The 144,179-nt window shown below is 37.3% G+C and overlaps 9 protein-coding genes across 19 annotated transcripts in view; 3 read left to right on the top strand and 6 right to left on the bottom strand.

Moving 5' to 3' along the window:
• The window catches only part of slc31a1 (solute carrier family 31 member 1), a 16,761-nt gene extending 2,485 nt beyond the window's left edge, over positions 1-14,276 (top strand). The window contains exons 1-6 of one of the 3 annotated variants that reach the window (XM_039661867.2): positions 6,643-6,814; positions 7,639-7,674; positions 8,383-8,519; positions 8,749-8,821; positions 11,204-11,372; positions 14,073-14,276. In XM_039661867.2, the coding sequence (XP_039517801.1) occupies positions 8,406-8,519; positions 8,749-8,821; positions 11,204-11,372; positions 14,073-14,274 (558 nt within the window). In that variant the 5' untranslated portion in view covers positions 6,643-6,814; positions 7,639-7,674; positions 8,383-8,405 and the 3' untranslated portion in view covers positions 14,275-14,276. Of the gene's footprint in view, positions 1-6,633; positions 6,815-7,638; positions 7,675-8,382; positions 8,520-8,748; positions 8,822-11,203; positions 11,373-14,072 lie in introns of those variants that run through there. The other 2 variants (XM_039661869.2, XM_039661868.2) reach the window with 2 other exon arrangements.
• A 2,559-nt stretch (positions 14,277-16,835) lies between these two features.
• On the bottom strand, positions 16,836-19,602 carry cdc26 (cell division cycle 26 homolog). Its single transcript, XM_039662308.2, has 3 exons — positions 19,463-19,602; positions 18,949-19,074; positions 16,836-17,214 (listed from the first exon to the last, which is right to left on the bottom strand). Exons 2-3 carry the CDS (start codon positions 19,027-19,029, stop codon positions 17,029-17,031), a joined length of 267 nt encoding a protein of 88 aa, XP_039518242.1. The 5' UTR covers positions 19,030-19,074; positions 19,463-19,602; the 3' UTR covers positions 16,836-17,028.
• Positions 19,603-19,746: 144 nt separating this feature from the next.
• On the top strand, positions 19,747-26,761 carry prpf4 (pre-mRNA splicing tri-snRNP complex factor PRPF4). 2 transcript variants are annotated; one of them, XM_039662305.2, is made up of 14 exons: positions 19,747-19,997; positions 20,444-20,648; positions 21,546-21,732; positions 23,243-23,330; positions 23,418-23,497; positions 23,606-23,699; positions 23,792-23,886; positions 24,656-24,714; positions 24,830-24,953; positions 25,039-25,128; positions 25,267-25,389; positions 25,717-25,824; positions 25,923-26,041; positions 26,223-26,761. In XM_039662305.2, exons 2-14 carry the CDS (start codon positions 20,483-20,485, stop codon positions 26,414-26,416), a joined length of 1,527 nt encoding a protein of 508 aa, XP_039518239.2. In that variant the 5' UTR covers positions 19,747-19,997; positions 20,444-20,482; the 3' UTR covers positions 26,417-26,761. The 2 variants fall into 2 exon arrangements, with proteins under 2 accessions (XP_039518239.2, XP_039518240.2); XM_039662306.2 differs by having other exon boundaries at positions 19,872-20,010.
• A 65-nt stretch (positions 26,762-26,826) lies between these two features.
• Positions 26,827-30,997, bottom strand: rnf224 (ring finger protein 224). The gene is made up of 3 exons (XM_039662307.2): positions 30,818-30,997; positions 29,724-29,934; positions 26,827-27,221 (listed from the first exon to the last, which is right to left on the bottom strand). The coding sequence occupies exons 1-3, from the start codon at positions 30,895-30,897 to the stop codon at positions 26,940-26,942; spliced, it is 573 nt and encodes a 190-aa protein (XP_039518241.2). The 5' UTR covers positions 30,898-30,997; the 3' UTR covers positions 26,827-26,939.
• An 18,864-nt stretch (positions 30,998-49,861) lies between these two features.
• Positions 49,862-51,984, top strand: LOC120471910 (uncharacterized). The gene is made up of 2 exons (XM_039661847.2): positions 49,862-50,001; positions 51,287-51,984. Exon 2 carries the CDS (start codon positions 51,296-51,298, stop codon positions 51,620-51,622), a length of 327 nt encoding a protein of 108 aa, XP_039517781.1. The 5' UTR covers positions 49,862-50,001; positions 51,287-51,295; the 3' UTR covers positions 51,623-51,984.
• A 3,799-nt stretch (positions 51,985-55,783) lies between these two features.
• On the bottom strand, positions 55,784-104,406 carry pisd (phosphatidylserine decarboxylase). 6 transcript variants are annotated; one of them, XM_039661844.2, is made up of 8 exons: positions 103,990-104,406; positions 103,426-103,484; positions 91,736-91,890; positions 69,485-69,721; positions 68,864-69,002; positions 64,797-64,946; positions 64,420-64,580; positions 55,784-57,128 (listed from the first exon to the last, which is right to left on the bottom strand). In XM_039661844.2, exons 1-8 carry the CDS (start codon positions 104,097-104,099, stop codon positions 56,904-56,906), a joined length of 1,236 nt encoding a protein of 411 aa, XP_039517778.1. In that variant the 5' UTR covers positions 104,100-104,406; the 3' UTR covers positions 55,784-56,903. The 6 variants fall into 6 exon arrangements, with proteins under 6 accessions (XP_039517778.1, XP_088986041.1, XP_039517777.1 ...); XM_089129915.1 differs by lacking the exons at positions 103,426-103,484; positions 103,990-104,406 and adding exons at positions 75,299-75,464; positions 81,821-82,272 and having other exon boundaries at positions 91,736-91,874; XM_039661843.2 differs by lacking the exons at positions 91,736-91,890; positions 103,426-103,484; positions 103,990-104,406 and adding exons at positions 75,299-75,464; positions 81,821-82,275; positions 83,263-83,403.
• Positions 104,407-104,853: 447 nt separating this feature from the next.
• Positions 104,854-122,727, bottom strand: LOC120472187 (uncharacterized). Of its 2 annotated transcripts, XM_039662258.2 has the most exons (9): positions 122,402-122,726; positions 120,278-120,583; positions 119,107-119,391; positions 115,800-117,573; positions 115,592-115,648; positions 113,180-113,396; positions 112,142-112,281; positions 107,132-107,203; positions 104,854-107,046 (listed from the first exon to the last, which is right to left on the bottom strand). In XM_039662258.2, exons 2-9 carry the CDS (start codon positions 120,570-120,572, stop codon positions 106,776-106,778), a joined length of 3,111 nt encoding a protein of 1,036 aa, XP_039518192.2. In that variant the 5' UTR covers positions 120,573-120,583; positions 122,402-122,726; the 3' UTR covers positions 104,854-106,775. The 2 variants fall into 2 exon arrangements, with proteins under 2 accessions (XP_039518192.2, XP_088986040.1); XM_089129914.1 differs by lacking the exon at positions 115,592-115,648 and having other exon boundaries at positions 122,402-122,727.
• Positions 122,728-124,072: 1,345 nt separating this feature from the next.
• On the bottom strand, positions 124,073-132,386 carry LOC120472394 (uncharacterized). 2 transcript variants are annotated; one of them, XM_039662550.2, is made up of 4 exons: positions 132,277-132,386; positions 130,880-130,929; positions 128,177-128,202; positions 124,073-128,089 (listed from the first exon to the last, which is right to left on the bottom strand). In XM_039662550.2, exons 1-4 carry the CDS (start codon positions 132,306-132,308, stop codon positions 127,751-127,753), a joined length of 447 nt encoding a protein of 148 aa, XP_039518484.2. In that variant the 5' UTR covers positions 132,309-132,386; the 3' UTR covers positions 124,073-127,750. The 2 variants fall into 2 exon arrangements, with proteins under 2 accessions (XP_039518484.2, XP_039518485.2); XM_039662551.2 differs by having other exon boundaries at positions 124,073-128,086.
• Positions 132,387-134,480: 2,094 nt separating this feature from the next.
• hspb2 (heat shock protein family B (small) member 2) lies at positions 134,481-138,342 on the bottom strand. Its single transcript, XM_039662393.2, has 2 exons — positions 138,165-138,342; positions 134,481-134,978 (listed from the first exon to the last, which is right to left on the bottom strand). Exons 1-2 carry the CDS (start codon positions 138,256-138,258, stop codon positions 134,581-134,583), a joined length of 492 nt encoding a protein of 163 aa, XP_039518327.2. The 5' UTR covers positions 138,259-138,342; the 3' UTR covers positions 134,481-134,580.
• Between the last annotated feature and the right edge of the window lie 5,837 nt (positions 138,343-144,179).

Raw genomic sequence — 144,179 nt, 5'->3', positions numbered from 1 at the left:
TCGTGTGTGTGTGTGTGTGTGTGTGTGTGTGTGTTAGCAGCTGCGATTTCCTCACGCAGACACACTAAAATGACAGAAACTGTTCTCCCTGTTAAAATGGAGTCAGTCAAAGATGGAGAGACTCAAGAAGTGACAACATGTAGAATACAACAGGATGTCTCTGAATGGTTAGTTGATTAAATGTAATCTATAAATCGCTCATAGTCATATAGACGAATCCGGCGAAACTAGCGGAAGTAAGCTGGGTAGCGTTGCGCCATTGCATCCTATTGTTTTAGTTGCAACTTGCGTCCACTGGAATAAACAGCCCGCGATTTACGACTGTCACTAACGTTACAACGTTAGCCCTTGTATAATGTCGAGTGGGTAAACAGTTTCCGGTATAAATTGCTTCAATGGTGGCAGTAAAATTTCAATTTTGAAGAGAAAACATTGTGAATACCCCGGGTCGACTGCCCCTGTCTGGTGCCGTACGGTTTACAAAGATTTCCTGGGCGAGTACAAGACGCGGACATTCGCGTATAATCTCTTGCTATTTTTTCTATTCAATTAACATGCTATGGTCATTAAATGGCTTTCCTGAGCTAAATATAACGTTATGTGACATAATTGTTCTCCCGCTGTTATATTGACCTCTTTCCATGGTTTAAAAACACTAATTGGTCGATATTATGTATACTTTCTAGCTGTAACGTTACCTTACCCTTGCCTGTTGCAATGTGAAAATGAGATAAATAATGGACACAAATGAAAAACATGAATTTGTTTATTTGATTTCATTTATTTATTTATTGTTGCCAAATGGACAGATCTTTTTATAGTTTCCTCGTTAGCAAACGTTAGCCTAGCTAGCTTGCCAAGCTATTTTCATAAATAATCTGTAAGATCGTTTGTACCTTCACCTGTGACTGGAGGCCAAGGTCTAACATCATCAACCCAACAAGTCATTCTGCCTGTCTGTAGCTGTCATCGAGGGTGTGTTCGCGTTATCACCGAGGTTTGTTTACATAACGGTGCATATGTCTATGCCGGTGTAACAGCTCAGTAATGGCGTCGCCACAAGATGGCAGCCTTCACAGAATGCTCGTCGGATTCGTCTATAGGAACTGTTGTGAGATACACACAAAGTGACTTTCTATTGCGTGTGAAAAGATGGATGCTGAAGTTTAAACTGACTCACAAATGCACTCTTATACAACCACTCTTCCTCTTCTCAACATGGGCTGAGTGTTCCCGGGGGCGGGGTTTATGTAAATTTTAGGGTTGGTGATGTCCCTAGCCTTGGAGGAATGTCATGTAGTCCCGGCTACCAGCCGTTTGTTGTAGTCCTTTTCTTTAAAAGCAAATATCTCCCTTTGTTTTGAACTTTGAGCGTTGTAACTTTGATTGTTTATGCTCAAACAGCAACATTACACACTAACTAAAGTTAGAAAAGTGAAATCATACTTTACCACCCCTTTAATGTACATTACCTTTTCAGGTCTAGAAATATATCTCATATATCGGGTTTTTAAGACTGTGGGAACCCCCTGAATCTTCAGAATAAAAACAGTTGTTGAAGGGTGAATTAAAATAATAATTATTTTAAGCTTATTCTCATGCTTGACTTGATTCAAATGATTTGAAGTCATCTCTTGCTGAGTTGAGAACCACTGATGTAAATGCAATGAAAGTGAATGGGGACTGAAGCTGTGAATTTCCAAAATGTATAAAAGTAGCAATAAGCACCGTAAAAGTAGTTCATATGTCGAGTATTCAGTATTGTTGCTTTTTGATAGCTTTGCCTTTTTACAGAGCAAAATTTAATCTTAACATCCAAATAGCAGCTTATCGCTGAAAGGGAAAAATGTCCTCTGACATTAATGTTAGATAATCAAAGTGTCCTTTTAGACAGAATGGCTCGAGTAATGATTAAAAAGTAACAAGAGAGCTGCACAACACTGTAAAAAAATATTGTTGGTTTAACTTAAAAAAGTAAGTAACCTGGTTGACTTAAATTTTTTAAGTTGATTGAACTGGGAAAAGTGAAAAGGAGATTAATTTAATCATCAGAAACTCAAAATAATAAGTTATCTCAACTATTTAAGTTGATTTGACGAAAGAAAATATGTTGCGATAACAAATCTTAAAAAAATATTTTTTTACTGTGTATTTTAGACTACAATGGGGGAAAAAATCAACTTGCTTTCACATGACTTGCTTTTGTTCCTGGAAACAATTTTTTTTTTAATGAGGAAGTTAGTATCAAACGTATGGGAAGGAAGGCCACTGGATTCAAAATGTGTGTTTATTTGTAGGTTGATTGTTTTGCTGAACTAGAAAACCAGGTTTTTTTTTTTTTTTTACCCAGCACCCTGTTGGATGAGGTCCTATGCCATATTTCTTCTTGTAGGATAAGTAGTCTTAATAAGCTATCAATTGGGCGATTATTATTATTATTGTTTTTTTTTTATCTTGTTCATTTAATATAAGAGTTCCATTGTGCCATTTGAAATTTTCTTCTAAAATGATCATTTTTATCAAGCTTGTATATTTAAGTTCAGTAATTTTACTTAAATGGCAATGAAGATTACCTATTAATTGTCATTTAAGTGAAATTACTGAACTTAAATATACAAGCTTGATAAAAATGGTCATTTTAGAAGAAAATTTCAAATGGCATTTAGAGGCTTTTGCATCTGATCAAATTTTTTGCCATGAAAATTGCTTCAGATGCTGACGTGGCATTAAATAAAACGATCTTTCTATCATTGATTGGCCAACATATATCTTTACCTCTCTTATGAATTACTCTTGTGTAAACGGGTGTAAAGTACTTTGATTTGGATCTGTGTATAGTGCAATAGCAGGTCAGGGTAACATAACACTATACCTCGCTGTCTGTGTGACTGTGACTACAATGTCTCTCTTTAGACTGTCTGTCTTTAGGCTGACTCCCCCAGTGTGAAGTGACTTATTTCACTTATAAAGATAGACCTATTGTGCGACTTTAAAATTTGCTAAAGTTGGTAGTAATTTTGGAAAGAGTATAAGCTACCGGGCTGTAAAACAAATGATTCAGCTCTTGTGTGATTATGATGGTAATCACACAAAATGATGGTTTGGTTTATAAATGAACTATATTGCAATATGGTTTGAGTATTTCGTCATACTGGTGTCCATGTTGGTTTCTTAAATCGGCCTTTACACAACTGAAATGTGTTAGTTTCACTCTGTTGGTTGGTTATTCTCAAATGAATGTGTGTCATCAAAGTTTTGTTTCATTTTGATTTTAATCTCTGGCATTAAAGCTCAAACCAGTTTTTACTCTGATGCATTTTGTTAGTATTTAGTCTGGTCTGAAAACCTCTTATGGTAAATTTTTTTTTTTTTGCATTTAAATTATATTTCATCACTTTAATATGAAAAATATGAGAGACAACATTATTGATATCTTGATGCATTTTAAAATTAAAATCATAAATCAAATTCACCAAACAATTCGCTAAAATGAAATACCGTAATATGATTTTTTAAACATTATGGTAAGTTTAGCTATTACAGTAGTTGTAATGAAAATGTCACAATGCAAAAAAAATCATAATGGTCCTAAAATTACGCTCTATTTTCTCAGTATGAAGTTGGGATGAAATGTACGGAGCCCCTTAAGGGACATGGTGGTGAAAATAGTGAAACAGAGCAAAAGTAGACAGTTGAGAGGGTATTCATTCAAAACTGAGTTTCAAAACGTCCTGCAACATGACTGAGTTTAATAGTGGAAACTGTGAAGACTAGAGGAAAGTAAACGATTATCTTCTTAAATTAAAGCCAGTTGGACTCGACATATCCTTAGAACATACTAAAGAACCAGGGAGACTTTAATATATTTTGTAGAAACTTAGTTTATCTTTATCTAAGTTATCTGGATAACTGTTTGCTGTAGTCAGGCAACTTTGTAAGGAAAACGGTGTAGTAAAAAGATTACAGAAAAAAAAAGAAAGCTCAGATTGCTTGTTGAATCTATTTGAACATAGTCATTCGTGAAGCTCTTTCCCATTCTAGATGTGTTTTGATATTGCTAATTGTGTAATTTGTAATATTAAAATTTAAACAGGGGATTTTTTTGCCCCCATACCTCAAATATTTGGGGCATTTTTATGCCCCAAGCAAGCCCCCCATTTATTTGTGACCCTGCCTATGATAATACACATTAAATACAAAAAGAAGTACCCTGCCTAAATCCAAACAAAAACAGGGTTTTCTATTTTTTTGCAGTTGATGTGATTTGTTCGATCAAATTCACAACTTCTGGTAAACCAAACAAAACCAACATTCAACATTAGACCTGTTTGCTGTTGTGAAATTTTGAAATGCACTATGTGAGCCAACTGTTGTTGAGTTGCTCTTTGTACCTCATCTTTACCTCTGCACTGAAGCTGGTATATTACTAATGCTGTTGAACATGTTGTCCCCTTCACATTCATTTGTGTAGTTTCCTGTTTTATGACCTGATGAGAAGTAAACGGGGTCTAAAACATCATGACGATCAGTAATGATTGACCAAATCCAAGTCCTCATGCACTCAGCGTTGAAAAGGTCATTGATATAATCACTTTGTACATAATGATTAATGCTTAAACAAGATAGTATAATTACCATTGAAATGAAAATCCCCCCCCCCCCCCATAATTTGTCTGCTATTTATATTTATGGCAGCAAGCACATAGCTCTCAATTGAGGTTCTTACAGTTCAACATTGTAAAAAGCTGTTCTTTGAACATCAATAAAGTTAAATCACTCACGTACTTTACATAACTCAAGCAGAGGTTTGCATTGAGTTCTCATTGTGACTGTTGAGGACTTATCCTGGCCATATTTTGCGTATAGGTCCATTAACATTTTTTGCAATGTGACTTTAGACAAATTTTCTAAAAAAAATTCGCACTGTTATGTTATAAAGAGAAAATGTGCACAAGAAAATGCTTTCTTTGCCTGTTTGCATTCATTTGGCGTTTTACAATTCAAATTATGTCATTACGTCATCCTAAAAAAAAAAAAAAACGTTGAACTGGTGTATCTCAACCCTCGCACAAAAAAGTTGATGCATTGAAAAATCTTTGATTTCGTTAGAAAGTTTTGTTGTGTATGATGCCTATATTAACACAAGTGTGAACGATACCAATAATACTGATAGCAGTAACATGCATGTGGACACGTCATGTGACACCATTTATTTGTTTAAGCACTTTTTCTTGACAATTGTTTTTGCCAAACTAGTTTGTACTAATTTAAAGTATTGACATTAGAATTTATGTTCAACATAAAAAGATCTAGGCTATGTGTCCATACTTGCAAAACTGTATCAGCAGCATTTCCATCAGCTAAATCAGTAACATTTTTGTTCCGTTTAACCAATATATTAAATAAAATATAGTATTGATTAGACATTTTTGGTCACATAATTATACATAATTCCCATGCTTCATTCTTAAAAGTAATTTAGGGGTCCTGATACCACAACTTAAATAAATGCATTGTTGCAAGTTAAAAACTAATTTATTTGAGTTCTATTGACCTAGTAGTATTGATCGTTACATTAACTTAATATTGTGTGTAATTTCCACTTAAATTTATTTCTTTCTTTTTAAGTTGTCGTAACTTAATTAAATGTTCTTTAACTTTGGAAATTTGTCGGTGGATTCTAGTTCCCAGCATGCGTTGCATATGACTGGATAAGGAAAATAAATATTAAAGTTAAGTGTAATTTTATTGGTATTTTAGTAAAGGGAAGGTCCTGTTAGTGTTTATTGTTATATTTGATGTTTAAAAGTGTTTATTTTATTTTTAAGTTAATTAAGCTGAAAATGTAGGTACATGAAGTTAAACACTATATTGACTCTACATATTTACTTGCAAACAAGTTGCATTTATGTAACATATAAGTTACATACTAAATATGTAACATGTGCTACAGTGTAAAAAATATTGTTGGTTTAACTTAAAAAATTAAGTAACCATGGACAAATTTAGTTAATACAATGAATGAGATTGATTTAATCATCAGAAACTCAAAATATTATGTTATCTGAACTGTATAAATTATTTAAGTTGATTTGACAAAAGAAAAAATGTTGCGATTACAAATCATGAAAATATTTTTTTTACAATGTATGCTATCTTTGGCATTTAATAGGTTGTGATAAGATGAATTGGCTCCAGGGCTGGAATTCATGTAGTTAACTTTTTTTGATTAATCAAATTTTACAAATTATTAAGTTCCTCTAACTCAATGTAGTTTGTTGGTCGAATGTAATTTTAGTCAAAGTTCTTATATCTCAAAAAGACTGATGCACAGCACAGTGTTGCATTTTTTGAGTCAACATATTTCAGTCTTCTATTTGTATTGTTAAAATAGTTTTTAATGATTGTTGTTAAAAATGTGGAAAAATAGTCATAATACACATTGTAGGTTTTGCAAACTTTTAACTGGCACTATATATAGTCAGCAATAGTGGATGAAGACAAAGGTTTTACCAGGCTTTGTGGGTGTGGATAAAACCTTGTGATTGGATTAATGGTAGAGGAGGGAAATGAAAGGCAGATGAGAGGTCACATGACAAGTGTGACCATGCACACACTATACTGCTGTTCCTGAACACTATCAATATCGGGATGCACTTTATACGCTCACTGCACCTGTATGTCAGAGGATAGTAAGAAGGAAGGACTGACTGGAATTACTTGTACATTTTTTGTGGTTCCCAGCCCACACAAAAAGATACATTCATAAGGAAACAAAGGAAGCCAACTGAGAGAGTTGACAGATTTTGCTTGGGTGAGTTGTTTCTTTGAAAATTCACCATTGGACATCATTTAAAAATATATATATATATTTTGTATTTGACAGTCATATTATTTGTACCAAAAAAAATGTAATGGCAGAAACAAATGAATGCAAAATTTAGTTAATATTTTGTCATGTTTACAAGTATCTCAAACAGTAATACCATGGTACTAAATAATATTTTATATTATATATCATGCTATTTATTCACATAGTGATTTAAAGAATATAAAAAATAGCACTACCAAGATACATTACTAAAAAAAACTATGGTTGTAGTAGTAATGTGTACTGCCAAAAAATCTGAATACCATCTGTAAAAGCCGTTATTGTACTAAGTTCAGTCACATGATGTGTTTTACTTCTTGACAACAGTGCACATTGTCAGGCCTCTCAGCTCTGTGATTATGAAGAAAGGATTCAAGCAGACATTTATTTTGTACTTTGTGACTTTGTGTACTTTGTTTTTTTTTTTTTACAAAATAGCATTCCAGGCTTGTAGAAGACTAGCCAAGTGTCTGTTAATGGCAAACAAGAACATGCTGACTAATCGTTAGTTTAGATAATAATCTTCATTAGTCTGATCTGTGTCTTGTACAGCCGTCTCTGATGTGTGTTTTATGCCTGAGGCTGTCCCAAACCTTTAGGAAAGCATGTTTGCTGCTCAAATGGGAAAAATAATTGTTTTATAGAGACGTGTATTAGATTATCTGGACGACGTTTTCTAAGTGAACAGCCTGGGGTTGTTGGGACATTCGATTAGTGAAGGTCTTTTGTATCTGTTGTTCCTTTCTCAGCATTTGATCTCTTTTCAGGAATCGAAAATAATCAGGGGCTTCGCTTAATACACAGTAAGTGACCCTGAAAAGTATATTGGTGTTTATATATATATATATATATATATATATATATATATATATGTTTTAGTGGAAAGGACTTTCAGTGGAGGGACCAAAATCTCTCAGGTTTCAGTAAAAAAATCTTCATTTGTGTTTCAAAGATGAATAAAAGTCTTACAGGTTTGAACGACACAGTAAATGGTGACATAATTTCCATTTTTGGGTGAACTATCCCTTTAATATATCCACTAAATTTCACTGATGCTAATGCTAAGTTAATTAAAAGTCTAGTCAGGTTAGTTCTGAGAAAATCAGCTTTTTTATTCTTTTTTTTCCAGATTCAGTTTGGTTTGATATTTTGTATGTAATGCAGTGACATTATATACATGATCAAGTGTCTAAATACGTTTTACTACCTCTGTTACTGTTGGCTATTTTTGGCTGCTTATTTGAACCTGTTGATCCTATAGATTATCCTTATGACTGATTTCATAGTGTCAAGCTTTCATATATCCCTGAACGTAGTAGCTGGACATTCATGATCCAAGAACACTTGAAATGTTTGTTTAATTCGGCTATGTTCTGCTCCTTGCTTTTTCATTGAGCAGAATAGTCATTTCATATTCTGAAAACTGTTTTATTTGATTTGATTATAGTTGAGAGCTGTCAGACACATAACTTGAATCTGTAAGGATGGTTTGTACTCTGATCTCTCCCTAGGACCTCTGTGCTGTAAGAGAAGTATGTCACATTCACACGCTGATCATGCTGACCATAGCATGGCACCTGATACCACACACTCTCATGGGGACCATACGACGCCCGACGCAGGTCATGGGCAACACATGATGATGATGGTGAGAAAACCTGCAATTCATTAAGCATGAGTGTCACTATATCAGTTCACTTGATAGAAATCTTGATGTGAAAATCTTTTTCATCATTTGAAGCTGTTGTTCAATGGAAGTAAGACTGCTTCTGCATGTTATTATAGAATTAAATATATTATATTATATTATAGAATTGCTTTATTCATTATGTGCAAAGGTAGGTTGACATAAATTCTTTGATTCATTATACTTTTAGCAAATGACCTTCTACTTTGGCTACAAAAATGTGGAGCTGCTATTCGCTGGGCTGGTCATCAACACCCCAGCAGGTAAGATGCTCTTTTCTTTTTCTTTTTTCTTTTTTTTTTAAAGAGGTGGGCATAGATTCGGTTGATAAGACCCTTATTCATCGTCTGGAATCGTTTAAAGCCCTTTGAACAGTTTGCAGTTTGCACTGAAACTGTCTTTTGGACCTTTAACCATTTGGTTACCAGTAATGTCCATTAAATGGAGAAAAATCCTGGAATGTTTTCTTCAAAAATCTTAATTTCTTTTCGACTGAAAAAAAAAAAAGAGACATGGACATCTTGGATGACATGGGGGTGAGTAAATTATTAGCAAATTTTTTTTTTAAATGAACTACTCCTTTAAATCATATTTGAAAACGTGTAGTAGACAAATCTGCACACAAAGTGGCAGAACAGGTAGACTTCATATTTAAATAGCAGTTTTTCTGTGCATTAATATTCACCGACACAATCAAAGACGGTCTCTTAGATTGGATTCTTTGATTCCGTCCATGTTTTCCACATGACAGAAATCATAGGGCCCTACTAACAGGAACAGCTTTTTAAGGAATAGTTCACGAAAAAAAGTCATAATTTACTCGCCCTCATGTTGTTACAAACAATGACTTGCGTTCTTCTGTGGAACATAAAGGAAATTTCATTCACTGCAAGTCAGTGGGCTCTAATGTTGTTTAGTTCATAATGTTCTTCAATATATCTATTTTTGTAATTGTAAATTATAACAGATGTTTATTTTTGTGTGGACTTTTCCTTTTCCCGGGCTCTTCACACTAGCAGCAATTTGATGTTTTCCAGTTTAATTCGCATTTTCGTGGCAACATTTTATACAAATTAGCATTGATTTGATGTGTCAATTGAAACTTTAAATCAACAGTTCAGTGACTTTCTGACCTCCAATGAACCACTTTCATTTTAGAGGTGACCTGAAACTAGATGTTGAAATATAAACAAAACGTGTTACTGGTTGTTCTTTCAATGTCATAAGATACCCTCTTTGTGTTGAGGCCAAGTGTACTGGTTGTACTGGTTTTACTAGATTGTACTAGTTTTATGAAGCTGATTCATCTTAATTATGAGAATAAAACAGAATATTTTGTAACCAGGAAGTCTAGATAACACTGGGATTGTAAAATTAAGTAACAAACAATGTACAATAAGGTTTCTTATGTGTTCAGGGGGTCATGAACTTAAATTTATTTTATTTCCGCTTATAATGTGATCAATAATTTTACACCAAAAAATCCTAAATTAGAAGTAATTAGCTATCTTGTATTGAACCCTCTCTTTTGAACTCTCCGTTTTGATGGGCATTTTGTGTTCAAGGCTTGGAAGTAAATGCCCACTTATATGATTTGGTAACAGTTTTGAATATTAAAATCATTTTCAACGCCCCATTACACGTGTGCAATTGTTTAAAAAAAATTACGATGTTGAAAAATATCATCTTAAATATTTGCCAACAATGTGAAACGTCAATGCGTATTACATTTATGCTTAAGTCTTGGTTGTGGCAAATATTGTTGAAGTACTTGGAGTTTCCACACTGTAAAAAAAAATATTGTTGGTTTAACTTAAAAAAAAAAAGTAACCTGGTTGCCTTAAAATTTTAAGCTCATTGAAATGGAAAAATTGAGTTAATGCAATGGAGATTAATTTAATCACCAGAAACTCAAAATATTAAGTTATCTGAACTACATAAATTATCTAAGTTGATTTGACAAAAAAAAAATATGTTGTGATTACAAATCATGAAAATATTTTTTACAGTGCAGTTATCTGATAATCCAGCGCATTAACCCTATAAATGCCGAAGCAAATGAAAGAACAGCAAATCACAACTATTCAGTTTGACTGTGACGCTACAGTATAAAAGACTGCAAGCATATCAAACCCTGTATCAAATAAAGCAATAGTGACACATGGTAAAAAAAAAAAAACACTGTTAGTCAGACTTGTGTGTTGCGCCATTATCGGATCCAATAACGCATACTTGTCACAGTAGGATCACAAGGAAGGCAATGCAATGATTTTTTCACAACTTGGTCTTGTAATCTAAGACATCTCTATCATTTTGTTACTTGATCTGTTTGTTTGGTGTTTGTTTCTCATATTTTCTGTGACATGGGCCATGGCATGTGCGAATTGGTGGGCGGGGCTAAAGCGGCAATGATGTAGAAATGGGTGTTGATCATCTTCTGTAGAGGCGTTTTTTCCATCACACTTTGACGCAATAATGTGATGTGATATTCGATATTCAATATTAAAATCTGTTTGTGAACGAACGAAGAACTTTGGAGTTCGGAGACATACAAGAGTTTTTATAGTACAATGACCTCTTAAATGTCAAGATCAAGGAAAAATTGATTTCTGACCCCTTTGACCTTTCTTCATCCTCATCTTTAGAGATGGTTGGTGCTTGCATTGGTGTTCTCTTGCTGGCTGTGCTCTACGAGGGCCTGAAGATCGGCCGTGAGGTCCTGTTGAGAAGGAATCAGGTGAACGTGCGCTACAACTCCATGCCTGTCCCAGGAGCCGATGGCACCGTTCTCATGGAGACACATAAAACAGTCGGGTCAGTGAAATGAGTACTCATGTTTTCAGGAGGTCTGCGCAGCTGTCAAAGTCAATGAGTCAAAGTCATCAGTGCTCAATTCCGACTTATTGCTCAGATCCGATTTTTTTATTTTGTATAACTGTTCTCATTGTTGTTTTAAATGTGGCCAATATCAGATTCTAGTGCGAAAAGATCATGGTCTGACCTGCATGTGTAAAAGAACTATGAAAAGAAAACGCATACAGTAAACACTGAAGACATTAAAGCTATTGCACGTCTATTTAAAGTGGGATCTGCCACCGAATCCAGCGAATTTATGCGCAATGCAAGCAATATAAAAAACAAAGATGAGAATACAAATAATAGAGAGCAGTGTTGTTGAACATTTATGATACGAGCCCTCATGTTTTGCTTGTATAGAGGGTTTTCACGACGTGTCATCAATCCGGAAGTCGGACATTTTGGAGGCACTTAACATAAACAATGCCACTGAACTGAACGGACTCGCAAATTTGGCTGATTATTTCTGCTGAAAAATGGTCGACTTTTGGTCTGTACTAATCGGTCGCATTGGGATAAAATATTTTGAGTTCTATAGACTGCCAAAAGTTAAAGAGAAGAGTGCAAAAAAACTGATGAAAGAAAGTGTTTGACTGGCTAAAATGTTGACATAGTAAAAGGGATACTCCACTTTTTTTGGAAATAGGCTAATTTTACAACTCCCCCAGAGTTAAACAGTTGAGTTTTAACATTTTCAAATGCAAAGTTTCAGCTGATTTTCTGATATTAAGAAGAATATCAGTAACCAGACAGTTTCTGGTCTCATTGACTTCCATAGTAGGAAAAAATATATACTATGGAAGTCAATGAGACCAGAAACTGTCTGGTTACTGTTATTCTTCTAAATATCAGAAAATCGATTCGAAAACTGTAAAACTCAACTGTTTAACTCTGGAGGAGTTATAAAATTAGCCTATTTCCAAAAAAAAGTGGAGTATCCCTTTAAGTATGGCTACATTCACACTGTCAGTCCAAATCCGATTATCTTTGTATCTGATTGAAATCTGATCTAAAATGATGACCACACTGTGTATCGCAACTGTTCAGATTTGATTTGTGAGTCCATGCAGCTCTTGGGCAATACGGCACTAACATTGACATTGATGGAGGAGTTTGCATTTGCAATAGAGATGTCTTATTTCAATTTTACAGCATGGAAATGTGTATCCGCCGCGCTGGACTATACTGCGTATTGAGATGCAGAACTGTAGGAGGCTGTTATGTACAGCCTTTTTACGCGCTGGTTTCAAAATATGTTTCAGAAATAATAGTTTTCTGCCCATCACTTTGCAACAACAACACAGCATTGTTTCGGCAGCGACTTGCAGCATGTTTCCTTCTCTAACAACCACTGGCGCTTACATTTTATGAGGCGTGAGAGTCGCATACCACCCAAAATCCGATCGTTCAGACTGAAGCTGGTGTCCTGATGTGTGAATAGGATTTCAAACCACATGGAATGGATGCATGTGCTTTTTTGGACTGACAATCTGAACGTAGCCTATGTCGGGATATGAAATAGAAAGAATAATTGCAGTAGGGGTTAGAGAAGCTAGCTCGTTCAAACCTTTACCTCATATTAACTTTAGTTTGCCAAAATTTTGCATTCTCTCCTGCTTACTAAGTCCTTCTCTTATATGATTTCGCACCTGCCACGGGTTTTTTTAGTGTAACAATTTGTTCAGTAGTACATAAACAGTGCAGTCAATGCTGTTGTTTACATCTGAGTAAATGGCCCAGAACGTGACGTCAGTGAAAACCCTTTAGAGTGCTATCTCTGTAATACTTTTGAGCTCTGACATCACTGTCCTTCCACTGACTACCTTTCGCAACTGGCTTGATAACTTTGGGTATGTACAATCTTTGAGAGACTCCCATGAGCGTATGAATCAGGACGAATGTTGATCAAGAGGGACGTATAAGTCGCATGAATTCCGATATGACTTCTCAGGCCAAGTTTGCATTGCAAAACATATGAACTGTATCAGATTTAGTACCACATCAGCACAAATCGGAATTGAAAAGATCAAATACCATGTGGTTTGTGCTGATCACGCTGTCATGAGAAAAACAGACACGTGAGCGGATTTAGGCCACATTTACCTGCAGTCTGAACATAGCCTGAATCTTATTCTGAATGATTCATCAGTGCACAATATTGTTTGTCTTCATAATCTTTTGTAAAATTTCAGCAGTTATTAGATGTGCCCTTTTCAAGTCTCCATTATGATATGAAACGGCCCCATTCTAAACGATCCTGATTCAACACCCTACGTGTTTCACTTGAATTACATACGCCATAATTAATTTTAAATGGGTTGCAAATGCAGTTTCATGTTTTTTAGCCAGTGCTATTGAGTTTTCTGAGGACAGGCTAGCACCTCCTTGCGCCACTGTTTGAAAACCCCTGGTTTGCAGACCTCTATCTCTGTAAAAACACAGTTTTTACAAGTATTTCATTGTTGTTTGTATGACAGGGTCAGTAATAATCAGCCTTTAGCCTGTTTACACTGATTTAATCATCCCTTGTATGTATTCATTACCACACGAGTGACCTCTTAGAGGTAAACATGCATTTTCTTTGGTTTCTTCACACTGATGACCTGACTTTTGTAATCCCATAATAAGGTCAACACCCGGTTCTGTTCTCTTCTCCAGCCAGAAAATGATGAGCGTCCCACACTTCATCCAGACGCTTCTTCACATCATCCAAGTGGTGGTCAGTTACTTCCTCATGCTGGTGTTCATGACGTACAACGGTTACCTGTGCATAGCAGTGGCGTTGGGCGCCGGCCTCGGCTACTTCCTGTTCAGCTGGAAGAAGGCAGTAGTGGTGGATATTACAGAACACTGTCATTAACCTCTCTTGGATAAAAACACCCACTGTACAATCCCAGTGTTTAGAGAACTGTATGATTTCATAGTTCTTGGTCAATATTGGCCAAGTAGCTCTTGTTCAATTTAAAGCTCTATTTTGATTTGATTTTGAGCCCCATATTTCATATCCCAAAAGCTCATCGCCACCAATCCCGGTCATTTTCTCTGTAATGTTGAGATATGTGTGCACAGCCTAAAGGTCGCAGTCACGTTCATAAAGATAAAGAGCAAAAAGGTCAATTGTCAATAGTGTAGCCATGTATGAAGCTCAGCTCGCACAGAAGTCACTTCTCATTGAAATGGATTGATTTCGAATGCAAAAATTCCCTGAACAACGGTAACGGAGGGGTAAAATTGACCGTTGCTCAGTGAATTTTTGCATTCGTTTGAATAGGAATCCATTTGATCTGGAATTTTGCAATGGATTCCAATTTTTCACAATGGATTCCAAGATTTTCTCCACATTGGCCAACTGAAAGCCAATTGGTTTGATGCGAGTGGTTCTTCATGCATCACTATTCTTTTGACAGTGAAATTTTACTAATGTGACTGTGCCTTAAATGTGACCAGACCTGTTAACAGTCTACCTCCACATATACTGAGATTCACGAGTTACCTTGTTCATTACACTGTTATCCAAATCTCTTGATGCGATAGAGCCTTATTAAACCCTTTGCCTTAAACGAGGGAACACACACACACCCCCAAGAGGGTGACCGTAGACTCTAAAATCCAAACTGGATTTGGACCCAATATACAAACTCTAGTGGTTGGAAGGGTGTTTTTTTCTTTTCTTTTCTTTTTTGGAGGTTGTTATGGCCAAGTGTTTCACATCAATGAAACTACAGTTTATAATCAGTGACCATTGTTTAGACATAAACACTGGACTGAGTGATGTTTGCACAAGAAAGAGAGGTGAGTTTGAAGTCGAACTTTGCACCCTTTGGAGTGCTTTTAAGCAAATATATGGAGGAGATTGGTGAAAAATAAATTATATCTAATGCCAGTGTCACCGATTTCATTTTGTAACACTCAACTATGACTGTGTACTTGATATCAATGTTTTCTAGCCATCTTTATGTAGAATCTTTTAAGTTGACATCTTTTAAATAAAAAAAAATGTGGCACGTGAGCTGTTAAACATATTAAGGTCATCGCTCTGACAGTTCCCAGAATGTGATTGTCAAAATTGATGAGTTATGCTCCTTCATTTGAAAGGGGTGTGCCTTTACATGTGGGACCCAATGTCAAGTGCCCAGACATTAAAGTGTATGAATTGCTTGTGAAAACAAAAGGCTGAAACCGAAGGCTTTTTTTACTGACAAAATCACATTTTAAACCAGTAAGCATGTCAGTTTTTTTCTGTATTTGTTTGTTTTTTTAGTTAAAAGTAGAATATTCACATCATATTTTTTGCAGCAGGTGCCACTCTATCTGATTGACTATCAGTCCTATTGCAATTTTATTTTAATAACATAATAAGTTTGCATTGTCTTAGATGGGAAAAACTGCAAGCTTGAGGGTAGGAGTATTAAACTTTCTTTCCAGTACTGTGGCAGTGTTACCATTTCTTAGGCTGTTTACAGTTCAGACACGTCTGTAGAGTTTGAAATATACACAGTGCTGTAATCATGAAGTAAATGATGAATAAATATTATATGATTTCAAAGATAATTGTTGTGACCAGTTCATTTATAAACCAACCTGTTTTTAAAGGAGTAGTTCACTTTAAAAACTTTTGCTGATAATTTACTCACCCCCATGTTATCCAAGATGTGCATGTCATTCTCTCTTCAGTCGAAAAGAAATTACGTTTTTGATGAATTCATTCCAGGTTTTTTCTCCATATAATGCACTTTACTGGGAACCAAACGGTTCAAGGTCCAAAAGACAAGTTTCAGTGCAAACTGTTCAAAGGGCTTTAAATGATTCCAGACGATGAATAAGGGCCTTATCAAGTGAAACGTTCGCTCATTTAAAGTTTAAGTTTTATAAGCTCAAATGCCTGCCTTGCTGTTCTCTGATGCGCATTCATGACTCTCCTGTTCGAACTCGTTCATCAAAATGAACAAATCTTTTTTTGAGTAATTTGGTTCATTCAACGAACGAAATGAACGAATTGACTCATTTTTGTTCATTTTAATGAACGAGTTCGAACAGGAGAGTCACGAACGCGCATCACAGAACAGAGCAAGGCGACCATTTGAGCTTATAAACTTAAACTTTGTTATTTTTTTATTAAACGAGCGATCGTTTCGCTTGATAAGACCCTTATTCATTGTCTGGAATCGTTTAAAGCCCTTTAAACAGTTTGCACTGAAACTGTCTTTTGGACCTTGAACTGTTTGGTTACCAAACCTGAATCCTGGAATGTTTTCATCAAAAACCTTAATTTATTTTCAACCGAAGAAAGAAAGACATGGACATCTTGGATGACGTGTGGGTGAGTAATTTATCAGGAAAAGTTTTTTTTAAAAAGTGAACTACTCGGCTCACTTGTGAAATGTTTGTCCTTGTCAAATAAAAGACGTGAAAAGATGCAGATTTCTCCATTCAACTAGCGGACTTTATTTACTCAGAAAAATAGTCCCTTAAAATCAGTTGTCACAAACGCAGTTAACCAAACACAAAATGCATGTGCTTTCAGTCTATTTCAGGTCAGTCAAGATCAAAACAATGTGTGCGAGTGTTGTAAGTTCTCAAGACCTTATAGTCCATTCTTCAGGTTTGCAAATTGTCAAAACTGAAGGTTTCCAAAAAGTGATGGTAATGTGTTTGGCTTTGGGTGGGGTTTGTATCCGATTCGCTCGTGGATCATCTGCTCCCTGGTTTTCCCGTCCGTGCCGCCACCTGATGCGCCGCTCATCTCACTGGATGTGGCTACACCAACTACATCCACCTCATCCCTCTGTTTCTTCCGGCTCTGGACAGACATGGAAAAGTAATGTGGAGATTATAACAGCAAAATTAATTCTTACTTAAACTTGGCCATGCTGGTATAACCAGTTTGTTCCAGCAAGGATGGTTTGGATCATACGATTAAAGGGATAGTTCACTTTGAAATACATTTTTGGTATGTTTTAGCTTACTTGGTGTCTTTGTTTCCGCAGTTTTTTCAATTTTGATATTTTTAGGTCAAACCGTTCTTGTCTGTCAGTCATAAAATGCAGGTATATGGTCACCACCTCAAAGAGCATGCACAGAGAAGTCCAAATTAAACATGATTTAATGACTCATGAATGTTAGTACACATTGATGGCCTAAGACACGAAACGAGCAGTTTGTTTGAGAAAACAAACAGTATTTATAAAGTTTTTACCTCTTGTAACCACAGCCACGTCCAAGTGATCTGAGGGCGCGGGCGCTTCGGTCTGCTCATGCGCCGGAAGTGATCATGTATTTCACTCATTGCTCATTTACACCGATTTCGTAAGTGTTACCTTTCAATGTGAAAATCTAAACATATTTAGATATACAGGTAATCGCAATGGAAGACGATTTCTATATATGACAGACAACGTTGATTTTTTTTTTCCCGCAACCGCGAAACACAAACCGCACGTTTCGTGTCTAAAGCCATCAATGTGTACTTACATTTACGAGTCATTAAATCAAGTTTAATTAGGACTTCTCTGTGCATGCTCTTTGAGGGGCTGACCATAGACTGCATTAGGCCAGATGGGAACTGGCTCCCTTACTGAGCCTGGTTTCTCCTAATGTTTTTTTTTTTTTTTTCACCACTGTCACCTTTGGCTTGGTCAGTTAAGGATTAAAAGACAATCCCTCAATTTTACAGACAAGCTTAAGTCTAGTCCCAGACTAAAATGCATGTTTTGAGTTGTTTTAAATGAAAGAAACTTGCACTGTTTTGTCTCAAAATAAACACCAGTAACGTTTTTTTTCTAAGACACATTTAGCTGTCTAAGACGCAGCTGCACTACTTCCTGAACTTAAGCCAGCTCCTTGTTTCCTGTCTGCCATTATTGGTCAAATTGATTGATTCAGGTGTGCCTGACCTCAGTAGTCATGGCAACAATAATCAGACAGACCTGAATTAATCAAGTTTGGCCAATAATAGCAGACAGGAAACAAGGAGCTGGCATAAGTTCAGGAAGTAGTGCAGCTGTGCATAAAGTCAACTGAAGCCTAGGCCTTAATCTTAGCCCTGTTTGTGAAACCAGGCCAATATTTAGCAATACCTCTGATTTAACTACTGTCATTGGATGAGAAGAAAATTTCTACTGAATTGAGAGATAATGATGTTAACTTTGTAACATCTATACCATTTTTGAACTGAATTGAATCAATAGCGAACTGAATAATAACACTATTGTCTTCTGTAGAGCTTTACAGCTCAAACTGATTAACTTTGAAAGACACTGAACACTATTGTGTTCTGTGGAGCTGAAATCGGTATTTGTTTCAATTCATGAAATACAAAAATACTATTTTCCTGTTTATTAATGTGATGCTGCTCTGAAACAATGGGTGTTGTACAAAGGGCTAGGCTATATAAATAATTATTGCTTGGCTGTTGATGTTAAACGAATCATCTCTTGGTTGTTTTAATGTACAGTACAGTAATTTGTATAGAAAGCATACGGATACAGACAAGTCCTAATTTAAGATACTGATGAACTGATTAAGAAGATTTTACCTCCAGCTCTTTCTTCACACTTTCAAACTCCTCGGTGTCATCCAACTTGAGCTCGAGGCGCGTGGGTTTCCTACGCAGCATTTTCACATCACCGGTTTGAGTTATTGTGGATCAATTTTGTGAGTCCTAAAAACAAAAACATACACACAGTTTAGCTATGCTCAACTCTTGTTGACATGTTTTGAGGAAATTACTTTCACTGAGACAATGTGTGCAACATTTCCATTTGAATAATACATACTTGAATAAACATAATTATTTTATGTTTAACATAGTTAAAAATCGCACATAATGTCAATTCAGTGAATCGACTTCTGCAGCAGACACATAACCATCTTGTTTAGCAGCTACATGCTAATTAGACCATTAGCTTTAAACTCGGTGTCTTATACAGCCACAAAAAAACAGGATAATGAACCATGAAGTCTGCTGTTAACTTTAGTGGACATGACAGATCAACGACAAACAATTCAAACTGAAAGATTGGACTTGTTGTTCACATCACAACACTTACCGCAATCTCACTCGCTTGATTTCAAAGAACGCTCAGAAGGGGATCATGGGAAATGTAGTTAAAGCGCATATGAGGGGGAAAAAAGGATAAAACTCCGTGGAACGATGGTGTGTGGGTGGGATGGGGTGTTGATCCATTACTGTTTTATTTATTACGTTTTACATTTATTTGAAAAGCCCATAATAAGGAATCTGATGGCGGGTTATGTGACAACTTACACCACCACGTTTATGTACGCTCATTTAATCTTCAGTTCATGTGTTTCACTATAAAAGCATGAAAACTAACCAACGTAATAAACTTGTAAAGACTATAAAACCAGATAAAACTTTCTCTACTCGTGCGGACTGACATATATTAGCCGCTAGATGTCGTGGTAAACGTAGAGGTGAGAAAAACAGGCGGAAATGACGGATATACTGTGCGCCGGATAGCCCGCGTTGTGTGGTCGTGTTTGAAGACAGTACACATTAGATTTCATAAAAACAAACAGTTTTTAAAGGACAATATTTGTGCGTTTGTGAAAGCATAAAGGGTGAGTGAAGAGGGTGAGTGGTTTTTTTTTAGATAAAATGTGTTTAGTTCTATGAACATCCTGCAAAAAGTTCTGTGAGAACGTTGTTACAGACTACAGTGATGTATCATAGGTTCATGTTACTTAATGATTGCTGTATTCAGACACTATGGTGTTTACTTGGTTTTTCAAAGTAATTCAAAGAATATCACGGTAATACCACACTACGTCTTGCTAGTTTAGAAGTATAAGTTATTCAGCCTTTACATAATACCTTAAGTTTAATATGTCTCATCTTTCGTTGACTGTGTGTATCACCCATTTAACTATAATATTTTGATGATATTGAATTTTTCAGCAGCCAAAGTAAAGGTTAGGTTGGTTTGTATGCCGTAGGATTGTCCATGTTATTTGTAATGCATGATATGGTGTCTCAATAATTATTTATGCCTTTGTTTCACTTTCAGATCAGATATTCTGTGATTTCTAGACAAATATTTGAAACAATGTCGGATGAAGACGAAGTTCCACAGGTGAAAAGGGCCAGAATCTTCTATGGAAGCCTTGAAGAAAAGGAGAAGGAGCGCCTTAGTCGTCTTAGCCGTGATGGACCATCTACCAAAGATGCTGTTAAAGCTGGCATTGATTCTGGACATATTAATATCTCCAGTGGTAAGATTGATATTTCAAAGCAGCTCTGTTCTGTGTTTGGACAGTCAAACTCAACCCTCAAACCACTAAAATCTTGAAATATAATTTTTTCCAAGTGTTTTAACCCTGTAAAACCGACTGTATCATATTTAATGCATACATTTCCAAGGCCTCTAATTAATCAATATGGTCAAAACAGTCATACCCTCTACATGCCTTTCCCTGTGATTGATAGTTTATACTTTTTTTAGCATGGAAAAGGCCTTTTAGTGTAATTCTAAAATGTCCACTTTCAAATCTTGGTAGTACATGTCTCTATATTATACTAACATAAATGTTGTGATTATTATGTAATTATTATTCATACATCATGGTTTAGAAAAATCATGTTTAAATGTGACGAGTGTCTAATCTGATACATCAGGCTTTTGAGGCATATTTATTTGTTCATCTCTCTATCAACATGGTATTGGGTTGCATTATATGTTTTGAACCTCACAAAATAACACTTGAATTTCATCTTCTTAAGACATATTATTGGGAGATATAGTGTCAGGACTGATATTTAAATGCAGTTAATGTAAGTAGTCTTCTGTACTTTTATAAAGTCAAAAGTCAAATATCAACGTCTGCACCAAATTGCATATTTTTTTCCTCAGTTTGAGCTTAAAAATGCTTGTTTTTAGTTTTAAGTGTGAGCTCTTTGTTTTCATTATGTCATAAGATATGTATCTATCAGGCATAATACAGAAGATAAATCACATATGCAAAACATTTTTTGGTTCTCTTTTATGTTTAGTCTGAAAGTTCCATTAAACAAGCTTTATTTTATGTCAAGCTTTACAGGGTTGTTATGTGACTGTTTGTGAGACGAAGTGAACTTTAGTAATAGATTTATTTCTTTTTTTCTCTCGTCAGGTGAGTCCATGGAGATGGAGGAGCGCGTGAGTGAGCGTCAAGCTGAAGTGCTGGCAGAGTTTGAGCGCAGAAAAAGAGCCAGACAAATCACAGTCTCCACTGATGATGTGGAGGTCAAGGCCTGCCTCCGAGCTCTTGGCGAGCCGATCACGCTGTTCGGGGAGGGGCCCGCGGACAGACGAGAGAGGTTTGTGACTTTTTTTCTATAAAGCTCTGCTGCTTATTCTTGCTAAGAACTTCCTTCTTAGACAGGAAGACCAGACATTAGATCATCTGACATACAATCAAAAAAATGGTGATTAGCCATTTTGCACTTCGTTTGCATAATACGACACAATACAAGGTGGTCAGTCACACTACACTTTTCGTTCCATTGACTTCCATTCATACGTATGCGAATGTGTCAGACTGCAAACACAAGCTCATGTGAAAAGCTATGCTTTTTGCTGCTCTTCAAAGTTACAGTTTGGTGAACTCTGACCTGTGGGTTCGCTTCACTTGAAGATGTGACTGACCAGTAGAAAATCAGTATGTCACGGCGTGATCTCTTGGCTGAATTAAAAATAAAAAGAATTTTTTTGCATTAAAGTCGAGTATATTGTATATTTTGAATGTATTACTACTTGTTAAATGTTCAATTCATGTTTATAATAAATACACGCGTCAGCATGACGTCGTATCACTTCGTAGAAATGAATTATGTCATTAATATCACTTATGTTTAATTTTCTCAAAATAAAATAAAACATTAATATTGTGAAATATAATTACAATTGAATATAAATTATATTTTAAGATACCATTTATTTCTGTGATGAATTTTCAGCAACATTACTCCAGTCTTCAGCGTCACATGAACATGATTTTTTTTTTTTTAATCATCACACTTTTTTTTCACACAGTTGTGCTACTTAATATTTTTGTGGAAACCATGATAATTTCTTTTGTAACATTATAAATGTCTTTACTGTAGGGCTGTCAAACGATTAATCACGATCAATCGCATCCAAAATAAAAGTTTGTGTTTACATAATATATGTGTGTGTAGTGTGTTTAATTAATTTGTATATATAAATACCCACGCATGCATGTATATATTTAAGAAAAATGTGTTATTAATATATCAAATATTTATATATAATATTAATTATGTATAAATATTGATAAAGTATATACATGCAAATATTTCTTAAATATATATATTCATGTGTGTGTATTTATATATACAAATTAATTATACACACTACACACACATATATTATGTAAACACAAACTTTTATTTTGGATGCGATTAATCGTTGCCCATCCCTACTGTGTATAATTATTTTGTATATATATATATAAATACACGCATGCATGTATATTTAAGTAAAAATATTATTATATTTAAATTTATATAAAATATATATATATATATTATAAAATAAATTATATATAAATCTATATACAGTATATACATGAAAATCACAGTGCACCACCCACATATATTATGTAAACACAAACTTTTTTTTTTTTTTGAAAATCATACTGACCTCAAACATTTGGACTTAAGTGCGCTACTACTGCGTGATGTTTTTAACTATACATATACCATGTCCAAAATGACTTTTAACATCCTTACTGACAGGCTTGTCTGAAAATCCAGTTTTATTTGAAGTTTGGGGTTTTTATGTGTTTCCACTGTTTATTTTCCTCAGATTGAGGAACGTTCTTTCAGTAGTTGGTCCTGATGCCTTGAAGAAATCAAAGAAAGAGGATGACAAATCGAAACGCTCTCAAGATGAGGTAGGAACATTCCAGTTTCAAAACGTTATCATAGACTGAATGTCAAATGGAAGGTGATTATTATATCTATACATGTGTTTTGCGCAGTATCAGCAGACATGGTACCATGAAGGATCTGCATCTCTGAAGGAGGCACGTCTTTGGTTAGCCAAGTATTCACTGCCCAGGTAAACACGGGATGGATGATATTTTACGGTAACATCTAACAATAGAAATAAAATGCAACCAAATGTCATTATTTGTGTATTTTAAATTGATTCTGTTTGGTTCTCCAGAGCAGTGCAAAGGTTAGATGCTGCAAGGGCCCAAAAAGAGATTCCAGAGTCTACAAGAACAGTTAAACAACAAGAGCTTCACAAGAACCTCCGGGTACGACCGCATACCAAGTGGAAAAAGACACAGGCTTTTATGATGTGTTGTAGTTTTCTGTAGAATTATTAAACTTGTTTTGTTTTATTCAGAATGTGAATAACTTCTGCAGTCAAATTGGAGATGACCGTCCAATATCTCACTGCCAGTTTAGCCCCAACTCTAAGCTGCTTGTGACTGCATCATGGTATGTGTTCATTTTCTTTATTAACTTTTATATATATATTTTTTTTTTAAATAAAAGCATTAAAAATAGAAGCATTCTTCACACACAAAAATATATATATATATATATATATATTTTTTTATATATATAATATATATATTTTTAAAAAATAGAAGCATTCTTCACACACAAAATATATATATATAGCTATATATTATATATATATATATATATATATATTTTTTTTTTTAGGGTTATTTAGATGTTTTATATAAAATGTATTTGAACAGTTTTTAGGAAGCATCAATTTATACTTCTAGACGCAAATATTATATAATCCAATTAATCATAGAGTCAGTCTTAAATTACATGAAGAGACTGAGAAATCCATAGAAGAACTGTGGAAACTTCTCCAAGATGCTTAGAATAACCTACCTTTGCCGCACTTAATCTAAGTTTAGGCACTTCCTACAAAATAAACGAGTTTTTGCTTATCAGCTAACTTCTATTTACTAAATCAAATAAATATTTGATGTAATGACCCCCCTTTTAAAACGGAAACAATTCTCTTTGGCACACTTGCACAGTTTTTAATTTTATTATGCAGGCAGGTTGTGGGCCATACCATCTTTTGTAGGATTAGTTCTAGAAAAAATTGGTCAATTGATCAATTATTTACAAAAGGAATATTTTGAAATGTAAAATTATTGTTTTTTTAGAGTGTGTAATGTTTCAAAGATTTTAAAAGATGCATTTTTTTGTACTGAGTTTGTCTTTTTTTTTTTGGTAGGAGTGGCTTGTGTAAATTGTGGAAAGTTCCAGATTGTACGCTAATTCGCACGTTAAGAGGTAAATGTTACAAATATGCTCTATAGTGTTTATTCTTGAAATCTGTCTTTTTTTTTATTGCCCTCTTATAATGCATTTTTATTGGATTAATTGATGGTGAACTCTTCTTTCTCAGGTCACAGTAGCAACGTGGGAGCGATTAGCTTTCACCCTCAAGCCACACTCACACTTGAGGAGTCGGATGTCAATATGGCCTCCTGTGCTGTTGATGGATCTGTTAAGCTGTGGAGTTTAGACAGGTGTGTATTGTTAGTATTACTTGCATTTTCTTTCTCAGTTTCTGGAGTAAATCTTTGTAACATTCACCTGTACATACATCTGTAGTGATGAGCCAATAGCAGACATTGAGGGGCACTCTAAGAGGGTGGCTCAGGTGGCCTGGCATCCCTCTGGACGATTTTTGGGCACAACTTGGTATGATTTTTCTTATTTCTTTCTGTTTTAATATAGTTTTTTATTAGGTAAAAGCAAACTAGAGTTGTCAATATTGCTGTTAGGCTACATATTTTGTTATATATTTAACAGAATAAGCTTTTTTTTTTCTTCTTAAAGCTATGATAACTCATGGAGACTTTGGGATCTAGAGGTCCAAGAAGAAATTCTGCATCAGGAGGGTCACAGTAAAGGTGTCCATGACCTGCACTTCCACCCAGACGGTTCTCTGGCAGGAACTGGGTAAGGGCCTCGCACTGAACCCTGAGTCACTCCACTGTTTTTGTATAGGAATTGGTGCAACCCTCTTTACAACTACTTTGATGCTCATGATTAATTTATGAGACCAAGCATATATGGTTTAAGGCCAGATTAAAAAAACAACAACAACAACATTTTAATCCACTGTGCATGGTTCCTCACACTTGCAATATTTGTTTTACTAGAGCCCAGACCAATTAGGCGTCCACTTTTGTGATGATTAAACTTGCGTTTGATTGATTTAATAGGATGTGTTACATTTGGCTTTTGAGCTCATTGTTGTATTCATTTCATTTGTCAATGCTACAGTGGTTTGGATTCATTTGCTCGTGTCTGGGACCTTCGGACTGGTCGCTGCATCATGTTCCTGGAGGGCCACCTCAAAGAGATCTACAGCCTCAATTTCTCACCAAATGGGTGAGAAAAAGAAAAGACATATTTGGAAGATTTACTAAAGCCGTTTACTGTTATTGGATCTTAATTTGATAATTAACCTGAAAATCTTCCTTGTGTAGCTTTCATGTGGCAACAGGAAGTGGCGATAACACCTGTAAAGTGTGGGACCTTCGTCATAGAAGGTGTATGTACACAATCCCTGCCCATCAGAACCTCTTGTCCTCAGTCAAGTTCCAACGTAAGTATCAATCAAAAGGAGATTTTCAGTCATTTAGGGATGATTCAGTCACAAATAAAAATTGTCTTTATTTACTCACCCCTCTTGTCGGCAACCTCAGTCCCCAAAATGAAAAAAAAATAATAATAATTTTTTTCCCATTTTTGGAGTGTCAATATTAACAGGGTCTCTTTCTTTTTAGCTAACGATGGCCATTATTTGCTGACTGGTGCATATGACAACACAGCAAAAGTGTGGACCCATCCTGGCTGGTCACCTCTGAAGACTCTGGCGGGGCATGAGGGGAAGGTCATGGGACTGGACCTTTCACCTGACGGACAGCTCATTGCAACCTGCTCTTATGACCGAACCTTCAAACTCTGGATGGCAGAATGAGATTCTCTTGCTCTTGATATATTTTCATTTTACATTTTAGTTAAACTGTCTTTTAATTTTTTAAGTTTATTTTTGAAAGAGCTAGGAAACAACACAGGACATATTTAAACTGGAAGCTGATTGACAGTTTGGTTCAATCAAATCATGAATACAAACAAATGTTTCCCATAGTTTGAGTTGTGTTGTAACAATCATCTGTTATTCTATTGGATTGTCTAAGATCTGAAATCCAGTCTGTCCATTCTTCCATCTTTATCATATTAAAAGTATGTCCAACATCCTGTTCCATTTTGAACACATGTCCAAGCTGAGTTTTGGTGCCCAAATAAATTGCATTTTATTTTCCATGGCAATCTTGTAAAATAATCTTTAAGTTCTGCTCCATTTGGATATCCATTGTATATTTAAAAAAAAACCATCATAATAATTCTGCTCAAGACATTCTGTAATCTCACAGTCATGGAGTTCAGTCTATGCACCATCCATTAAGCAGAAAGAGATGGATATGAGCGTGAAGATGAATCTAGCACCACCAGCAGCAGAGCAGGCAGTGCCTACAGCAAGGGCCTCTGCGGAAACCATGGTCCGTCAGGGCGATGTTGGCCCAGGCTGAAGGGGGTTGATCTGTGATTGGCTGCTTTACAAAGGAGGTTTTGGTCTCCAGCGGAGCTTTCTGGCTGTACGTTCGCTGGTTTTCCACTTCTGCTTTAACACCCAGAAACGCTGCCAGGTCTAGGTCTAATCCAGTAGCGCCCCCACGAGGTACAGGAGTGTTCTGTCTGCACTGTGGACAGGGGATCCACATCTACGAGGAAGAGACACAAAAACACACGGGTGAGGTGTAAATCAGTACGTCGACACATTGGGAAACGTTAAAATTACTTTGTCAATGTGTGAGCTTTATTCACGCAACATGACATCATGACTTTTGCGTAAACATACACGCCACTTTAGAGTCAAGTGGCGTGCTACTTATCTCTACGCATTTGTTATCCGCGTTTCCGCATGTCTGTACACGCCGTCAAATGTCCGCGCGAAACGAAGCAAATGGGGAGCGATCTTTTTTTTCCTAGGATGGTAAGGGAACAGTCATAAATGCCATTAACCCCAGTGACGGTTAGGTTTCCCAGACAGCAAACTGACATTGAATCAACGTGGAAACGACGTCTCTCATGACATTGAAACAACGTTGATTTGCTCATTGAATTAACGTTGAACCAACGTCAGGCGCGGCATTCTTCGAAGCTAAATGAAATCGAAAATTGGTTTGCTTACATAACGTTGAAACAACGCGTTGATTTCAAGTTGATTTTCCGTTAGTTTTGAAAGAATGACGCATCTGACGTTGGTTCAACGTTAATTCGATGAGCAAAACAATGTCAGATCAACGTTGTTTCGATGTCATATTTCCACGTTGATTCAATGTCAGTTTGCTATCTGGGTTAGGAACGGGGTTGATAAGTCATATCTTTTTTTTTTTTTTCCTAGGATGGTAAGGGAACAGTCATAAATGCCATTAACCCCAGTGACGGTTAGCTTAGGGACGGGGTTGAGGTAACTCATTTATTTATATATACAGTACGTTAAGTCAACGGCGTTCATAAACACGCTGAAAAGCGATTATGCGTCTTGATAGCACGCCAAAAATGGAAATACGAATTGGCGTGTCATATACACGCTACTTCATGAGATCAGATTCACAAGTAGTTTGTTACAAGTGTCAATATTAAAATTGTTCACGCTAGTTAAATTTGCTGCTTACAAATAATGTAGCATGTCAATGCAATATTAATAAACACCTATGTAAAAACATTTCAGAATATAGAAACTGTGTGATGTATTTGCGACTGAAGTGGAGATTTTTGCGCATGAGGGAAAAACTCATTTTTGAGAGAATAGCCTGAAAAGATATATATTGTTATTGATTCTATAGAGTCAAATAGATAGTCTAATAAACACTTAAATGTATTAAAATAGACCCCCTTCCTGAAAAGAAATAGTGGGTTTTGCATCTATTGTCTCGCCTAATAGAGTAAAAGATGTTTCACCTCAAGTTATTTTATTTTTTTGGAGGGCACAAGCTCAAGTGGAATTTCTGGATGTAATATGCATAATGGGTGGAGCTAGAAGGTCCAACCACACCCTATCCATAACCATATTCCTCCACCCATTAGATTCACAGAGAATTTGGACTAGTTCAAGCTCCACCCATGACGTCAAGAGAAGAACTTAATGTCATTTGGTTTTGCTGTGAGCACCATGTGGCAGCACATAAAGCTTCCAAATGGTGTGTTTGACTTGAGTGGCACTGCAAAAACCGATCAGTGTGTGATCCATTCGAAAGAAAGCATATGGAGCTGTCTGCTCTCAAATCGCTCTAGCGGTACTTTGATGTCACAAACTGATCAGTTCGCACAGCGCCACTTCAAGTCGACCACACCCAAAGTCTGTGAAGCGCAAACCCAGATTGCATTGGTCGTGTCAGTCACAGTGCTGATTGTCTACACAACGTTGAAACAAGAGGTGCCATGTTGTAATTACCATAATGACAAGATTTCAATTTATAAAAAGCACACATGTCCTGGTAGAGCTCATAATATAAGAATTTTCTGAGAGCAACTTTTACCATGTGACCGCTGTACCACCTGACTGCTACAGATTTATTTAAGTTTTGATAGTATTGCCACAAAAACGCAGAATTCCCAGTCTGAACATAAAAGGTCACATGTTGCCATCTCATGACTACGGTAATGACAAGCAAAGACATTTAGTTAATAAAGTGAGATTAAATACATAAAGTAGATTTGTGCTATTAAGTTTCCATAATATTCTGTATCCATATATTTTGAGGAATACTTAATCTATTTTTGTGGTATGAGTAAATGCATTCTTTAAAACTACAATAACCACCACGTCGACACAGACATCGCACACAACGCGTTTGCACATTTACTCCCAACATAAATGGGAAAATAAAGTAACTCGCCTTACTTGTTTGAAAAAGTAACTAAAAAGTAATGTGTAACTAGTTACTTGAAAAAAGTATTCTGATTACATAACTCATGTGTTAAGTGTTTTTTTAAGTGTCCATTAAGTGTTCCCCCAACACTGTTTATAGGTGTCTGCACAATACATTCATTTGTGATAGGAAAAAGTATTTTAATATTGCATTTAGCCTTTACCTTTAAGCTGAAAATGTGTGAAAGAAAAAAAAAAAACATTGACATTTTACCCAGATAATCACTTCTGTTATGAATGTTATCTGGCAACTAGAATCAAATCGCAATGAAGCATATTCAAGTCCTACCTGCTCATTGAGGAGGGTGGGCAGCCGCTTCAGACAGGCCTGGCAGAACGTGTGACCGCAGTAGAGTTTCCGAGGGAGTCTCTCTCCCAGGTTATACGCACTGTAGCAAATGATGCAGTCCAGTTTACGGCTGTCTCTGGAGTTCTGTGCCACAGTCTCCACATCACCCTCGACAGGAGCCTCGGACACAGGCCCATCCTTATCCGAGATCCTACAGAATGAGCTCAATATGAAACAAACATCTCTGTGTTTGCCTCAGATATTTAGTGCTGACTTTGTAATGGTTGTACTTGTATTTAATTTAACTCAACTTAAATAATGTTCCCCAAAATATGAAAGAAACATATATTTATATATATATAGGCTACTAAATTGACACTAGATGATTCAAAATAATTGCAAAAATGCCACATAAATTTCCTCCCCACAATATTTAACTCTTTCCGATACACAATGTCAGCAGGTAAGGAGTGTGTAAGCTGAGCTGCATGTATCTGTTTACTATTAATGGCTGGCAGCAATGAAATTTGTATACACATTAGGTTATGGTAAAATAACTGTATATTGTATGCTTTTATCCTCTTACAAATGATCCTTTATTCCCGACCATCTGTCCCAACAAATACAAAACATAACCATGATCATACAACACGCTCATTACCTTATGAGAAATATTTAATGAAAAAAAAGCTTTTTTTGCATGACTTGTCAAAATGATTCTATTGTTTAGATTCAGAGCATGAACCTTTTGTTTATCGGAAATCCTAATTTCATGTATTATATATATATATATATATATATATATATATATATATATATATATATATATATATATATATATTATATATATATTGTATTAACTTAATACAATTTAATTATATATATATAATTAATATATATATTAATTATAATTATATATATATATAATTAAATTGTATTAAGTTAATTTTAAGTTTAATTAAAGAAACATGCATACTTTGAAAAAGAAATGACATTTTTGTGAAGACATTTTTTTATTTTATTTTAAGCATAAATTCAAATATATTTTAACTCAAAAGCAATTTCCGTTGAAAATTTCCATGTGGAAGTTCTACCTGTCCTCTTCTTTCTCTGGTCTATTCTGTACGTCGTTGGTCTCCTGAGGTTCTTCTGTACCGTTCGCAGTTCCATCCATGTTTATTGTACGAAAAGTCCAACTTCTGTTAACATTTTACAGTCGACTCTGTCTTGGTTTCTTCATGCTTCACATCCTTTGTCAGGTAGTTTAACACTTGAGTGCACCTTCTCTTGCTTTCCCTGAAGTTCCCAGCAGCACTGGCACTGTCTTTGTTGTCGTTGCTCTCTCTCTCTCTCTCTCTCTCTCTCAACCAACCAACAACAACTGCCTCTCTGAAATGGAGGGCAAACAATGGAGTGCTTCCCTAGAGCCTTTAATATTTAAGTACCGCCTGACGCTGTGAACCTATGCCTTCACACACACACACAGTTGCACGTTCACCCTTCTGAAAAAAGAAAAACCACCGGTGATTGTGGGAGGGGAGTGGTATGTTGTTGAGCAGGTATTTTATTAATTATCCCAGAGCTGCACTTCTATGTTTCTTATCTTCTTCTTTGTATTATATTGTTATTTTCTCTTACTAATTTACCTAATAGGCACTTAATGTTTCACATTATGTCTTGAATATGCTAATGAACAAGTTAATCAATTATCAAAAGAGCAAAGGACTATTCCGTAGATACAGTAGCCTATGAAAAGATTTGGGTTTAGTTTTATGGAAAAACATGAAATTAAATACATCAGACACGTTTAGGGTGCAAGAAAGTAGAATGGGAGGAGGGAGTATTGCTTTACAGTCACAAAACAGGCCTGAAATTCAAGCCTAGTCACACACAGACAGTCTGTCATCAATGTGTGCCTGCCAAATTAGTTCTAAGACCGTCATCGCCCCCACACCTCAGTAACGGTATTTTCCTATTGGCATATATCTGTTATTATTGACCAGGAGAAAGTGAAGTAGAAGGGGGTGCAGCTGAAATAGAGTCACAAACGATTTAATGAGAGTAATGGCGAGTTCAGACTGCACGATTTTGGCTTGCCGACAGGTTTTGAGAAATCGCCGACAAATGCCTGAAATTACAGGCAAATCTGTGACAATCGTGCAATGTGAATGCGCAAAGACGCGATCTGCTCTGTGAAAAGTGTTCTGACTGAAAACTACATCGACGCTTACCAACAGCCAATGAGAGAGCAAGATACAGAGAGTTGAGATGTGTGTGGTGTCCATCAATGTGAGTTCCCATGCAGCCTGTCTGACGTCTGATTGCCCTCATTTTGCCATCAGAAGAACATTGTGAACTAGAATTACATGTGAAATCACAGATATACAAATATGCTTCAGCAAACAGAGAGTTCAGGGAGGAGATACAGATCACATGTCAACAAGCATGACATTGTTTCAGAAAAAAACTTCTTCTCAGTCTATTTGGACCCAAGAAATGGAAGAAAAATTCGTAGAAATTTGGCAGGAGCAACCGTGCCTGTTTGACGTTTCATCTAAGCTGTACCACAATCGGGTCGAAAAAGAAAAAGTCTCACGAGAGAACACCGGTCTTGCACGTGTGATGTCGCGTCGTTTCCTTGTCACATCTCGCGTGTGCTTGTTGTGAAACGTACATAGTTTGGGCGAAGCGCGCTAGACAGAGTTGTCTGCGATTCTTCCAATTGTAATGTCATGCAGTGTGAAATCTTCCGTCGCCGATCCATTGTGCAGTGTGAACACAGCAGCGACTGAATGCTGGCCAAGATGTGCAGTGTGAAAAGAACAGCGACACGTATACTATGAAAATCGTGCTTTCCGAGCTCGGCATAACTGAGGTTCCCTTAGATGTTGTGGGTCTTAGATGAATCAATCTGGAGCCTCAGACAGGAAAAGAATAAAATAACAGCAGCGGGGCAGGGCAGAGAGCTGTGGGAACGGAACGAGCCGGTGGTGCGAGGGTTAATGAGTGCCAGCTGTGCGCCACACTAGTCTCGAGTCCCACAGAGGAGCTTCGGAAGGATAAAAGGAGTGATGACTTGGGATGCACCAGGGCGGCCTATTTCCTCTTTCGGACAAAAACCAAAAATGCCATTTTCAGCCGATAACTTTTAGTGGCCGAAATTTCGGTGCATCCCTAGTGATAACAGAGGAGGACCAGGCCTGAGACATTTATGTTTCTAATATTTTCATATGTTTATATGGGGTGGCTATCTGTGAGGGGCTACCACTTTCGTTTTGATCTTTGTTTATTTTTGCAATTAAAATTAAGTTTAACGTTTGCCGGTTGCCACCTCTTTAGCCGCGTTTCCACCGCAGTTAACAGGAACTATTTGTCCCAGGAACTTTTTTCATAGTAACTTTTTTTCCCAGACTGCGTTTTACACTGTGGACTAACCTTTCCCAGTCTGTGCGTTTGTTTTGAGTTTTGTATGGAGGAGATTCAAGCTGTGCTGCTTTTGTGTACGATTGGTTTACTAATGAGGTAATTAACAAAACGGCAGAAAAGAGACGAGCACCCAATAATAATAATAATAATAATAATAATAACTTTAATTTATATAGCGCCTTTCAAAGTACCCAAGGACGCTTAACAAAGGACATGAAATGGGAGGGGGGAGTTAAGGAGGAGGCACGGGGCCGAGGCAGCTAGAGCCCAAAGGCCTCAGTGAAGAGGTGTGTTTTGAGTTGATTTTTGAATGTTGAGAGTGATGAGGCAGAGCGGATCTCGTGGGGAAGTTTGTTCCAGAGTGACGGAGCACCAACGCAGAAAGCTCTATCACCAAATGTCTTAAGCCTGGACTTAGGGACAGCAAGCAGGTTCTTGTCAGAAGAACGCAGGGACCGTGATGGAGTGTAGGAATGGAGAAGATCAATAATGTACTGGGGTGCAAGTCCATGTAGGGACTTGTATGTCAGGAGGAGGATTTTATATTTGATGCGGTACTTTACTGGCAGCCAATGTAGCTTCGTAAGGATAGGAGTAATGTGAAGACCAAGTTTTGTGCGTGTGAGCATCCTAGCCGCAGAATTCTGCACATACTGAAGTCTATCAGTGGCTTTGCTGGGTAGACCGAGCAGGATACCATTACAGTAGTCAAGTCTAGAGGTGATGAATGAGTGGATGAGGGCCTCAGCTACAGAATTGGTGAGGCACTGTCGGAGTCTGGAGATGTTCTTGAGATGGTAGAAAGCAATTTTAGTGACGTTTTTGATGTGTTGTTGGAAGGAGAGAGTGGAGTCCATGATGACGCCCAGGTTGCGTACTTGAGGAGATGCAGAGATTGAACAGCCATCCACATCCAATGTGAAGTCATCAACTTTTTTAAGAAGTGACAGCGGGGCGAACACCATGAGTTCTGTTTTGTCTTTGTTCAGTTTGAGGAGGTTATTGTCCAGCCAGTGCTTTATGTCCTTCAGGCAGTTAGTAAGTGGCACTGGTGGAAGCGAAGTAGAAGGCTTAGTGCTGATGTAGAGCTGAGTGTCGTCAGCATAGCAGTGGAAGTGTAATCCATGCTTTCGGACGATCATCCCAAGTGGCAGCATGTAAATATTAAATAGCAGTGGGCCTAGGACCGATCCCTGTGGCACGCCATGCAGGACCGGCGCCAGATTAGAGCAGATCCCCTTGAGGGCGACGTATTGTTGCCTGTCAGTGAGATACGATTTAAACCAGGAATACACTGTACCAGTAAGGCCAATGAGTTCAGAGAGACGTGTAAGAAGAATGGGGTGGGAGACTGTATCGAAGGCTGCAGAGAGGTCAAGGAGTATCAGGATGCTGACATGGCCAGAGTCAGCTGCCATGTGAAGGTCATTTGTGATTTTGATGAGGGCAGTTTCTGTGCTGTGATGTGTCCTGAAACCAGATTGAAAAGGCTCGTAGAGATTGTGCTGTAGCATGTGATGGTTAAGTTGGGAAGCCACAGCCCTTTCCAATAACTTAGATATGAAAGGTAGGTTTGAGATAGGACGGTAATGGTTTAAATCGTCTTGGTTCAGGCCCGGTTTTTTAAGTTTAGGGATCACCACAGCAGTTTTGAGGCTGGTGGGGACCATCCCAGATGACAGCGAGGTGTTAATGATGTTGACCAGTGTTGGACCCAAAGTTGGAAGACATGCCTTGACCAAGGCTGTCGGCATAGGATCATGTTTGCAGGTTGTGGCCTTTGCTTTTGATACTAGCTCAAAAACTTGAGCTGTATTGAGCGGGGAGAAAGAGGAGAGGCAGTCCTGAGGCGCGAGAGCTGTTGAAAAATTTGTGTCAGACAATGGCAGTGTGGTTGACTGCGATAAGCTGGACAGCTGCAGTTGTTGGTGGATGGTTTCAACCTTTTCCTGGAAATGAACCAGGAATCTAGAGCATAGCCCAGCAGCATCAGAGGGTTGAGGAGGGTCAGGTGGACAGAGTAGGCGGTTGATGGTGGAGAAAAGCTGTTTAGGATGACACCCAAGGCGTATTCAGAAAGGTTGTAATGCTAGATATAAAAGTAGACGTTTGTTATCAGCGGACATTGACCGGGACGAATGCGCGCCATTGGAAAAAAACAGAAAAAACAAGTGATAAGAACCAATCAGCATGTTCAGTCCCATAACCGAAAGTTCCCAAACTCTGGAAAAGTACTACCTCGCCAGAAGGGACATTCTGGAAATTTAGACCCTGGTTCCTGCGGTGTAAACACACAGAGTACCACCCCAAAGTTCCTAGTTCCTGGGGAAAGTTCCTGTGGTGGAAACACGGCTTTTGTTACAAGGGTTTTGTTTTGTTTTGTTGTTTTGTTGAAAGGGTGGGATCTAGTGCTTAGTCTTTTCAGAAATCCCCCGCTCTTACACTTCCTCCTACAATGATGTAAAATGACGATTTTTGCGTCATTGTAGGAGGAAGTGGAAAAAAGTAAATAGCCGATTTCTCTCCTCTCAGGGGAAAATGAGAGAGTGTTGCACGACCATTCAATTGTATGACTGGGTTTCTAACAATGGAAAGCTTAATGCAAATGGGTGGAGTGTCCCTTTAAAATAAACCTGTTTACGTTCATAGATTTTTACATACGTAGCACAGTGGTCTTGTGTGAGACATCAAATTTCATTTCTTGTGTCTTCACATATAGCGGAGTGACAATAAAGTTTAACAGTGGAATGCCTGGTGAAAAATTACATTACCCATGATGCAGTAAAGAAAATGTCACCAGTCCGAGAGCCACAGTGAACAAACCACGCCAAAAGAGCTGCCCAGAGAACACCCTCTCCTATGAAGAAGCGTGAATGACGTAGAGTTGGACACACTACACAATATTTGGACACAAGTATTAGGACACCTGACAGTACACCAACAGGGACAGTGATGTCATCAGACATTGACGGCGGATGAGAAGGCCTGTCTCACAATCTCCATTCCAGTTCATCCCAAAGGTGTTTAATGTGGTTCTCCCGCACCAAACTCATTCAACCATGGGTATTTTTCTTTTGACCTTGCTGCAACAGAAAAGGGCCTTCCTCTTTCCCCCAAAGTTGGAACCACTGTCCAAAATGACTAGGTAACCTTGCATCATACAATTTGCACCAACAGATGGCAGACCAGAGCAAACCTTCTTGCAGTTTAGTTAAACTAGCACAAAATATTAAGAAAAATTTCCTTTTGCTTTGCCATCTCTGAATATTGAAGCTCTGTTGTTCTGCAATGATAGGTTTTGACAGACCTAGGTGGGGTAGAATATTTTCCTCAGAATAACACTTTTGTTTGCTGAAGCATATTTGTATATCTGTGATTTCACATGTAATTCTAGTTCACAATGTTCTTCTGATGGCAAAATGAGGGCAATCAGACGTCAGACAGGCTGCATGGGAACTCACATTGATGGACACCACACACATCTCAACTTTCCCATGTGCTCCTGATTGTTATCTCAAGTGCAGGGTTGTGCTGCCATAGGAAATGATGACATGTGAAAATCCCAAATGTAAACACAGAAAAGGCGAGAACCTGCTTTTTAAATGAGATCTCTTCATTTTGACATGTAGGGTCCTACTGTTTTAAACTCTTCCTGAATTATCAACCCTGAATAAGACAAGGCAAAGGAAATTGAAAGTAATCAGAAGCACTCTGAAACCGAACCCAGTATGCTGACGTCGCCTGTAGCGACTCATAATGTAATAATATAATGTAATAAATATTACATTATTATTGTAATACAATTTTTATAATGTAATTTAAAATAAAAAAACAATTAAATTCTGAACTTATAATATTATGAGAAATTTAACTCACCAAAAATATGTATATATTTGCATATACATATATATATGCATATATATTTCCATAATTGTAATAGCTTTTAAAACAAAACATATTAGTATTCCCTTACAGTACATTGAAAAAATCTAAATTCTAATTTCAATATACTGTTCCCAAGCTCTGGGGTCCACAACCCTTTCAATGACATCACAATTTCCCATCCGTTTGAGCTCATCCATTACTAGGGCCACCGAAACTCGTCTAGGTGAATGTATGGCAGGCTGAGCATCTGGTTTGAGTTTGTTGTGTTGCTCCCCTTCAATACGGCCTAGTCCTGTGAAAACATCTGTATATCGGACTATAATATCATTATGTTGTGATGAACACATTTAATGAGTCCCATCTACATGTTTTTAGTCTCAATAGGGGCTACGTATATCATCCTCCAAAATCTGGCATTCAATGTCATAGTATTTGCCTTTGTATTCACCCAACAGCAAACAATTTGCCCAACAACAACTTCAGCATGTGTCAATACATCCATCTGCTTTTCTAGGGTACCCTGATAATTAGGTCATTGGAACCAATAGTTTGAAAGACCATTTTGTAGCTTTACTTTAAAGTGTCTTCTCCCTGAGAGAAAGAACGCATTATCGTTTTGAGAGGACTCTCCTGTTTATAGTTAGAGCCTGGCCAAATCCAACCTTGGAAAAGCTGTGTGTGTGTCTTGTTAGTCTTTTTGGTTGCAGTTTAAGAAACCACTGACATTATGGGGTCTATGCACGGCGGTATTTCCGGTGAAGGTGTAAGGATGCTCGATAACTTCCGCCGATCGTAGAGTCCAATGCAATACCGAGAATTTATATTGAATTTTATACTCCATGGTTATACTAAAGAAACGTTAGTCACAAAAACAGACAAAACAGACACCCATCGTTGTGTTTATGCTTCTTTTTAAAATTATATTAAATAAACATAACTATATATAAAATTACATCTAAACGTTTCATTTCAAAGATGGGAGGACAGTAAATTTTGAAGATTCTGCCATAATCCCGTTTTCCTCGCTTTTCCTCCGCTTCAATCTCCCCAAACGGAAACTGACGAGCATCCTTGCGTCAAATGCGGAACTTATGGGTGCATATAGCCTATTGGAGATTGACAGAGTTGTTGTTCTGGACATGCTGGCACCAGAAACCCAAATCCGCGACCTGGAAGGTCACACGACGTGCCTAACTTCAGGGTCTGAGTGTTAGCTGCATAATCGATCGAGATATGCTTCAGTCTATCTGTATATGTGTGGAAAATGAATGTTTAGCTAATTTCTTAGCCAATGAGAAAAATCATTCAACCTGAAGCAAGGACGTAGCTTAGACCTTGGTGATGGATATAACTTCTGTGTTTTTTGTAAACAGGTCTTGAAGCTGACTTCTGTTGATGAAACTGCAAACTATCTTCAGGAAAAAAACATTTTAGGTTATTATAATTTTGACTCCATATTCATTCATCATATCTGTAAATCCCAATACACTATATAGCAACTGTTATGTAGTCAGCCAGATCCAGGCCGAAACCAGACCAGATGGAGGACCTGAGCCTAGACACGAGTCACAACGCATCCTTGAAGTGTCAGCAGAGATTGTGTCAACTAGAAACTCCCCTGTAAAGGCCTCATCGACACGACAGCCATCGGCACTGATCCTCACCAAACCCGTCTCCATACCAACATGAATCCGATCTTCAACCAGATGGAACTGGATAATATTCTGATTGTTCCAATCCAATCTCACTTCTGGCCTATAATGCTGCCTGACTCATAATCATGCACTGTTCGTTCATTGGCCAGAGGAGAACTGGCCCTGAACTAAATTAATAATTATAAAATTAAAATTAAAAATAAAATTATTTTTTTTTTAAAAAAACAAAAAATGAAACATCACTGAACTTACTGAAGCTGAACATATTTTCTTCTGGGAACAAACTTTTTTGCATTATTTTCCTGTTATCTCTGCTGTAAAAGCGCTCTATAAATAAATGTGACTTGACTTGAGTAAAAATACTCACAATTTATACCAATAATATTTTTTAGAGCTTGGCATAATTTAAATAATATAAATGTATATTCATTTAAAAAAAGTATATATTTTTAAGAGTGCTCAGCAGTCGCAAAGGGGTACTTGTGAGTTTCTGAATCATACAATGGTGGAATGGTAGGGACTTCACGGTCACAAACAAGCACAAGTGAAGACCACAAGTCCGCAAGTCCACAACAAGCGTGGCATTTGGGAAAATTAGGTTGAGCAGAGTTACAAATGAGAAGCAATGCAATGACTAGTATCAATGGGAGAGAAGACAATGGAGCTCATGTGATCTCCTGATGCAGTTGGATACTACAGTGACTCAGTGACCCCCAGCGATGCTAAATTGTAGTGCTGGGAGTAATATTTGATTCTCTCAGGAGAGTATCTACCAGTTGGGTGTGTCATTTGATTAAAATAGATCATATTTAATAACTACAGGCTTAAAATATTCTAAGAACTGCATTTAGGCTAATTCCAGGAGCAAGTCACAACATCTTCATATCCTGGGAAACAATAAAAATTACGCAAGATAGCGTGTGTTGAGGAACTTGTTTTTACATCTGTGAGAAAAGATTTGACTCAGTTTCGGTAACAGTTTCCTTGTTGATTTGTTTAATTGTTTGTTTCATGAATTGCATGTTGTTCTTTGCTGATGGTACTATAAGAATGTGACAATACAATATAAAAATATTACACCTACAGTAAGTGACTGAAACCCACTGAATAAGAGAGAAAGAGAATGACATAGAGGAAGCCCGACAATGAATGTGGAATGTGATTCATCCACTTGCATGTTTGGCTATAGGTAGAAGTCTCTGAGAAAGTTCCTGTCGGCCTTTTTAGGTCACCGCCACAGGATTTGAATCTATTGCTAATACTACGACAGCTTCCACACTGGCTCACACGAATAAATGACCCACCTGAGAATGTGTTAGAAATTAGAAGCCATTTAGAGCATATAACTTTGAGAGGAGTCATTTTACTGCGGGTATTTGGAAAATGAAAATCTAAGCAATTCTTGCTGCTCATCATTCTCGAGTATCAAATACAGTATTTTTGGATCATGAAAATATTGAATTTTACACAGATGCCTGTGAGGTTTAAACTATGTAAAGGTCACATGTAATTGTAACTTTCACAACTGTTTTATGGGGTTTTTTTTTTTGAAAGATGCGTCATTGGTTAAAAAAACGTAATGAGAGACCGCACCAATCCTCTGGATATATAAGGTGACAAAGAACTTATTAAAATATTTCAGCAGGGCGGAACTGTAAGAATTAACTGATGAATAATCACTGCAACATGTAATGATAGGAACAGGTCACTGTGTGGTTGTTTCACAATCTGTGTAATTTCATTTTCATTTTTTGTTTCAGTAGTCATTTTTAATATACTTGATTGGAGCCAGAACATTTAATGTTGTAACTATTGTAATGTGAATGGCGTTTAAACTATCGCTGAGGTGAAATGTGCCATGCAGTGTCATAGGTTAGATGGTGGACTGCAATTGACACCAACCTCTAGAGTTGTCTCTCAAATTTCTGTTTTCAAAACAAAAAAAACTGCAATGTTATTACATTTTTTCAAAGGCTTTAAACCATAAAATACAAAATAGCTTCTATGGAAGCTTATGTGTAGCATTATTCAATTTGAAATGTAATATGCAAAATGACAATGCAATATGTAAAATATGTAAAATTACCATGCTAGCAACATTTGTTGCAAAATGAAAATGAAATGACAATTTACATTTGCCATTTCATACACTAGTTTTAATATGCATATTGAAAAGCTTTATAAGTGGCAAAATTAAAATGAAAATGCATTACAGAAATGATTAGATATGTGTAACATGTTCAAGCAAAAACTGTGGCAAAATGCTATTCAAATGCTATTTTTATTAATTGCATTTACACTCACAGTCAAGACACATTTTCATGAAATGCCCCGCAATGGATGTAGCAAAATTCATGTGCACATTGAAAATGCATTCCGAGCCGATCACGCCCCCTCCTGGCCTGTCAATCACTGCATCAAGGCGGGGCTCGGCAACAACAGGTAAACATAGCATATGGCTATGTTACGTGTTTTGAGCTGTTGAAAAAATTGCTGCGGTAGAGCTAATATTAGTGTTAAATCATCTTCGGAAATACTACCTTTTCTCTGTTCACGCTCCACTTTATCTGCTAAATGATTTAAAAGGGGGGTTTACTGCTTTTTTTCATTGCATGATTCTGTTTATGGGGTGCAATATAACATGTATTTGTGTTTTTTCTATTTTAAAAAGTTCATAAACTTCACATTTATTGCAAGCCGCGCTCTCTACTGTGTCCTCGAAAGACTGGTTGACTTCCTGAGTCTATGAAACCACTCCCTCAGAAACAGGCAGTGGGCTCAGATTGGTTAGTTTGGGCTGGTGTGTGGTGATTGGCTAAACTGTCGCTCACGTTGTCTGGAAAGTTAACGCCCATTACCTTTACAGGCGAAACATGCCTGCGCTCCGGTCCAGATGTAAATAATGGTGTGGAACTGCAGTATCAGTTTGAACAGTATGAGCAGAAAAGACAGAGGAAGCAGTGATGAAGAGAGGCAAGCAGAACCTCACCACACACGGCTCTTACTAAACGTTTCTGAATGATAATTTGCTAAATTTTTTTAACTTTATACACGTTTGTTTAACACAATAGCATCTGACTGGCAACAATAGCAACTGACTGGCTGCTAATGTTATACTCAAACAGCGTTGGCAAGTTTACGTTCTTGATCAAATCGAAAATAACGTCATAAAACATATATACATGAAAAATATGTTTAAAACATTGGTACTTATACAAAATTCAGGTCCATAATGTTTGTACGCGTTTTTCGTAGACACAAACTATCATAACTAGTAGCCTAGTGGCTATAAAGCCAGCGCTGGCATTTGAAAAAAATAAAACACAAGGCTACGTCTGGAATTATACATGCAAATACATTTAAAATGATTAAGTCTTAGCCTACTTACAGGTTGTGGCCCAACAACGGCTGCCTCTAGTTTTAAAGTTGGAACTGCTTCATGTTTTAGTAACAGTTTCTTGTTGAATCCGGTGTTGAACTCGTGGAGATTCTGGAAGCTTTCTTCCGTAAAAATGCGCAGCACAGAGAGCTAAATTACGATCGTCATTTTCAGGAACATAATCAAACATAAATGTATCCATTGTTGACGAAGTACAGCATCCATGGAAAGCCCGAACACAGAAGACCTGACAGCTACGTGAACATAACACACTCAACGAGCCACAGAAATATGCGCATGCCCTTTTTTTTCATTTTCCGGAAGGAGGGGTTGATGCAAATGCGTGGGTTAGTGACGTACCATAACCCAGCTGTAGTCCCAATCGAGTCGTTTTTGTAGGCATTATACTTCCTGATTTTTAAAAGACGATATCTCTGCTTACACTGAACTTTCAACGCTGCAACTTTGCAGATACTGTTCATGCACCAACAGCAACATTACACACTATTTAAAATCAAAAAAGTGAAATCGCAATCAACCCCCCCCCCCCCCCCCTTAACGCTCGTATTAGCTCTGTCGCAGCAATTTTTTCAACAGCTCAAAACACGTAACATAGCCATTTGCTATGTTTGTTGTTGCCGAGCCCCGCCTTGATGCAGTGATTGACAGGCCAGGAGGGGGCGTGATCGGCTCAGAATGCATTTTCAAAGTGCACATGAATTTTGCTACATCCATTGCGGGGCATTTCAAGAAAAATCGCGAGTGTCTTGACTGTGAGTGTTAATGCAATTAATAAAAATAGCATTTGAATGATAATTTTGCCACAGTTTTTGCTTGAACATGTTACACATATCTAATCATTTCTATAATGCATTTTCATTTTAATTTTGCCACTTATAAAGCGTTTCAATATGCATATTAAAACTAATGTATGAAATGGCAAATGTAAACTATCAAATTTCATTTTCATTTTGCATCAAACGTTGCTACAATGGTAATGTAAAATGTAAATTTAAATACAAAATGCAATGCCATTTTACATATTGCATTGTCATTTTGCATATTACATTTCAAATTGAATAATGCTACACATAAGCTTCCATACGATTCTGGATAAATTGTTAAATTGTATTTTTTTTTTCATACAGAGATCATGATTCTCCCATGATTTCAACAGACAACTGAACATGTGATTTACTAGGGGTTCTGACAAAATGTTAATTGCTACAGTCTATTTAAAATGTTTATTTCAAGTGGTTAACCAAATTCAACTGAAAATGCAACTTTTAATGACTTCTGCAGTCTCAAAATTATTCAACTCATTCATGGCAAGCATTTTTAGTACTTAGTAGAACACCCTTTTGCTATTATGAACTGCCGTAAACAAGATGTAAATAACCCAACACCAGCTTCTGGCAGGTATCTTTATCCTGTTCCTCTTGAGCAATGGCCTCCTGTTCAATAATATTCTTGGGTTTGTGTGATGAAACCGCTGCCTTTAAAGGACAACGTTCGTGGTTCGACTGGTCGAGACTGTTTTCCAAGATGGCTCCTGCCTGTATGCGAAGTGGACTGTCTTTAGAAAGTATAGTCTTATTAAACGGTCTATACACTTACAAAGTTCTCAATGCTTCGTTCTGCATGTAGGGACCCTCATTATGTTACTGTGTTAGTGTGGGGCTATTTTGAGCCATGTTAGTGGTATAAACTAGCGATTTCTTTTTACTTGTTCTATGCCCTATATACTAGCATAATAAGCTAAAAAGATTTTAGAGATTAAACTCTTTACATTCGATTATCATGAAAACAAATCTCAGAGAACGGTTGACTAGGTACCAATGTGTTATTAGACCAAAGGTTCATTTTGCACCGGAGATCTCCTTTAAATCCCGTCAGAGATTTTCTATGGGGTTTAAGTCAGCTGACTGTGATGGCCACTGTATCTTTCAAGACTTCTTTTGTAACCAAGCCTTGGTGGAATTTGAGGTATGCTTTGTCCTGCTGGAAGGTCGAATGGCGCCCAAGCTTCAGATTCCTCACTGACAGCATGACGTTTTAGGATTTCCTGTTACTTCAATGAATCCATATAGCCTTTCACACGCTGCAGATTTCCATTGCCAGAGGATACAAAGCAGCCCCAGAGCATCTCCGAACACCACCATGCTGAACTGTAGACCGTGTTCTTTTCAGCGTAAGCTTCATTCTTCTTCCTCTGGACATACCGCTGATCCATAGGGCTGAAAAGTTCCAGTTCTGTTTAATCGCTCCACAGAACAGAATCCCCAAACCTCTTTGGTTTATTATTTGAGCACATTTCTTGTGCTTTTGGGTCAGTAGTGGTGTATGTCTTGGAGTTCTGGCATGGAAACCGCATGCGTTTAGTATGTGCCTTACTGTGAAAGCTGAAACCTCAGCGCATGTTGCCACCAAGTCTTGCTGCAGGTCTTTTGTCACTCAAGGGTTTTTCTGAACCTGACTTCTCAGAAATCTGGTTGCAGCGGTTGATGACTTCCTTTTTCTGCCCCTTCCTGGTAGTGTAACCACTTTTCCTTTAACTTTGAACTTGCCAACTATGCTTTCAATGGTGTCTCTAAGAACATTTAGTGCCATTTTATCCCAGTACTTCTGTGATAATATGAATATTTGTAACACAGAAATAACAAAACATTGTGATTGAAAAGCCTGTTTGTGGAAGCTGTTTCATACCGATTTATGACTCTCTCTGGATCAGCAGCAGAGCCAAAGCAAATTTTAAAGTTCTGGTATGATTTTGTCAAATGTTTAATAGACACAGGCGCATCACGTTAATCAGGGCCTGACCGAGCACCAATGGTGTGAGGACCTTCTTGGAATGGCTCTGTTTATTTAGGAATGAGATTGCGGGTGTTTGAATTGCGATCGCGATCTTTTAACGATTAACCGTGCAGCTCTATTTCAGTTCCGTCTCTACCCATAACTACATAGAAACCACACACCGATGTATTAAAAACAACTCAGAACATCTTAGCAACTGCAAAGCAATGACCAAGAACCCCCTAGCAACCAAATAGCAACACTCAATGCTCTACATAGCACAACATTCACATCACAGCAAAAAGTAAAAACAATCGCTGCATAGCAACCCACAACATTCAAGCAAAAACACAGCTATGTGTTAGAAACAATTCAGAACACCTTAGCAACTGCATAGCAACCAGCCAGAACCCCTTTGCAACACACTAAAAAAACACTCAGAAAAACTTAAAGGGATACTCCACTTTTTTTGGAAATAGGCTCATTTTACCACTCCCTCAGAGTTAAATTGTTGGGTTTTACCGTTTTTGAATCCAGACAGTTTCTGGTCTCATTGACTTCCATAGTAGGAAAAAATATACCATGGAAGTCAATGAGACCAGAAACTGTCTGGTTACTGATATTCTTCTAAATATCCGAAAATCGGCTGAATGGATTCAAAAACGGTAAAACCCAACTGTTTAACTCTGGGAGAGTGGTAAAATGAGCCTATTTCCAAAAAAAAAAAAGGTGGAGAATCCCTTTAACAACTGTATAACAACTTCCTGTCAACACCTTAGCAGTTTTTGTTCTTCAGAAATGCAACTATTTATTTTGTAATTGTTTTCAGGCCATGTTGTTAGCTGCACTAGGTGGCTTAAATACACGCACAAACACAGTCATCAAGGATGCTTTTGATCATTTCGGCATAACCACTCTAGTCCTTTTGTTGCTGATGTTTGCGTGTGCTGTTACTAGGTCTACCCTTGATTCAAGTAGTCTGAAGTGCCTTTTGAGCTCTTTTTCAAGGCCCTTTAAAACTCTGAAACAGAGAGCATGGTCACGCAGAGGCTTGTTTATTATTCTTTTAAGGTCAATCCTCACATTAGATAAAAATGTGGGTGAGGTGGATTTTATGTAACATTGAGCTGGTTCAGTCCAGTTGGCCCTGTCATCCCCTCAAAAACACATTTCAGATGAACCTTAAATCATCCAGCTGTGAAATTTTTAGCTCACTAGTCAACAACGTCCACATTCTCGGGCCTGAAAAAATGCGTTGGAACCAGTATGTGTGCATTGATATTGTGCTCTGTCATTGAACGCCCTATGACGACATTACATCAGGACAATCTAAGGTTGCAAAGCACAACCTGGTCAAAGAATAACTAAAAGCATTTGCATTGCGATCAAACAGGAAATCATGGCTTAAGAGAAACTACAGATAAAATTAATTCATTGAAGCTATAAGAGAGTATGTAGTTTCACTTAGCATTAAGATTTCAGATTAAAATTAAAACATATAGTAGGTCCGTAAAAATTTCGGACACTTCAGAGAGACTCAGAGAGAAATATCTCACAGTCACAGCCATTGCATTAGATATCACATCAAACCAAGCACCATTTGCAACCAAACCACATTGGACCTACTCACAGAACTAACGTCAGAGTCATTTTTCACAATGTTTTTTTTTTTTTTCAACGGCTGTGTCAGTGATTTCATACAGGTGTCCTAGCAGAGTAACCACAGGTGTAGTTTATCTCATTAACTATGAACATGATCCACTGATTTTTGACATACACAGGGTAACTTACATTGATTTTGTCTTCGTTTTGAACAGTATGTCTATTTTTAAACCTAACAAATTTATTTTTGTGAACAAAGCTTCATAAAATAAATACCATTTGATTTGACATTTTGTTATCTAATGCAATGACACCAAGATATTTTATACATGACTATGACATACATATATTTATATAGCCTACAGTAGAGTAGGTACCAAATCAGTACTAAAATTTAAAAAATGTGACGCTTTGAGCGATGTTGATCAGAATCGTTCTTTTACGATTACGGAATACTCAACAGCGTTCAAAGCATCATTATTTTTAAATCTCAGTACCAACTTGGCATTAGTACTTTTGACAACACTAATATACAGTATATGGGCAATGGTGTATGGAGCGAATTATGTGCCAAAACTTCACACACACTCAAAGCATGTTTTACTCACACCCAATGATTCACAAACAAACTCAGTGTGGTTTGTAAATACAAAACATCACTCGCAAACTAATGCATATTGTTCTGCAAATAAAAAACGTACCTATGAAACAAATACAGTATGTTTTACATATACATGGAAATGTATTTCTTCAATGACAAAAATATCCTCCAAGTACAAACTAAAATATTTCAAGTACAAAAAAAATTACTTCAAGTAAAACAAAAACCTTCAAGTGCAAAACAAAATTCTACAAGAACAAAACAAAATTCTACAAGTACAAAACAAAAACCTTCAAGTACAAAGCAAAATTCTACAAGTACAAAACAAAAACCTTCAAGTACAAAGCAAAATTCTACAAGTACAAAACAAAAACCTTCAAGTACAAAGCAAAATTCTACAAGTACAAAACAAAATTCTACAAGTACGAAAAACTGTCACGTGACTTTTGGCACTATTTTTCCATGTCCAGGCAGATTTTCTCATAAATGCAGTTGAGCAACTTCCTCTTCTAGAACAGTAGATGGAGCTACGATAGGGGATCAATTTTGCGCTAGTCTCTCGGGAGCAACAATGATGTGAAACGCGCGCGTGCAAAGAGGTTTTGGTAAATGTTTATTATATAGACAGAAATCCACATTTTGAGTGTGTGTGTGTGAGGTTTTGGCACATAATTCGCTCCATACCGAACGAGCTAGCTAAAATTAATTTCTAAAGGTAAAAATATGTCTATACAAAACAAATATTTCTCATAAAACAAAAGTAAAAAATAATTTAAAAAAGCACAACAGCCTGCACAATTCACCAAAAGCCAATGACCTTCAAAGTAAATATCTTCAAAAATATTTATCCAGAGGTCATTAGGTCAGTGCCAAAATTCCAATATCACACCATCATCAGTGTCTTTGCACACCTTATCTTATTATAAATTAGTTTATACGACCATAATTTGTCGTATTTACATATAAAACATTTACCATAGCAAATACATTTATGTTGAAATCTATCAAACAATTAGCTACATACTGTATACCTCATCTAATAACATACAATCCTGGGCAAAAAAAGAAAGAAAGAAGGGCCAAGCCAAAAATGGCAAAATATTCCGTGGTCTTAATTATTTTGATCACAGATCAGGAAATTTAATAGCAAGAATTTCAAAACTGTAGATAAAGTAACAGCACAGAATAGCCCTAACTTGAAGACAGCTTTATACAGGAAGAAAAGTCAGTGTTGTTCTTCAATGTTAATGGCTTCAAATAGTTCATGAGTAGGGTTGGGTATCGAGAATCGAGTATCGATTGGAATCGGGACTAACTTTTAGTTTTTCCCGGAATCGTTCAAAAGTTAAAATTTCGATTCCTAGTTTCGATATTCACAGTCCGCCGACCGGAAGAAGAAACCGCTGAACAACATCAACGAAGAAGCGTCTACCGGAAGTGTTGGCATGACCGCACGAGTCGAACATGAGTAGCTTTGTCGGCGGTCCAAAGTGTGTCTTCACTTTTCTAAAAATAACGAAATCTCGGCAAAATGCAAAATTTGTGACAAAAGGAGTATTTGTGACAGAAGGAGTATTTCCTTCAGAAAGACCATTGGTTAGCTAAACTTTTTTGACCCTGCCTCTTAAAAGAATCGGAATCGAGAATCTTTAGGAACCAGAATTGAAACAAGGAATCGGAATCGGAATCAGAATCGTTCAAATTCAAACGATACCCAACCCTATTCATGAGTAGTTGAAATATGTCTCCCGGTTCGTTTAAGTTTAATGTGAGACCAAATATTCACTATAGGGTTGAAATCATGAGCCTAGTGGACTTGTTCTCAAGCCACTTCTTGGTTGTCTTTGCAGTTTTATATATTGAGCAGCATACGCAGTTACCTGAAAGTGCTTTCCTAAAATTGTTAGTTCACCCAAATATTCTATCATCAATATTGTTTCAAACCCATAAGAGTTTTGTTTATCTTTAAACCCCCAAAATATCTGTCCCTCCATAGAAAGTCTGTGCAACCATAAATTTGATGCTTCAACAAGTTCATTAACACATTACAAACAAAATTAATTTGAACTGACTGGTTTAATCCAAGTCTTCTGCAGAGGCAGTCACTTTATATAATGAACAGATTTAGTTTAGACTTTAATTTACATATAAATACTGATCAACGCACACACATTGAGACAAACAACTTGTGTGGCATTACAAAGAGCTAAAAAATCTGGATGACGTAAAGCTAACATTTTTAGTAACATCTTTAAACAACAACCAAACCCAAACCCAAAACAGACTTGTCATTCTCTCTCAATTGAGCTACATTATTCCACGAAGCACCCTTTATAAATCCAGTTTTGCATGTTTTAAAATATCAGTACTTAAAATGTCAATTCTTTTAATATTTAACAGAGTTAAAACAAGGCTGTGGACAAGAGGTGTATACTCCCAGCAATGTCATGTTTGCAGAAAGGATAACCAAAACCAACCATCTTACACAACAGCACATAGACTTATTAGAATATTCGCTTCAGGACAATACTCATCCTACATGAAAGGCTATTTCATTTAATAGTTTCTTAAAACATATTATCTAACTATAAGAGAGAACATATTAACATTCCTGAACTGACTTTCAATAGCCTTCTGCCCCATCAAACACACACACACACACACACACACACACACACACACACACACACACACACACACCTGCTGGTGGTTTCAGCTGAGCTTTAATACCCACGGGTGGGGTTACATACACACTGCCGTGTTTAAACAAGACTCACGGTCAGCTGAATAGCCTCCTCCTCCTTTTTCTTTCCAACCTGGTGGCACAGGTTTGTCTCACCTTATTTCGGAAGCACGGAAGATCAGAAGTCAGCAGGAACAGCGTGCAGCTGTGAAAACTGATTCCCAGCAAACAAATCCCCCCTCAGGCCTCTGTCGGTAAGTTTATCCGTATTTCTGTATCAGTGGTCACGAACACAGGGAAAAGTTCATGGTGATTTGTTTGTAAGACAGAGTTGTTTTTATTTAGGAATGATTTGGTGAAAAATGAAAAGCTAGAGTCTTTTGGATGTCTTAACCAAACATAGAGCTTATAATATAATTTTAAAACTAAGCAATACAAAGTTACAATAACAACTGAGCTTATAATGTTACAATACTTTTTTGACAAACATATCACGGTCACAACCGTGTTGTTTTCCGAGTATCAGCACGGTACGTTAGTTTTAAACCAACAACGTGATTGCAAATGTGATTTTTATATAAAATAAATGATAATTTTAAGTCAATAACTTACATTTTAGGAACAATTTTGCCAGTATCTTAACTTTTTCCCAAATCCAAACCAAGAAACCAAGACGACCGCAAAAGTCTAAAGTCAGACCAAAAACAAAACACAGAGCGTTAACGTTCGTGAGGTAACCGATTCGTTTTAATGAATCGGTTGAGTGAATGATTCAATGTCTGATTCTGAAAGGCTGAATTCAGAATAACATATTACTAGGTAGACCAACAGTCCTGTTTTCCCAGTTGTCTTCACGTCCTGTTCTGGCTGTTTTTATAAAGTGATGAAAATGCCCTGGTTTTCACAAAACTGCTGGGAAAGATCAGCTCTACAGTAAAATATGGGCAAACAAGGAGCATGAGGAAGAAAAACAGGAGAGGAATAAAACAGGATATAAATATTTTGTTAGTTCGTTTTTGTAACCTCCGAGAAGCCTATCTGAATTTGTGTCTTGTAATATAATTTTCTATCCATACACGGAGGCATAGCCTACTTTAAATGTATTGAAATTAATAAGGCATCTTTGAGTAAACTTCGAGTATAATTTGAGGAACTGTTGTTTCACCATAATAAAAGCATAATACTAACCCTCTTTTCTTTCATGTTTGGAACACATACGAAGATGTTTTTAATAAAATCAGAGCAGTTTCTGTCCCTCCATTGACTGCTACGCAAGTTTGACTCTTCAAAAAGTGAACAAAGAGATTGTAAAACTTAATACGAATTGATCAGTTTACTCCAAATTTTCCGAAGAGACTTGTTCGCTTTATGACGAACGGTTTGAATTTAAGCTTTTATTTACATAGTTCATTCATTCAAGTTGTGTAATATAGTTAGTGGTAATAGGTCTTGTTGTATAATGTTTAAAATGTCTTGTCAGGCAGTCTCCTATTTGGAATGCAAAAGCCTTGATTATTAATTTCTGCCCTTCTTCTCCAGCCTGACACCATGAATATCTCACTTGAGAACCCCTACGGAGATGTCGCCATCCCTCGTGCCAAGTTGCGGGATGAGGGTGACTCCAGCACCATCATCATGAACCCAATGGCGTTAGAGAGCGCCTATAACAACCGTAATTCCGCCTCAAACCCCTACAGCAGCTTCAAAACTCCAGGGGAGATCAACACCTCGGGCGTTCCGGTTTACGGAGAGGCCAGGAACGGCAGCCAGAACCCCCCTCCTTACAACAACCAGCCAGGATACACGGTGAAGGAAAGCGACGAGCAGGTGGGACGCTGCTACGCCTGTTGCTGCCCGTGCCGGAGGAGGAAGTAAGACCAGATGATGTTAGGAACCATTATTCAGCCTCCCAAATTTTGAAAGCCATATAGTTCTAAAATGACTGGATTATATGGAACCTTAGCCCTGGACACCATACTGTGGTTTGGACAAAACAAGAGCTGACCTTCTGTGCCTGCACCGAAACTTGTTATATTAAATATTTACTTTTGGATTACTATGTCAAACAGTGCTTTGTTCAATTGGCACAGTTAAGTTTGACTGGATTACTCTTTGTGGACCACTTTGAAGTAGCCTTACCTATGTGTGCCTCATACAATGGCATGCTGAGATACTCCCCTTCATTCTAGCATTACCCATTTGTTCACTCACTCACTTAAACTAAGTTTTTTGAATAATGTTGTTGTTAATGGAGTGCTTCTTTAAATTATAATGACACTGAACTGGTGTACACAGAGGTGAGGCTCTCTTCACAATACGTCCTGGTGGGCTTCATTTGGTTTTTGAGCCACACCCTGACGTGCCGTCAGACACAGGTCAGTGAAACTTGAGGAAGAACTCTCATTCTTTTTCTAAAGAATATACAAAAGGACACTATCATCTCTTCCTGCACAAGGAGTGTTGTGGCATCCGAGTTTCTACTGAACAAGCTTTTCTGGTTGCTGTAGACACACTTCTGACGCATTGTGTCTATTGGTTAAGCTGCCAAAGAGACAGTTCAGTGTAAGATAAAACAGTTCTAGTACTGATATTATTTTATCATAAGTAATATTATAGTTAAATTTAATAAAATGGGGCATGACTGTTTTTTTGTCCATAAGACTGAGCCTGACTACTAAAATATGCCAACCAAAAATGTTTTAGATGTCTGTATTATATGTTAGGCACGTTGATCAATATATTTTTTGATACATAAAATCACTTTTGTCTCCATAAACGGTTGTCTTTTTACTTAATAACTTACTCGCTGCTTCTGACGAGGTCTTTGTGACGTCAAATTCTTTGTAGCTGAGTAAAGGCATATACGCGGATGAACCGGTTTGGGATGCAGTGGCCTTAGAGCAAGTTCCTGGAACAACAGATAGTCACATGGAGTGTAGAACAGCCTGTTAATAGGTGTAATTTAAAGATGCTTTGTGGAATTTGTGCTCAGGGTTATATACTGTCCACTATTGATATACAGCACTGTTCAATTAGATTTCTTTAGATTTATTGTCAGCAGCATAGTGCCAGAGTCAACAGGAAATTATGAATTCAGAGGGAATCACTCACTATTTAAAAGTTAAAAACTTTATCCAGTTTTTATGTTATTTTTTTTAAAGATATTTGCTCAATTTCTTTTTGTGTAAGACTAAGAAATGTTATGTTTGCTATCAAACTGTCCCCCTGTGTGTTCCCATACACACAGTGTTGGGTGCAATTAATTACTCTTAATTTTTATGTAATTGCATTAAAGTTGGTTCATAAGTTCACCCAAAAAAAATTCTCAAAAATTTACCTCAAGTTGTTTGATTCGTCCGCGTATAAAGGCATATACGCGGATGAACCGGAGAAGATATTTTACAAAAGAAGATATTTTTAAGAATGTTGGATCCCAGACAGTTGATGGCACCCATTGACCAGTAGGAAAAAAATACTATGGAAGTCAATGGCTACCTGGTATCCAACATTCTTTAAAATATCTTCTTTTGTGTTCATCAAACTCGTACAAATTTGGAACAGCTTGATGGGAAGTAAATTATGACAATTTTCATTTTTGGGTGAACTATACCTTTAAATACTGCATTGACTGTACAATTCTATATAAAACAATAGTGGATTGAACATCAAAATTGAATGTCTACATTAGAGTCTACATTAGATACACTAGAACATCAAAATTGAATGTCTACAAAATCTGTTTTAATGCAACCTTCTCACTTTAAATACTTTGGTCATATTGCAAATAATTTATGCAATTTTATATTATTTATATGAAAGAATTCATGTTGCCGTTTCATGCCTTTGCTTGTATCTGGTTGATATTGATATGGGATTTAGAAAGCAATTAATAATAAGTCATGCAATACTTTTTAGAGAGAGTAATTATAACAGTAATCATATTAAACTGTTGAAGATGTGATTAGTAGCTAGTCATTAATTATATTTTTAGAGTAGCCTAGCTTAACCAACACTGTACACGCATGATTAATCCCCTTGTAAAACCCATGGTAATACTTCAAAAACTGCAATTTCATAAATTAATGTCGGGATCTCATTCAAACAGCTTTGAGAAGCTTTGATGAACTTTTGTCTTTTTTTTTTTTTTTTGACAGTGGTGGTTACTATCAAGTTTACACACTTTTATTGAAAGAGCAGTTGGTTAACTGTTAGTAGGCTACTAAATATGGTATTTTGGCTGAAATTATGGTTATGATGATTTTTTGTAAGGCTAGTTTACACTGTCACTTGTTAATAGTGACCGGTTAAAATTATATGGTTAATTTAATTTAAGTTATGATGGGTATAATATGTAGTCTATCTATATCATTAATATACATACATGTATATATTTCATAAAGAAAAAAAAATAATATATATATATATATATATATTTACACACGATTAAGGGGGAAATACCTAACAAGGACAAACGTGCTTAGTTCTTAAGAGATGAATGAAAATAAATATTTATTTGGTTCTCAAGTAAATAAACTTTAGTTGCAGACTTCATTTAGCGCCAGTAGGGGGAGTGCGCTTATTTAAAATACACCCCTCAGGAACCCATACCTGACGATGTTTTCTCTGCCTTGTTATAATGGGTTCGGATGGAAATACCATGGTAGCGATGAATTGCCATATTTAAGCATATGTGATACTGAAGTTGCTTAAATACCCGTCTAAATCATTCTTAACAAGCCACACGTGAAAATGCGTACAGAAAAACGCATGGAAGCAAGTCATGCCGCCAATGCGGCATAATGTTGTTCTCATTAAAAAACATAAACCTATTTTTATTTGTTACAACTATACCCGGTCTCCCCTACTCATTTTGATGTTGGGAAGAAATGAAAAAATAATGTCAACAACTGTATTTACTTAGCTAATGATGCAAGTTTTTCACAGCAGTGGAATGGGCTGGTAGCCTACAAATGATAACTACATGTTCGCTGAAGGTCATTGTAAAGTTCAAGGCTTATTAAAAGAGGCGTGTCTTCGTCCGCGTGAGTGTGTTGCTCTGACTGTGATTGGAGGATGGAAAAGAAACGAGAAGCTTCTGAAAGTGAACAGGCGGGCGCGCCGGGAGGGGTCGCGAGGGCCGTCCTCGTCCTGCTGCACTCACTCGATTCCGGGTCCTGACTGTCTATGGTCCTGACTCCCACCCTTAGTTGGAGTCGATAGAATCAATTCCCAGAATCAACAAGGGTCAGTAATACCTTTATTAAAACAATTTAGAAATAACATTACCTTGAAATGACGTCACCATAGTTTCCAAGTGGTTTCCAGTAATGCCCAATTTTAAAGAGGCAAAACTGAAAAAATCACGAGGAAAAGCAAAACTCTTTTTGAAGTCACTACCGGTCACTACTGCACTGGGGCGCTTTGTGTGCTTGTAGGTTGTAAGATGTCCTAATTAGGTAGCTGACAAGTAACGTTAACCACAAGCAGAAAATATTAGATTAAAATCTGCATAAATCGAGCAATTAATCACATTAGTCATGTGGGTATAACATCTTAATATTCTATGCAGTCTTTAAATTGATAATCAGTCTTTTTAATGAACAATTAAAAAAAGGCCCTTTAAATAATTTAAACTAAAATAAACGTTACACTGCTTGATAGTGCTCCTGTACATCTCTTAATCCATATTCCACTGAGACCTTCATTATTAATCAGCATTACATAATGATGAATGACTTTCCTCAAATACCATGGTCCGATTACTCCTTTTTACATTCCCCATGTATAAATATACAACTTTCCTGAGAAGCTTATTGTACTAATCCACCAGAAACTGTGGATATTAACATTGCACTTCTTGTTTTGCCTTTAACGGTTATAAAAAAAACTGCCAAATACTTCACAAATTATTGAAGGGGTAAGCCAGCACTCACGAGTACCTGATCAAGCAGCAGCAACCCTTAAGGAAAAGCATTTTGGTCGAAATGTTACCCAATGATGGAATCAAATGATTACTCCAATATCACAACAACAAACTTTTTATATAATCTTCAAAATTTATTATTGACATGTTTCTTGCACTTGGATCTAGTTTGTAATTAATGTCTATGTTACATAAATTGTATTAATAAGACTTTTCTTTTAAAGAATTTCCACAACAAGCTGTGCTTGGTGCACAGAAAAGCCCAGTGTTTGGTTTTCAAAACATTCAAAGCAAAATTTCCAGAGTCCTCTCCCTAATCTTCATACAGGCGTGGTCTAGAAGATTAAGGGAGTCTGGAGGGTCTTTATCCTTCGTTTGGGGTGTAGAGTCTGTTGCACTTGCTAGGTGCTGGTTAATCAAACAAAGAAAAGTCCAAGAACACAAGCCATAAGATCACAAGAACTCGGATTCATATCAAAAGGGCAAAAAAACGTGTGTTAGTAAAAAATATATCTTGCGTTTTGGCACTAATCAAGTTGAGACAGCAAAATACTTTACATTAATCTCCCAACTAATCGCTAGACCAACAAGCAAAGGCATAATTCAACGCCAGAGAACAACGGCAGTGATTATTGGTCACATGTCTTTCCAAAACTCTTTCATAGCGAGTAAATGTGGCCACGATTTTACTGTCAAAATGGCTTGCACCTTGGTGAAGAGCAAACGTTGGACGGTTTTAAAGATGAGTGTCTGATAAAAATGAAGGAACCAAATAACGATGGTCTCTCCTACATTCCCAAGGCTTGCAAAGTTAGCTGTGGAAATCTTCAAACCCTTCACACAGGTCGACTCCAGCCGAAGGCAATATGGGCGAACACAGAAAAAAACAAAACAACCGTTTTACTAAAAACAAAATAGAAAAATAATTTAGAGCCCAAAAAAACTGGATGGCATTTCATGGTAAACAAATATTTTACAACATGATGGTCTAAGCATTGCCTTAAAAGTATTTTACAACAACAACAAACAAAAAAATCTAACAAAATGACTGGGAGAACCCAATGGCAATAATGCAACAGTGGTGGTTGTGTGAGTACATATGAACACACATGTATCTCAGTTTAAACAGAGTACATCTCTGCATATGTGAGTGTATTAGTTTTTGAGACCCTGAATGCATCTACACACAGATTAGCGTGTCCATCAGTAGATTCTGAACCCCTCTCGTCTGCGTTACATCGTCCCGAGAGGTTCTCCAAAACGGATCTTCTGGCCTGCTTGCAAATTAAAGGTAAAATCCCGTGGAGCTTCGAATAACAGTACAATAGTGGAGCCCAAGTTGAACTCGCCCAGGTGCTCTCCTTTTCTCATGCTCACGCCTTCCTGGTTGTTGTTTGTTACGTAACTGAAATCGTTGTAAGTTCCTTTGTTGTACCGAGGGTTGTTGGTACGGAGCTCCTAAAGAGAAAAAGCAGCTTGTTAATGTCGATCCACTAAAACAGAATTGGCACAAGCCTTTTAAAAATCCAACTTACAACAGATGGGAAACCTCCCTTTCATTTTAATATGGATAAAATCCAAATCCATTAGAATTAGCAAAAACAATTTTTTAATTTAAGAAATGCACCAGGGTTACAGCTCAATCCTGCTAGTGAAATACCACTTATCAAGTCAGGATACAACAAACAGGTGCTACTGCCATCTACTCATCTCACCCATTAACCCACATTTTTACCCGCTACCGTCTAGTGGTCTGAATTCGGCCCATTACGAATGAGGCCAAATCCACTCAAAGCAGTGCAGCTCAATATTCTGTTAATGTTGAAAAACCACAAGTACATCATACGCCAACAAGAGTGATTCTGTGGCTATACAGCCATTAAACAATATAGGCCCCGAAATAATGAACAACAAGCTGGTGACAATTTCAAACAATATCATCTCAAACGTTCGAAGCTGCTTTGTACTCGTTTAAACTTGTTGCTGGTGTCTCTTAACCCACTAACCCATGCACTTGTCAACACAGGTATTGTTTTTTTTGTTTTTTTAATTATTATTATATTTTCAATTTAGCTTTAAAGGGGTGGTTCGGAATTTTGGACATCGGGCCTCATTTCCAAGTGAGCCTTAGTGTTACTTATCAGTGGAGAGGAGACAGTTTAAAAAAAAAAATTCATCCAGTCATCCCAGTTGCATAGTTCACCTGTGCTAGGCTAGCGCGAGTCAACGGTAACTTTTAGCATGCCATTAAAAACAGTTAACCACTCCACAGTGCACCAAAAGCAAATCAATTATAACGCCAGACTATCGAAGTAAGTGTCTGTAGAGAGAATAATGTTAGAAATCAAATATCATTTTCTTTTTTCAGCAGCGGCGGAATTATACTTCACTCCGGTTGGTAGTAACGTTACTGCGTCAAAAAGTAAATGCAGAACAGAATCGCATGACACCGTGTCCTAACTACACGCGACGCGATAAAATTCCAGCGACAGCAAGTGTGTCTGTCCACACTAGACGCGACGCGACTGTGAGACGCCACACGTCAATAAAAAAAATAAAAAAATAAAAAAAATAAAAAAATCACAGCCATTCAGAACAGTGTGAAAGCGGACTGCTGGCCCGAACTCGCATTGGAAATGGGTAAGGACATAATCAAATCAAGACATAACATTATTAAAAATCAAAACGTTAACAAAATATACTCATTGACTAATTTTGTTATGAAGAACAGTTGTATGTTCGCATAGAATTGATTTTGAACGCTACATTATATGCTTTCAAAATCTGAGCTTGCTCGCTTGTGGCACAGTGACCTATTTTTAGCTAAAATAAATAATGTGTATGTAGCCGCGACATCGCAGAAATAGGAACCATTTCTAAATTAGAAATCGCGTGTCGCGTCTGGTTAGGACAAAAACTCTGATTAACATGGAAAAGATCCTTTTTATCGCGTGTCGCAGCACCGCGTCGGGTGTAGTTAGGACACGGTGTGACAGTCGGGACGTCGTTGTTGAGGTAAACTAAGGCAACATGGTGATTCGGTGTGCATTTCGCAATTGCAAGAACAAACCTAATAAAATGTTCATCGTGAAGTTCTCACAAATTTCCTTTTGAAGATCCAGAGAGGATTCAACTTTGGATTATTTCTGGGTGTTATCGCCAGTGTTGGGAGTAACGCATTACAAAAGTAATACATTACAGTAACATATTACTTTTTGCTGTAACGCAGTAGTGCAAGGCATTACTAATCAATTTTCAGTAATATTTTACTCGTTACATGTTCAGTGAGGCTTGTATTACAGTTGTATTACAGTGTATTGTCTGCTTTTACTTCTTAAAGGCAACAGACTATGTGAAAGTTTTAAAGCAGTCTTTTAGTGCCAGTTCAGAGCGGTCGCGTCTGTAACATTGTTTTTTCCTCATAAATGCGAACACGAAAACTAAAATAAAATGAATATTTTAAGTTCTATGGAGACTGCAGAGCCAACCCTTCCTCATCCGATTTGCGCAATGTAATTAACAGAATTACAAAAATATATATTTTGCCTCCTATTTTTTTGTCACACATGAATGTGTGTCTTTTCCCTAATATTAAAAATAAAAAATAGACTGATATTTGTCTAATGTCTGGAGTCCTTTAAGGAAGTAGCCTATATACGTTTCAATACATGTATTTTCTGAGAATTTTTATTTCAAGTTTTGACTGCAAATGTCATGTCCATAATGCTGGACTTCCCCAATTTTAAATAATTTATCCTCATTTAGTTTTGTGGTGTAGGTCTACGTATTTTATAATGTTAACTTCAAATAATACTAATAGACTAATTTAAAGATAATGCAGCATTGGATCTGGACGGTAAGGAGAACAACGCTGGGAGTTGGAAGAGGTGTGTTGCGATTCTGTAGGTTCGTGGATCTGAGTCGTGTGGCGAATCGCGATTTCGGTTTCATATTGCATATCGTTACAGCCCCAAAGTTAAGTTCTACTTAGTTATTTTGGTGAAAGTAACTCAAAAGTAATACATGAGTAATGTAACGCATTACAATTCTGAGACAGTAATATTGTAAGGTAATGAATTACTTTTAAATAATAGTAACAAGTAATACCTAATGTATTACAGTTTGGAAGTAACTTGCACAACACTGGTTATCGCGTGCAAATCGCGGGGGATCAGCGGACAATGAATGCTCGTCTTATCGCATGATTTTTCGTGACAAAACGCGGTTCGTAGACAAGATAGAATCGTTGGGTGACAGAGTTGTTGTCAGCTCGTGTAATGCGTTACCTCCTCTTACGGATCAATCATGTTGTGTCGTGTGGTGTGAACAGCTCAACAACTTCAACACTCCTGATTTCACAGAGAACAAGTCATGTAGTGTGAACCACACAGTTCAGCCCGACGTTTTAAAAATCATGTAGTGTGAACAAGGCATTATTTGCCAAAGCAACATTTCTCATTTTCATTTAAGTTTTTCCATCTAATATTTAGGCTATATTTTATTTTAGCTTTATAACAAAACAAAAAAAACTCTTGTTAATTGAAATAGTGAACAATAACACTGCTATGGTAGGCATCGTAAAAGCCCATCCAAGAAGTTTCATTTAAAGCGTCGCTGCTACAGCTTTCAAAGCAGCAAATATTTTGTGAACATCTCAGCGCTGCTGGACTAATCGCCTGCTGTGAGCAATGTTCCTGAATTTATGCAAGATCTACAGGTTCATCTGTAAGGGGTTGTGGAGAGGACTGAAGAACCATCTTTTGGTATTTTTTATGGTGTGCTACTTACTCCTGGGAGCCCGCCAGACCCGACAGATGACTGCTTTAAAAATAGTTTCAGTACAAAAATGGCTCAACAAGCAGCTAGAGCAATGAACTAGATGTTGCACAACACAATATTTCTAATCTAACAGCTATGATTGAGTGCATGGGCTTTTTGGTTCATACAATCCATATTGGTGTCTTTCTTATTAGGACTTAACACCTTTTATTATAGGAAACTATTTGTTAAATAGCACCAGTAGTCTAGGTGTTAAATTTTAGTATCAGTTTCACCAGTCCACCATGATACACTTGACCAGTCAAATACCTTCTTGCTTCAGTATGAAATGCTTCCTAGCAAACCTTTACATATACCGTAAAACTTAAAGGGTTAGTTCACCAAAAAATGAAAATTAAGTCATTAATTACTCACCCCCATGCTGTACCAGCCCCGTAAGACCTTCGTTCATCTTCGGAACACAAATAAAGATATTTTTGATTAAATCTGAGAGCTGGATCACTCTTCCCTAGACTGCCTAAGGGACTGGCTCTTGACGGTCCATAAAGTCATTAAAGAAAATGTTTAAATATTCCATGTGTCTACAGCGGCTCAATTATAAGTTTATCAAGCGACGAGACTACTTTTTGTGCGAAAAAAAAACATAAATAACGGCTTTATTCGACTATTCCATTACTTCCTTATGGGCGCATGCGCGAGAACTGAGACGAGGACGTTCTCCTTCGACTTGTTACCGGCTGCTCACCGCTTAGGAGTATTACCGCAATTTATAAAACAATTTATAAAACAATTTTAAAAAACAATTTATGTTTTTTTTCGCACAAAAAGTATTCTCGTCGCTTGATAAACTTTATTATAGTTGAGCCGCTGTAGGCACATGGAATATTTAAACCTTTTCTTTAATGACTTTATGGGCCGTCAAGAGCCAGTCCCTTAGGCATTCTATGTAGGACTGATCCAGCTCTCAGATTCAATCAAAAATATCTTCATTTGTGTTCTGAAGATGAACGAAGGTCTTACGGGGTTGGAACAGCATGGGGGTGAGTAAATAATGACTTTATCTTCATTTTTGGGTGAACTAACCCTTTAAAATAATAGTCGAGTCCCAAATAGACGCCTGTCTCTTTTACACGCCTGGTGTGACTGCAGGTTGGTAAATAAAAGCCGGGTCTGTGTTTTAGTTTCAGTTTGTATTTAATCTTCTAAAACCAGCCAGATCGTCTGCTTTTTGGCGGTCGCCAAAAAAAAATTGTCGTCCCGCCAAAGCCTTTTTGATCAGTGAGTGATGTAGAATAGAAACTGCGGAAGCGCTCGCACACTCTCACGTCTTCAAACAACACGAGCGCTGTCTTGCTTTCTCTCCCTCGCGCATATTAAAGAGGCTACATGCGTTTTCCTGAAATTTGACACCTGTGGCCAAAAAACCAGAACTGCTCTTCCTTTCTGCTCGCTCTCGCTCGTATGTGCACACTTCACAAGTCATCTGCTGCAAGGAGGTCAACATTATGTTTACAGAGGTAAGAACAGTCAAATACATATATTGTTTGAGATAAGTGTTCTGTTTGCGCCTCGAGTGTAGGCTACATGCTGACTAGCGGTGGTGGCAGAACGATCTGAAACGTTTAACATGAACGCGCTTGACGTCACATCCGCAGACAGCGTGGGAAAAGTCCGACCCGACAGAAAATAGGAAAAATAGGATACAGGCTTATAGGTGCACCCACTGTGAGCGGACAAGCTGTCAGTATGCTCATTAGGAGATGTTTGAGTCCTAAATGGTAAAATAAAAAGGGTATTGTTACGTTTATTTTGGGGGGAAAAGCTGCATATAGCCTCTTTAATCAAAATCAACTGACACAGTCAAAGGTCAGAAGACCGCAGTTTCATGTGGAGCATTTATGGCGCTTTTCCACTGCATAGTACGGTACGGTTCGGCTCAGTACGCTTCGACTCGGCGCGGAACAGTTCGGATCGCTTTTCGTTTCCACTGCAGTAGTAACCCTTCAAAGTGTGTGGGACTGATCGTTATTTGCGCGCGCCTCTACTGCCATGACATCATCTTAAAAGCGCCACATTTTCAAACCCACAACACAGGAACAATGGAGACTCTCGAGGGGATGGTGTTCCTGATTCTCGGTATGTGGTTGTTTTTAACTGCTAGACGGAAAAATGTGTTTAAAATGAGGCTGATGGCAGCAAAACAAAAATACTGCTAAAAAAGTGTCTCGTGTCTCAAATCCAATGACGCTAGTAGTGACGCAGGGAATGACGATTCTGTCTGACCAATCAGTGATCTGCAGTGTTTCACGTCACATTTTAGTACCGGTACGGTACGCTTGGAACCTCAACAGACCAGGTACCATTTAAAGCGACCTGAAGCGAACCGTACTGTACCGTACCATGCAGTGGAAAAGCACCACAAGTGAGCCGTACCGAACCGAACCGTACCGTACTATGCAGTGGAAAAGTGCCTTTAGACATTTTTAGAGATTAGAGACTAGCTTACACTCAATGAACAACATCTCAACACTAAATTATAAAGGCTGGTCTCATAGACGGCGGTCTCAAAAACAAGCCGGTGCAGTTCGACGATTTGGGAAAATAAAAGCCCGGGCTATAATTTGAAGTTTTACTGTAATAATGTCGACTGCTAAGATAAGTTAACATTGAGGTTTGCCCGTCACAGCGTTCTCTCCATGTTTGTAGTCAACATTTCAAACTGGATGACTATGATAACTATATTGTTTATTTACTAGGTGTGTAGCAGAACATGTATACATCCCGAACCATGCGGTACAGACGACGCAGTTCGGTGCATGCAGTAACAAGGCAAATACAGCCAGTCACAGGCCATCCACACCAAAAGGGGGCACGTGCGGTTATACAACGCTGTTTGCTACTAGTAAAAAGCGCAGAAGAGATGGTCGATCGATATGTTTACATCTTTACAAATGCGGAAAGATATCAAAATCAAACAGCCTGAGAAAAATATTTAATGTAGCATTACATTTACCTCAGGCATTTAGTGTCGACAGCAGGTTAGTTCAGGCTAGAGAAATGGACTTTAGAGAGAAGCATTTTGTATGCACTATTCATATTTACGTAACCTGTTGATTGTTTAATGTACCGGTATGTTTAAATAAATTTGTCATGAAAACAAGTTATGACAGCCCTTTGTGTAAATGATTATATTTCAAAAATTAATTCGAGTAGAACATTCAGCTTATAATTAGATTTTTTTAGTGTTTATATTATTATTATTATATCTAAAAATAAATTGCAAATTATTTTTTTCCTTTAGAAAATAATACTTTTTTTAAAAAAGAGACAAATTTGTAAAAAGATCCCACAGTTTAAATATAAAAAAAAAACTATTTTATCTTTAGTTTTCTGCCCACAGCTACACCGAACCAGAGTTACGTGTAACCATACAAAGCAAGTTGAAAATTGCCGGTTACACTTAAACATTGACTAGACGTTCAGATCACCCATGCCTAGTTATTAATGATATGTCATTTTGCACATCCTGTCATAGCACTCAAATCTTATTTTCAATGGTGCATATTTCAACTTAGACTTCAGTCAAAATATCAAATTTTATTTTCTATAAAAACTGTCATACATGTTATGTGAAACAACAAAAGGTAAGTAAATAAAGATTTTTTACTTTATATAGCCTACTGAATCATACTTTATATTTATATCTTTATATGATCAAAACTTTGCTGAAAAACACCTTTTAATCTACATGTTTTTCTCTATGCCACACAATATATGATTTTTATTAATTTCTTTTATTATTATTTCCAACGCCAGGCTTTTTAGGGTTCATTTTGAGATGGCACTATTGCTTTAAACTCTCATTCTTCTACAGGAGCTACATAAGAGCAATATGGGCATTTTAATCTGAGCTATGAAGTTTTGTTTAAAAACAAAACAAAAAAAATCTGCAGAGCAAAACTGTTCTAACCTTGTCAAAATAGATGCGTATAGATCCCACATTTGTCGCTCCTACAGCTGTGAGAGAAAAGAAGCCATGCGTCCACTCCCCACTCAAGACCACCCGCTCATTATGGCAGAAAAGTTCCTTGATCCATCGTGCAACTCCAGGGTTCACCGACATCAGAGAACCTGATACAAACACACTTATCAGACCACAAGCCATGCTTCAGTTATATAACCAGGCACTGATGGTTCCCCACGGCTCAGTCGCCATCAGATTAGAAAAGACGCTTATAATTTAAGCAGTTAAGACCTAAAGTCTATGTTGATTAATCTTTTTAACAACAAATCATATTTTCAGAAAGCAAAGCAAAATAACAGAGATAGAGAGATAAAGCCGCTGACCTGGAAAGTGCCGTCTGTGTGCCACCCTCCAGTCTGTAGGCGAGTGGAAGCAATGGTAGTCACCTGGAGCCAGATAAACTACACAGTGAAACAACTCATTCCCCTCCGTAGTGACCAGGGCATCCTGGAATGTGCCAGGGTCATCCTCATCTGAACAGAACAAGGAAAATAAAACGGAGATGATTAAATTGTTCAGTAGTTGTCAGGAAATAAAATATTAAATATATTAAGAGAGTTTAGGTCACATGGTCTATACGCTTAGCATGATGTTCTTTGTAGGTTGGATTTTAGGCTTAGTGCTTTCAATATTCATATCAATCTATAATTTTCCTCCGATTTTAGAGATGCACTAGAGAACAAAAGGTCAGTTGTGTGTTTGTGAGATAATCTATCTATATATATATATATGAAGAGTTCAGATGCAAAAGCCTCTAAATGCCATTTGAAATTTTCTTCTAAAATGACCATTTTTATCAAGCTTGTATTTTTAAGTTCAGTAATTTCACTTAAATGACAATTAATAGGTAATCTTCATTGCCATTTAAGTGAAATTACTGAACTTAAATATACAAGCTTGATAAAAATGATCATTTTAGAAGAAAATTTCAAATGGCACTTAGAGGCTTTTGCATCTGAACTCTTCATATATATATATATATATATATATATATATATATATATATATAATTATTTTTTTAAACAAATTTATACTTTTATTTTGCACATTAAATTGATCAAAGGTAACAGTAAATACATTTATAATGTTACGAAAGGTTTCCATTTCAAATAAATGCTGTTTTTTTTTTAGAAATTTCTATTCATCCTGAAAAAACATATTAGAATGATTTCTGAAGGACATGCGACACTGAAGAAATAATTCAGCGTTGCCATTTTGAAAAAAAAATTACATTTCAAAATATATAAAAATAGAAAACCGGTTAAATTGTAATGTTTCACAAGATTACCGTTTTACTGTCTTTTTGATTAAATAAATGTACCCTTGGAGAGCAGGATATATATATATATATTATTTTTTTTACCAACCCTACACTTTTGAACCATAGTGTGGATTATGGCTAGCTAAATGGCTTAACAAGCTTTTTTAAAAAAGGTTTTGATATTTTATAAAATTACTAGCAAAACTTGAGGCATCAGATGACCATCCAGTGATCCAGAAATTCACAATACGGACTGTGGAGCAAAATATCTAAAAAATGTCTACCAAATTTTAATAAAAAGAAAGAAAAGAAAAACACTATCCATTCAAACTGCTGTTGTCTTGCGGTACAATAATGTACAATTCAGCCCTCACTTATGGTTCCTTTCACATGTCAACACATGGCAAGTCTATCTTCAATGCCATGTCTGTTATATGAACTTTCACTAATAAGGGAACTAAACAGGATCACGGACTGAAAGCGGATAGGATCAGAGCTGCTTTGCCACTGTTGCAGCAATCAGTACACGTCTTATTTTCTGCTGAACGTGCATGTAAATTGATTTTGAGTGAGTGACACCCTTCTTCCTGCAATTGTGATTGTTTCCTTATGCCGGCTAAAGACTGCAGAATTTAGGCAATCCTATAAGCTCCAACAAATGACACTGTCCAACATGGATCTAATAAACTTGGGTACGACATGTACGTAGACTGTACAATGATGACACTTATTGAATCATAGGCTACAATGCAAGTTAGCATAGTAGAAATACTATTTCAACAAGAAATTTGGTAATTGTGTCTTAAGTGCGCTGAAAAAAAGACAAGCGCGAGAGAAAAATGGACGCGGTCATGTCTAGGGAAAAGAGGCCAACTTGGCATGCCAATTTTGCAAATGGAGCTTGAGGCAAGCAATTTTAAGTTTTAGCGCCATGTCACATTGATCAATGTGCCATTTCATGTTGCATTTTTATTGGCTAGTCAGTAGAAAGAAAAAAAAACACACCGAGATGATCATGCCAAATTTCTGACAGAACAGACTGATCTCATGAAATTGCGTGTGTATGACACACCAATTCGTATTTCCATTTTTGGCGTGCTATCAACACGTATAATCGCTTTTCAGTGTTTATGAACACCGTTGACTTAACGTTATTACTGTATAAATAAATATATGCAGGCATGTGATTGGCTAAGGACAAAAAAGCAGGAAAATGTACCGAGCGCCCCCCCCCCCCCAATCAATATATATCCCAATATCTTTTCCGCAAAGTGAGAGCAAATGTTCAATCAAAGTCAAATATAGTCTTCACTATATAAATTATACATTGATTCTTATTAAAGCTACTATTACAGTTCTCAGTCAAGAGCAGTGAGTGATATCCTCTGTGTTTTGTTGTTTAATTAACATTAAATACGTAGATAGTTCTCCCAAAAAAGTTAATTTTCATCATTTACTCTCTCAAGTTGTTTTTAAACCTGAAAAAGTTTCTTTCTTCTGTTTAAGTTATTTAAGTTATTTGGAAGAATGTCGGTAACCAAACAGTTGATGTACCCCAGTGATTTCCATAGTAAATTTTTCCCTATGGAAGTCAATGGGGACCAGCAACTGTCTGGTTACCCACATTCTTCAAAAAATATCTTCTTTTTTGTACAGCACAAGAAATAAATTAATACAGGTTTGGAACAACATTACAGTGAATAAATAATGACAGAATTTTTTTAATTTGGGGTCAACTATCCCTTTAAGAACAAGCGGCTGCATTTTTATTATTAGGGCTACTGTCACTTTAAGACCTATACGCGACACGTCTAATATACACGGAGCATTTGACAAGCAGATTTCTCTCAATTTTCTCGGTTTGCTTTCAGTTTAGACATAACCAAATGTTCTTATGTAAACCTTGTGTGCATTTGAGAGTATTAGCGAAATAATACTCGAAAGATAACTTAGTCCAGCAACCAGGCGCTGTTAGACAAGCTTTTAGTGCATGTGCACGTCGGGTGTTCGCGCTCAGAACAGCGCATCAGCAGTGAATTACATGTTTAACCGACAAGGCTTTAAAGCACATGCAAATTAACTTTTGTGAACTCGCTGAACAGACAGCCGTTCCTCTGCGTTAATATTGCGAGTATTTGTCGCGTTGTACACTAATGCTGTTGAAACGGAGGTGTCAGGACTGCAACTGACAGAATGCACTATATACATATTTATACAAAAGCAGTCAGCAGCTTGCTTGGAGCAAGGATCATAGCGCAAATTTGAAATATGTCGATATATCACCCAGCCCTGGTGACAACGATACCAGCGCGAGAGCGACTAGAGATACGAAATTGAGCAGGTGAACAAGCTGAACCAATCAGACATTCTCTGGCTGAACGCAAATACGTCCTTGTTGATACTTTGAAAGGAACTTTCTGTACGCACGTCAGCCAGTTATGGGTTATGTCCTCATATTCTCTCCTTTTCACTCCGGCTGCCGACACCCGTCCCCCTCTTTTTTTTTTTTTTTTTTTTTACAGATCTGCATGATTCACGTAGGTCACATTTTCAGGTCGGAAAATCCGGAATTCCGGATTAATCCGGAAAAATCACATCCCTGATATGACCTACCCCAACCCCGTCCCTAAACCTAACCGTCACTGGGGTTAATAGCAATTATGAGTGTTCCCCTAGTATGAAAAAAAAATATTGCTCATTTTGCTTCGTTTCGCTCGGACATTTAAAGGCGTGTACATACACGCGGAATCACTCGGACATTAATGGCATAGACATACACGCGGATTATGCATATGGATACCACTTCACTTGAAAGTGGTGTGTATGTTTACGCAAAAGTCAGAAAATGGTCGCAAGAGCGTGAAAACGGCCGTCTTTGAACCTCTATCAACTGTATGACCACCATTTAGGAGCCAAGACCACAGAAATCACCACGATTGGTCAGCTTTCGTCTGGGACAGGCCAAAATCATACAACATGGCTTATGCACAGTACACAATCTAAAAATGATTTGGTTGCTCAGAAAACCTTGCATCCCAATTTTCTAGTTTTATGAAGATCCAAAAAACAAAGGACTTTTGACCAAGTAGTATGTGTTTCTTGATCAATGACACGTTTATTGAGACTTACTTCTGTTAGCCGTTAAACTCTCTGCCCAGGTTTGCGGCCCGAGGAACGTTTCCAGGGAGTAGGTCACTCCCTTCACCTGCTCTACCTCACAGTTCTTCACACGCCCAAAATGAAGGATCTTGCCATCAGCCGGACTGATCTGTGGAGCGAATAGTCATTCATTGCGTTAATATATTGTATGTTTAATATTAATTCATACTGTCTTAACTGACATTAGTTGTAAATAAACTTTAGATTAAGCATGCAATTATTTCAGACCCAATAACAAATATAGGCAACAGGAAATGATGTAACATTCCAGGGCTACCGTAAAAAAAGAAACACATTTTTGACCACTTTCAGTAAAATATTTCCATCTACTCAGGTTTCCTGCAACTGCCAGCAATGTAGCTCCATTTTCAAAAAAATAAAAAATAAATAAAGTATATGAAAAGTTTAGATTCTTTATTGGTTAAAGCCAATACAAACTTGCAGGTCATCGAACCTAAACTATCACACAGAGCGTGAAATGAATGAAAATTCAATGCAAAGGCTTGCGAATCTCTCCTAGGTTTGCATATGAATGAAAGTGAATGGGAATTCAAAGAATGCTTCTTTCTACAGCTACAAACCCAGACTTACCACGCAGTGCGAGTCGCACACTGGCCGGACCTGAGGTTTGAGTTTGCGCCTAAAAAACTCGCCCAGGTTTCTGTAGTGCTGTAAATCCTCCACAGCCGCTTCCTTCATGTTGACTCCAAAAGTCCATATATACAATCTGAAGATAGGTTTCCGTAACCAAGTGGGCAGGTCCACCTGGTTCAAGCGACCCCAGGCTCTGGAGAGCAGTCGTGTGGGTATGGACTTGTAGATTGTAACCTACACCCAAAGAGACACAGGGTTTGAAGACATGCTCAAGTTATTATACAACAGCAAATGTTCACAGAAAGGAACGCAAGCACACTAAAACGTGCTTGAATACTTAAATAGTACCTTTCATGCAGTGTAACAGGTGTTTGTGAATGTTAAAGGTCTGCGGAGTTTTAAAGATAAATGTACACGACAAATAAATGTATTGTATCCTAAAAGAAAGAATTGATTCTGAACTGCTGAAATGAGTCGTCATATGACAAACCTATGTAGGTTTGTAACAAATTTGCAAAATTCCAGCCTATACTCTTTATAGAGCATCACAGTCCCCATCAGAGAAAATCCAAAAAAAGTCAAGGGTACAAGCCTGTGTACATATTTTCATTTCCAAGCAAAGGAACAACTACTCCAATAAACCACCGCGCATCACTAAAGTCGTCTGCACATCCAATGGTGCGGGGGCGTCTCTGAGGAGGCCCTACGTCATTACACGATCTTCAGTTAGACGGATCTTCGCAGGGTTTACCCAGTCAAGTTACACGACTTCCACCAATCAGATGAATTACTGTGGGATTGTGGGTAATGAAGTACTTATCCAAGACATTGCGAATAAAAGGCATTTATCTTAAAACAAGGTTAATGCCCCATGAACTTTTGCCGTTTATATGAGCATATACAATCGCTTAGTACAGCCGTAGCTGGTTTTAAGTCTACCATGTATGGTTACGTTTTTTTATGGCTCATATCCCAACTGTCAATGGAGAAATTGTATTGAATTCTGTGATGCTCTATTGGCTGCCTGCAAACAACATTTACTAAGACCCGCCCCGACCCGACCCTTAAGCCCGGAACACACCAAGCCGACGGTCGGCAGTCTGGCAGATTTTTTGCGTTGGCCAACTAAGTTTCCTCGGTGTGATGCGCACAGTTCCGTGCCGTTGGCGGAAAATAGTCCTCGTCGGCTTTGTTTCGCGCGATTCGACATGTTGAATCGGCGTCGGGCCGTTGGGGAAAGAGAGAACTCTGATTGGCTGTTCAGCTTAGTGAAAGAGTCAGTGCACGAGAATAAACGCAAAAGCAAGCGAATAAGTCAAAACGGTAAAGATAGAAGGCTGTTCTTATGTTACGTCTTCTTAGAAGTTTGGTTCGTGTTGCCGTCATGACAAGACAACTGTTTTCTGCGCGGAAAAAAAATCCCTTTTTTCATGACTCGAGATTAAACTGGTAAGGTAAAACCAACGCCATCGTTATTGTTCATTTCACTGTGTATGCAAGTACTGAGGAAGTCAGCAGAGCTGAAATACAGAAATGAAAACCAATTTTTGTTAAACCAATCACAACAGGCAATCTGACCAATCAGAGCAGACAAAGCTCTTGTAAAGGAGGGGTTTAAGGAGACTGGATCCTTGATTGAACAGTTTTAGACAGATAAAAGAGGTGATGCTGCAATGTATATTATGAGAAATGTTATTTAACCTTGAATGCATGAAAACCTGAGACATTTAAAAATAAATTAGGAACCTTTAAAATGGCATAATGGGGCACTTTAATGATTGTCACTTTGTTTCTTACATAATCTGACAAAAGAATGCTTTTGAATGGCTAATATTTATAATGAACCGAAATTTCAGGAAGTGAAAATATTCTTAAGGTCACATAATTTGACCTTTTCATGGCAAGTTTAGTTCAGAAAGCAAAATTATGCAAAATGCATTTTCCCTTGTAATGCACATTACAAAATTGCAGGTTAGCATCTAAAGTGTTTTACAGCCCGTTGTATTAAGTCCAGCAGATGTTATGTGGCAGTGCACCACGTGCTCCAGTGTTTGGATTCTTAGAGTGTTTAGATCAGTGTATCTCACTGATCATTATTGATGTGGGCAAGACGTGATCCTAGATCAGTGCTACAGATAGTACAGTGGCTGATGCATGACAGGAACTGGCCTGGGTGTTCACTGTAAATGGATTACCGTAGTTAGCTTCAATCCCAGCTGACAGACAGGAAGCTAAATGCGGACTCTTAGGAGTCTTTCAGGGTGCTGGGTTGTAGATGATAGGATTAACAAGCAGGAAGTTAAGGATGAGAAATGTTGACCCAGAAAGGGCCCTTTATCCACAAAGTGTGTCATTTTACTTTCTCACATTTTGAAACAAAATAAATATTATGCCAAGATTGAAACGTTTATAGTAAGCTCTTCCAAAATTAACAATCAATTACTTTTTAAAACGAACGAAATTCAAATTAAGAACTCAAATTCAAGTCCTCATGGGAAGTTCATATTTACGAGTTGGGAAGTGGAGTTTACAAAGTCAAGTGAGTTCATGTTTACAAAATGGAGAGTGGGGTTTATGACATCAGGTGCGTTTAAAGGGATAGTTCACCCAAAAATGAAAATTCTATCATCGTTTACTCACCCTCAAGTTGTTCCAAACCTCTATGTGTTTATTTGTTCTACTGAACACAAAGGAAGATATTTGGAAGAATGTTTTAATCAAACATATCTCAATCCCCATTGACTACCATAGTAGGAAAAAATACATACTATGGTAGTCAATGGGGATTGAGATCTGTTTGATTAAAACATGTCACTACACAGCGCTAAGAGATCCACTAAAGAAAGCATTTGAATTCACCACAGAAGCAATTATATCGTTGCGAGATCTAGTGAGAAGCATTCAAATTTCTCCGTTATTACGCACGTAACCTGCACGTAACCGCAGCAACCGCGATATTCACGTTTTTTTAATTTTTTTTTTATAAGGCTATAACCTTCTTGTTTTGAACTTAATGCATGTGTATTGAATGTTAAACAAGTTCATAACGATAACAAGACTGTTTATCATGGTGATGTGTAGCCTACAGGCTTCACACAGACAGTGAATGAGAGAGATCGGCAGAGCGCGTGCAATTACCTGCATCTGTCTTTGAAGTCGTGAAAAGCTTGTCGTGTCAAAGGGAAGCGAAATATTTGTCGCATCATCATTTTAACGTTCTCTTCACGGGTATTTTCCCATAAATGCGCGTCAGCAGCAGCGCTGGTAAGCATCCCACAGCACAAGGAAACCACGGGGAAATAAAATCAGTGAGTCACGCATTGAATGATATATTGGTCTCTAATAAGTGAAGCATCAGCTTCAGCGTTGCCCATGTGACGCATTGCTGCTCAGCTGAGCCTTGAAAAGTTGAAATAATTAACATCTTGTTTCTTTACATCTCTTTTAATGAATCAGCTTTTTTAAAACGTGTTCGTTGAATGAACGGTTCAATGACTCGCTCAAAGTCCGTTGTCATAACAATATGCGCGCTGAGTGAAAGTCTTTTAATGCGCATGTACTAACTGTAGACGCTGTTTAGTTTCGGTTACATTGGTTACTGAAAATGTCCTCGTTTTTGTCCACATCGTAAACTTTATTTATATAGCAACAAATACAGGCCTATAAATTAAATAAATAAATAAATGGCAGTAATACCGCATATCGCGCTATTGAGCCACTCAACATTACCGCAAGGGAAATTCCATAACCGCGACAGCCCTACAAACAGCGCTGACGTGGAAACCAGGAGATTGTGCCATGAATGAACTAGTTCTAGGCTTTAAATCCACAGAGCAGAAACATTCCCTATGGATCTAATGCAACATAACTGTAACCATGGAAGTTTGGCAGGAATAGTAAAATGCTTTCAAGTACGTCACATCTTTTTCCAGCACTTCAAAACTCTAATATCATATTTAAATTAGTGCTGTCAAACGATTAAAATATTTAATCGCGATTAATCACATTAATGTCATAGTTAACTCACGATTAATCGCACATTTGTATCTATTCTAATGTCTCTTGATTTCTTTTTGTCCCATTATTTTATTCTCATTTTAATGCTCTTATCAACATGGAAAAGTGGATCGGCTTGCTTTGTGCAAATTTTTTTATTGAAAACAACATTGTACCACTAACGTTACGTTTTGAGTGGATGACGAGTGTGAGATGCCGAAATGGATGCCGATAAGATTCTGAATGGAAAGTTTGCTTTTAAAAAGTTGCCAAATGGTTCAATTGACAAGATGCCATACTGATACTCTCACTTGGAGCAAATAATCTCTCACACAATGTAACAGTGTCCATCATTAAAAGGGTGAAAGAAATACTGACGAGGTCCTGATGTTGACGAGGGGCGGAGAATTCGCATCAGCTGTGTGTGTGTGAGCTTGGCCATCATCAAGTGGTGTTTCAGACTGGGCGTGCTGCGATGATAATAGCTCAGTTCACAACGACAAAACACACAGATTTTGACCCCCATCTAGCGGTGAAAAGGTATATGACCATCCAGTGAATATTAGTTTCTGTTCCTCTCAATTCCGATTTCGTTTTAACTCCTACGGTGGCCAATGTAGTCCAAGATTAACATGGCTTCCAGTTCGACCTCGTCCAGAGTGTTAACTCAAACGTAAACGTGAAAGGCGAAGCTTGAATTAACGGGTATGTCCCTTTTTGGCTAACGTACATTCAAGATGGAGTGGCAACATGGCGACCGACATTAGAACCCCTTACCCGTATGTATTTTCAATGGCATATTATACACTCACAAGAATACTTTATTACTTGAACGAAGTAAATATACATTAATGAGCACATATATTTTTGAAAGAACTACGTATTTTTAGCTAATAAACTAAAAGAGTTACACAGTGTAGCTTTAACTGACAGCCCTAATTTAAATGTTATTTTTTTTAAATGTCACAACCAAAACATTATTTGTTCATCTTTTAAAGATTACCCCCATTTCTAAAACTAAAAGTTACAAGATGTAGGAAAAAACTTAAACATTTTTTGCTTTTAATATATAAATATATTGCTTTTAACAAATCAATGAAATTTCTCTGGCATTTCTTTTTGCTGTATTGTAAACGTATCAAACTGAACCGTGAAATCCGTGAACCACTACACCCTTACTTATAACATATAGACATATATATATATATATATATATATAATTCTCCAAAAAACTACAGCTTTACATTAACGAACACATGTTTTTTCTATTTCTCTGTAATTTCCTGCCTGCCACTGGAGATATGGTATGGTGCTTCTGAGCATCAGCATGGGCTGACTGGCAATTTTTTCGTGGGAACTGAACAATAGTGGTGTCAGAACCACCGTGGCACGATGCCCTCGACCGGGTCTAGAGACAAAGTGTTCCTCAGTTCAGAGCTGCACCATGGGACAATGGCCCTTTTCACGTTCAGTCCCAATGGAGCTCAGCGGGTCCATATGCAAGTAGCCATCTGCTGATAGCAGCAGCTCTTTCTGCTGACCTTGCATCAGTTTTGAGGTTTCATTTATTTGGGTTAACAGATCCCAGATCTAGGCCATTATTCCGTAATGTTTGCCATAATTATTGACATTACTTATCACAGCATCATCAATAAGGTGATACCTGTTTTGCATAAGGAAAATCCCCAAAACAGACAATACATTGATTACACACTGATGGATGTCATTTATGTCTCTGGATAGTGAGATTTGACGCACTCAAACACACACAACATCAGTCTGTGGGCTCTATTTGATGGTTCCACCTGTACTTACTCTGCTTGTGGGCCTCCAGCCTACTTTGGCGAGAGGTTTGAGCGCTCCAAAGGGCAGGATGTAGTAGAGGAAGGACAGAGGCCATGAGCGAAGGCGGACAGTAGGCCGGGACATGCAGCTCAGCTGGCCTAGTCGCCGCCGCAGGGCCAACTGTGGGAACTGCAACCTGCACAACACATTCATGATGCCAAAGTGCACATAATACTCAAGACACATGAAGAATATGTCCAGGTGATCTAAATGTTGTACAGAAGGGGTGCCCAATGCTGGAGAACTACCTTTCCTGCAGAGTTCAGCTCCAACATGTTTGTAATTATCAAGTATATCCTGAAGATCTTGAGTAATTGGTTCAGGTGTAATTGAAGAGATTTAGAGCTAAGCTTTACATGCAGTCCTTCAGGAAAAGGATTGAGCACCCCTTGTGAATCTCATGAAACCTGACATGTCTGGATAATATTCCACCCTAAACAAAATCTTGAGAAAGAAATATGAAAGAAGTATTTTTCCTAATGACAGAAAATTACACATTTCATGACAATTAAGGATATATTTCCACACGTGTCATTAATAATAATGATTTGTATTTTGCATTAAGGTAAAGTAATTATAAATATTATTATGGTAATGACAATTGTAATATTTTTCAACAACATCCATCACTCTAATATAATATTAGTATTAAAATGTCATTTAATATTACTTAAATAATGTAATTAAAATATGGTAATTGCAAGTGTATCATTAAATAAAATATAAATATTAGAATAAATTTTATGGTGGAAAAATATGCCTAATTTTCATTAAAATGTTGGTGCATACTATTATAATTAATGTTGATAATTAATGTTACTAAGACATTGGTGAAATACTGATAACCACTGAGAACAAGAATTACAAAAAAAAAAAAAACCTCTAAAGTAAAAAGCCTAAATGTATGGTAATGGGAAATTGGCAGATTTTTCATGAAAATGTCACATTCCATTATTTATTTTAGGGTAAAAATATTACCTGAACATGTTTTCTTGAGATTCACTCTATAAAAACAGAACTGCTCTATCAAGATGGTAGAAAGAAGGAAAGAAATATTTATATAACATGCAGAAACATACACACAGCCCACTCACACATACCAAGAGACCAAACACAAAGACTCCCATACAAAAGACAATAAACAGCAGAATATAAATGCTACAAAGATACTTGAGATATGAAAGAGACAGAAATAGCAATTCTCCACTGTGAACTTAACCTTATGGTGGTTCACACTGCCTATCAACTACACTGACCATATATGCCGTTCAGCTCAACTCCACTTACATCAGTCTAAGGCAAAGGCTGCTTTCACCTGCTTATCACCTATAGTCTCATTTAGGGTTTACCGTCACCTTCCTGTTACACATGCTCTAGAAACGGTACCATGAGGAGAAATACTTGACTTAAGGTCTAGGCCAGTCTACACAATTCTCTTTAAGGGATAGTTCACCCCAAAATTAATATTCTATCATCATTTACTCAACCTCATTACGTAATTCCAAACCTTTATGATCTTCCCCCAGCAGAACACAGAGTTATTTTAAAGAATGTCAATGGGGTCCAATGAGATTCATGACCACATTGACTTAAATTGTGTGACAATATTTTTTTTATTTCATCTTTTATGTTTTGCACAAGAAAAAGTCATACATGTTTGGAACGGCATGAGGATGAGAAAAAAAAGGGCCACATTTTAATCAACATAAACCTACTTAACCAGCACGAACATGCATGGATTTGGGACATTTGGACAGAACTACTGAAGCCATGATATCCACCAGTAATCTTTTTATTTTTATTTTTTGTGACCGTTCTGCTATTTTTAGCACTTGTGCAGGCGGAAAACATTCCAGATCAACACAACTGTTGCCGACAGGAACAGCACATGCAAAAAATTTTGCACATCTATTCTGGTCCGGTTGATGCAACTCGTCGTCTGGTTTGGCTATAAGTAACTGCTTGCTTTTCTTGAAAATGACCATAAGATTTGCTGCTTCAGTTCTGGCTAAAGTGATTAGCTTTAGTGTGTCAGTGAAGTGGGTCATACTCGGCCCTGAAAGTGATGACACCGCACTAACGGGGTTGACAGGGACCAGGGCTGCAGCTACAAGGGCTATCTATAGAATATAATACTGTGTCCACCCTAATCAGGATGAAAACTTGTTCTGACCTGTGGACAGAGAAGACTTAGCCATAGTTGGCCTTACACAAACACTCCATGAGTCACCCGACTTTGGCAGGTATACTCGCAATTCAGCACACAACAACATCTTTACTTTGACCATTTCAAAATGTACTACAGAGTAATCTCTGTTTGAGGCATCAACACTTGCATCGTGGTCAGGTTGAGTAATACAGCAGTTCAAACAAAAGTACTACTCGTGTATTGATTATAAGAACTATGAATAGTCAGAATAGTACAGGCTCAGTGTGGGCAACCTTTCCGTGCCTGGGCTACACAATCTGCCTTCACAATCATCAAGTACATTGACCTGTCGTGCGTCACCATAACTGCATCTGACGTGTGGGCCTTTACTACAGAAGTGTAAATTTTTATTGCTCTTACTATAAATAGACAAACTGCAACAGGCCATAACATCGGACCATATTCTGCAGACCAGTCTAGTCATGACTCTGGTATAAGCGAACAGAAATAGTAAAGCTTGAAGTTCATTTAAAAAGTTAGTCAGACCACTTGGCGGCCATCTTGGTACTGGCTGCAAAAAGCAACTTCAAATCAATTATTAAAGACATGTTTTTGCTCAGTTCCTTGCACAATGCCATGTTAAGACCTCAAAACACTACCCCCATAAGGCCACGTGTCCACCAAAGTGTTTTAGGCAGCTGAAAACGCCTAACGGTGAGTGCTTGAGCGTTTTGGCGGCGCAGCTTTTTTTTTCCAGGTTATGTAATATCCACGGAAGTGTTACTGGCAGAGACGTGACGGTGATACTACTCTCCCACTGGTTAATCAACTTTTGAGAACACCGGTAATATCGATCTCATCCAGGGGGAGGAGCGATGTAATTTTTATTTTTTATCATCACTTACAAAAAGCTGGTGTGGCAGTGTGCACTTCACCTTCACTTTTAAATTAGCGTCAATTCATCCTTCCCAAGGAGTTTGATTGACATGCAATCTGACCACATACGTAACTGAAAACTATGAAAGCCATGTGACCGTACAATCGTTAAAAAAATAAAAATAAATAATAATAATTAAAAAAAAAATTAAATTTGAATACTCGCAGCGCATGTGCTTAGAGCTTTTATTTTTGTTTTACTTCCGCAAAAACAAAAATAACAACTTTATTCGACTATTCCTTTTCTTCCTTGTAGGCCTGAGATGAGAGTTCAAGAGATTTTCACGAAGCATGCGCGAGAATTGCGTTGTTATTCTACGACTTCTTGTTCAGGTCTCGCGCGTGCGTCGTGGATATCTCTTGAACTCTCGTCTCAGGCCTACAAGGAAGAAAAGGAATAGTCGAATAAAGTTGTTATTTTTGTTTTGTTTTTTCGCACAAAAAATATTCTCGCTTGATAAACTTATCGTTGAGCCGCTGTTGTCACATGGAATATTTAAACATTTTCTTCAATGACTTTCTGGGCCGTCAAGTTCCGAACCTTTAGAAGCCTATGTAGCAGTGATCCACCTCTCAAATTTAATCAAAAATATCTTCATTTGTGTTCCGAAGATGAACGAAGGTCTTACGGGGTTGGTACAGCATGGGGGTGAGTAATTAATGACTTAATTTTAGTGCTGTAGCGGCGCGTCGATGACGTCGATTATTCGACGTCAAAATTGCGTCTACGTCATATTTTTGCGTCGACGCTTCTTTATTTATTTATTTTTTGCATGTTCCCGGCGGTACAGCTTGCCACACACACGTGGGAGACCGAAACATTGCAGAATAGAGAACGAAGACAACTTGAAGTGAATGTGCTATCCATTAAATGAATCACACACAGTAAACAAACCCTTAATAAAAGAAAATTGCAATTTAGATGCGCAAACTGGGTGCCGGTGTGGTGAGACATACAAGCTCGGGCAGATTCGCCGGGCGCGCTGTTACAAAAAAAGGCGTACACACAGCCAGCCACAGTCTTGAGTCTTCCTGGTCTTGCGCACCCAACGCGTCATTTTTGCCGTGCGCACATTCGCGCTCGTGCGGACGTGTCGAGTATAAACAAGGCTTTACTCCGTGTCAGCACGCGCTCTGATCAGTAGGTGCACAAACCTCTCCCGATTCATCTCCAGTAGTAGCCGCCTCCGATCGCACCACTAACTCCGCCTCCGTTTCCCTCCTCAGCTGATATTAATATTTAAACGTTCTCTATGATAAAAAAATGTTTGTAAAAAATATTTTAATAACACGGTTTTGGCGGTTATAATGATGGTGTGTTCAAATACATAACATTAGACTAACGTTAACCAGCTTATAGTATCTTGATTCAGTATGCCAGTATTTATTTGAGATATTGTTTTTTTATTAATTGAGCAGCAGAAAAAATATTCTTTATATTAGTCGTCCAATTAGTCATTAGATTAGTCGACTAATCGATAAAATAATCGCCCAACTAATCGTTTAGTTAATAATCGTTTACCCCAGCCCTACTTAATTTTCATTTTTGGGTGAACTAACCCTTTAATAAGAGTGTGATCGTTCAACAATGGTCAACGGTGACAAAAAAAAAACAACAACTACTAAATACTGCGTAATTGTGTTGAATATTTTTAACGCTTAAAACATTTTTTTTGCGGTGCCGCGGTGGGTAAGTGATGAAACCAGGGTTGCGACTGAACACTGTGTAACACTGACTATCGTAGCAAGCTATTTACTACTATCTCATAAAATAAAATTGTATCATTGTATCACTAAAATGTTAACACAATGAGCGCTCAGCACTTTAGCATGAAATAGACACTTAGCGCTTCGTTGCGCTCCTGCCGTTATAAAAAGGTGGCACTACCATTCAAAACAAGTGGAAAAATCTTGGGTCTTGTGTAGGGTAGGGTGGGGTAGGGTATGCAAAACAATTTTTTTTCTTCATGTTTATCTGTTTCGAATCAAGCTAAACATGCTCTTAGCACCACTCACTGGACATTTAATTTAACTTTTTTAAGTGTCGCTAAACATGCTAGAAGCAGTGTAACATTTTTCGGAAACGTCATCACTGGCATCTTTTTTATTGTCTGGTAACATTGATATTGTATGTTGCGCTTCTTTAGCTCCAGTGATGCAAATAAAATGGTACAGTATTTCCAGCTAATGCGCATTTAAATGTAAACAAACATGCAATGCCTCTACGATAAAGGCGATTGGCTCTTTCAACTGTGATGCGTAATTACAGCACACATTGAATGCTATGAAGGGACAGTCTAAATTTTAGTGGTTTGTTTAAAATCAGTAGTTTAGCATTAAGTATTAAGTATAAAGCGTTAGCCTAAAATCATCCTGCAGCTTTCAGGCATTAGATTTATTTATTTTTTTCAGGCAAAAATTTTAGCATTGTACAGGAGGAACCCAAGTCAAAATATTCATTAAACAAAACAACAAACCTGTTAACAGTCATTTAACAGTTCCTCTGTGCTACATTTGTATAAGAACTGCGCAAGTGCATGGTATAACCATCAACAATAAACACTTTTAGCTCTGTGCATTATGCAACCTCATTCTATCTAGCGGATGGCAAATCCAGTTAATATGCCAAAGTGCGCGCTGCAACCTAGTGCGCCTGAACGGCTTGAAACAATGATTGTTGGTTTTTATGAGAGCTCTCTGAGTCATCAGGTTATCATTCAATTGAATTTAGAGCATTTCTACCCCTCCCCCAACCTGTCCAGTGCAGATAAATATGCATCAAAGAACCTTGCAGTTCACAGCTATTCACAGTGCATTACTCAAACTGCGGAGGATGTTCGAGAGGTGATGAAGGCAGCCTGTAAAAAGACAACAAAGTCTTTGGATTCACTCTCTCACACACTAGCTGTTCAACACAGCCCCCCTTGTTTTTTCATTGCAGGCACACATTGGCCAATCACTGGCTGAATATGAGCCTCCCTCTGCTCTACGCATCTTTCGCTCACTCAAGGGGAACAGCATCTGCTCCAAGTAGAGCCCTGCAAACTATGCAGTTTGCGTCGGACAGAGAGTGCCACCGACAGCCAAACGCTACGCCACAATTAGGCCAAACGCATTCGCATAGCTGGGATGGTGAAAGAGGTTTCCTTAAAGAGACCTGTCACACTAACTCCCACTGCACAACGATCGCCCCTCAGCAGGCTGGCCGAGTTCGTGCGAGGTCTCGATAATCCCCTCTCGCTCGCCCACTTTCCAGCCTTGCATGATCCTTCAATCGTCCTCTCTCACTTCAAGCACACCGTCAACAACCGGTCTAGATCTGACTGAATTCCCCCATCATCCACACACACACATTACATTCTCAGCCTGAACTACGTCCTAGCTTCTCACACACTCCGTGCCGGTACCTGAATCGGCTTCGGTTGCTGAGCTGAGGCGGGCCCCCCGGGGGTCCAGGGCCTCCCGTGCCGTCGCCGTGTGCGGGCTCCCCTGTCGCTCCCGCCGAGGAGCCCGACAGGCGGAAACGCCGCACATCAACCCTGACTCTGTGGAGATTGTAGCAAGAGGGAGAGCTGTGCAAAGACCTGCAGCATCTCACCATTTCCCCGCAGTGCTCCGCACCGGCCCCTTTTGCTGCTGCTTTAGACTCCGCTGACACATGATCACTGTGGAGGGATTAGTACGTATGGCAGGCTTTAGCCCTCTCTCGCGCTCCCTCCGTTTGTTTGGCCCGGTGGTTTTCCGCTGCAAAGCTCAAAGACCGGCCCTCCCTGCTGTGTAGGATGCTGGGCTGCGATTGGCCGGCAAGTGGATAGGTCCACCTCTTCCTCTAAGCTGCTGCTCAATTCAAGGACTGGTGCTGCTGGGAAGGCGGCGATATGAAAAGGACAGGGAGAGGGAGGGGTTTGTAAACAGACAATCCTGTCAGCATGTTCTCAGTAGATCCTGAATTCTATCTCTGACCCCATCCCCCCCCCTTCTATCCCTCTCTACCCCTCTCTCATCACTTTCCTCGACTGAAGGATAAAGAGCAATGTGCTCCTGACTGTTATGATAAACTGTTTCTGATCTCAGAATCACTTTCTCTACAAACTCCACTGCATCAACACACCCTCAAAATACACATTCATTTAAATGATTTTAAAAAGATAAATTATTAATTTCTAAATGTCCTATACAACATTTAAGTACAGTGGGTCTGAAACAGTAATCGCTACCATAAACCAATTTATATGAATTCTATTATACTTAAGCATACACACCATTTATAATTAAAATATATGTTATGCAAGTAACACCATTTATTTAATATTATCATCATCATCATCATCATCATCAATATTAATAATATTTTTTTTTAGGACATTGGACCCTACATTGATTCTTCATTTTCACATGTATTGAGATACCGTGGAATATCTTTTTTTGTCTTTAGTATTACATTCATCGTGTAATGTTTCTATCATAATTTCAGTCTATTAAAATAAGTATTTGTGCCTCGACTAAGTTAAAAATGTTATCAAATAAACGACAGGCTTCTGCTGCTGAATTACAGCATTAACATACTTTTAAAGAAAACCAGAAGTCAGTGCACTTGTCCGCCTGCAATCACATGAACGTGGGACTTCCTATAAAACAGGAAGTAAACCTTCCTGTCTCGACTGATCTTTTGATCTGTACAAATGAAAATTTGTGTATAAAAACCCTGAATGATTTCCACTAGAAACCCACTAGAAATAATTTTAGTATTTCTTTGCTTATTCGACAACATAATTAACATGATGATGAAAGAATTCAAATTCAAGCCCACAATTCAAAATACAAAACCATTTAAATTAAAATGACTTACAAAAGGGAAATCTTCACTCTCACGTGTACAAAGTGACACAATAGGAAGTCTGTCGTTCTTCTCAAAGGACTATACTCCTCTCATTGTCTCCGTACTGGGATCCGCACAGATATGGTGTGCTGTGATGTCAAACACTAAATATTAACCAGAGTTACTTCCTATTTGAAGACTGTCAAAGTGCCCATCCCACTCCATAAACACATAAATTATACGTATTCAGTAGAAAGTCGTTGATTTTAGCCATGAAATGGTATTATTTTTTGGGACCCTTTCTAAGCAAGATAAGCCCTTTTGGCTTTGTAAGGATATGCCACATTCTGGACTGGATGAAAAGCTTAAAATGGAAGAAAAAAAATATATAATAAATGTAAGACAATATAATTATACAGTCTTCCATACCGTTTTTGGTCACAACACAAATTAGTGTTAGTGCATCAATTTAGTATGATTAAAGAGCATCAGAAGAATATATATTATATATAAATCCACAAATAATCAATTTAATATTGATTTATTACCTTTGTTACATTGTAACAAGAAAAATCTAATTTAAAATAAAGTAAAATAGAAATCAGTTAATCTGAATTGTATTAATACTTCACAATATTACTGTTTTTCTTTCATATCAAATAAATGCAGCATAAGAGACTTAAATTCTTGTCAATCAGAGACCATTAGCTCATTGATTTAGTATTGTGAAAAATGAGTATCATTATCAGAAGACTGTGTTTTCTTGATTGATTTTCCTACACCTCTAGGCAGAAAATATAACAAAGCAATTGTGTGTCTGAGAAGGTTCTTGCAAATGGGCACACCTACACAAAGAGCGCGGGTATCTCTGGCAGCGAGGCTTTCTGCCGCACTGTGCCTTATCTGTAAAATACATCAAACCCGCTAAACTGAAATCTGTCCACATATATCAGGCGCAAGATAAGTGAAAAGTCCTTGACTGAAAGCCTGTGTGAACACCGATCATTCAGTGATCATTCAGGGACCATTCAGTGACCATTCAAGCCTTGAGTGTTGCAATGGTCTAAGCCAAATACATATGCATGGTATAGATACACACAGTTAAATATAACTGGCTATTTTTAAATATCTAGAACACAATAAACTCACTCATAAGGGTTAAAAATGGCATTTTTAGAACTTTTTGTTGTTGGTGCTTGTTTTTGACACTGTATAAATAGTCCTGTCCTTCGCTGCTTTGTTGCCCAACCCCCTTCCTTACAAGAAGAAATCTCACCATTGTTAGTGAGGCACACGTCTGCCATGGTGCTGAATACCCTTAGAAAACCAGGGCTTGTCAATGCCAGGGCTAAATCTGCTGTGTATTGTTTTAATAAACATATACATTGTGTTGGTCCTGCATTCTACTTTTGCCTGTGTGTAACAAATGCAAAAAAATGACCTCAAGAACCAAGCTTTTAGAGGTTGTGACAACTGACTTTATACCATTATAAGAGTTTTGTGTGCAAATAGCACTGTCCAGTGCCCGCAGAGACAGGTCATTAACAGGTCAGGCCAAATAGAAGCTCCACGTTGGAGGCTGATGTTTATCTGTTGTATAGGGCAGATAAAAACACTAGAGCACTGAAGGGAAAGCCTTCAAACAAAACCGGCCAATCAGACGCTTGTGACACCACTAGTGAATTTCAACAGGCACTCAGGTGATTCGGGACAATCAAACAACCACATCAGCTGGCTGGTAATAAAGGCCAATAGGCCACACAACATTGAACCTGTGGATTGTCATTACATCAGAGAACATTTCATTAAACTTAGAAACAATTTAAATCAATTCATATTATGAACTGATTATTTAAGTATGTGATCAAAAGTATGAGTTTGATGAGCACTGGATTAAAAAAAAATAATGCTTTTTGTTAACTCTTTCCCCGCCAGCGTTTTAAAAAAAAGTTGCCAGCCACCGCCAGGGTTTTTGACGTTTTTCGCTAAATTTGAATGCCCCGCTGAATATTTTCTTCCATGAATATATGAAGATGATATATATAAAAATAAAGATCTGAGCCTCTGCTTTTAGGCAAAAAAAACGTTTTTATTTTATCTTCATCTGTTCTTTTTTTATTGCCTCTTGAACAGAGGTAGGTTTTGTCAAAAACACAACATTTTGGACAAAAAACTGAGAAAAAGGTATTTTTATCAAACAAGTGCATTTAAAAGCAGAATACATTCAGATGTTGTTTCCTTCATATATAAAACTTTCCAAAATAAATTAAAAACATAAAATAAATGTAAAATATATCAAATTTCCCAGGATGTAAGGGAAATTTAACTTTTGCAATAAAACTTCTGCCTCTGCCTCTCTGTGTTCTACCTGTGAATAATGAATAATTGGAATTACAATAAACAGGCCTAGACACACACACACACACACACACACACACATACACACAAATACATATTACAATGTGGTAAATGTGCACAAAGAGAGAAATAATTTGACAATTACACCTTCATATTTAGACAGCCACACATAAATGCCTGCACACACACATACATATTATAGTGTCATAATATTATACGATCTATCTGCGGCACGTCCATGGCTAGAACTTTCTGTGACAACATGTGGATCTCTCTCACTGACTACTTCGTCCCGATCAGATTCAGAATTATCAAATAAAGAGTGATCGGACTCCGAGTCCATTAACCTCCAGTACTTCAGCCATATACCTCTGCATTGTCTGTCTGATACATTCTCACTACTCCACTGTTTGAGACGATTGCAATCTGTTTCTCTAAACAAAGAGTTGCGCAATCATTCAGGACATGCGCGCGGGTCTTCCTTACCGTATACCACCTAAAACACGGATACCCGGAAAATTCCGTGTTTGGCGCAGATGCGTTTTTTCATTAAACACGGAAAATTCCGTGTTTGGCGGGGAAAGAGTTAAAGGAGTAGTTCACTTAAAAAAAAAAAAAAAAAAAAAAAAAAAACTTTTGCTGATAATTTAATCACCCCCATGTCATCCAGAAGATGTTTTTGATGAAAACATTCCAGGATTTTTCTCCATATAATGCACTTTACTGGGAACCAAACGGTTCAAGGTCCAAATGACAGTTTCAGTGCAAACTATTCAAAGTGCTTTAAAGGTGGAATACCTAAGATTTTTGCATTAAAATATCCCAAAATCACAAGGCCAGTGTTGTATATTTAGTTAAGATGATAACTTACAATATTCCCAATGTTTCAAACAATGTTTAAATCGCGAGAAAATTTAGATTTTAACCAAGGAAACGGGGCGTGTGAGCAGGGGTGAGCTGGGAGTCGCCAGTCAATCGCATCATACCTCGGTTTCCGCTCGTACTACGTGTAGTCCTGGACAAATGCGGTAGTTGTAGTTGTGCGTTAGCGTCTATCAAGCAACAAACGTCAGCTTGTTTCGCGCATTTGTTATGGAATGGAGCACAATTATTCTTTTCATTTATTCTCGGAATGTGAACTGTTGGCTGTAAAGGGGGTCGCACACCGGACGAGAAGCGCCACGCCACGTCTAGGACAACTCCACAGTATCGCACACCAGACGCGCACTTTCTCATCAGTGTAAGGCCAGCAATATTGTTATGTTTAATGACAGGAAATGAAGATAATGTCTGTTCTATGTTATTGTACTGTACAATTAAATACAATCGTTGCTGAGTCTGCATTCTGAAAACTTTACCTCAGAGAATCCTTTAATGAATGAATTGAGAATCTCACCTGAAAAATCTAATAACATCAGCTATTGTTATTCAAGCAGCTGATTTCTGTAAATGAATGCAAAACTAAATGCATATTGAAGCATAGGGCGAAGTCAGGATCCATTAGCATCGATTTGAGACAAAAATAAGTCACTTCGTCCAGTGACTCGTACAGTAACATCTGTGATAACTAATTTACTTTTAAACCTGACTTCTCTTGCGGTTATTTCAGTTTAATGAAAAACAAGCACGTCATTAAACGCAACATTTATAGAAATCGTGCTATTTTACCTCATCCATGACAACTAATTTTCGATTCCCGTCTGACTGATTTATCCACGGTGGAGTTGAAAACAACAGTTCCCATCATTCCGCATTCCTCCACTGCGTCATCAAGCAAAGCCGTTGTTGTTGTTTTGAATGTAGTGCCCTCTAGCGGCATAAAATCTTAGGTATTCCACCTTTAAACGATTCCAGACGATGAATAAGGTGTAACGATCGCTCATTTGAAAAAAAATTACGAAGTTTAAGTTTTATAAGCTCAAATGGTCGCCTTGCTCTGTTCTCTGATGCGCATTCGTGACTCTCCTGTTCTAACTCGTTTATCAAAATGAACAAAAATTTTCGTGTCATTTGGTTCATTCAACGAACGAAATGAATGAATTGACTCGGAAAAAGATTCGTTCATTTTGATGAACGAGTTCGAACAGGAGAGTCACGAACGTGCATCACAGAACAGAGCAAGGCGACCATTTGAGCTTATAAAACTTAAACTTTGTTATTTTATTTCTTTAAATAAGCGACCGCATCGCTTGATAAGACCCTTATTCATCGTCTGGAATCGTTTAAAGCCCTTTGAACAGTTTGCACTGAAAATGTCTTTTGGACCTTGAACCGTTTGGTTCCCATTAAAGTGCATTATATGGAGATGGAATGTTTTCATCAAAAACCATTTAAGACATGGACATCTTGGATGACATGGGGGTGAGTAAATTTTTAGCAAAAGTTTTTTAAAAAGTGAACTACTCCTTTAAGGTTATTTAAATAGGTTAACAATAACCCTATAACGCCGCCTACTTTATGTATATTTTATACACACATTTCGAAGGTCTCTAAATTAACTTTGCTAAAAAAAAATCTTGTATTTTAGCAAGTAAAAGGCCTTTTAGAATAATTGTAGGCTATAGGTCGTACATGCGTCTTGTGAAATCTAACAACTTAGGTTAACTTGAACTAATTTTTTACTAATGTATTATGCAAGTAGTCTGCTGTACTGTTACATAAACTTTTCACTGATTTATATTACAAGCTATTAAAACTTCATATTACTTTTTTGGCAATATAAATGTCAGCAACTGTACCCAATATGAATTTTCTCAGTTTGGGCCTCTGAATAAAATAGAACAGTTTTTGACAAACTCCTCCTATATTATACTAAACAAGCCATTAAAGCCTGATGGTACAAAAACTTTTTTTTAAATTTAGTCTAAAGGTTAAAAAAAAACGTTCCATTTTATCAGGCTTAAATAACCTTACACAAGCAACAGATTTTTGGCTTGCCAAATGAAACGCACTGCCAAACTCTTGATTACCATAACAGCTTGACATCTTCAGCAGTGTCACACTGACACTTTGAGCCAGGTTTGAATGTTTGCACACCATGTATTTATCAAAGCAACACCACAATCAAAAAAGAGCGGTGAAAAAACATTTTGTCTGCATCTTAGTTTACACTTGTCCACTTCATGCTTTTCGTTGATCCAATAGCAGTCTAATGAAAAGACTGGATGTTCAAGCAAAACACTACGTAAAATTAACACCTCCCAAATAATCAAACTAACAAACGTTTTTGATTTAGATTTTAAGGATGTAACATCAGCTTTCAAGTGAACTCTGAAGATTGGATTTATACACATTGCAGAAAGAAACATTTATGCGATTAAAATAGCAATCAAAACTAGTCAAGCTTGCCCAACTTAATATGATTATTTACCATTTGAATCCAACCATGTCATGTCACAAAATTGAAAAGTCAGCCAGTTAACTTCATTAACAGCTGGCTCTTATGAACCGGTTCTTTTTAGGGAGTCAAAAGAGTATTATTTTCCACAACACTTCTCATTTTTGAGAAAGAGCTTGTGTTTGTTGCCCAGCCCTGTTTGTTTGATTCGCGAGAGAAGTCAAAGCTTACACTATTCCTACGAGTGTTACTCTTTTGGCGTGAGTCAACTTGCGTAGGCCGTCTGCCAGAAGCTAGTTATTTTAGTTGATAAAGTTTTAAATATGGCTATTTTTCTTACACAAACGCATCGTTTCATGCACTTTTTAGATGCACTTTTATGGACTTCAAACATAAACAGCCATTCACTGCCATTATAAAGCTTGGAAGAGCCAGGACATTTCTTTTTATATAACTCAGATTCGCCTGAAAGAAGAATGTCATATACACCTAGGATGGCTTGAAGGCGAGTAAATCATGGGGTCATTTTCATTTTTGGGTGAACTATCCCTTTAATATGATATTCTAATATTGATCTAGCTTACTGCAATGTAACAACTGTCTCATAGCATCCACGGAGGCACAGAGTAACATTAACATAAACGTCAACACACTCAAATGTATTTTGATATGATTATTTTAACCAAGTAAAACAGCGCAGCCACAATTTTAATTTGTTAAAGGACAAGTTCGGTATTTTACAATTAAAGCCCTGTTTTAAGATCGTCCCTGATGAAATAGAATAGTTAAGATTGTTTTTTAGACAGATGCTCCCGTCACGAGAATTTTTGGATTCTTTGTTAGCACCCCCCCACCTTCACAATGGTAGCATAGGTGCACTCGAACAATCATTCATAAAAACGCATAAAACTTTAGTTTAAAAAAGACGTGAAACTCACCGAGTGGTCTGGGGTGTTCACTGATATGCTCACACAAAAATCGCTGCAAAAGATGCTTTCCAACAGGTTTTATCGTAGTTTTTGTCCAAGTCCATTTTCTTCCTGTTTTCGGTCGAAGTCCACAGTAATAAATTGTCGAGTTCACGTGCGCGATCATTGGTAACTAGATAACTAAGGATCGCGCACGCAAAATCGATAATCGACTACTGTGGACTTCGACCAAAAACAGGAAGAAAATGGACTTGGACAAAAACTACGATAAAACCTGTTGGAAAGCAAATTTTGCAGCGATTTTTGTGTGAGCATATCAGTGAACACCCCAGACCACTCGGTGAGTTTCACGTCTTTGTAAACTAAAGTTTTATGCGTTTTTATGAATGATTGTTCGAGTGCACCTATGCTACCATTGTAAAGGTGGGGGGGGGGGGGGTGCTAACACAGAATCCAAAAATTATCGTGACAGGAGCATCTGTCTAAAAAACAATCTTAACTATTCTATTTCATCAGGGACGATCTTAAAGGGTTAGTTCACCCAAAAATGAAAATTAAGTCATTAATTACTCACCCCCATGCTGTACCAACCCAGTAAGACTTTCGTTCATCTTCGGAACACAAATAAAGATATTTTTGATTGAATCTGAGAGCTGGATCAGTCCTACATAGAATGCCTAAGGGACTGGCTCTTGACGGCCCATAAAGTCATTAAAGAAAAGGTTTAAATATTCCATGTGCCTACAGCGGCTCAATTATAAGTTTATCAAGCGACGAGACTACTTTTTGTGCGAAAAAAACGTAAATAACGACTTAATTCGACTATTCTATTACTTCATTATGGGCGCATGCGCGAGAACTGAGACGAGGACGTTCTTCTCCTTCGACTACTTTTTGTTACCGGCTGCTCCGCTTAGGAGTTTTACCGCCACCTACCGTATAAAATGATGATCCATATATAAGGCGCTCCGGATTATAAGGAACACTGTTGTCTTTTGAGAAGATTAAAGGCTTTTAAGTGCACCTTGTAGTGCGGAAAATACGCTAATTGAAAAGCGTATGTACAGCGCGCATCTTCCTCTGCTTGTAAACAGAAAGTTTTGCGCTTCCAGCTATATCAGCACATCATCTTATACGGTAGGTGGCGGTAATACTCCTAAGCGGTGAGCAGCCGGTAACAAAAAGTAGTCGAAGGAGAACGTCCTCGTCTCAGTTCTCGCGCATGCGCCCATAAAGAAGTAATAGAATAGTCGAATTAAGTCGTTATTTATGTTTTTTTCGTCTCATCGCTTGATAAACTTATAATTGAGCCGCTGTAGACACATGGAATATTTAAACCTTTTCTTTAATGACTTTATGGGCTGTCAAGAGCCAGTCCCTTAGGCATTCTATGGAAGAGTGATCCAGCTCTCAGATTTAATCAAAAATATCTTTATTTGTGTTCCGCAGATGAACAAAAGTCTTACGGTTGTTAAGAAAAGTGATGAGGTGAACTGTGCCATCTTAAAGGGAAAATAAAGTCAAAAGCGCCTTTTACCCCAGTGCGCCCACACACACACACACACTTGAACATGGGCTCCACAGAGTATCTCAGTATCCAGAGACATTGAAGACATTTAACACGTTATTCCATCAGTGTCCCAACTTAACTAAACACAGGACAAAAACTGAGAAAAATGGCTTTAGGGTTGAACATTTTGAATGATTGTATCAGTTTTCAGTTTCAGTAAACTTGAAATGTTTTCATACTTTAGTGCATGGCACACAACCTCCTTTTCCACATCCTAATTTCAGCACAGACAACACATTTTCAATTTTCAACAAACAGTTTTTATTGAATTTTACAAACAATGAATAATGTGCTTGAGTTTGACCTTACCTGAACTCCATTGGCAATCCGTGGTGGCACTTCAATGCCAATCTTTTCCAGCTGCCGATCTTTGTATCGCCCATATTGGTCGTATCCTGCATAGCCCCCGCCTGTAGCTATAAGAAGAGGAAGAGGCCGTACTCGGGCCTGTAGTCCAGGAAGACCTAAAAGGGGGAATTCACACTTTTATTCAGCAAAAAAACCCTTAAATTGATCAACAGTGAAAGTAAAGACTTTTACAATGTTACACAAAAGTATTTTTCAACTAAATGCTGTTCTTTTGAACTTTTTTATTCATCAAAGAACCCTTAAAATATAGATCACAGATTCTACAAAAATGTTAAGCAGCAGCATAATTGTTTTTAACATGGATAAGACATATTTCCTGAGCAGCAAATCAGCATAGTCGAATTTCAAAACAACGATATGACAAGTTAAGTTAAGCATGTTTTGTTGTACATGTATAAGGGGTTAAATGGCCAGGCTCCTCACTACATTACAGATATTCTCCACCGGAAATGTATTAGGCCCTTAAGGTCCTCAAACAAGTTGATGCTGACTGTGCCACAATCTGAAGATAAATGGTGACCGTGCCTTTTCTGTTGCTGCTCCACGTCTGTGGAATGAACACTTCAGGCTAATCCTCACTACTTAATTTGTGTGTGTTCCTATTTATGCATTTTATTGTCTGAAGTGATTGTACAGCACTTTGGTCAGCAGTGGTCGTTTTAAATGTGCCTTGCCTTGGCAGGTGTTATACTAGAAAGTACATTACTGCCACCTACTGGGAACTGAATCAAAGACTTTTCCTCTCTACCCTTTTCTCTCCCTCCAAGACACTTCAGGGTGCAATCCACACTAACACTATGTGTTTAGATCCTGTAGTGAAGCTCAGATCCTAAATTCTTTTATACAGATTAGTTTTTATTAAATATTCGATCAATATTAATACTTTACTTCCATTATCAGGACTTACAGTAGTCAACATTTGAAGTGGATCAAAAAAGTTCAACACAAGACAAGAACAGGGATTGTTCAAAATGTATAACTTTGATGAAAGGTTTTGATTCAATTCAAACGTTGACTACTGTATAATCCTCTTCAGAAATGATACTTTTCTTGATTCCCCAGATAATTTATTTCTCTCATTTGAATATTTCTTGCTATGCATAATTAGTCTACATGTTCTACCGTTTCTCTAGTCCCACACCCCTCACACAAACCTGTCATATTATATAGCATTATTCAGCCCTGTATGGCCTATACTGAGTCTGGAAATAATACCCTTCCTTTCCCCTCCTTAAAATTCCTTAATCTTCCGGCCTGCGGTTGTATGAAGTAAAGATGTCTACATTTTATTTCATTATCCCAGATCATTCGCCACTTATAAGGGATTTGTTTCTTTATTATTCTTCTCTGATCTACTGTACTTTATCTTTATTTCAATATCTTGATTGCCCATGTTTTGTTTTGCCAAATAATCTGCTTCCTCATTCCCTTCAACAACACCAACATAGTGCAATCATTATAGCAAGTAGCTCCCCTGTGAACACTAATACATAGTCTTGATATTCTTTTCTCTTCTTCGGTTTTCAGTTTTGGAATAGTGCAGGCAATTCCCACTTGTCCTTTCTCTGGATCCTTTGATGCAAAGTCCATATATATTCTTAAAGGGTTAGATCATCAAAAAAAAAAAAAAAAAAAAAAAACAATAAAAAAAATTATATAATTTTATTATATACATTATACACGTCATCATTTACTCCCCCTTAAGTTCCAAACCTGTATGAATTTCTTTCTTCTGCTGAACATAAAAGTTGAGAATAAGTTTCTTATTTTGAAACTTAGTTTTCAATGGCAAAAAGAATAAGTTTGAGAATAAGTGAAAATTTAATTAAAAAAAATAAATAAATAAATTCAAGTAATACATTAGTAGATTAACCATCATACTTTCAATTAATTTGGATAAATGAGCAGTCAAAGCTATAGGTTTATAACTCAAAAGGACTGCTTGGATCCTTTCCCGTTTTCTTTATTGGAATTATTAACACCTCTTTCCAGCTGTTCTGTCATTTTCCCTCAGTCCAAATCATACACATTTTAGACTGTGTAAAATCCTTTGAAGTGACTCTAAAATAAGATGTTCCCCTGTAGTGAAAATTCAAGTTTTTAATGTTTATATGTCTAGGACAAACCATGTGCACTGCAAATGCATAAGTCAGCACTATTGCCGAGTATTTTCTCCTTAAAACTGCAGTGAACCAAAGAGGTTCTCAAAAACACCGTCACAAACTACACTAATGTGATGGATTTTTTAATAAAATAGTAAATTATTAATTCTAACATATTTAAGACAACATTTTGTTCAAGTGTTAGAATGTTATGCGTCATCTGTTTTGGATGTTCATAACTTTTTCTTCCTTCACCCTTTACTTTCATTTGTTAGATTATCTTTTAGATTATCATTTTTTATAATTACTTATTGCCTCACCCATACTTAACACTGGAGTTCTTTATCCACTCATCTTTTTAATCATGTTCCGGACATCTTGAATTGGAGTCCTTTTACCCATTTTATTACATTCATTTATAAAAGGTTCTTTTTTTTCCACTCCTAATTTTCCTTCTAACTTCGGCTTGTGCTCGCTTCTAGTTGATCAAATACTACCAGTTATGGCTCCAGTATTTTAAAAGCTTTCAATTCTCTTTAATCACTATATTAATTTACTTAAACCACCAAGGAACCATCTACTCCTCCCTCTTCCCTTTACTTCATGGAATACATTTGGATGACACATTTTGCATTACTGACACAATCTGTGAGTTTATTATTTCAATGTCACTTCCTTCATTCATCTCTAGTTGATTCAATCCTATATCACTCATCTCTAGTTCAAGTTCAAGTTCAAGTCAACTTTGTCAAACCATGCAAATATACATTACGCAGAAGACTGAAATTGCTTTTCTCCTATACTCCAATGTGCCATATTAAAACAAAATTTAACACCTACTAAATTGACTAAACATACGGCAAGACATAGGCCACAACTAAACAAGTGCAGATAGATATGCGCGCTCATGACTCTCCTGATCGAACTCGATCTTAAAAATGAATGAATCTTTTTTCGAGTCATTTGGTTCATTCAACTAATGAAATGACTCGAAAAAAGATTCGTTCATTTTGATGAAAGAGTTCGAACAGGAGAGGTACGAACGCGCATCACAGAACAGAGCAAAGCGAGCATTTGTGCTTACAAAACTTAAACATTTTTATTTATTTTTGAAATAGTCGATCGTTTCGCTAGATAAGACCCTTATTCATCGTCTTGGTATCATTTAAAGCCCTTTGAAGCTACACAGAAAGAAAGACATGGACATCTTGGATGACATGGGGGTGAGTAAATTATCAGCAAAAGTTTTTTTAAAAGTGAACTACTCCTTTAAGCCCTCAATAATTTCTAAGTCACTCAACCACGATCTTTTACATGGATTGTAGAAGTTCATTATTACATGACTATCAATTCCTGCTCATACTTTGACTGCCTTTACCCACCACTTTATATGGCAATTCTGCTTTCACAAACGTAATACATCTTCCACCTTCGCTATGGTTTCAATCTCCTCACATTTATGTAACCATTCAAAACAAAATCAATTTTGGGGTTTAGCTAACCATGACTATTGGATACATATTACTTCAGGGTTCATAGCCTATGATCTATATATTCTTTGAATTTCTGACTATTAGGAACCAAACTCCTAGGGGCCAGTTGTTCAAAACATTTAATCAGGAAAAAAAATGGGATTTCCAAATCCGGATCATTTTGATCCAATCCAGGATCAGGTAATCAGTCTTACTTTTATGCCGGTTTTTCAAAGCAACATTGGACTGGATCCCCCTGATCCAGATACACAGTTTTCAAGATTACCAGTGCTTTAAATGGGACAACATATCACAATGTGGGCTACCAGCTATGTAAAGAACAGGTAGAAGAGCCAACATGGGGTCACTGGAAGTGTTTCTTATTTTGAGACAAAACACAAATGGGGACAAGATAATTTTTCTGAATAGCTTAATTGTTAGCCTATGTCTACTTTAACACTGTTACAATGGATACACAAGTCAAGTGCAAAATATAAATAAAAGTATATACAATACATGATACAAATATATTATTTGACCAATTTTAAAGTTTTACTACATTTTCTTCCTGAAATCCACCTTGAAATCCTACCCCCTGTTGGGATCAGGATAATCCTGTTTTTTTTTTTTTTGATCAAAGTTATCCAAATCCCGTTGACAAGTTTTGAACAACACAAACTGAAGGAACTAGGATTGGATTCCCTGATCTAATCTGATTTCAGATTCCTTCTTTCCCTTTTGAACAACCCATTTTCAAGATCTGATCCAATCCGATAACCAAAATCCGGTCAGCTTTTCTTTGAAAAACTGGGCCCCTGCATACCACTGAAGAATAGTTAGGAGCATCATTATCCATAACATGCATCTTGGCTATTTTGCATATATGCCATTATTCTTCTCTAATTGTTTCCCAGGTCAGCCCATTTACATCCATGAAGAACCTCTATTCAATTTGAATTTTGTCCATTCTCCTTTCAGTCTATGCTGAACAATGTATTACTTCAACTATAAAGATAAGACATTTTTCTTTTTCTAACAATGATATCTTTTATTCTTTTATCACTTGCATATCAATAGATATGACTTATGTCACTACAAGTTCTACCCTCCCTTTATCATTTTATTTGTTCTTTATCTACTGCCTTGACGGCATTTGCATAGGATAACTTACATTTTGCCATTCCCTGTTGTATTTCTACAGCCACACTATGATCTCCACCACGATTTCCCATGTTCATGCTCTCCCCCGCAACAAGCACATCTCTTCTTTAATCTACATACTGCAGCAGTATGTCAGTATCTCTGACAAATGGTAACATCGCAACAGAGGTTATACATCTGGATAACTAATGAATCCTACTTTGACTCGTTCTGGCAGAACTCCTTCAAATTTCAGTAAAACTGAAACTATTCTACTTCCATCTCTTAACATTTTCAAACATCTTGCTTCCATCATTTTATCTCCTTCCAAATTTCTTGTTACCTTGTCCTCCTCTAATCACTCCTCTTATCCAGAAGCTTTGCCCAACCATTCTGTTAGAATATTATCTTTATACTCATTGCTATCTTGCTTATTACTACGCAGGACGCGAGTGGCATGATGTGACAAAAGACAATAGAACCCATTTTAATCAGTGATGTTTTCTACATTGGACGCAGCGTGACGCGACACAACAAATCCCTGACAGCAAATGGATGCCTCGTTTTATTTATGACTTACTGACATGAAGAACAACTGCTTTGCAATTGGCGCTTTGTCGCAACCAGACGAACATCATGAAGTATTCCTGCACATTTGTCCTCCCCTATTAATTCCTTCAAATCTTTTGTCAGAGCAACTGGATTTACTCCCAACATACCTTCTCCACAAAACTATCATTCTTAAAGGGTTAGTTCACCCAAAAATGAAAATTAAGTCATTAATTACTCACCCCCATGCTGTACCAACCCCGTAAGACCTTCGTTCGTCTTCGGAACACAAATGAAGATATTTTTAATTAAATTTGAGAGCTGTATAACTACCACATTGGCTCCTAAGGGACTGCCTCTTGACGGCCCAAAAAGTCAATGAAGAAAATGTTTAAATATCCCAAGTGACTACCGTGGCTCAACTATATGTTTATCAAGCGACGCGAATACTTTTTGTGCGAAAAAACAAACAAAAATAACGAGTTTATTCGACTATTTCTTTTCTTCCTTGTAGGCCAGAACGAGACTTCCTTATAGATTTTCACGACGCATGCGCGAGAATTGCGATCTGAAGTAGTGTAAGCTGGCGTAAGCAGATCGCAATTCTCGCGCATGCGTCGTGGAAATCTAAGGAATTCTGGTTCTGGCCTACAAGGAAGAAAAGAAATAGTCGAATAATCTCGTTATTTTTGTTTGTTTTTTCGCACAAAAAGTATTCGCGTCGCTTGATAAACATATAGTTGAGCCACGGTAGTCACTTGGGATATTTAAACATTTTCTTCATTGCCTTTCTGGGCCGTCAAGAGGCAGTCCCTTAGGAGCCAATGTGGTAGTTATACAGCTCTCAAATTTAATTAAAAATATCTTCATTTGTGTTCCGAAGACGAACGAAGGTCTTACGGGGTTGGTACAGCATGGGGGTGAGTAATTAATGACTTAATTTTCATTTTTGGGTGAACTAACCCTTTAATTCATCCTGACACTTAACCATATCCTCTCTTTCACCATCCATAATACTACTTTTGGACTCCTCATGATTCTCTTTTTTCCTCTCATTATGTTACTACAGTTCCTACTCCGCCTTTCTCGACCACATTGCATCCCTGAATGTCAGTCGACTGCCTAGAAACTAGACAGTCCCCGTGAAGACCTCGTCAATATGACAGCCATTGGCACTGGTCCTCAGCAAAGACCCAAGTACCAGACAGTTCCTCTGCACAGACCCCTATGACTAGCAAAAGGAACTAAGGGTGCTCCGATTGATCGGTCGCCGATAATTTCTTTGGGATGTGTGATCGGCGGTCTCTATAAAGGCCGATCCAGAAAAGCCGATCAGATGACGCAAAACCCGCGAGACAATTTTTTTATGCCCGGGTAAAAATGGCTTCAGCAGTCTGGCAATTCTACAAGGTGTGTGAAAAAAAATTGGTGGGGGACAAACAATATCGATCCTTAATGTGGTAGGACATGACTTCACTTGCTCTAAACAAATCAATCTAACCATGTGACCAGCAGTGGTGGCTTTCTTAGGCCTCGTTTACACTGCATGGTTCAATTGACCCAAATCCGATTTTTTCCTCTCATGTGGCATAGATCGGAGAGGACCAGTGAATATGTAAGCAGGAAAAAAACGATTTTCTCAGATCGAATTCAGGCCTCATTCATATGTGGTAATAAATCGGATATGAATCGGATACGTGCATTACGTGTGCCATGTAAGCAGACAAATCGGATATTCCCCGGTAATGAGAGTCGTACGTCATTAAAAAAAGTGCGCGATTATAGGCGTGATGGAAGAAAGGATACACACAGTGGAGCAATGCGGAGGTTTCATGTCTTTTGAGTGTTTGGGATGAAGAGTGCAGGCAAAAATGCAGGGTTGTTACAGAAATAAATCCGTTTTGAAGACATTTCACAAGATATGAGGCATCGTTTTAAGTGCTCGTCGTGGCTAGAGCCTCTCCTCTTTTTTTTCTCCACCGTACGAGACCAATGTTTTGATGACTTATTGAAATATTGTGGAAAGAAAACACTGGATAATTTTATTCACATCTGCATCCATTGAATTTCGTGCTGTTTTGCTTAACTTCCCGAGTCAGAACGTCTGCATTTGGTAGTTTCAGCAGTGTATAGTGTAAATGCAAAAATCGGATATGGGTCACTTTTAAAAGATGATGTAAGCAGGTCGTCAAAAAAATCGGATATAGTCAGAAAATCGGATTTGGGCATCAAGACCTGCAGTGTAAATGCAGCCTTAATCTGTTTAAAATAATTCAGCAACGGTTCTTGCAAACATAATTTTTTTTATATTTTATACCAAAATATATATGCTTAAGAAGTAAGCTTTGGGAGAGAAATTAATCTAATAATCTCCACTCTCTCTTCCTCTCTAAATGCCCACAAAATCTAACTAAGCATCCCAGAAAAAAGCAAAGTTATAGATATATACAGATATGGAAGTTGTTCGTTATTTGTATTTTTTGTTGATGTGCACTTTACTACCTGTTTATTAGAAAAACTGATGCATGTCTGACTCAAAACATTATTTTGGCAATAGCCTTTTTTGGTTGCAGTTTAGTTTAATGTGATCTAAAGCTAAATTTAAAGGCTCAGATGTTCTGTATTATATTTATTTTATTTTATATTCTACAGGAAAGTTGTACAGTACTGTGCAGAAGTCTTAGGCACACTAGTATTTTCGCCTCAAAGAAATGGTTTCAAGCCAGTTGTTTATATATTTTGTTGTTGCATCTCAGTAGGAAATATCAGTTTACATTTCCAGACATTACTTGTGCCATTAATTGTAATAATCCAGTGAAATTTTTGAATGCATAAGGATTCTGACAACAGCCAATGCTCCACACGGAGGTCGGATCTCACCATCATCGAGTGCATCTGAAATTACATGAAGAAACAGAAAAAACAGAGACTAAGACCAGAAGAACTGCGGCAACGTTTCCAAAGACGCTTGAAAAAAACCTGCAAAACTAAAAACTATGTGCAATACCTGGACAAAAGCTGTTTTAAACGTAAAGGGTACTAAACACCTATTGATTTGATATAGTTAACAGTTAAAAGTTAATAACACTTAATAATAGTTAACTAATAAAATGAATTGATAAATAAAATCCATTCATGATTATGACAATATTTTTGAAAACATTCTCATTTACAGCATTTTTACGCAAGTGCTTTTTCACAGTACTGTAGCTTTGCAGGCAGGCAGGCACTACCTTCGAGACGTTGCCGCAGTTCTTCTGGTCTTACTCTCTGTTTTTTCTGTTTCTTCATATAATTTCAGATGCACTCGATGATGGTGAGATCCGACCTCCGTGTGGAGCATTGGCAGTTGTCAGAATCCTTGTGCATTCAAAACTTTCACTGGATTATTACAATTAATGGCACAATTAATGTCTGGAAATGTAAACTGATATTTCCTACTGAGACACTACAACAAAATACATATCAATAACTGGCTTAAAACCATTTCTTTGAGGCGAAAATACTAGTGTGCCTAAGACTTCTGCACAGTACTGTATGTCAAGTCCTAAGCTGCTCCCAATAACCAAGCACAAGCTGCCAGAATAATATGCTGGACATGTTGCTTGCAAATAAATACACAGCTGTAAATTCATGATACATTGTCTTCTCTTAAATATAATACTTAATGTACATTGTTGTTAAATATAGTTAATAATAATGCTACAAGATAAATAGAAGGCTTCAAATAGACCCTGTAATCGGTGATCGGTATCGGGTGATACAGCTTCCAGTAATCAGTGATCGGCCCCAAAAATCCTGATCGGAGCACCCCTAAAAGGAACTGGACAAATATTTGAATGCTACCAAACCCAATCAGAATTCTGCCATGTGATGCAGCCTGAATCAGAACCATACTGTTTGTTCATTGGCAAGAGGAGAACTGGCCCCACTGACTTGGCCCCAAGTTTTTTTATCTCCATTCTGTCACCTGACGGAGTTTGGGTTCCTTGTCACTGTCGCCTCTGGCTTGCTAAATTGGGGACACTTAATACTCAACAATATTACTGATCTAAATGCACTAAAGCTGTTGTATGAGAACTGAGCTGGACAATAACATCATTTTTTGAAGAACTGCTTTATATATGAAATGAACTAATTTAATAATTGATGATATAATAAAAAATTTTATTGATGAATAACTGACTTCAGCCGAAATGTATAATTTTCCTATTATCTCTGTAAAGATACAATCTGTATTGTATAAAGCATAATATATAAATAAATGTGACTTGACTTGTTAGAACTCTTTACTTTCCCCTTCACTTTTCCTACTTGTGACCATGCTACCTTAAACTCATCCTCATCCTCTCCTGTGCCATCCGTCCTCTTTTGTTGCCTCTGATCCAGATTTATCTTTGAACTTCCAAAACACCCGCCTGCAGTAGCTTCTACACCTCCACTTGGCCCTCACATCTTGTAAATGGAAACATTTGTCGCTTTTAGAACACAAACAAAGATATGCGCCTGCACACGGGTGGATGAACAGCTAATATTTAATGTAACAGACAGAATAATATTTATCTTGTCATTTGCGGTGCAGGTTGGGCACAGATGGACCATGGATCCAATAGCCAAGACTATTTCGACTCGTGTTCATCTGAAAACATTCAAAGGTTTCTAATCACAACTTGTTTTGTCAGTCAACTAAGCTGACAATGAAGTGATTGACAGCGTCCGTTATTAAGGGAGTGCTCGACAGCTTCAGTTATTAAGGGAGTGCTCTTTGCTCGCTTTCTGTGAATAATCCATTCGCAATTTGAATAGGTTGTATTTTTCATGCTGCTAAGAGGACCAACGGCCACGTATACACAGCAGATTTTCAGGAGAGACAACCGCATTTAAATGCAGAGAGAATATCCCTGATATTATATGACAGTAAAGGCTCATATTTTTGGCAAGATGTTATTTTAATTTATAGAGACCTCTACGAGTCTGTATAGCCTATGGTGTGATTTATGCACATCGGATCATTTGCCAAATTCATTTCGCCAATATGCTATTATGGAGAAAACTGCTTCTAGACCAGAGGTTATTGGGCAGATCGTAAATCTAATCCATAAGATTTGAGAAGATTACTTCTAGAGACACAATCGCTTCATATGATGAACAGATTTAATTCACATACATACATGGATCAAAAAGCAACAAACCTGCTAGTTGACACACGAACAAACCACTTACTGAAGATCAAACTTGCTGGGTAACACATGAGAATAAACCTCAATGGTTCTCCCCCTTAAAGCAAACATGCATAAGTTTCCTTTTACCACAACTGATGTGCAAGTTGACGAATGTTAATGTGAATAAAAGCCTAAATTCAATCTGTTCATCACATAAAATCTCTTCAGAAAATGTGGAATAAACTGCTCAATTCATACGAGTTAGTTTTACAATCAATTTAAGCCCTAACTTCTTGAAGTGTCAAATTGGTAGTTGCTTAGCTGTCAATGGAGGGACAGAAAGCTCTCCGATTTCATCAGGAAGATCCTCATTTGTGTTTCGAAGATGTACGAAAATCTTACAGGTTAGGAACAAAATGGGGACGAGTAATGAAAGAATGATCATTTTTGGGCATTTGTGTCACCTTGCTTACCCAAGATAGCATTTTTGATCATGGAAATTGGGATGAATAAATGGATACTTGAAGGGGTGTGCATAAGACTAACATGACACCTTCATAATCATGACATGACATATGTTATGAATAAGAAGAAAGTTTTATGTATGTTTGTGAAAACTGTCATGAAGTGTCATTCGCTCAGTTATGATATTTTTAATGCAAAGATTAATTATTAAACTTATGAAACCACCTAGCTTTATTGGTTAATGTTACATTAAACTGTCAGGTTGGTTGGTTTTGACATTGACTGTCATGAAGCCATTATAACCTTTTAATGACAAATTCAATTAGTACCACTGTAGTTGAGGTCACGAAAACTATTCATGACATAGTTATAATGGCCTCATGACGGCCAATGTCAAAGCCAACCACATGACAGTTTAACTTAGTTTTATGTCAAGTTGTCATGACAAAGACACTGACAGGTTATAATTGTTATGGTTTGTCAATATGTCATAAAGACATCTTAATGTATTTGCATTCAAAATGTCATTATTGAGCAAAAGACACTTAATGACAGTTGTCATAAATCCTACTTCATAATCAAGACATACGTCATGTCATGGTTATGAAGGCGTCATGTCAGTGTTATGTACTCCCCTTCAAGTAAGTGTTACCTAATAAATGAATAAAAACATAGATTTTGCAAGTTTCAAATTACAATAACAAAAAAAACAAAAATAAATACATGGAGTTGAGACTGACCTTTGGAGAATAACCTCTGATGACCCCATCTCAGACCAAAGCCACCGTTCTGCAGACAACTGAACAAAACAAACACAATTGGTATGAAACACTCGACAACTACACAACCAACACGCACATTTATGAGGGTCTCAGTATGAACAACTTCATAATGTCGCTATGTAGAAATGGTAAAACAATAACTTAGTGAGGAAAATGAATAAATATCTTGAAATTCGTCCAGCTAGCGTAGACACAATGTAGCAGTCAGACATAATGAAGGATATGCAGCATATCCTGTATTAATTATAATAAATGGGCCTAGAAGTAAAACCCAAGTAATTAAACTTTATAGAAAGGCCTTGCGTTGATGCTGCCCTGCTGAAGTTGGCACAACCTCGTGTGACTTGGCTCTGAGGTCAGCTGGGTCTCAAGATACATCACTTTAACCGTCTCGACGGGTTTGCCAATCAGCGACTTTTTGGGGTAACGTAAATTAAACCAGCACGTGTCTGTATTTACAGAATAAGGTATGGTATAAATGACATTTTTCCACAAACACTCAAAATAACATAATACACTTACCCGCTCTTTCTCGCGCCTACCAGGTGGGCAAAAAACACTCTCCTTATGAGCGCTGCCATGACAGAGATGGTCTTATTATTGGGAGATACGATGGTCCGTGGCTCTACCATTGGAGAATGCGTAACGGCCAACGTGGATCACGTGTGCCTTGATTACCAATCACATTAGAGGCTTGGCCTTGTGCGACAGTCAGTCACTGTTTGCGGATCCCATTGAAATGAATGAGAAGTGCCGTAAACTACATTCTACCTGTCGCGCAATTGTCCGTGATTTCTCTTAAAAATCTGCATTTTTTCGGTGTAAACTATACAAATTGATCAATCCAAAACGAATGTTTATGAGCAAACATGTTGAAGATTAGCCGATAGCCGGTTGATTCGTTAAACGATAAGCTGTTTTCCCATAAAAGCAGTTTATTCAGCGTAGTGAAGCCTCTTCTCCATAGACATCCATTCGAAAAAAACGGTTCCTGGTCTTCTTCGTTTTCTTCCCTGCGTAGCACTGCGTTAGCAAGCTAATTGCTAAACTTGGCGGTTTGCCTCAAAGTGGCTTTGGCCATGATGTTTGTATGCGTGTTCTCATCCTTCACGAGACGCACTGACGCCATCTACAGGAATGGAGCGTTAGTTACCACAGCCCTTGTCAAAATATTCTTTACAAAATAAATAAATATTCGATTTAAAATAAAGTACAAAACAATAGTATGGTTATACTGCCAGTTACAAAAATAAATCCTGAAATATATATTTTTTGGACATCAGCATGGGTAAGAACAAGAACGTATAAAATGTATTTTGTTTAATGAAAGTTAAAATGAATATTTCCTTTGATTTTTTTCCATCATCAAAAAGAAAGATAATTAAGTCTTAGTTAACACCATTTTATTCATAAAATATATATAAAATCACACTGATTGACAGCACTCAAGCAATACTTAGTGTTGGTCTGATGGTGGGCTCAAAGAGAAGCACAACAGTAACAGTATATGTACTGTAACAGGACGTGTGGTATGGAAATAAAAAAACCAATACAAATAAAAAATATTTCCATCTTGAAAAAAAAGAAATTCGAACAGCCGGTTTCACTGCATAATTGAGCAAAACACACATCAGCTCTATTATTATTTTTAATTGGGCCAGTAAGTAAAATACTAAAATTTCAAAGACATGAAATGTGGTTACATCACAAACTGGCACAGAGATGCTCGTCAGGCAAAGGTCGCTGATTCTTTGGGGGTGAAGTGCAGATAAGGTCCAAAGCTACATAACAATTGATTGCAAAAGCTTTTCATAAAATACATTTATATATATATAAAAAAAAAAAATCACTACAAATATGACAACACACCACAACAAAACAAAGTATGTTTCCTTGCTTTCATCCTCAAAAAAAATAAAAAAATAAGAATAAAGTTGCGGCAGTATATCACACAATGGAATGATAAAACTAAAAATCCATCCAATCTAGCCAAATCACCACTTTATTATCTGCATATAACATCCAGTAAATGTCAGATCAGTAAAATGAAAGATGGGTTTCACCAAATGCTTCACTAATGTCAACCTGATATTAAGTCTGCAAATAAGAAGCATATATTCACGACAAACAAGCATTACATTTCACAACTTGGCTCCGTTTTGGATAAGTGTAATCCAAAAGTTTGTGACTAATAAAAGCGTTTTCACAGTTAACATTAGAGCAATGGGGGTTTTGTCACAAACCTGACCTGTTTAAGGTGACAGCATATTCTCTTGGCCATATAATATATGGCATAAATAAAAAAGGGACTCAAATGTTCTCAAATTAAATTTCTATGACTATTTCCTCACTCTCATGTCGTTCCAAACCTGCATGACTTTCTTCTGTTGGAACACAAAATGATGAAGAATGCTCAAAACAACATTGGACTCTTATTAACTTTCATTTTATGGCCCAAAAAAACCCAAATAATTTCATCTCATTCAGTTGAACAGGTTTGGGATAACGTGAAGGGTGAGTAAATGACAGAATTTTCAGTTTTCCTCAGAGAGTCCTTTCAAACCAACGTCAAACAAGCGGAAACGTTTATTTAAACGGTCTAGCAGCTAAATGTGAGGAGGCCGAGGGAAAGCCATGGCTTATTCGTGACAGCCCAGCAAGAACACCAAATGCAGAAACACAAAGTTTAGTATTTCTATGGTGAAATACATTAAAACATCTCACAAGATTATAGTTATCACAGCACTGTGCGTAGTAAATAGTTTGTAGTCTTGATTTTTGGCAGCAAATCCCTCAGAATTTCATCTAGACAAACTAAGCTGTCCAAATATAATCAAATCTGCCAATTTCATGGGTCATAAGAATTCTAGGCAGGTGAGCACCTCCTTGTTTCTGAGACCATGAAGGGCATTAACCAAAGGATCCTTCCCATACTCATGTTTTTGCAAGAAAATGGCAGTAAGGAACATGTTGGTTAGCCACATGTCGCAAATTGAGAAACACAACCAAGTTGCAGCAGTCACATTGTGAGGAAACAGAAAGTGCTGAAGTGAAGGTTTACTATACTTTACTATACTGTGCTTGTATTCACTCACTCACACACACACACACACATTATCTTTTGGGTCAGTGCACTTAATACCGTTGAAGTCTCAAATATAAATGCTACAAGAAAATTCCCATCTATTGCTAATCGTTCCATGTACAACACTGTGAGGCTCCAATTCTTTCCATGCCCTGGCTGGCAATAATACTAAAACCAACATTATTTGGTAACTTATTGGGAATAGATTTGTGAAAATCTGAATTTAAACCTCCAGGCCTTGGCGAGAAAAATAGTCTTCCAGTTCTGTGAGTCTCTCGATTAGCATTACGTCAATATCAGCGTCATCCTGCCTACCCCTACGGGCCCTTCCTCGCGGCACCTTCGCACGCAGCGGACCCAGGTTAGTTTTAGCCTTGCGTTTCCGTGGCAGCGTGAAATCGGGGAAGTCTAAAACTCGCTTTCGTTTCTGATGACCAATGCAGATCAGAGAGCCGTTCTTCTCTTTCGGTTCTTCAAATATCGTCTCCAGACTTCTGTGTAAATGAATGGAACAATCAGAAATCGTTTTCCAGGAAAACACAAGGGTAAAAATAAATCGAAAAAAATGCGAGAACAAACCTGTTGGGTAATGGAGACTTGTAATTCTTATTGGTATAAATCTCCTCCAAACTGAATTCCTTTTTCTTCAGCCTTATGGGACACAACACAGCAATCAGCAGGACATTAAAACTAATTTATGACATATAAATCAATGTTTTATTAACACTATGATTTAGTGTAATACTCAAGACCAGTCTTAAAGAGCCCCTATCATGGATTTTTGAAAATGACTGTTCATATGGTGTGGAATATAGCTCTAAGGGAATGAAAACATCCTGCAAAGATTTATATCTGAAAGTGCACCGTATATAAAGTTATTGTCTTTCAAAAGTGAGAGTCGACTCGGAGTCTATGACATGAATTGTTTTTGAAACGAGTCATTAGCTGGTTCGTAGTGACGTAGATACATACTGGCCGCGCCCAGTTACTGCGCGCGCAGACGGAAGTGTAAACTTGAAGTCTACACATTCAAATACTTCATCATAGCATCATGTCGAGAAGACGCTGTGTTCTACAATGCAAAGATAGTTCAGCCACTTTGTTTTCATTTACCAGGGACGAGCATGTGAAGAATCGGTGGTTAGAGTTCATATTTGCAATGATACCACAACAGTATATCCCGATTGTGTTCTCATCATTTTAATTATGAATTCAAAATGTGGATTCGCAAGCGGTTGTTCCTGAAGGAGGGCTCAGTAACTTACTTACCCAGCGTATATGGATCAGCTTCCTCCTTCGAATCACAACCTGTAAGTATTATTAATAATTGTTGCTTTTATGGGTTTTGAACGGTTTTGTAGCGTCGGGACGCGAGGCAGTATGTGTGTGCGCGTGTATCTGTGTGTGTGTGTGTGTGTGTGTGTAAGTTACGCTCAGCGCAGCTTCTAGGTCTCCAATGTCATTTTTTTTTTAAATATGTGAAATGTTTGTCGCTGTTATTGGAGTTGTCATAAAGAATAGAGCGTCTTGTAGTACTGCAGTGCTTTATCAATATGTTTATGCGTTATGCTAACAAACAACTGACTGGGTCTGTCATCTGACCAATCACCGCCGATTAGCCTCACGCAAAGGAGTGGTTTGGAAAAATGAGTCGTTGTACGAATCATTTGGGAGTCGGTGAGCAAATCAGTTAAAAATAAATGCATATTATAAGAAAAATAAAGTGTTTATCCTTGCATGCATGTTAAACTGTTTTTGGGAACTCCTAAAACAAAAATAGGAACATTTCAAATGCTATGATAGGGGCTCTTTAAAGGTGGGGTAGGTAGAAATTTTCTAAAACAACTTTTTCCCAAATTTGTTTTGAACTGTCTATATATATATACTACTACCAAATTACATAATTAAAAAGTACTCTGAAATAATGAGCTGTGTTTATTGCAGCACTGAGGGGACTACATACGTACACTCGATTTTTCATTCACTCCCACACCCTCCCGTCTGGGATCCTTACAAAAGCCCCTAAAACACATGAACTCCTGCCAGCCAGTTGAAGATTGAACCCCTACTGATAAAATGCCTAACTTTATCATTATTAATATAAACAACTAGCATGTCTGGTAGTACTCACTATCAAGCTAGCATATCAATACTGGTAATGGTAAAGCTTCAAATATATTGAGTTTGATTCGGTAACGAGCTAGTAACATAAAAACTAAAAACAGCAAAACTAAAAACAGGTTGCATTGATACATATTTTCCCGTCACCATCAGTTACACTGTGATGAAGGTGAATTTCATGTAAGATTCATAACATATACGGTGTTTTATATGTAAGAGCTCCCACGAAAGCACTGTTGGTCACTTTTCAGCCCCTGGTTGTCAGTTGTCGCTACGGCTGGAAAGCCCCACCGATATTGACTCTCGTCTGACTTCTTGCTTTATCCAAAGACTTTTTGGTCATAGCCTTTTCAAATACTGTCTTCATTTTTTTCCTTCGCTGACTGTATATGCAGGTAACTGGGAATTTTGACTGCTCTTTCTCTGCCATAATTGTGATTCTTCCTAGCTTCCGTGCCTCTTCCACTCCTCAAGCAAACGTGTGCTTGCATGTGGGCTGCTCTTACGCGGCAGTGCTGGTAGCGAGGAAGAGTGACGGTCACCCAGCCGATCATTTCTTTCGTCCCGGTTGGAAATAATGAGCTGTGTTTATTGCAGCACTGAGAGGACTACAGACACTCATTAAAATTACATTTTAATTATGTATTGGTATACATAGACAGTGTAGACAAATTTGGGGATAAGTTTTTTAGAAAATTTCTACCTACCCTGCCTTTAAAGGAGTAGCTCACTTTAAAAAAAACTTTTGCTGATAATTTACTCACCCCTATGTCATCCAAGGTGTCCATATCATTCTTTCTTCAGTCGAAAAGAAATTTTAAGGTTTTGGATAAAAACATTCCAGGATTTTTCTCCATATAATGGACTTCAATGGGAACCAAACGGTTCAAAGTCCAAATGAGAGTTTCAGTGCAGCTTCAAATGGCTTTAAACGATTCCAGACGATGAATAAGAGTCTTATCAAGCGAAATGATTGCTCATTTTAAAAAAAAAGTTTAAGTTTTATAAGCTCAAATGGTCGACTTGCTCTGTTAGGGTTGGGGTGTGATGCGCGGTCGTGACTCTCCTGTTCTAACTCGGGCATCAAAATGAACGAATCTTTTCCCGAGTCAACTTGTTCATTTCGTTCGTTGAATGAACCAAATGACACAAAAAAAGATTTGTTAATTTTGATGAACGAGTTCGAACAGGAGAGTCACAAACATACATCACAGAACAGAGCAAGGCGAGCATTTGAGCTTATAAAACTTAGACTTTGTTTTAATTTTTTTTAAATGAGTGATCGTTTCACTAGATAAGACCCTTATTCATCGTCTGGTGTCATTTAAAGCCCTTTGAAGCTGCACTGAAACTCTCATTTGGACATTGAACAGTTTGGTTCCCATTGTAGTCCATTATATGAAGAAAAATCCTGGAATGTTTTCATCAAAAGCCTTAATTTCTTTTCGACTGAAGAAAGTAAATTATCAGCAAAAGTTTTTTTTAAAGTGAACTACTCCTTTAAGTCTCGGTCTGGGTTGCATTTGTACTCGGTCTTATCTCTGTCTCAGACTAAGCTGTTATTGATTTCATTTGATAGTGTCCTATTAATCTAATTGTATTTATGCATTAAATATAAGACATTTCTTAGATATTGTAGATCTGTTAGATGAATTTGAAGAGTGCTGGTCTGGTCTTGGTATTGTCTCTCCCTGCCTTGGTCTTGTCTGGTCTCAACACTCTCAACCCATCAAAGTTTTGGTCTTGTCTTGGGCTGTGTCTGAAATCACCCCCTATACCCTTAAACGAGGCGCTATTTGAGGGGACGTTCATTTGTAGTGGCATCCAAAACCATAGTGGACGTTATCGAGAGTACTTAACGGCTAGAGAATACCCATAATGCACTGTGAGAGTCGCATCGCATGCCGGATTAATACCTGAATCTGGCCAGATGATGGTTCTCGCAGCGTAGCCATCATTTTCCAAACCACTGGGCCAATGTGGTTACAACCTCAAACAAGTACAAATTATTTTTAAAGTAATAATTAAATTGTTTAATTAATGTTTATACATAGTTTCCGTGACTTAGTTCAAGAGTAATACTTTCATTACTACTGGAGCTGCCAGTTTGCCAAGTTTCAAATAATTATTAAACAGCAAGCACAAACTATGCGGCGCACTCAGTGTCTGAATTTGCTCACTCGTTTTCATTCACTCCCTCAAGTGAACCATATTAGCGGATTAATGTAGAGAATAGTAAATGAGGGTTAGGAAGCAATTTCACAGCCTTAGTCTTAACACAAAATGGACTTGGTCTTGTGATGGTCTCTTATGATATCATATCAAAATGATATTCTAGCACTTTTAATTCACATTAAGGCTACATTCACACGGTCAGTTTTTGGGATTGACAACCAAATTTACTTACAGCTGTAAGTTTCGAAATGTCCCATTCAAACAGTTACTGTTACCATCTCGATTATATGGTCTGAATGAACGTGCAATGGGAGTCAAGCCCGTATTCTCTTACTAGTCACAACAGTGACAGTGACCAAAGTAATATCAAAGATGGTGACATCCATAAAACTGAAAAAAAACCTGATTGACAACAATAGTCCAATCGATCTGCGAGTTCAGTCAAATCTTCATTAACCGACAACAGCTTTTATATCTGTGTGGAAATCTGAGATTTTGAGTCACGCGTAGAACACAAAACTGCACCAGAGAACAGTGCAGTGACTGGATATAAAACCTTAATATGACAGTGACACACCGTCGCGGTAAGTTACAAAATCCACACACGAAAACCAGCAACACATAGAAGACACGCAATTGTGCAACTCTGCTCTCTCAGCTCCCTCGCACTGTTTGACATAATGACAGGAAATTAGTTGTCCAGTTCCAAGAATGCAGTTGTGAGTCCTGAAAATGTTCGGTTATATAATGTGGTCACTCCAGTAAATAACTGAACTGTGTGTGAACAAAACCATATTAAGAACTGACAAAGTTTCATAAAAAACTATTTTGCGTTTTGTGATGTGTTGTGACCCAAATATAAAAGCACGAGATTTAGGTAGCAACACTGCTGCTGATAAAATTTGCAAACTTGGATTTTCAAGATTTCAGATTCGCTCATCATCGCACAAATATGTTCATTGAAGTCTGTGTTTAAAATTGTATATGCCTCAATGTTTTAGTTGCTGCTACATTATTACTGTAATCACATTATTATTATTTAACAGCCTTATTTTTTTTTTTACTGCATTTTACTTCTTGCATGATTTTTTGCAAAGGCTGCTTGATCAAAATGAGTTCCTCTGAATAAAATACTTATAAATTATTTAAAAAACCAACACTTATTTCAAAGCTAATACACCGATTAATATAAGAGCTATGAAGAAAATAGTCGAAATGCTGATAAATATTTACATATTGGACAGTTCCATTTAGAGTCCACATCATCATATTATAAAGACTAAAATTGCTCACCTCTTTGGTTTGGGGAGTCCCATTGGAGTAAGGTTGTTATCTGGTTTGGGAACCGTCTTACGAATACGAATTTGGGAGACCCTTTTGGAACGTTGACCCGCTTGAGCTTGAGCTTCAGCGTTAGTATCGTAGAGTCCCACCTACAAGAGAAGAATGTCGAGCCTTGAGGAAAAACAAAACCTAACTCTTTCACTTCAGCAATCTCTGTATCCAAAACTACACCCACTTTATTAGCTACACCTGTTTAACAGCTCGTTAACGCAAATATCTAATCAGCCAATCATACGGAAGCAACTCAAAAGCATTTAGACATGGTTAAGACGATCTTCTTAAGTTTAAACTTGTGCATCAGAATTGAGAGGAAAGGATGGATTTAAATGACTTTGTACGAGGCATGTTGTTGGTGCCATTATTTGATTATTTCAGAAACTGCAGATCTAGTTTCGCATCACGAATGTGCAGATAACAAATCTGCGATATGCCATCATGTCAATCGACACTTTTCACATTTCCGGGTTTCTCAGAAGCGGAAGTCTTTTATGGGTAAACTTTTATAGTGGTGAATGAGAGACTACATTAAATATATTTTTAGTGTTCCCATTTGGTCGAATAGCAAAAGAAAAACTCCACAACAGTGTTTTCACAAATTTCAAAAGAGGGGGAAAAATAGAGAGATTAATAACTGCAGTCAGAAGAGAGAAATATGTAAATTTGACCATCATTACCAATTTAAGGGAAAGCTAATAAAATACAAAGTATGGTGGTATAAATGTACATAATATAAAAAAACTTAAATTTACGATGCTGATGACCGTTAAACGCGTCATTAGTCTGTGAAAAGGGTCCATATGGACCAAAACCTCTGAGGAATGTTTCCAGCACTTCGTTGAATCGGTCACGAAGAATTTAGGTAGTTCCGAAGGTAAAAAGGGTACTAGCAAGGTGTACCTAATAAAGTGGCCGGTGAGTTTATTTGCCAACTTGCATTTTACTTATTCAAAATAATTTGTTCAAATTATAGAAGAGATAATATAATACCTGTTTGATTTCTCTAGATGCTCCCCGACTATGCAAACCAGGGTATTTGACATTTGCACTGACAATAGCAAAACTAGGCACAGATTCAGTGGCGGATCCATCCAATCGCACAATCGACTTGGGGCTGATGTTGTGCCATGAGGGGTGATCCAGACTTCTTTCTGGTGTGAGACGAATTTTTGACAGATGACACACTGATGAAGATGAGATGGCCTTCCTACACACAGTGAAAGAAACAAGCATTTCAGAGAATTCCACATGATTGCTAATATAACATCAGTCAACATCTACATAAAATGATCCGTTTAGCTGTGGTTTGTAAAATTGGTCTGGCTTCATGCTTCAAATATAATAATAGAATGAACAATAGTTAAGGTGACGTGAGAGTAATTTCTGCACTACTAGCAGCACCGAACTAAATAGAAAAATGTGACTAGATTTTCACATTTTCCAAAGAAAATGTGAGTGCTGTGCTATGCATCTGCTGTGTCCTAACCAGATGTGACAAAACATCGCAACATGATAAAAGCCATCTTTTCCGTGGATATCAGAGTTTGTGTCCTAACCAGCCGTGACAGCGACAAGAGGAGACACCGGATTCCATTTTTGGGAATAATTTCTATTTCTGCGACTGACATCTCAGGTGTTCTTGGTATCAAGAAATGTTTAATTAGAGTTTAAATTAGGGCTGTGCAAAAAATTAATTGTGATAAATCGCATCCAAAATAAAAGTCTGTGTTTACATAATATATTTGTGTGTGCTGTATATAATTATTTTGTATATATAAATACACACACATGCATGTATATATTTAAGAAAATGTGTTATTCGTATATTAAATATTTATATTTATATAATATAAATTATGTATTTATATACATATACAGAATTTAAGGGCAAATAATTCTTAAATATATACATGCATGCATATGTATTTATATATACAAAATAATTATATACAGCACACACAAATATATTATGTAAACACACAGACTTTTATTTTGGATGCGTTGGATGCTAGTTTAAACATAATTTTGTTCGACTTTAACAGCCATAAAAGATTATTAATTATTTACCTCAGATCTCAAAAATACCGTAGGAAACAAGAACTTTCAAACTGAACTCTGCATTTCATGTAGGGATTCACAATATATCGGCAACCATATCGTTATCGGCCCGATATATTAAAGCCAATAAATAATGGATTATTTCCTTCAGCTGAGACACTTCAGATGTGCGCTGTTCCCAATTAAATTGCTTGAAATATAATTGAAATCACTACAAAAAGGAAAATACAGTTAAGTGCAACATGTGCAGCGCAAGTTTGTCACATAGGCTACATAAAATTATGAGAGCATTATAATTGGGTGCTCGGGACATGCGTTTTAATGGTGAGACTTTTATTTTTGCAGCCAGGCTCTCAGATTATATCAAATTTAGATTTAACGGCCAATTTATCGGTTATCGGCTTTAAAATGTAAATAATAATCGGTTTCGGCCAAATTTTTCATACGGTATATCCTTAATTTCATCATGACAAAGATAGTATCAGTAACGGAGTATGCATTTAGAATACTGAAATTATTTTATTATTAATTTTATTATCTAGTTCTGTTCTCTTTTATTGGGAGAGTGAGACAGCAGTGTGCTTGCAGAGAGAGAGAGAGAGAGAAAGAGAAAGCAACCAAATGCTCTTCTGATTGACTGTAATTTGTGATTAATTTAGTCACATCTTGTTGATAAGTCTTGTCTGTTGTGGACATACAAATTGTTTGTTGCTCAAGTCTTTTCGCATTGCATCTGGTTAGGACAGGGTGTTTTGGCTGTATGCCAGGGTGTTGCTATGCAGTTGCTAGGATGTTGTGGGTGGTTGCTTACAACCCCAAAAGATCCCAGCCTCAAGTTTTTATTTCTTTGTCTGAACATTTGGCCTGGTCTGAACTCCAATGTTTTTTTCCCCCTAACCATTTCAAGGGTTGCTGGGTGAAAATTGTGCATTCAATCATATAGAAAAAAGTAGCAGGATAGATCAAACACACCTAGCTGCACAACCTTGTCATTCATGTCTGTAGTAAAAATGCACCAAAGTTTGTAGAAGTAGATTTGGTGCAACTTTACCCACTCACAAGGTGCAAGGAATGAATCAACAGAGCAACAATGAAGAGGGAATCAGTGTCATCCCTGTTCACAGGTGCAGGAGTTTGAATGAAACAAGACAAACATAATAAAGATGCCAGGCCACTCTAGACTTCTACAGGTTTGGAAAGCTTTTCTGCTATTCGTGTTGCTAGTTGTGCTGAAATTATGCACTTCACCTTTAACCTGAATCGTAACTGGCAAGCAAAGACTGTTTAAAAGATTTCAAGGATTAGGTCAGCTAAATGGCAAGAGATGCAGGGGGATATGCCCACCGTGCTGAAGCTCTTTTCCTGCTTGGTGTAGCTTCTTGACTGGATCGTCGTGTATAGCTATCAACAAAAAAAAGTAATCAAAAAACGGGTAAAATTGTAAGTGCAAGCAGCATGCAAGTCAAAACTGACAATCATTTCTGATTATGTCTGATTATCTTTGCCATCAAAACATGCAAAAAACCTTCAAACTTCAATAGTTTGAACTTACTGGTGATCGTTGTCTACGCCTGGTGGGGCTGTGAAGTCAACCAGAGCTCGAAAAGGATGAAACTTGCACTGCCCCAAAATCCGACTCACAACCACATGGATACTAGGACGTGACAACTGCATGAGAGGAAAGTTGAGCCTTCTGTGTCGAAACCACAGTCTGAAGGATGTTGGAGAAGATAAAGCCAGGAAGGTACTAACACCCGCCCCAGAGAAACCCCCCTTGCTTAAAGTAGACAAAGGCGGAGTAGCAGGCCGAAGAAGTTGAGATAAGTCGGGACAACCTGCAGAGTCTTTATCCAGGTTGATCGGTAAAGCAATTGAAGGACAATCTGATGTACCAGTCAACCAAGGAGAGACAGCAGACATCGTATCCTCAAGTATCGGCTGCCAGTTGTTGGATATCTCTCCTGCCTGCTCGAGAGAGGACAAAGAATGGGTTTCTCCAACTTTAAGAGAGGGAAATCCAGGAAGGTCATGTTTCTTTCCACCACTGAGTTTGAGCTTGGATCCAGTTCTGCTGTAACCAGCCCATCTGTCCAAGTCGTTTGAGGAACAGCTACTGGATGCCAAGCGGTGGGCAGTGTTCGAGAGCTGATCTAACAGTTTGTTAGTGTCACTGTCTACTAATGGTTTGGAGGACCCATTTCTTGGGCCCGGGAGATGGGAACTGGAGTGTGCTTGATGAAATGTCAAAAGCGAACCTAGTGACTTTTGGTCACCTACATCTTTTACCAATTGGTTTGGTAAAGCAAGTTTACAGTCTGGCAGGATTGATGACCCTTGAAAAGATATATTTAAAGGGCTATCCTTTGAGTATGATAACTGACAATCAATGCTTTGTTCTTTCCTACTTATATGTGTGCTCTCTACAGAATCTCGAGCATTTGTCCCTGTCAGTCCATCTACATCCCTTGACATTGGGATGTGATTCAAGACTGAAGTACTATTACTCAATGAGGTAGTGGTTGAGTGAAAAACACCATTCATTTCAATCTTGTGCAAGATTTCATTCTCTTTCTTGTTAGAAGTCTGAAAGAGAACTGAACAGCCCTTGGGTTTATCAGGGTTGGGTAGTGCTCCAAGTGGCTTATTGGACAAAGGGAAGGTAATCTGATGCTGCTGCTGACTATTTTCACTCTCATCATTACTGGATTTTGTCAATGCCGCTGGTTTCCCAGGGGGCTTTGGATCTATTTCTTTTGCGAACGAAAAAAGAAGATCTGTATTTGAATATGACTTTGCGCCACTAGGAGCTGAAGATTTGAAAAACTGAACGGAAGGCACCCGGGGGTGTTCAGGAACATGTAAACACTGATTTTTCAAGAGGTCTTCTTCCTTCTGATCAGATTTATTATTCCCCACACTATTAGAGGACAGGTCTTCCCGTTTACAAGAAAGTCTTCGGCTGTCATTGTCATCTGAGCAGCTGAGCACAGAATCGACCAATAAGCTTAAGGCGACTCTGTCCTTCTCAGCTTCCAGCTCCATTTCCAGGTCTTCAAAATCTGAAACGGGTGAGTAGTTACCCTGCAAAGAATTGTCGGTTTTTGCAGAAGAGCACGTTTTTAGGTTTCCACATGATGAACTGGAGCCACTGCGATTCCCACCTAGACCCTGACAGCTTAGGTCCTCGGGCTTATGAGCGAGAGTTGACATTGCCCATGAACACACAGGGTCCTTTTTTGATTCAGGTGATCTATAAAGAGACTGTGGCCCAGAAGAGGAGACATTTGGGATGATTCCTTTGTTGTCTTTTGGCACTTCTGCGTCTACTGCAAAAACACAATAATTCAAGTTAAATCAATATGTTAATAATGATGCACTCAGTGGCAGACCCAATTTTTGCCCAATAAAATGGGCAAAAATCCAGCACGAGAACCATGGCACACCTGACCATGACAAGAAATAGCATATCATGGCCCGAGAATGTAACAAACTAAATGCTATTGGCCATTTAAATTAATAGGTCTCATCCCAATTTCTTGTTACAACAGAATACACTCACCTAAAGGATTATTAGGAACACCTGTTCAATTTCTTATTAATGCAATTATCTAATCAACCAATCACATGGCAGTTGCTTCAATGCATTTAGAGGTGTGGTCCTGGTCAAGACAATCTCCTGAACTCCAAACTCAATGGCACAATGGGAAAGAAAGTGATTTAAGCAATTTTGAGCGTGGTATGTTTGTTGGTGCCAGACGGGCCAGTCTGAGTATTTCACAATCTGCTCAGATTTTCACGCACAACCATTTCTAGGGTTTACAAAGGATGGTGTAAAAAGGGAAAAACATCCAGTATGCGGCAGTACAGAGGGTGGTAATGCCTTGTTGATGCTAGAGGTCAGAGGAGAATGGGCCAACTGGTTCAAGCTGATAGAAGACCAACTTTGACTAAAATAACCACTCGTTACAACCGAGGTATTCAGCAAAGCATTTGTGAAGCCACAACACACACAACCTTGAGGTGGATGAGCTACAACAACAGAAGACCCCACCAGGTACCACTCATCTCCACTACAAATAGGAAAAAGAGGCTACAATTGGCAAGAGCTCACCAAAATTGGACAGTTTAAGGCTGTATTGAAAAATGTTGCCTGGTCTAATGAGTCTCGATTTCTGTTGAGACATTCAGATGTTAGAGTCAGAATTTGGCGTAAACAGAATGAGAACATGGATCCATCATGCCTTGTTACCACTGTGCAGGCTGGTGGTGGTGGTGTAATAGTGTGGGGGATGTTTTCTTGGCACACTTTAGGCCCCTTAGTGCTAATTGGGCATCGTTTAAATGCCACGGCCTACCTGAGCATTGTTTCTGACCATCTCCATCCCTTTATGGCCACCATGTACCCATCCTCTGAGGGCTACTTCCAGCAGGATAATGCACCATCTCACAAAGCTTGAATAATTTCAAATTGGTTTCTTGAAAATGACAATGAGTTCACTGTACTAAAATGGCCAGATCACCAGATCTCAACCCAATAGAGCATCTTTGGGATGTGGTGGAACGGGAGCTTTGTGCCCTGGATGTGCAGCCCACAAATGTCCATCAACTGCAAGATGCTATCCTATCAATATGGGCCAACATTTCTAAAGAATACTTTCAGCACCTTGTTGAATCAATGCCATGTAGAATTAAGGCAGTTCTGAAGACGAAAGGGGGTCTAACACAGTATTAGTATGGTGTTCCTAATAATCCTTTAGGTGAGTATGTCAACAAATTCCAGTATTTCTTGGGTTAATTTAGTCAAATTATACAATAATTCATTTAAACATATCAATATGCAAACATAAATAAACATTTACCAAAACTGTAATCTGATGAAATTGTATTTGGACAGCAAAAGGACAAGTCTCTTCCCATCTGGCCAACTTTACTGTGCAGCTGAGCTAAACTGCATGCATGTGCACTGCTTTGTGAACACAACTGGTCCATCCTCCTCTCCACAGCCTCGAGACGTTGGGTCAGAGATCCGAAGGTATCAGTCAGTACACGTTTCATCTCAGTTTGATGGGACACAAGAATTCGTTCCAGAACTCCAAGCTGCTCTCCTGATGGTCCTGCTGGTCGTGTATCCCTGAACTTGCCCTCTGCAAAAGAGATGTTGATCAAAAGCAGTGCTTCGTAAAAGCAATATCTTGCATTTATTGATTCCTATGGAACCAAGTCTTTCACGTTACAGATCTGCAATGTTCTGACTAAGACAAATGTGTGCACACTTCTGAAGTTACTCCTGTACAGCACCAAAAAAAAAAAAAAAAACCAGGACAAAATCAAAGTTAGCAAGAGATTTCATGGAAAAAAAAAAGCTAAATTGTATGCTAATTGTATTCTTATTTATGTTATATTCTGGGATTATATTATTGTAAGTATTTATATTAGTCTAAGTGATATATTTTGTTATAACAAGATTAATATAACAAAAAATAACAAATCTTGACAAAAGTTACTTAAAAACTATCCAAGAACTATAATTCTGGCATATTACCTAAATATTTGCTTTATTAAAAGAAATTAATACTTTGATTCAGAACAAATGCATTAAATTGATAAAAAGACTTTTAATCAAACACTATAAAGACTATGTTTTAATCAAAGACTATAAAGACATTTACAATGTTGCACTTCATCAATGAATCGTGAAAAAAATGCATCAGTTTCCACAGAAATATTAAGCAGCACAATGGTTTTCAAAAATCTAATTCAGCAAATTAGAATGATTTCTAAAGGAACATGTGACACTGAAGACTGGAGTAACAGCTGAAAATATATATATATATATATATAATTCAATTGTAATATTTCATAATTTACTGTATTTTTAATCAAATAAATCCAGCCTTAGTGAACATAAGAGACTGTTTAAAATTATAGAATTTAAAAACAAAAATGACAGTGTTTCTGCTCAGGTAGCAAAAGAATTTGCTAAACTTAAGAGGGAACATTGCAGATTTTACCACATATATTCAACATTACCTTGCTGAGTACACATGTGTATGCAAATCGCACTGGGATTGACTCCAAACGACTCCTGTCTTTTGACTGTTGGATCAAACGACATCTGTCTCAAAGTTCCTTCATTCATTACTTTCTCAAAGTCTGAGGGCTGAGGTCTGTCTCCAGATTCAGTCTCCTCCCTGCTGGTTTCTCTGCATCCTTTGGCCAGCTGCTCCTGATACAGCGAAGACTGAGGAGCACGATGGCACGGGCCAGCCGCAGACGCAGGCACCTGATCTGCCCCTTTCTGCTCAGCCAGAATATTGGACAACATCTTTCACGGAACTGATGGGATGAGATGAGGTAACAGATTAAGTGCATTTTCCTATATTAATAATAATTAGATTAAGAACAAGGATTGCATATGGAGTCCCATTCTCTGATGGAATCATTGATGGAACAAAGAACTATCAACCCTTATCTGTGTATGTATGTGTATGACCTTGTATGCGTGACTTGTAATATGTAATATAACATAATGACAAAATGTGATGTGTGACTCTCTGTATGGCTGAGAGAAAAGGCCTTTAACACATTAGTAGTTGGATGCAACACTATGTTAGTTACGGGACATGTTGTTGTAAGGATATAATGACATAGAGGGAGTCAACTAAGAAGAAAGAATGCCCTCCCTTCTCTGCCACACTCTGTATGCCTTTTCTTGCTAGAAAATAAATAACCTTTAAAGACAATTGATCATGTTTGTCTCTTATTCAGTGAAGTAAAATGGTTTGCCACCACAATAAAAAAGGATTTTTTTTTTTCAATTTAAAATAATGTTTTTCTATTTTAATAGACTTTACATTTTATTTCTGTGATGGTAAAGCTCAATTTTCATCAACCATTACTCCAGTCTTCAGTGTCCCATGATCCTTCAGAAACATGCTGATTTGATACTCAATAACTGTTATTATCAATGTTGTAAACAATTGTGCTGCTTAATTTCTATTTTTTTTTTTTTTGTGTGTGAAACCTGTGATACCTTTTTTCAGGATTTATTGATGAATAAAGTGTTAAAAAGAACAGCATTTATTCAAAAATAGAGATCTTTTCTAACAATAGAAAAGATTTTCTTTTCTAAAATCTCTTCCAAAAAAGAAAGAAAAAAAAATCTGACCTCAAATTTTTGAATGGTAGTTTGTGTTCTTTTTACTCAAAGAATCCTGAAAAAAGTATCACAGATTTTAAAAATATAATAAGAAGCACAGCTGTTTTCAACATTGATACTAAATCATCATATTCGACTGATTTCTGAAGGATCACGGGTCATTGAAGATGCTGAAAATTGAGCTTTGCATCACAGAAATAATTATATTTCAAAGTATTTTAAAATATAAAACCATCATTTTCAAATCAATGCAGGCTTAGTGAGCATAAGAGATTTATTAAAAAAAATAAAAAATAAAAAAAAAGCATTAAAAATAGTAATGTTTCCAAACTTTTGGTCAATACTATATATGCCATGGTATTTACAAATGTCTCTATGTAATACCATGGCACCGAGTAATAATCATATTTATATACCATGATGTTTACATGATACAAAAGATGGTAATACAACCATATACCACTAATCATTTAATGCAAAACATATACATGGTAGTAACATGTGTTTCATTCTTTTAGTGAAACTTTCTAAAATGGCTAAAATGTTATCTTATATCCAGTTATTTTATTTTGTAAGCATGCTTATTTCATGATATATTCAGTGGTCAATAAATACAGAAACCTATCAGACGCCCCTTTCAGCTGTTTTACTGTAGTAATAGCAATTTCTTTGTCCGAAACTCCGCACAATCATACACACTGAACTGTCTATACGTGGATATACATTTCACTTCATATACACATATCCATCAGCTGAAATAATTGTGTGCGGAATAATTAAATGAAACTGAGCTGGTTTCATCCAAAATACCATCACACTAATTAAACACGTTACTAGATGGCCTTTTGCACATAATTCATGTTTTTATTTATTTGTAGGTGCTATGCATAATGACGTCAATGAACAAGCTACTCATGCATATCAGGCTTTTAAAGGCCCCCGAAACGAATACAAATGAATTAAGAGTAAGTCAGACATGTTTAACATAGCAGTACCTGTATTTCGGCCCTCCTCACAAAGGTCAGTCCTGGCTAAATCACGTCTCCGGCGGCGAGAGTGTGTTGTTATATCACTAATACTCGCCGATTCATCTCCATGATGCACAGGTCGGATGTGATCTCTTTAAACCAGTAAAAGTCATTTCCGGCGACACTACAGACTGATGAGCGGATTACCAGTGCAAACTGGCTACACACTAAACTAGCTTATTATTAAAGTGGATGAATTAAACTATGTTATACATTCAACGCAGATAGTTAAAATAAATAAATAATACAAAAATACCTAATCGTCAGAATATTTGTGACAAACAGTGACGACTTCCGTCATTCGTGCAGCTGTAAAGCGTGTTGCCATTGGCTATTGCATGAACTTAGGTTCATATCTATTGGACAATTTTAATGGCGACACTTTCATTACTGTTTTTTTTTTTTTTTTTTTTTTTTAATTTACAGAATTTTTCATGAAATAATAGAAACATAGAACGTTTCACATATAATGTTCTAAATGATTCCAAAGCATCATAAGATGTGAGGAACATTTTCATATCAAAGATATTAAAGAACATTCGATTCACACATTAAAAAAAAACACACACACACACAAAAACACAACGGAATGGCAACACTTTCGTTGTTATTTGAAAAGTAGTCAACTGTTATTTCCTTTAATCAAAAATGAATAAAAACTTCACAATTTAATTGGATTAATTAATTCCTGAAAGAAGCTGGATTAAAAAGGACAGAGAATGAAAATCACATGTTGTGTGTTGTACATAGCTGTCAACCCTCCCGTTTTTTCCGGGTTTCTCACGTATTTTTACTCTTTTCCCGCTGTTTTCCCGTTTTAGTATTTTCCCGTAAAATATCCCGTATTTTTACTCTGATTGTGTGAGACGTACGAGCTCGGACTGATTCGGCTTGAAGTCGTTTATTCTCAGATGCGGCGCCGCGCGCGCTGGCCGGAGACACACTGGCTGTGTCCGTTTTTATTTCGGTTCCCATGTTAACAGATTAGAGCTTGCACACTCCAGAAAACGCGTGCATGCTAGAAATAGAACTGACGCCTATTTTTTCACGTGACACGCAAGCGTGTTGAAAGCGTTTCCAGGCAAAAAAAAAAAAAAAAAAAAAAAAGGAAACGATGTTTATATGTCATTTTGTACTCGAATAGCCTACATTTTACATTTTGATGTTTGAAAGTCAAGGTTTTTACATAAATTCAGATATCAATGTAATTTAAACAAATAATAATTATAATAATCGATTTTTATTGCCATTAGTTTTGCCTATATATAATTTAATGTCATATAACATATGAATAAAATATCATTTCTTTTCTTTTCTTTTTTTCATTTGTTTCTTATGCTCTTAACAATGATTACACAAAGAAGAAGAAAAAACTTTTGGAAAAAAACGTTCTGGGCCTCATGAGGATATAAAGATGGGATAGGCTACAATAACAACAGAGTGACGGTCCACCACCAGGCTAAATATAGGCTCTTTAAAACTACATAAAATGTGTAAATGTAATTGAAATAAACAGACAGCCCACTTCCCTATTTTGTGGGTTTTGGAAGATGTGATAACAGTTGAAATTGTTGTCCTAAAGGCAAGAGCAACACACCGCTAATCCAAATGTAGATTTTTTTTTTCTTTAAATGACACTAGTTTCTAGGCTAGTTATTAACTCTTTAGACTTTTAAGGATTAGTGCTTTATTTTTAAAGTTTGTGGGTAAGAATCGTGTAAAAAAAAAAATCCCTTATTTTGGGGAAGGATTCCGGGAAAAATCCCTTATTTTCAATGTTCAATGTTGACAGCTGGTGTTGTATGTTTATGTTAATCAGTTAACTGTTAACGTTTTTATAGTTATGAGGCCCTTGAGTTGTTAGATAACGTAATATAATAATGATAAGCTAATTTTAAACTTTAGTTCGCTGATTCATTCTTTATTAGTTGTAAATTTAGTGAGTAAAGATTTTCCCTCAAAGGTTCTCATAGTCCACAAGTGGAAATTTGTCTTTGGCTTTATACACCACACAGCACACCGACACAATATAACAATATGCATAAAAAATAAAAGTAAAACAATAACATTTCCATGTACAGTCATATGCATAGCCTACATTATTCACCTCTACTCGTCTTCTCAACATTTAATGGCATTTAATTGTCACAAAAGAAAACTGAAAAACTAACAAAATCAGTGTTATGTTATCTTTGACCAACAGAGGGCATAATGACCCAATATATTTGTATTTCAAAGAAAGTCGTTCAAACTTGGAGGTAGATTTGAGTAATTTCACTCACTGTTTGGAGTCCAAAAGAAAAAACATAACATAGATTCAATCAGTAGGCTATTGAATATTGTGATTGAATATTAAATACTGAACATGGAATTTCCCATGTTACCTCAAGAACCTGTTTTGGTTGCAATTTATCGTTTTACAACATAAATCACATAGCCTACAGTCATACCATAACCAACCATATAACAGAAGCTACCCATGGCTCTGATTTCTATTCCAGGGTTGTGGAACTACAATCTGAGCAGCTTTACAGTATTATGCCATTCTACTTCTAGTGAGTGACATGGTATTCTAAGACACAGCAATAGAAGGCTATAATATGTTATAGCCTAACTGAAGGCCTGACATGTTCATATTCTATGGGGAATAGATCTAATGTGTACAAAGAACATGGAATGTCATTCATAAGCATGATCCTAGCCCTTGCTCGTGGTAGACACAGTAATGCTGAGTTTTTGACAACTTGGAAATCATAATTTCCACCCCTATTTTAAAATAACTGCGCTAAAGGTTGGACATTTCAACTTGTAAAGTTGGAACAGACTGACATCTGACCATCTTAAATGGGGCTATGATGTATTTCCAAGGTAGATAGATATAGATATATATCCGTAGATTCCACAATCGACAGCTCCAGACACGTGGGCATCCCCGCCATCTGGGAATGTAGCAGTAAGCATGCATCCGAAGGCGCATACTTCCCTACTTGTATAGTAGCTGAAAAACAGTAGCCTATGTGACAAAAGAAGTATGTCTGAACACAGAGTGCTCATAAAAGAGTGGGCAAAAAGAACCCGGATGACCTAGGCTACTACTTTCGGCGTTATTATGAAGTGTGTGTACGATGGACACTTTATTATTCCCAGAAGCCACAGGAGAGGATTTATGAATGGCATAGACAACTGATACTGGTCACCATAGATATCCATATATAGGCTAGATGTCTCGTCCGCGCTGCTGGCCAATGGAGGTCGACGTCCGCAGCTGGCGGCCATCTTGTCGCAGGCAGCTCGCTAACTCGTAACATTGAGTTTTAATGGTGCATACTTTTTAAATAAACATAACTTTTTTCTCGTTTTTTTATTGATTTCCAAACGGTTTGGTTTCTTATAAACGTCAGAGATGTAGTTACATGTATGACACTGTGTTCTTATGAATAATAAGTTTATAAATAAATAATCACACAGAATTATAGCCATGTTAATAATGTTTGTAAGAAACCAAACCATTTGTAAATCCGTCAAGATTTCAACGAGATAAGAGTATTTGTGTTCGTGCTGATCACTCATCTTACATCAGGTACCGCAGGGCCTGCCAGAAAGCTTGCCTGAGACAAGATGGCCGACGGTGACGACGATAGAGCATAGACAGAATAAGAAGTGGATTAATTATTTTGTCATTTTGCCTCCACGTTTCCCCGATTGCCCACGAGCTTCTCCTCCTGTCCATACAGTAATTTCATACAGAGAGTCGCTTGGTTATGACGCAATCGTTAGCCTACTTTACAAAAAACTGCTTCTACGGGGACATAACATAAGCTACAAAGTAATGGAGCATTTTATACATTTGTCGTGTTTCTTTAGAAATAAATAATGGACAAATGGGGTCTTCAAACGCCTCAGATGTAAAGTTATTCGCTGTCAAAGTGACGCCAAAAAATGAATGGGAGTCAATGGAAATGCTAACACAAGTGAAGTTCTGCTACAAGATGGCAGCTCCCGCGAGGCTTCAATAACTTCGGGTCGATGGATTACCCCCTTGCGATAGAGACTCCGCCGTAAGACATCTAGCCTTTATTATGGATATCTATGCTGGTCACATGATAATGACAGCATGGCAAATGTAGCATGTCTAGATTACATTTATATATAGAACATACTTTAAGTGGTCATGAAGTAATTACTTCAAAATAACCTACTCAAGAGAATATGCGATTTTGGACTCAGCCTAAGAATCCATAAAGCCACAACAGCTTCTGGTTGTAAAAAACAGAGATTTAAACTCCCAAAGACGGTTTACGTATAGCGGCACATTGACACAGCCACTAATGAGGCATCTATGTACAGTGCTATCTATGACTAAAACTGTATTGGTGCTCTCAGAAAAAAAAGGTACAAAAGCTGTCACTGCGGCTGTACCTTTTCAAAAGGTAAACTTTTTGTCCATTTTTGCTAATAGGTACATTTTAAGTTTTAATATGTACATTTTATGTGTTAATATATACAATGTAGGTGCTAATAAGTACATTTTAGGTGCTAATAAGTACATTTTAAATGTTAATATGTACATTTTAGGTGCTAATAAGTACATTTTAGGTGTTAATATGTACATTTTAGGTGCTACTATGTACATTTAAGTGTTAAAATGTACATTTTAGGTGCTAATATGTACATTAGACGTGTTAATATGTACATGTTAAGTGTTAATATGTTCATTTTAGCTCCTAATATGTACATTTTAGGTGCTAATATGTACATTATAAGTGTTAATATGTACATTTTAAGTGTTAATATGTACATTTTAAGTGCTAATATGTACCACTAAGGTACCAATATGCAGCCTTTGGGTACAAAAGTGTACCTTTTAAAAAGGTACAGCCTCAGTTACAGCTTTTGTACCTTTTTTTTCTGAGAGTGTGAGTCATCTTGTTTTGTTTCATTTAATTAAAGGGAACATTGTCTGGAACAAAACAACTATATAGTACATCATACAACCTCTTCCAGAAAAAAGAAAAGCCGGAAAATATGGTAAAACAGGAAGTCACTAATAATGAAACTGTGTAGATACACAAATTTGCTGGGAATGTGATTTGTAAATTGATTTGTAGAAATAATAAAATAGGCTAAACATTTTTAAGCAAACAACCACTTGCTTCTGAAACTAAAGGATTTTATCCATCATGACGTTAGAGACTATGAATTGCACACATAAATGCCTTGCTCAATGGCACAATATACAGCAGTATAAAATGTACAACAATTAAAGAGAAGAAATGTTTGCTCATTTTTTGTTTGTTTGTTTGTTTGCCTTTTTGTTCACCGCATAATTCCACGCTTTGAGTGGACATGTTTCTTATGGGAAAACCTTGTATATGGTGTCTGTAGTTCTCCAGGTGGGATGAATATATCTGCAGGTTTAGCTGAGGTCTGCGTATTTGCAGTAGTTGTTGTGAAGTTTATTGTTGCATACTCTGTGTTGTGGCTGTTTGGAGTCTGTTGTCTCAGTTTTCCCCTGCTGGTCGCATTTTCAGACTGTAGGACTTGAACGTCTGCGTAGTGTAAACCATCGTCATTCTGCTTGCGTTTCTTATTCACCTGGGCATACTGTGGTTCATCTAACACACGGTCATACACAGGAACATCAACACGGGCCTGCTATGAAAAAAAAGCTGTCGTCACAAAAACATTAACATATATTCGGATAAGAGTAACATTTTGCAGTGTCCAGTTTAATCAACACACCTGATGGGGAGGAACCACAGGTGGACCTGTTGTAAAGATGTACATGACAATCAACATCACAACAACTGGATAATCAAGTCTTGATAATCAAAGTTTCCTTTTAATCTACAAACCCAAATTCAGAAAAGTTGGGACATTTTTATTTACCTGACAAAAGGGCAAAGAAAAGAGTTTTTGCTGACCAACTTATTTTGTAAAACTGCCTATATGCAATGTTGATTTTGACGACTGCAACAACTCTCCTCCTCATGGTGCATGAAGACAATATAGACACACATCCTCTTCCTGGCAGATTCCTAACATCTTTAGTTGATTATAACTTGGGGATGGGGGAAATGGGGATTTTCAATTCTTTATTTTCTTACAGGCACTTTCCATTTTGTGATGCTCAACAATCTTTTGATGCACATTAGAACTATATTCTTTGGTTTTACTCATTTTGATGGATGATTCAGGAAATTTGATTGGACAATTTCATGTTCCTAGTCACCCTGGTGTGCTAAAAATTAATGGGACTATACTTTGGAGATTTTACTCGTAAAAAAATTCTAGTGGTGCCAATAATTGTGGCCAACGAACGTGTTTTGGAGCAAAACATTTATTTCATAATCTGATCCCCCCCCCCCCCCCCAGTTTCAATTATTTAAATGAAAGGTTACATTTTTGCACAATTTTTGAATGAAAGATCAATAGGATAAACAATGCTGATTTATTTTGGTAACACTTTACAATAAGGTTCATTAGTTAACATTAGTAAATGCATTAACTAACATGAACTAACAATGAGCAATGCATTAGTTACAGTGTTTATTGATCTTTGTTAATGTTAGTTAATACAAATACAGCTGTTCATTGTGCGTTCATGTTAGTTCACAGTCCATTAACTAATGTTAACTAATACAACCTTTGATTTTAATAACGTATTAGTAAATGTTGGAATTAATATTAACTAAGATTAATAAATGCTGAAGAAGTATTGTTCACATATTGTACATGTTAACTAATGTAGTTAACTAATGTTAACTAATGAACCTTATTGTAAAGTGTTACCTTTATTTTTTTACAGCCATTTTTGATCATATTTACCAGTGGTGCCATTCATTCTGACCACAATAGCCTACATCATATGATACAAATTTCGCTATGTTGGACGATATCTTTCAATATATTTTCTGATGTTCATTCATGTTTATTTCATTCTGTAACATAGTAAAGAGGAAGGGATGATCGCATTCACTCGAACTGAGGAGTTTTGTGAATAAAAAAAAAAACGTGAACAAAAACAGAGCCTATTAAATGGCGTATTATCATGAAAATCAAAATGACGTCATAGGTTACGGCGGAATTTTTTACAATAATGACGGACAGTGTGGAAGGAGTTTTGCCTGGTCTGCGCAACAAAAGTAACCCAAGGTGTTGAAGAGCCGAAATCGTACTTACAGGTGTGAATGAAAATCAACTCGCGGAAACATCTTAAAAGCTCAATTCTGCAGGGAAACCACAGACTTTGCAACACTGCGGAAGCTAGTGCTCTCCTTGCCTAAAAGAGATTCAAGTGGCATTCCTTTGTAGGGGAATTTACGGTTAAGATCAGATATGATGAATGAAGACCAGGGGTCAGAGATGCAATCAATTGAATGTATTTTTTTCTGAAGAATAGTTTGCCTTTATATCACCAGAAGTCAGCTTCAACACTCAGAAGGACTTTGAATAGGCTGCTCTCTTACATTCTCAAAACAACAGCAATTACACTCTAACACGTCACAATACTTTATCATGTCAGGTTGAATGAGGTTGAAAGGCACAGATTAACTACTGTAAGGAAAGAAGCAAATCTCTATTTATTGACCCACTGAGGTCACAAATGAGTTTATATTCCAGTTTGTCTCCCCTGCGTGTCAGTTGCTCACCTCACAACGTAACAATACTGACACACACACACATACACAGCTTCTTCAAGGTTGGAGTTGGTCGAGTTCTAGCTCTGACCAGGAAATTTTTCCAAACGTGTACTGATAAGATGTACTCAATAAGAGGTTCAGACAATATTTGTCATTGTTCTGTAATGATTGAAGATGGAATGTAAAGGAAATTCTTTAACCATAATAATACGTAGGCAACAGGCCTGAGTGACTTTAGTGACCTAGGCTGTCAGGGTCAGAAGACCCAAGCCTGAGATCACGATATCCTCACCTATTACTAATTCATCTTCTTATTGTGGACTGTTTCAAAAAAGTTAAAGTTCAATAAGCTTTTCACTTTTATTTTGCCTCAGTCCCGACGTTTTTGGAGTGTGTTGCAGCCATCAAAACCAATTTTTGTTTATAGACCATTTCACAAGATGTAAACAACACTGGTCCAGAAGCACTTCCTGTTTCAGTTTGTAACTGTTTTCTTTATTTCACATGTAAAGAAAACATCTTAAAGATGTTTGTTCAACTTTTTGATTCAATTTTAAATGTTCTGTTGGTTGTATTTTATCCCAGCCTTTATGTAGTGTTAAAAACCTGAAACAGGAAGTACTTCTGGACCAGTGTTGTTTACATCTTGTGAAATGGTCTATATTTACAAAATAAAAGTTGGTCAGTGAAAACTTAATAAAGAGAATTAACAGATTTTATTACATTTTACAAAATGTCCCAACTATTCTGGATTTGGGGTTGTATTATCTCATAAATGTAGCTGAGATTTTTTTTTTGTTACCTTCTCCTTTTGTCCGTTTTTGTGTCAGTTTTTTTGGATTTATTCCCCATCTAAGGAATGAAAAACCATACTCAAATACAATATATACTCAAATACAAATACAAACTCAAATAGAGAAGTTCTATTGTGTATTTCCCTAAATCACAAAATTGATCATTGATAGACTTATCTCTTGTGAAAATGAAGTGCACTAAATAGTATTGAATGTGTTCTTCTAGGGTACCTCAAATCTTATTTTAATAGTAATTAAATAAATGCAAGTTCACTGTAAAACATATTTTCAAGATTTGTTATCACAACATATTTTCTTTTGTCAAATCAACTTTATAATAATTTATTTAGTTGAGATAACTTATTATTTTGAGTTTCTGATGGTTAAATTAATCTACTTCATTGTATTAACTCACTTTTTCCAGTTCAATCAACTTAAAATTTTAAGGCAACCCAGGTTACTTACTTTTTTTAAGTTAAACCAACAATATTTTTTTACAGTGTAGTAATCACAACATTTTTTCTTTTGTCAAATCAACTTAAATAATTTATTTAGTTCAGATAACATATAATTTTGAGTTTATGATGGTTAAATTAATCTCCTTCATTCTATTAACTCACTTTTTCTCACAATGAACTTAAAATTTTAAGGCAACCAGGTTACTTACTTTTTTAAGTTAAACCATCAATATTTTTTTACAGTGAGAGAGTACACATTCACGAGTGTTTCTATACCTAAAAAGTACACTTTGTGATGTCAAATAAAACTAGTGTGTTATATGATATTACATTTAAAGTTAGCTATACATATAATTGTAACTTCATCATTACAAATGTGAAATAACAACAAAAATGTAACTACATGGCATACAAGTTTCAGCAAAAATAACATTTTAGTATATTTTAAGTTTACCATAAATAATTATCAGTACACTTAAACCATATTTCAAAGACAAAAGAAGTCAATATGAAATAACATATTAAATATTCATATATTGTGTCAGAAAACAAATTTATTTAGCACAAGTACATTATTTTAAAATATATGATTTCTGTATTAATACTCTTTTTAAAATTATTCTAAAGTCCAGTTTTTCACAATAGATATGAAGTGAATAGTCAACTTTTGTGTTAAAACTTCATATCAATTAGGAACAGACAAAGGGGATCAATGTTTCTCAAAGTATGACATATGTAAAAGTTATAGCATTATGATAAATAGTGGTCAGAACACTCTTTAGTTAAGCAAATGAATCTAGTTTAAAGTAGTTTCCTCCCATCAAGATCCTACTGCGATAGAAACAATCACATGTGACAAAAACCTGTGGATTTTGAATAGATAAATGCTGTAAATCATGCTCAGTGTGTTTAAAACAATTCAAAGATACAAATTTTTAGCTACTTACTTTTCCACTGTTTTGGTTACATTGCTCCCCATGGCAGAGTTCGTGGTCAGAGCACAGTTAGCTAGTGTTGATCATTTGCTCATATTCCATTTCCTGGTTCCTCTGTAACTGGAGTCCTGCAGGTGTTCCTCTTCAAGAAAGCCACCTTTGTACTTCCAACTGTGATGCCCCTATCGTCGAGGCTGACCTTGAGGTCATGAATGTTTGACAATATCTTTAATGTTGTATATTTTAATATTGCAGTCATTCATTCATTAACAGGATGAAAGTATAACTAGAGATCTCCTTGTGTTTACAGAGAACTTCCTTAGTTGACTTGCATTGTATGGAAGTGTAATATTCACAATTATGTGAATGTAAACAAATAAAACTGCATCAGATTTTTTTTCTTTTTCCGAAGCTATAATCTTTCTGTTTGAGCATCCCAACAAGCTATAGGCATGAAACTGAAATTCACCTTTTTCACCCAGACTTCTCTCTGTGACGTTTATGCCAGACTTCTCAAAGCATTAAAGGAGAAGTTCATTTTTGAAAAAACTTTTGCTGATAATTTACTCACCCCCATGTCATCCAAGATGTCGAAAAGTCGAAAAGAAATGAAGGTTTTTGATGAAAACATTCCAGGATTTTTCTCCATATAATGCACTTTAATGGGAACCAAACGGTTCAAGGTCCAAAAGACAGTTTCAGTGCAAACTGTTCAAAGGGCTTTAAATGATTCCAGACGATGAATAAGGGTCTTATCAAGCGAAACGATCGCTCATTTAATAAATAAATAACAAAGTTTAAGTTTTATAAGCTCAAATGCTCGCCTTGCTCTGTACTGTGATGTGCGTTCGTGACTCTCCTGTTCGAACTCATTCATCAAAATGAACGAATCTTTTTTCCGAGTTTTTCATTCGTTTTGTTTGTTGAATGAACCAAATGACTCTGAAAAAGATCCGTTCATTTTGATTAACGAGTTCGAACAGGAGAGTCACGAACGCGCATCACAGAACAGAGCAAGGTGACCATTTGAGCTTATAAAACTTAAACTTTGTTATTTATTTATTAAATGAGCGATCGTTTCGCTTGATAAGACCCTTATTCATCGTCTGGAATCGTTTAAAGCCCTTTGAACAGTTTGCAGTTTGCACTGAAAGTGTCTTTTGGACCTTGAACCGTTTGGTTCCCAGTAAAGTGCATTATATGGAGAAAAATGCTGGAATGTTTTCATCAAAAAGCTTAATTTCTTTTTGACTGAAGAAAGAAAGACATGGATATCTTGGATGACTTGGGGGAGAGTAAATTATCAGCAAAAGTTTTTTTAAAAAGTGAACTACTCCTTTAAATTTGCCTAAACTCTGCGTTGGATTGCAAACTCAAATTCAGATCTGATTCCATCCAATCAAAAACCTAGAACCACCACATAGTTTTCTTTTTCCACAATCCGTTTTACTCAGATGTATGTCACAAGAGGGTAGAAAATATCTGTCACGCACCGTTACAATGGCTCAAGTTTGTGGTGATCTTTTTGTCCAACCTGAAGCAGATGAACTGGGGAAACCGGTTTCAAAATGTCATCATTTTTACAATACCTGGATGTCATAAAACTGAGGCAAGACCATTATAAAATACTTGCCAAGCAGAAAAGTTTATTACAAAACAATATTTATCTAGTGAAAATACACACATGGCCACACATCCAGCAAGTTTTTCCCGAGGGAACTTAAAGTGCATCATAAAATTCCAGTGTGTACAGTGAATTTGTAATATTGTAATATATTTCTTCTGTAATGCAGCCTTGTCCATGTGAGACTTCTTTCAAAAACATGAAAACAATTGAATTATTCCAAACTTTTCATCAGTATTGTATAGACCATTTCACAAGATGTAAACAACACTGGTCCAGAAGCACTTCCTGTTTCAGTTTTTTAACACTGCATAAAAGCTGGGATAAAATACAACCAACAGAACATTTAAAACTGAATCAAAAAGTTAAACAAACATCTTTAAGATGTTTTATTTACATGTGAAATAAAGAAAAAAGTTACAAACTGAAACAGGAAGTGCTTCTGGACCAGTGTTGTTTACATCATGTGAAATGGTCTATATACAGACTCAGAACTATCTGCAGACTTTATCTGCACTAATGCAGTGGAATGCAAACTGTGAGAGAACAGAACTGAGAGAAATACTAATGACTCAAAATATCCCCCTTTTTTTTTTTAATAAACAAACAAGCAAAATGTTGGGCATTCCAACTCCATTGACTTTTCTATGGTGTCTTTCCATGTGGGCCTGCTTCTATTAACTTTTGCTTTCCTAGCTGTCCATTTTAATCTTGAGCTGGTTGATTTTAGGCTCCAGGTCCTCAGTTTTTCGTGGGGCCTGGATACACATTATCCCGTCATGTGAGATAGACACCTGCACCAGCAGCGGATCCACACCCATTGGCAAGATATACGTGCGGGTAAACTCACGACTCACGAAGCCATGCTGGTCCATTCGCTGAGCGTGACGTCCAGTCACCTCCAACAGGTTGTCCACAGTTCGCACACTGATCTCATCTGGTGTGAACTGGCACACATCCAGCAAAACCCGATACCAGTCGTCTTCACTGTCTACCTGAGAGAAGCCCCTCTCGAGCTGCTTGTTGATGCGGGGACGAATGTAGTAACCGTGGTATAGGACAGGGGCCAACAGCTCCTTGGGAGACAGTGCTGAGAGGGTGAGAAGGGAAAAAAAGAATCATAACCATTAATACTTGCTTCCAATAACATGTAATTTGTCTCTGCACAATGATGCATGGCACAACACAATCACAGCCAATATGGACATATTTAATGCCTATCCTGCGTTCCATTCAACTTGGTATATCAGAATTTCCTCCTTCCTGCTTGGAAAAGTGCAAGTGAATGGCAATTAAAGTCGAACTTAGAACCTTTGAAAGGTCATGCAGGCATATAATGATACAAAAAATCAAATGCCAAGTTCTTAAAAATGTAGTCGTTGTGTTTGCGTTTCATAGTAGTTCTCAAGTTTAAATAATGTAAAAAAAAAAAAATTAAGTTCACAAGCACAAATTTTTACTTCATACAGTAAATCATAATGAATTATTAAATCGTAAAAGTCCACCTGCATGACATCTGATACAACCTAAACTAGCCATGCCTTGTCATAAAATGTGAAATTGTCATTTTAAGAGGATTATTGACCTCTCTGTCATATAATTTACTGTATCACTCAGAAAAAAAGGTACAAAAGCTGTCACTGGGGATGTACCTTTTCAAAAGGTAAACTTTTGTCCATTTTAGGTGCTAATAAGTACATTTTAAGTTTTAATACGTACATTGTAGGTGCTAATATGTACATTGTATGTGCTAATAAGTACATTTTATGTGCTAATAAGTACATTTTAAGTGTTAATATGTACATTTTAAGTGTTAATATGAACATTTGAGGAGCTAATATGTACATTTTAAGTGTTAATATGTACATTTTAGGTGCTAAAAAGTACATTTTAGGTGTTAATATGTACAGTTTAGGAGCTAATATGTACATTTTAAGTGTTAATAAGTTCATTTTAGGTCCTAATATGTACAGTTTAGGTGCTTATATGTACATTTTAGGTGCTAATATGTACATTTTAAGTGTTAACATGTACATTTTAAGTGCACTCTAAAAAATGCTGGGTTGTTTTAACCCAATTGGCTGGGTTCGTCATATTTTACCCAAAATTGGGTTAAAACAACCCAGCATTTTTTAGAGTGTGCTAATATGTACCACTAAGGTACCAATATGCAGCCTTTGGGTACAAAAGTGTACCTTTTGAAAAGGTACAGCCCCAGTTACAGCTTTTGTACCTTTTTTTCTGAGAATGTATTATATGTTTTTCTGCATGAAAATATATAATTTCCTGTGGGCTGCAAACTAAATACATTTAAAATAATTAAATTAAAATAAAATAAAGACATTTTTAACTATGTAAGAGTCATTTCCAGTGTTGGGCCTAACGCGAGTTAGCCTATACGTAACCAGATTACTTGCATTACTTTTAAACTTACAACAAAATATCTAAGTTACTTTTTCAAATAAGTAACGCAAGTTACTTTGTATTCCCATTTATTCACTGACTGCTCTCCTGTTCCCATGTTGAGAGAAAATGGGAGTAAATGTGCAGAGGCATTGTGTGAACATAATGGTTATTATAGTTCTAGACCAAATGTGAGCATGCATTTACTCATCTCATTTGCTCGAAAATAGATTTAAAATTTCTCAAAAGGAATAAAAACAGTGAAATGCAAACTCAGAAAATTATGCAAACCTGCAATAATAAAAAAAAAATTAAATTACATTTTTAAAAATTAAATTAATGACTTTAGATTGGTTCATTTTTAGAGAGTAACGCATTGTACTTTTAAAAGTAACTTTCCCAAATGCAGGTAATTTCATCAAAAATAAACATTTGTGAGATTTAGTCTGTCAAAACTATACTATAAAACTATAATTTTGTGTCCCTGGAAAATAGTGATCTATGATATTGTATTATGTTACAAAAATTTTACATAAATGACACTTCAAATACTATACAGTCATGGTTGGGTGTAACAAAGTGCACAACGAAGGAGATACTCATAATAAGCTTTAATTGTAGATTCAAACAAGGAAACATGAAGGAGATAACTTGGAGAAACTGAATTGTACACCATTTCGCCATAAACGTTAAACAAGCCAAGACCAAGAACTTTCAGATACTGAGGGCTCAACAAGCCCACCAAAGGAGTTAATTAACATGGGACAGGTGAATTAGATGAACCAGTGAAACAAGACTAGGTCAAAGCAAAAAAGGCAAACAGAATCTGAACAAAGTTCAGAAAACAAAGACAAAACTGAAAATAACCCTGCCATTACTCCCCTCTCTCAGAAGGCGCGACCTCATGCCAAAAATTCGGTTACAGAGGTTGTCACTCCCGTAAATAAACAGCGTGTGAACGTAACCGTATTAAGGACAAAAAAAAAAATAGCATCATGTCATTTAACCTGGATCAATTTGCTACTACACTCTTAGAAGAAAAGGTTCTATAGAACCTTAAAAGGTTCTATCAGCGCTATGTATTTGGAACCCCTAAAAGGTTCTATACACTCTTAAAAAAAGGGTTCCTCTGGGTTCCCTGTGGTTCCGTACTTGGCCAATAGAACCTTTGACCAAAAAAATGGTTCTATATAGAACCATTTTGGAGTGCCATATATGAAGCGGGGAATGGAACAATTTCTGGTTCTAAATAGAACCATTTCTTGAGTGTAATCAAGTCCCTAAGAACTGTATTCAAATATAATGCTCTGCCTTTTTAAATTCTAATTTTAAATAGTGTTCTAGAAGACACCGGAAATGTGCATGTCAAGTTTATTTAAAATGTGTGATGCCAGATCGAGACAAGGTTCTGCTTACAGTGTCTATTTTTATCCTACAAGACACGTGATACCCTTACGCTGTTATAGCCTGTGAGACAGGAGTCTTCACAGTTGACTTCCAAATCTGCTGCTGAATTGTTAAAGATCTAAAAATATCAGTTCATAATCAGTTATGATGGGGATAACGAGTTAAATCGGTCATGTCATGAGTGGAATTCTAAATACAGCAAGTTGTTGTGAGAGGTTCATTTCGTTGTAAGAGGAATACAGTCATATATTAATTGGCTATAGATCCACCCTTAATTCAGACAATCAATTTTTTTTGCTTCTTATAACTGTTAAAATCAAATGTGACCTACTGTATGAGACCTGCTGAAGACATTTAAAGCATGCAAGCCAATATCAGAATACAAGCAACGTAGAAATATATAGACCCACATATACAAAAGATGTTTTCCCTGAAATTTAAAATTAAAGACTCTGATTTTACTTACCCTCTGCAAAGTTCTGATCATAGATTCGAGGAGGAGTACACATCTCGTAATTCAAACTCATTGGGTATGCATGAGGAACGGTGCGGTCGGCCATTTTGATCTCTGTAGCAGGTTGCCAAGATAACTGGAGAATTTACTGGATTGACAGACTTTAATTAGGCTACTCTGACTTTTGCCGTGTGATAGAAGCAGGAAGTATAGAAAAGAGAGAGGGGCGGAAAGAACAACGGGGGAACCGAGAAGAGAGACTGCGCACTTGAGACAGGAGGGAGAAAAATGTTGCTACAAATAGCTTGTAGTAAACTCTGTGGAGCTGCATAGCCAACATGTATACACAAATAGATATACACAAACACAGGGTGAATAGTGATAGACTCAGAAAGCCTAACAGCCGGTCATAAGTTCAAAAAACTGATTAATATTCTAATTAAAAAATTATTTTATTTTAAAATTGCTTTTGTTTCTAACTGAATGAGATAAACATAATATTGAAATAACACAGTAATACTGTGTATTTATTAAACCACTGAATAAAATGATATAAAATCATGTGAAAACTATCAAATATATACAAAAATATAATACAGATTAAATTATTGCAAACTCAATTGAGTTTGTTCCCATCTTTGATTTCAGAATGAGGACATGATTCCATCAAATATCTCTACAACCGGTGAATGTCCAACTCTCTGGAAACCCAGCTCAAACAATGGAGAAAATGCTCACGGTCCCTCCAGTATAGAGTACCCTTATTAGCTGATAATCCAGATTATGTTCATAAACGACAAATTTATACCGTAGATCTCCTCTCTGAGAAACCCTCAGACTGAAATCTACACTGACTGATGTTTTCAGACTGTTGAGAAACTAGGGATCAGGTGTTTTTTTCATTCTCACCTGAAATGAAAAGTATTGGGAGAAACCCATTTCATAATTCATTACATATTCAACATTCATTACAGTTCAGTTCTGTCTGCCCCCTGGCTGGTTTGTTTCTATGGTGTTTGATTGATTGTTACTGTAGTTCAGTTCAGGTGTGTCTTGTTAATTTGCTCTTCAGTTCTGTCTACTTAAACCATGTGTTCTGACTTGTTCTTTGTCAGTTCTAAACGTTACATGTAGTTGGTTGTCCTGTTCCTGTACCTGTAATCCTTTGAGTTAATCTTTAAATAAAGCTGCTGCACGTGGACCCTGCTTCATTCTTGCTGCAACCCATTGTAACACATACATTATGTAATCACATTACTTTTTGATGTAACTGAAAATTACATTCTAATCACACCAATACATTTATTTGCAGCCAATTAAGTTTCTGCGTCATTAAGAGGAGAAAAGTGCTCTGTGGGGGCCCCGCTGGGCATTACTGGTGTAGCACCACCCCAACACAGTACGCACGACGCTCTACGTCCCTGGGCTGGAGGTCCAGTTGCACCGTAAACCAACTCAATCTCTTCCACCTCATATAGGGGTATACTGGAAGAGATTTTGATGGAGAGCGGGAGAGTCTTCACTCCGATGAGGCGAGTGAAGTAGTAAGTTACTGCCGAGAATATTGGGCTTGCACCGTAAACCAGCTCAATCTCTTCCATCTCAGATAGGGGTATTACTTTATTTTATTTTTACTCTTAACTGTTTTTATTTATATTGATTGCATTTACTGAATGAGCACTGTGCCACTGTTCGTCCGACTGTACTATACATTTTATTTTCGACACTGTATTTTATTTTTATTATTATGATTTTTTTCTAAACTGTTTTAATTATTCTGACTTCTTTTGATTATTTTAATTTCTTCCATGTAAAGCACTTTGAATTGCCACTGTGTATGAAATGTGCTATATAAATAAACTTGCCTTGCCTTGCAGATGAAGTATTTTCAAGAACAACAGTCACAGTAATAGTTATGAATGGGAGCTGGAATTGATGCATGATTAATCATAATTTCCTCCCAATCTAAAATCAAAACTTGGAAAATGAAACAATGATACGACTCCTTAGATATTACAAACATTTCTTGACCTGCAAGAGTCACGAATAGAAGGAATGGATGGGTATTCTGGAGCAACTTGGTATCTCTGACTAACTGGCGGCCATCTTTGTCTGTAGAAGAAAAGAAAAAAATCCCCATACATTGGTTTTCCACTTGGTGGCAGTGTACAGGATGATGCATAGTGTCCACTGTACTGGTTGATGTGTACCTTAAGCCTCGTTCACACATGATTTTAAAACGTCGGGCTGAACTGTGCGGTTCACTACATGACTTACTCTCTGTAAAATCAGGAGTGTTGAAGTTGTTTAGCTGTTCACACCACACAACAGAACGTGATTGATCCACAACAGGAGGTAACGCACTACACGAGTTGACAACGCACTACATAGAGACACAACCACGATCGGATGATCATTTGTGACTCTGATAGCTGTTTTAGTACTATGGTACGGTCTAAATCCTGAAAATAATCAAATAAATAACTAGTTGACAACAACTCTGTCACCCAACGATTCTATCTTGTCTACAAACCACGTTTTGTCGCGAAAAACTACGCAATAAAACAAACCAGAATTGACGTGAAACAGCATATGCGCCAATACCCAGCGAAGAAGAGAACACAACACGTGAATATGGACGTCAGATGACAAAAAAATGCAAAAAAAAGAAAAAATAAGATTTACCCGGTGACCTCAACCCATGCATTGCTATGATTGGCTGTACTCATGACATCACTGAGGTTGAGTCACGCGACAGCTCTGGATATCTAGCATGCTAGATATTTTTCTGGGCTTGGCGACGCATCTGCGAGGCGTCTGCTGCGAGCGTCTTCGTTGCGTTGGCTCTTTCATACTAACAGATTGGCAAGCGTTCATCGCCCGCTAATCCCCCGCGATTTGCACGCGATAACACCCTGACCTGTCAGCGATATCAAAGATTTGCAAATCGGGCTTAAAATCCTGTAGTGTGAACTTGGCATAAGCCATCAAAACCCATGCATGCGCAAGAAAAAGGCTTTTTTAATATAGCTCTCCACTCTAGTGTCCTCTTACCGTGAAAGTGTTAAAGAATCATTCAAAACAAAATATTATAGTTTCCTCCAAAAAAAAAAAAATTAAGCAGAACATCTGTTTTCAACACTGTTAGCAATAAGAAATGTGGAGGACCAGAGAGCAGTGGAAGGTCCGCAAGTCCTCAGCGGAGGTGAAGCAATGTCTGACCTCGGTGGAGTCGACATACAGAGGGAGTCCGGAATGGCAGATGGTCCACACAGAAGTCAAGGGTGTAAGGAGCGCAGGTGCGGGAGAAAGGGCGACAGGTCGAGGCAGAACGTAGCGCACCAAGGCTGTAAGCAGACCCTTAGGCCGTGTGTCCACCAAAGCGTTTTTCCACGCGCCTGGCGTATGTTTTCAATTGTTTTCAATGGGAGCGCCGCGTTTTTTAAACGCCACGAGCGTACCGAGGCGCTGAGCGTTTTTTTCCACGCTGAAGCGCCGAGCGCCCGCCATTTTTACTGGTCGCTGGGAGTGGAAAAATGTTCAACTTGGATAAAACGCAGCACTCATCACTGTCACTTTTTATTCATCCGTGCAATCATAGTGGAGGAGAGGCGGGACTAAACCACACTGACCAACTGTTACAACATTCAAACTGTGTTGCGGATATTCTGTATCATAGCAACGAAACATCTCAACGGAAAAAACGCTGCGCTGCCAAAACGCTCTCAAGCGCCCAAAGCACGGCGTCTTCAGCAGAGCGTCTAGCGTTTTCAGCTGGCAAAAAACGCTTTGGTGGACACACGGCCTTAGACTGAAGTTCTATGCAGAAACAAAAAAAAAGTGTTCTGAATAGTTTGGGGAGGTGGTGGGAGAGGAAGGCTGGGCAGGGCGAGTGGGACTGACAGGTTCAGGAATCAGTACAAAATAAAACTTAAAAAGTGTCCTTGCCAGAAATACACTCTTTGTAGCAGGGGGTGGGCAGGACTCACTTCTGAACCCTCAACCTCAACGTCCACCAGCACTCCCTCAGCGATGGATGGCTTGGCCGGTCAAGTGTGCGCTGATCATGTTCTGTGGCGATGTGGTCCTCAGTCACTCTTGTGGGCGCAGGCTCCTTCATCGAGGCGGTCTCCGTAGCGCTACCTGCGGTGGGCTCAGCTCATCGATCCTCGCCGTCCTGGTGGTTCTGGCTGGGCACTGGATGGGGAGTGGGGCTGGCGGCATCCTCGACGGTGAACACAGATCCACACAATCCACATATGTTGTGGAGCTCCCTCGAGGGCGGCACTGATTCTGACATCCAGCAACGTGCACAGACAGTTATCCGGGAAGGTGATCTGATGGGCGAGATCCAAAAATTCTTCAAAGTGTTTTTTGAGGGAGCATTCTCCCTGCTCAAGGCACACGAGTTTAACTGCTGGAAAGTTTGTGATGCAAGCAGGGGTGAAAAATGGCACAAACATACTGAACACTGAAAACATATTCAATATATCCCGCATTCAAATTTGTTTGGTCCAGTATTATGTCACGGGTAGTTGCTGGCCGACAGATGAGGACGATGTATATGAAGATCCAACAGAAAGGCAAACATAGAGCAACACACAATTAACATAGACAATGACAGACACTGAAAAGAGAGAGACACTGTCAGCATCCTGCCTCCTGTTGTCCTTCTCCGGGCCTCTAGAGGTCACCTGTGTTCCCTTCTGTCTTAGTTCCTCCTCGTGCATCCTTGTTAGCTATTATGCTGGTCACCTGTGCCTTGTTTCCCTTAGAGCATTTTAGCTGTGTTTTTCCCCTTGTTCCTCACTCGGTTTTTGAGTCTTGGCTATGTGATTCCTGCTGTGATTCTCTGTGGTCTTCTTAGTTACCAAGCAATCCCAAGTAAGCTATAGACCTTATTCAGAGCGCCGCCATGACAGGTACGAAAGTGAGGCTGTGAGGGATAGACTTACCGTGTTTCCAATGGCATCCGGTGTAAAAAGCTGAATAAAGTGGCTAGATTACTTACATTTTTCCACAGCTTACATTGTCGGGAGTTTTTTGTCAACTGACATTTCTTGGAAAGATATTTTTCCAGTGTTTCATGAGCAGAACAATCTGAAAACACATTAAATAACAGTACAGCCCATTGAAGAGATGCAAGTCTATCTGTCAAGTGTTTTCTTCTAGCTGTGAGGTGTCCACACTTAACAAGGACAAGACTTCGGATTTCACTCAGATAAATTTATTTTGACCAGTTCAAGTAACAGGAGTAACAGGAGTAACAGGTGAAAAACCTTTAAATACAAAAAATAAAGCATTTTGAGTAAACAGGTATTATTCACAGTCTCAGTAAACACAAGTCAAGGTAAGTATTTCAACCAGGTAAGTATATTTAGATGTATAATGTCCCACAAACAATTATATTTTAACAGGATTTACTAATCTGTATTTTAAGCATTAACAAGTCTATTGAAGCATTTACTTACAAATATAAAAGGTAAAAAGCACACACTTTATCCATAAACATCCAAGGATTTGGTTTTAGCAATTTATTTCTTTAACTATGCAGTGACAATTTTTAACTCACACCCACATTAACACACTTAGCTTATTAAATACATTTCTGCACCTAAACAGTTAAGGATCTGAACGTCAGTCCATATGAGCTTACCGATAGCCTGTCACAATCAAAAGTCTCATTCCTCACAGTGGATGCATAATGCTTCTGCCGTCCTCTCAGTCCATTTCATTTCAGCCAAATGACTGCATTGTGTGTGTATATATGCTCCCGCTCACTTAACTGGGCACGAGCTTCTGATTACCCCAATTTCATTCACCTGGTCGCAAGTGTGCCAAGGCGCGCACAGTCACGTGCGCACTACCAATACAGAGCGGCACGCAGATAGGACGCCATGGAAGAGGAGGAAATGAGACAGGCTCACAGGAGACAAAACACAGCGCGACACCTCCCACTCGATCTTTGCGGGGCAGCGCTCAGAAAGATCGTACTCTCAGGTGGGCTGGTCTCTGACTTGATCCTCC

This window comes from Pimephales promelas, chromosome 4 (assembly GCF_988280905.1).
Source record: "Pimephales promelas chromosome 4, fPimPro1.hap1.1, whole genome shotgun sequence".
NCBI lineage: Eukaryota > Metazoa > Chordata > Actinopteri > Cypriniformes > Leuciscidae > Pimephales > Pimephales promelas.
This window is presented reverse-complemented; position numbering and strand designations above follow the sequence as displayed.

Bases quoted from the DNA above. Each gene is read 5' to 3' on its own strand.
- cdc26 (XM_039662308.2), bottom strand. From the start codon at position 19,029: ATGCTGCGTAGGAAACCCACGCGCCTCGAGCTCAAGTTGGATGACACC. The intron at 17,215-18,948 runs GTAAAATCTTCT...ATGTCTGTCCAG, and splicing joins GTGTGAAGAAAGAGCTGGAG to AGCCGGAAGAAACAGAGGGA.
- prpf4 (XM_039662305.2), top strand. From the start codon at position 20,483: ATGTCGGATGAAGACGAAGTTCCACAGGTGAAAAGGGCCAGAATCTTC. The intron at 20,649-21,545 runs GTAAGATTGATA...TTCTCTCGTCAG, and splicing joins ACATATTAATATCTCCAGTG to GTGAGTCCATGGAGATGGAG. The intron at 25,129-25,266 runs GTATGATTTTTC...TTCTTCTTAAAG, and splicing joins CGATTTTTGGGCACAACTTG to CTATGATAACTCATGGAGAC.
- rnf224 (XM_039662307.2), bottom strand. From the start codon at position 30,897: ATGGATGGAACTGCGAACGGTACAGAAGAACCTCAGGAGACCAACGAC. The intron at 29,935-30,817 runs GTAGAACTTCCA...CTCATTCTGTAG, and splicing joins CCAGAGAAAGAAGAGGACAG to GATCTCGGATAAGGATGGGC. The intron at 27,222-29,723 runs GTAGGACTTGAA...TCTTCCTCGTAG, and splicing joins CCACCCTCCTCAATGAGCAG to ATGTGGATCCCCTGTCCACA.
- LOC120471910 (XM_039661847.2), top strand. From the start codon at position 51,296: ATGAATATCTCACTTGAGAACCCCTACGGAGATGTCGCCATCCCTCGT.
- pisd (XM_089129915.1), bottom strand. From the start codon at position 82,014: ATGGTGAGATGCTGCAGGTCTTTGCACAGCTCTCCCTCTTGCTACAAT. The intron at 64,947-68,863 runs GTAAGTCTCAAT...TGTTCTGTTCAG, and splicing joins GAGTTTAACGGCTAACAGAA to ATGAGGATGACCCTGGCACA. The intron at 64,581-64,796 runs GTCAGCGGCTTT...TGTTTGTATCAG, and splicing joins ACACAGACGGCACTTTCCAG to GTTCTCTGATGTCGGTGAAC.
- LOC120472187 (XM_039662258.2), bottom strand. From the start codon at position 120,572: ATGTTGTCCAATATTCTGGCTGAGCAGAAAGGGGCAGATCAGGTGCCT. The intron at 117,574-119,106 runs GTAAATGTTTAT...GTGTTTTTGCAG, and splicing joins TTCATCAGATTACAGTTTTG to TAGACGCAGAAGTGCCAAAA. The intron at 112,282-113,179 runs GTATTATATTAT...CTTCTCTTGTAG, and splicing joins CATCTAGAGAAATCAAACAG to GTGGGACTCTACGATACTAA.
- LOC120472394 (XM_039662550.2), bottom strand. From the start codon at position 132,308: ATGGGGAGCAATGTAACCAAAACAGTGGAAAA. The intron at 128,203-130,879 runs GTAACAAAAAAA...TCTTTACAACAG, and splicing joins AAAACGGACAAAAGGAGAAG to GTCCACCTGTGGTTCCTCCC. The intron at 128,090-128,176 runs GTGTGTTGATTA...TTTTTTTCATAG, and splicing joins CTGTGGTTCCTCCCCATCAG to CAGGCCCGTGTTGATGTTCC.
- hspb2 (XM_039662393.2), bottom strand. From the start codon at position 138,258: ATGGCCGACCGCACCGTTCCTCATGCATACCCAATGAGTTTGAATTAC. The intron at 134,979-138,164 runs GTAAGTAAAATC...TCACCCTCTCAG, and splicing joins TGATCAGAACTTTGCAGAGG to CACTGTCTCCCAAGGAGCTG.